The sequence below is a fragment of the Ceratotherium simum genome, chromosome 10 (genome assembly GCF_057802395.1).
Source record: "Ceratotherium simum simum isolate JZ-2026a chromosome 10, ASM5780239v1, whole genome shotgun sequence".
NCBI classification, from domain to species: domain Eukaryota; kingdom Metazoa; phylum Chordata; class Mammalia; order Perissodactyla; family Rhinocerotidae; genus Ceratotherium; species Ceratotherium simum.
Genome location: NC_141909.1, coordinates 7,360,110 through 7,504,288, shown reverse-complemented (window position 1 = coordinate 7,504,288; position 144,179 = coordinate 7,360,110). Strand labels below are relative to the sequence as shown.

Sequence of the window (144,179 nt, the reverse complement as noted above, 5' to 3'; positions counted from 1 at the left end):
GTGAAAACAACTACCCTACCTATTTTTCTATGATGAAATACAGAATTGAATCATGCCTGGCTGGCCCCATTTATGGGACTCTATTAGAATCAAAAGGGATGTTATTGTATGAGAATGTGTTTCGTAAAATCTGAAACACTGGAAAAATATAAGTAATTGAAAGATGAAGATGTAATAGATTTATATCACTCCTTTCAAAGTTAAAGTAGAGGCAGTATTTTCTAGGAATAGAGAATTGGAAAAGAGACCTATCTTAAACACATTTTTTTCCCTTTATGTAGGGAGGTTCTAAAACCTCTTGCATATTATTTCTTAAATGTTCACTATTGTGTATTGTAGGTTCTTAGTTAACAGCTTTTTTATTTTAATGTAAACCAAGCAGAGCATTATATTTATTCAACACAGATCCCAACAAACTCTTTGCAAATTACTTCTTTCCAACCTATTCAGGCACTCCACAAAGAAGAAGATTTGCATTTTGGAAACCTTAAAATCGTGTTTTTTGTCTTTGCCACAAGATAAAAATATCCAACAATTTCCTGGGGTCAGTCCTGATCAATAGACATCTGACCTCTGAGAGCACCATAAATGGTGGAAGTTATTTTTAAGTCATCTTCCACATTTTCACTAAAAGTATCTCTGCTTGAGGCTCTAGCCAGTAGAGAGAGAACAATGCTAATTCTTTGAAAGAAATATCTGATCAAATGTGGAGGAAGTGTCTCAACTTTCTCATCTAAAGCATAATGCCTTTTTCTTGTCTTTTCTAGATCTATAATTCTTAATTAGCCAATAATATAGAATTTGGATATTAAGGAATTTGAAACACTCCTATGCAGCCAGAAAAAAAAACACTATAACCTGTACATTCAATTTTTAATTTTAAAGTTGTTTTAAGATCAATTACACAATTTTTTGCACAGGCTTATTTTTGGACTACAGTTTCAGCTAGGTATTATCAGATGATATAGACCATGTCTCATGTGTACTACATGATCCACACCATCATTTCAAACTTGAATATACACCCAAATAACTGGGCATCTTGTTAAACTGTTGCTATGGATCCATAGGTCTGGAGTAGCACCCAAGTGTTGGCAATTCCAGCAAGCCCCCAGATGCTGCTGATGCTGTTGATGTACAGACCACACTTTTAGAATCAAAGACCCACATCAAATCTCAATTCATTTCCAACTCTTAGATCTGAACTTACTTCTCCTTGGGAGCTCTGGTTTGGCCCCTTCTCATCTCTGAGTTTCTCTCCAATTGCCACGTTACACCAATAAGTTCAATGATAATGCTGTTGTCTAAATCTGTCTAGAGTTATAGAACACTTGGAGGGTTTTATTTTTACTATTTTTCTATATTTTCATTATGCTCCACTTTACTAATTTGTATCAGAAATAATACTTTTAAAATGCAATCATAAACAACTAGCTGATAGAAAGAAATTTTGTTAAAATTGCCTAGTTTCCTATTATATTCTTACAAAAGTACATCAATTGTGGAGTTGTCACTTTTGACATAATAAAAAACAAAAACTGAATCTAGCTTCCTTAACTAAATGAATCCATTTATTGGAAAGATGTTGGGGAATCAAATAATTGGTGTGATTTGGGGCCAGATAGCAGGAAGCCCAGGTGAGATCTCAGGCTGCCCCAGAGGTGGCAGCTTTTATCCCTGCAGTGTCTGTGAGCTCAATAGACTCGCTCAATCTTGGTTGCACTAACTCAAGGCTCAGAGTCCTAGTACTAAGTCTCTGGTTGCTAGGGTTTGGGTCAAGTGCCCATCCTCCTCTTCCCAACTAAGATCAGCTGAAGCATGGCCCTATCCTGGAATGCCAGAGTGGACAGCAGACTCAGGAAGCTCATTTCCTGCTGAGACAACACAAAACAGGGGACCCACCCCAACAAGGGAGCAGAGTTGCCAGATGAAGGAGGTGAACTTGGATACTCAGCACCAGCAGAAGTAACAAAAGTTGCTATACACAGGTAATCAAATGTTCTATTAAAGTGTGTAATGTCATCATATAATTGTCATTAAACAAATACCTCAGAAAACATACAATGTTAAAAAAAAAAGTCAGTTTTAGCCACCTCCTTAAATGCTGCAGGAGGCAGCTTTTCATAGTTAAAAAAAAAACTATCTCACGTTAAACTTTTAATTAGTTGTTTTTATTTTGTAACAATTACAGAATACACAAATGCTACATTTTCTTCTGACACTTTTTCTCCTTTTCAAACAATTATCCTTCCGTGTGACGTATGGACGCTGAGATGTGGTGTGATCTGACTCCTTTTATAGCACTTTCTACATACTTCAGATCTGTTACATGAACACTGTGTTTTCTCTTTTTAGTGACTATCAAAAAAAAGAAGAAAGGTGGTTAACTCAGAAAATCCTATAATCTCCATGATATGGAGACACCATTTGTCCATGAAGAGCAAACAGTAGCATCATTTTGCTCTGAAGAAATAAAAATTGAATATACATATTTGTATTGTCGGTAGTTTCCTCCTTAAACAGAAACACTTCGGTTGTCTTTACCACATCTAGCTATTTAAATTATTTTTTAATGTGGCAAAGGCCTTGGAATTAATCAGCCCCATCTGCATACACAAAAGACATGACATAGGGAACAAAAAAACGTCTGAGGACAAAACTAGGCTTCTTTTCACAGGCAATAGGGGAAATTAGTGTCATCACTAGGTTGAAGACATAAAGAGATTCAAAATTAAAAATCCTTTGAACGCTTCCAACAAGATTCCTATAATCAGCTGAAAGATAAGTAATGATCAAAGCCCTTTAAAACGGTATTGTTCACTCCATTAGAACTGTTTAAATGTACCCTACTATTCACCAGAAATTATACAAGATTACTGCAGAAGCTATGCTATTGTTTCAGCAAGGCATCCAGATGTTTTAAGGATGGCTTCCCCCACCGACGTAAGGTCAAAAGCCAAGATACAAAAACAGCTGCAGTTATAAACCTTAATTACGAGGAACATCCCACCACATAGGTGCTCAATTGCCCTGACAAATTGATTTATCCTGAAGAGACTGGGCTGGCGCGGGTGTTGGGGGACGGAGAAGGCAGATGGGTAGAATGGTAAGTTCATTCCTACACAGAACGAAGTTTTGGCTAATTCTTCAAACAAACCCTTTCAAAGTCCTCACTAACTTTGTATCTGGGATATGTTAACCTCCTAAAGGTTTCTTTTTTATTTAGTCCATGTTATCCCAGCTCCAGTAGATGGGTGAAAACAGATAAGCACGTTTCTACACACCTCATTACCACTGTTATTTTATGCAATCACCCAGGGCTATTACACACAGCGGTGCCACGTTGGGATCTGAGAACATTCCTAAGCAGGAGTCCAGAATAAGGAATGTTTGACAGATTTACTAACTCTCTTATTCTTACTCCCTGATGCTCTGTGAGGTTTTAATAACAATATTGTTATTGTTTTCATTGATAACAATTTGGAATGGACATCTTCTGTCTCTGTCTTGAAACATTTTGAAGGTTTCACACGACATTGTTTATTATCACTACATGAAGACAGTAAAAGAATTAGCAGGATTTTAGAAACTGATTTCTACCAGCCATTTTGAAAAAATATAGCAATTTCATGTTCTAGGCAATATTGGTTTAAATGTCACAGACAACACTGAGCCCAACAAGGCACAGAGAGAGGGAGATGTTATAAGCTAAGTATAATCTCCGACGGGTGTGAACCAAATCAAAATCAAGAAATCTTGTGTTACAATACAGTGCTTATAATAAGTGTCAAATCTTAAACACGACATTGTTTATTATCACTACATGAAGACAGTAAAAGAATTAGCAGGATTTTAGAAACTGATTTCTACCAGCCATTTTGAAAAAATATAGCAATTTCATGTTCTAGGCAATATTGGTTTAAATGTCACAGACAACACTGAGCCCAACAAGGCACAGAGAGAGGGAGATGTTATAAGCTAAGTATAATCTCCGACGGGTGTGAACCAAATCAAAATCAAGAAATCTTGTGTTACAATACAGTGCTTATAATAAGTGTCAAATCTTAAACATCTAGCCCAGTTCTGAATATGTTTAGCTCTAGATTTTCTCACCCTTCCACCCTATTTTCAGTCGCCAGATTGCATATCACTGGGGAAGCAAGGATAAATGAAGATAACTGCTATCTTTAGAGAATGCTGAAATTCAAAAACACGAGTCATGCTACAGAAAATGGAGAAGTGCAACGCTACCGAGTGTGCCTGGGAATTGTGGAAATGGCTAATGTACATATATTTAACAACCAAACAACAACGAAACACAGCCTCCAGCCATGACTTCTGGTGGTCATCACCTGCATCCCCACGAACGACTCCAGGGGAAATGCAGATGAGCATGCTGATTTTCTGTGTTCTGAGACAGTGATTCTTGAAAATGAGTTGCATCAAAATCACCATCAAGCGTCGTTAACCCTAATAACCACAATAAATTTAATAATCATAATTTACATTTACTGAGCACCCACTAAGGACTTTGCTAACCACTTCTCAAGCATCACCTCTTTCAAGGACACAAATACTTTAGGAATTCAGAATCTATAAAGGTGAGGTCCTGGCACCGCTCAGATAATTTCAATTCATACTGTGATTTGAAAACAACTGTGAAAAAAGGACATTACTCTCCAACTAAGTTCCCAAACTCTGGTGATGAGTACTCACTGGTGAACAGAGGGTTTAAGATGTGTCAGGGGAAACCTGGCCCATCCTCTCCCAAACCCACAGGAGCATTTAAGTAAATCACAGAAGAGACTCCAAGGATTTCTTTGGAAGGATTTAACTTTTTTTCTGCTATGAACCTGGACTCTCACACTTCTTTGCTATTAGTCTGTATTTCCAAGTTCCTTGGAAACTTTTGCGATACATTGGCCCAAGTTTACATCTCGTGCCATGATGATCCAAAATAGGTCTTGAGATTAGCATCCTGGTTATGTGAAAAGAAGATTCCAGGGTGTTTATCTTTGATTTGTGGAGGTCTTTGCAGTAAGTAAGGAGTGAGCTTTGGATGAAGATCTGTAGACTCTAAGTTCCTGGCAAAGTACTTTTTAAAATTATTTTAAGAAACCATGATCTTTCAGGCCTTCACTTATGCTAGTCCTTCTATTTGGAACTGCTCTCCATCAGTCTAACCCCTTGAGTTGGTGAAATCCGAATCATTTTTCCCAGGTCGCAAATCCTCTCATTATATTTTATAAATGCAATGTAAAAGATTCAGAAAAGTCAGAGTAGACTATGACTTCCCCAAAGGAAAGCAATGATTTTATTTATTTTTGGAACACCTATGTCTAGCAAGCTTTTTTTGTAAAACTCATGGTAGAATTTCAAAATATGCTCATTGAATGAATGAACAGAGCTTTCAAGAGTAACATAACATTTTTAGACTACAGAAAAGTGCAAAAGTTCCTTTCGTGGATAAATTTCATTGAGAAATTTGGATTCTTTAAAACCAATTTTTTGTAGCTATCAAAATCTAGTTTTTAAATATAGCATATGGAACTTTGTTATATCTGAATGATCTAATATCTATTTTAAAGAGATGGTTAATGAGTGAACTCTGGAGGTGGTTTCAGCCTTCACTTAGACCATGAGAGGATAATATGTGGTGCAAAATGTGTGGTCTCCATGAATGCCTTTCTTAACTAGACTTGAAAAGAATGCACACAACGAGCAGATTTCTTCTGTTGCATTGCTCTTTCCTGAGAATCACAGGTCATTTCTAGTCTTTTATTTCACTGAAATATATCAACAACTTTGAACAACAGTTAAATGATTGACTTTGGTGCTTACCTTAAGCAATATGAAGACAGCTAATCAAAGACCTTTCATATAACATACTAAATAATCTGGCAAAAACACTATAGTGGAAGCTGAAATTCTTTGAAGTAGAAGGTGCCTACATGAAATTGACATGAAATGTAAAGGGTTAACCAAGACTGACGTTTTAAAATCACTTTTCCATGAGTAATATTACCAAAACCTAAAGGAACTGCTATTTTGCATGAAGTAAGTAGTACGATTCATTGAAAGTGAGTTAAAGTGTTTTTCGGTATTTACTCTATATGACAAGCCATAGACAACGTGCAGTGAGCTGGATTTTATTATATGCTCTTCATATTAGGCCCTAACATTTTGATTTTGAGTCTTTAAATATACACTGAAGATATCTTCCTGATAGAAGAACAAGGCATGTTAAAATCTGTTTATAGTATGCCCTATCAAAATGATTGCTACTGGCTGGGCATTTTCCCCTAATTCCATTTTAGCTTATCCATGTCAAACTCCTACCTCCTAGCCATATTGGCAGGAGTAGCTTAATGAGATAAGAAGAAAAAAGAAAGAAAGAAACAAGGAAGAGGGGAAAGAGCTAATGTGCTAAATTGCTTTGGTAGCCCTGAACTGAAAATGCTTTTCTCAATATGTACGTGTTTTATTGAACACCGTGTCAACCTGCCCTTATTCACTTTTATGTAAATCTTGTATTTGAATATATCAAATATCAGCATTGGCAGCACAATTTGCATGCCCAATTTTGAAAGCTAAAGTCTTCTGTTCAAGACAACATTCAAATTTCCACACAAACATTGTGTTCATAGTTACAGATAATTTGAATGTTTTCCTCCATAATACATTTTGAGGAAAAAAATAAGGAAAAGGATAATGAGAGTTTTATCCCAGAATGAGGTCACCATTTGATTACTTGGGTCAAATTCCAACCACACCTAGGTATAGCAAACTTTATTCCATACCTCATGTCTGCATGCAATTTTTTTACTCAATTTTCTAAGGAACAAGAAACATCTGTCTTTTTCAGTCTCTTCACAGCATCCAACCCTATGGACAGATGTTTTCAAAACCACACTGTCTGTGAACATTTAAAGGAATACTGTATTTGCATAAACTCTGGGAATTCCAAGTTTTGTGCATTCCATACTGTTTTAGTTTTTTAAATCAATATTTTTTGTTCTGTACCCATCATTTTGTTTTACTCCTCATAAAGCAGACATTGTGTGCACACATCTGTTAAATCTGGGCTGCATTTATTACAGTTCTGTTCTTCCAGAAACAGGAAGGATTAATTACCACAGACTGGCTCTAGAAGCACCCCCGTGTTTCTTAACACACAAAATTAATTCAGAGTTGACAAAACTCTTTCAGACACAGCCTGCTTCCTGCTGATGACGCTTTATTAGCATATTCTTCCCAGAAAAAAAAATGTCTCCTAGACCCTTTTTACCTCTCCTCTGAGTTCAATTTGTACAGCCCTGAGTGACAGGCAGCAAAATGGCTTGAATATATCTAAGGCAAGTTGCCAAAACCCTCCCGATAGAAGCACTTTGGAGCCTTTGTTCTGAGCACATTAAAGTCACAGAAGGTCCATGTACTGTAGACAGTGCGGGCCAGGCAGGATGTTCTCAGTAAGACAAAACAGCAGGTGATAAATGACATTAAATAACAGCGAGAATTTACCACAGACTAAATTAACTACTGGAGTGAAATGTTCTCAGCTCTAAGGCTATATTAACAGTGAATTTATAATTAGGTGATTATCATTCTTTTTAGTGTTTGAGGAAGTCTATATGTAAAAATGATGAAGACAGCTCTATTTGACTCTGGAGACACACTGCTGGAGGTGGTTCTCAAAATGCTGAAGAATAATTCTTCCTTCAGGCCGTATAAAGTCATCTGTAAAAATAAGTGCTTGGAAGTGAATTAGATTGCTGGATATCTTACACACATATACACACACACACACACTTAAAAAATTGCAGCCTCAGAGAACAGACTGCCAGGAAATCAAACTCTCCAAAATATAGCCTTGCAGGTATTCTAGAAATTAATCAGAAGTTGATGACTAGCATGAGAGTTTTTTAAGGTGCACATTAATTTGTGTTTTTCTTTTTCCATTAGACACAGTATCCTTACACTATGCCATTTCTTGTCTAAATCTTAAGGAATTCCTTTATGACCCTTGTCGTGTTTGTGACCTTATGAGACCATTTTACTTTGGATTTTACCCTAAAACCTCTGAGAATCGAAAGAATTGCAATAGAATCTTTCAAAAAATTGTGTCAGAAAAGAGAATGAACTGCTAAATTCATCATTGACTAGGTTCTCCCAAAATCATCACACTCAATAGTTTGTCAAGTACCCCTAAACAAAATACTAATAAAAATAGAAATCTATAACAATCCTTAAACTTCTAAAAACTGTTTTTCTTTACACACTATTTTTCTCTCTTACTTGTGCTTATGTCCAACGAATAGTGTTTCACAGTTTCCTGCCTATGCATTAGAGTCCTTCCTAGAGGGGGAACAGGTTCCAAATGGTGCTGGAAGCGCATATGGGTCTTTGGTAGAATTCTCACCAAGTAACATCTTGTGCGCTTTCCAGGAGGATTTCTTTTAAAGCTAGAACACTTCATTTTTGGCAACCAAGCACTGTATGTCTAGACACATTATAGTGCTTGGTTACAATTGTATTTCCATAATAAACTAGTATCCATTCATTCATAACTTTCTCAGAAACTTCTCCTTTTGGGCTTTAAACTCTCCAAGTTTAGCCTTAGCCAAAAGGTGAATATTTGGAAAGTTTCTGTTAAATCCATTTTATCAGATATTGACTTATATGACTCAAAAAATCATTTTCCATATGTCCTCAAGAATTATTACCCAAAAAAGTAACCCATGAGGCGCTGACTTTTATAATTTAAAGTTTTGAATGTGACTAGTCCTTTGAGAAACAAGCTCAAACGCTGGAATGAAAGATCCAAATTTAAAAACCCAATTTTTCTATACATATGCATATTCTGCTAAAGCATAAACACATGCACACATGACTCCATTTTTTCAATTCTTTTGGACATATCCCTATATGTGCATCTCTTTCCACTTGCTAGTTTGTCTCGAAAAAATCATTAGTGAACTCTCAACTCAACTATTAGAAGTTCAAGGCTAGTTGTATAACCTCTATACATGGGGAAACTACATTTTCTAACATGGCTGTACTTCCTAATAGCATGTTAAGGGTCCAGACATCCTTGATTCTGTGCACTGCTTTGCATACAAGGACTCTGTGTTATCCAGAAGTGTGTGAGCTGTTTCTGCAGGTAACTGTTGTATGGATGATTTTTAAATCTGTACTAATTTTAGTTTTCCCTTTTTTTTGACATAATCTAGAAAGATTATAAATACACCACGTGTATGAAATAACTAAATACACCACTGAGGTCGATTTGCTCCTTCCAATCCATCTTCTTTCTTACAATCCTCTCTGCCTCTTCTGGGCACTCAGTGTTCTGAACTTCTTATGGGAATATCTTTTATAATCGATTAATTAATGAGCACTAAGTTAATGACTTCATGCATCAGCCTTCTAAAATTGTTCTTATTTAATAGAATGCTCATAAAAGCAGGAGTAGCTCAAGGTAAACAATAAAACCCATAGTGGAATTTAAGACACTTTGCAAGTTGACAGTGGTGATATTTTGTTCAAAGTGATTTCACAGCAAACCTTTTGTAAATTACTTATTTACCCTCTCTGTGCCTCAATTTTGTCATCCACTGAATAGGAAAAATAACAGCATCTACTTATTTGGCTAATTGTGAAGCTTAAACGAGATTGTGCATATATGTCACTTAGAAGAGTTCTGGTTAAAAATGGCCTCGGTGAATATTAGCTATCATTAATGTTATCATCATTATTACGACTATCAAAGATGACTAAAAAGAACTCTGAAAATGTCAATTCTAGGCCTAAATTCAGTACTAACAACCATAGAGGAATCTTTCCCCACTTTTAAATTAATGATATTTCTGATATTTAGATAAATATTAATTCCCATGATCTGGGTAAAATGTTTAGTACACACATATGCACACACATACAGTTCCTTTTCAAACTCAAACAGATATTAACCACCAATACATATAAATTACTACAAATGGCCATATATTGTATGTGAATAGCAAGTCTGAGGTCATTTTGCTGTGGTCGCCCATTATGATCCAAACCAACATGCCCTTGGACTGTCTGTGGAAGGACCAGGGTGACATCACTGACCCCACAGCTCACATTGTCCACTGCAGCAAATCATTGTCAATCTCTTCAGCGTTGTATGCTCTTAACTCAAGGACCAAAAAATATCCATTTAAAAATTAGTCAATGTTTGCTCTCAATATTTAAATTACCAGATAATAATTTCTATGTTGTTTTTATCTATAAAGAGAAGCCATAGACAACATGAACTCAGATGCCTTTTAGCAATTTTGCATCTGTTGCCAAATGGAAAATAGTCACAAAACTTAAGGAAAATATAATTTGATGATGTTGAGGATATCTGGTTAATTTTGATTATTTTCTATGCTTATCACAATATGACAAAGGCACTAGGTAGACTTGTGGGTTATCAAATAGAAATAGAAAAGAAACACCTTCTAAGACTATTTCATAATAAGCTCAAAAATGATGTCATTTTATAATGACTCAGAGGATCATAAACCAAGTTGGACAAGTATAACTTCACTGAAGTATAGTAATTTAAAAAATTACCCATATCATACCATGCAAGGCGGAAAAATATAAAAAACAAACAAATTGATATAGCAAACTTTTCTTCTAAAATCAAGAGGGCTTCTAACCTCTTGTCAGTATGTATGTTTTCTTTACTTTTATTATTAGTAGAAATTTCTACTCCTATGTCTAAAATTAAAACATAATTGAGTAAAAATTACACATAAAATGCATATATTTGTTCTCCCTTATAAGGCCAGTAATGATCCCATATTTTAATAACTAACATTTACATAACACCAACCAGTTTATGAAGCATTTCTCTACTTAAGTAATCACTTCACCCTTACAAGAACCCTGTGATGTATTCATTAATACCTTCATTTTATAACTGCGGTTAAGTGGTTTACCCAAACTCTCGCTTCTATAAATTACCAGAAATAAGAGTCAGGCCCAGATCACATCACAAAATCCTCTATATCACACTACCTCTATGTACTCTTATTTTAAGCTACAACTGATAATACATCTGAAATGATTCTTAAAAACTAACTGTGGAGATTTTACAACGTGCCAAGCCATGCTGTGCAGTTTATGGCCATTATTTTAATTAATATTCAAAACAACAATGTGAGATACCAGCTATATTTGTGGCATCTTACAGATAAGAAATTTCTCAAGATTACAAAGCTACTAAATACCAGAACTAGGAATAAAAACCCAATTTCTCTGACCCCAGATTCTGTACACTTAGTCATGATCTTTGGAAATTACTTAAAATTGTTTTAAACCATCTTCTTCATGGGCCTTCATGGACAATGCTTTACTAAATTCTTGAAGCGAAGGTGTTATGAGTAAACTGTTCTTTGTTGACTGCTGAGCACATGGTGTTGGTAGGCGCCATGAGGTTTATCTTCTAGGTGCATATCATCAAGGATCCTAGGGAAGTGAGAAGTTAGATATGGGGTTAAGGAAGCCAAAGAGGGAATAGAATGATTTCACAAAACACATAAATGCAGCTCCCTAGGAAGTGTGGAGCTCCACAGATAGAATCTACCAGAAGAGGCCAGAGTAGCAAATTGGTTGGGAATGACGCCACATTAACTCATTCAAGTCCCTTCAATGAGGAAATCATTCTGTACGTATCTGTTTGGGGGTGAGTGTTATGGCGTGGGTGGACACACAATATAGGGCAAGCTATGGAGAATAATTCTATGTGTGGGGATCATAGCAAATGGGATTGCGAAGAAAGAATGAGGAATGAATGAATGAAAGTTTTAAAAATGGGATATTTTGACCAGAAATAAGGCAAAGGCATGGATATACTTGGAGTTAAGTAATGTTAAGTTGTAAGGAATAAAACAGTCTTTTGTGATCACTTATCCTTTCTGGATTGGATCATGCATAAGAGCAGGATTAGCTGAAAGTCAGAAAGGCTCGAAGCCAGAAAGTCAGAGCTCTATGAGAAAGATATTTCATTATTCTAAATATATTAGTTAGCCAGGGTCTAGACGAGGACTTTATGGATAAGAAAGTAAAGAGAGGGGTAATTTAACAAAACAGAACTCAGAATGGCCATAAGAGATTTAAGATAAGAAGCATCAAATTTAAATTCCATTTGCGTTTGGGAAAAAATGTAGTAAATTTTAATAATAAATAAAAACCATAGCAGCTCATTCAAATTATTTGCCAGCCTGCCTCCCTTGTGAAGATTACACAAAAAGTAAGATGAATAAAATTTGTTATTATTTCTATTCCCGTGGCATAAAGCTACTCTATTTGCTGCGGCAATGATCAACTTAATTTCTAATAAGAGTAAGGAGATTAAAAGGAAAAAGATTTTATCAAATCTGTTCACAAGCTGATGGATAAAGATATTGATTTTTAATTTGAACATTAACTGTATATCCTACAAGCTCTATCCACAGCATATTGCCTGCCTAGGTAAATAGGACTTAGTATGCAAGTCATTTCCAAAAGCTGGTTTTAGTGTTTTAGGCTAATAATTCTAAGGCATTCCAAAATTGCATTAAAGTCATGAATTTTGTAGCCCCCTGTTTGTTTTTTCACCATTCAGATTAGCATTTTCAGGTTTTAGGGGCTTTTAAGGCCTGTATCTCAGACCCCAGACAGACCCTAGGCCCCAGCACTGCTCACGAGGTTGGCTTACAGCGCGCACAGTCTTCCGTCAGCCGTGTTGTGTACCTAACGCCCCATCCCTTTTCTCCTCCTGACCTTGGTCCTCTGAACTTAAATCTTTCAACTTAATATATGACTGCACGACAGCACGTTAAATACTCGTATGTCGGGGTCTCCTGCTGAACACAGCTCCGCTCTTCACGGTCTTCAGGTCTTCAGTGAGGTTGAGCCAGCACTTCTGCCCAAGCGTCTCGGGCGCCTCTGTGAACACGCGGGCGACAGCCAAGCCTCCGGCCATGCGTGCTCTCTCGGGGCCTGAAAGACACTGTGGAATTCCTCCGAACTTGCTGCTTATATTTTCCTCTAAGAAATTCCACAAAATTGCGGAGGAAATAATTCAGTCAATGTCATCAAATTAAAGATAGTGAAACCAAGTATCAAAACAAATGGGTGATAATGAGTTTTATATAATTTTGACAAGAGTATGAAGGCCTTTGCATTGATCAGGGAACACCACACATACACACACACCCATACACACACACTCATGACATAGAATGGCATTAATATGTATCTATTTTCTATCTGTGAAAAGAGAGCATGAGATGTTTATGACATTGTCAATGTTAAACAAAAATAGGAGAAATGTCAAAATTAAATATTTTTCATGAAAACTAACAAATAAAAATGTTTTCCTAAAAAAGTATGTTTACTGAAATACACATTGAGAAATTTGTTAAACTGTAAAAATTCCAAATACTAAGTTTGTCAAATGATTTATCTATGTATCAAATTTTATCATCTTAAAATTGCGATCAATACTCTACAAATAATAATACTTATTTTTCATTGTATATACAGGAAAAATACCCACATGCTGTTTGTGTTGATGTTGGTTTCTTAATCCTTAATTCTGTATTAAACATTAAAAAAAAAAGAAAGAAAGAAAGAAAGAATTGGTGTGTTGGATCAAACCTATAGTTCAGAAAACCCAGAAATGGGTTTTAGGATCCATTCTGCATATTGCGTAGTCAATCCTTAGAAATATACTGTGTGGTAAATAGTATTATTTTCAGTTTAACCTGAGAAAACAAAATCTAAAGGAAGTTGAAAGGCTTGGCTAAGGTCACACAGCAGGATCTTTGTAGATGTTAGGGAGAACCCTGGTTTCCTGGGCTCCTGTATCCATTTTCACTAGATAAAGGCCGGCCTCCCTCCCAGCCCTCACTGGAAAGTTTGGGAGATGGGACCAGGCACAAGATGCAACCTCTACTGGGCTCTCCAGCATGTCTCTGTAAAGGTATAGTCAAGTTCGTTTTTTACAATGTGATAAATTCAGTGGGTCGGCTGTTGTCCAGAACCATCGGGAACAAAGTGGGATAGTCTGAGTAGTTGGAGGCACATGTATTAGGGGGCTGATATGGCCACAGAGCCAAAGCCTCATTCTCCAACATAACTTTTATTGGAAATAGCTCAGTTATCTTAATCCCAGATTTCTGATCTCCTACGTCAATCTTTCAATTGCCTACAATCTTGAGAAGAAAGAAGAACATGACTTATTGGGTGATTTCCCAAACCTTCCCCAAACCTCAGTAATAAGGCTAAGACTAAACCTAAGTTTTGTGATTCAAATAAAGGGACCTTTGAGCTCTAAAATATGCTTTTAAGAATTAAGTGTGCTCTCAGGGCTTTAAGAAGACATATATGATCTCAAATTACATTTCCTATCTACTCACAGTTATTTAGGGAACATGTACTGCCATTTTATAATTAGGGATGAAATTCAAGTGCAAATATGAAAGGGATTTCTGGGGAAAATAGTGATTTGAGCACAGGAGTCCGTTTCATCACTGTCTTTGCCAGTCCTTCCCAGAAATAAAAACCACATTGGGGTGGGGGGATGGGGAGATGAACTGCATTGCAAGAATGTTTTGAAAATCTAGGCAGAGAGATTTTGGGGTCTTGGAAAGTAATCTATGAAGATGGAAAGAAGTGGGTGGATTTGAGAAATGAGTAGAAAGTAGAAATAATAGGTAAAGAACATAAAGAAGTTATTTTCAAGAATTACATCTCAGTTACCTCACATAGACAAAAATTACAACCCCTTCCTCTATAGAAATAAATTACAATTAAGATAATATTAAGATATCATTTCCTCTGCTTATTGAATAGCAATGATTTTGAAGAGTTGAAAAGAGACTGGAGAAATAGCATAAACTGGTGCAAACTTTTGTGCTGTTATTTTAATTACATATTAAAAGCTTTAGGGCCGGCCCTGTGGCTTGGTGGTTAAGTGCGCGCGCTGCGATGCTAGTGGCCCGGGTTCGGATCCCGGGTGCGCGTCGAGGCACCACTTCTCCGTTCATCCTGAGGCCGAGTCCCACATACAGCAACTAGAAGGATGTGCAGCTATGACACACAACTATCCACTGGGGCTTTGGGGGGAAAAAATAAAATAAACAAAATCTTTAAAAAAAAAAAAAAAAAAAAGCTTTAAAATGTGCACATTATCTGATTTTCCTCTTTCAAAATGCATTCTACAGAAATAATCTGAGATAAGTGTGAAGTATATATATTTAAGGGATTTAAAAATTATCAGTACGAAAAATGGAAACAATTTATTATGCTATTACTTAGGCATATAGAAGCATATGCAAGAAGGTGGTAGCTTTTAAAGACTTGTGAAATAGTAGCTATTAAAAAATAAAATATAATAAAATAGTAGCTATTACTATTGAAAAATATTTATAATAAATAGTTATGTTAAAAAATCAAACTGTGATTGGACACACCTTTTAATGTTATTTTTTTATTTTTTATGTCTTTATTATTATTATTATTATTTTTTTTTTTGGTGAGGAAGATTTGCCCTGAGCTAACATCTGTTGCCAATCTTCCTCTTTTTGCTGAGGAAGGTTGACCCTAAGGTAACATCTGTGCCCATCTTCCTCTATTTTGTATGTGGGATGCTGCCACAGCATGGCTTGATGAGTGGAGTGCACAAACTTAACTACTACGCCATTGGGCAGGCCCCTAATGTTATTTTTACAAAAGCAAAACAAAGCAAAACCTATACAGAGAATAAGAGAACAAGTATAAGAGAGATAAAGAGAAGGAAAAGGTATTTAATTAAGTCTTTCTTTCAGGGAGTAGAGTTTCAGTGAACTTTTTAAAATTATTTGCTGTTTTTCTTTTACTTTCCTGGGTTTTCTAAATACTGTGTATTGACTATTTATTATTTGTATAATTAGGAATATATTTTCTCCTTTAAAGTTTAATAACTTTGTGGAAGGCATTTCCAGTTGCCCAGTATCTATCCATTCACATATTATTCCTTCCTAACAGAGCTTTATTTTTTGTATGAAGACGCAGTGTGCCCAATTTAAAATATCTATCTGCCCAGAAGCCCTTGCAGAAGGGTTTGCCACAATGCATAGATGGTAATATGTTAATATAAGTCACCCTGGTTGCATATGCCTTTCGGGCTTTTGCATTTCACCTTTTGCTCTTTTAATCTTCTGGATTCCTGCCTGGAACACAAACATGATGTCCAGAGATGAAGCAGCCACGTTGCTAATGTGAGAATGCAAAGCCCCAAGCTAAGCAAGAAATTAGAAGAAACTTGGGTCCTTGGTGACTTCGTAAAGCTGTTGCACGAGCTCTGCACTACCTACATCTACGTTTCTTTTTACATGAGAAAAAATAGCTCTCTACATATGCAGATCACTCTGAACTGATTTGCTGTACGTGCAACCAAAAGTAATCTTAACTGACACAAGGCAAGAGAGGACAAACATTGATTTACATTCTTCTCTGAGTTGTAAATGATGATGGTAGAATATCCCTAAATCCAGTAGACATTTGAATTCAAGGGATTAAAAAAGCTGAAAGGATCCTGGAAGATTTCCGGACTGGGGCATTTTCCTTAGCATCTTCACCATATTTCAACATTTTGGGTACCAAGAAATACTTGATGGGCATGCATTACTGTTGTTTTCAATCTCAACTTCAGACCCTTGGGGGATAAATACTACCCTAGTTTCCCTTGATAGCTGACTTTCAAATATTATGCAATTGGTTATATTTATCTTTCAGTCCAAAAGACTGAAAACAGGAATTTTTATGTAGTAGGACATTTTATGTCAAGCGACTTTAAAAGCAGCATTATATATTATCCAATAGAATTTTCAGATTTAAAAGTAGAGTGATGAATAAAATACTGTCAAGAGGAAAGAGAATTTTAACCACTGAACGTGACTCATCCTTGAAATAACTGAGAGACTCAGGCAAATAGGATTTATGCTTTTAATCTTTCTCAAGACTTAATCTGCCTCTCTATGTGATTCTTACACTAGGTCATTTCAAATGTAACCCCTGATCCAAAAATCTCCATTTCTTTTTTCTTACCTTACTAGAGTATTAAGACTAGCTCTCAGCATTGTGTGTATTTAGTAGCCCCGTCTATACATAACTAGAAACACCCAGCACTAGAAGCTATTCCATTAAATTGCATGCATTTTTCTAAATGAAGGCCAAGGAACCATAGCAAAATAGAACCTCCCCTCTCTGGAAGTGATCAGACAGGTTCAAAAAGAACATTTGATGATATGCCAAGCCAGCACATTCATGCGATTATAAACTCAATGCCCACACCCAAAACAGCCAGACTTTTCTTCCCTATTATAGAGCAGCTGCCTCCCACAGTGAACCTGATTTAGCACAAGATCAAAAATCTCCACTTCCTCTACATCGGTTCTATGACATTTCACAGTGGCACAGGACCCAGGTAAAACCATTAAAAAAGTGGTTTGGGACCATGTCAAGAAGAAATTGAGACCTAGGGCCATGTTTTCCAATATCATTAGACCTTTTCGTATGCTACACTGAGCTGTCCATTTAGGACTCTCACTGAAGTGTTGAAAACAAGCCTCCTGCTTCATAATTCATTCATCCATTCATCTATTGGGCAAATACCTACAGAGAAGATATTATAATTAAAACATTAGGATTAAGATATTATCCTCAGCTTCTTATCCTGCTTCTGATACTAACATTATGTTTTGTTGTTTTTATTGTTCATTCAAACAGCTTTTGTTCTTCTAAACACCTTCGTATATATACCTGTTTTGTGAAACAATATGACTAAGGTGAAGCAAGCTATGTTTTCACTCTATTCAATTCCACGTTTCACAATATCAGTACTTTAAACACCTAGACTGTATTTTCTGCTATTTTATATATTTTAGAACAACAAAGCCTTAATTTCTGATGTATGTGCTAATTGATCTGTAGCACCATATCTATTTTATTGTGAAGGGATATAATATACAATTAATTATATATAATATTAATTAATATGTAATAATTAATCAGTTGGAATGGAATTTCACGGTAATCCAGAAGAAAGCACTATTTTGTAACCTATCAAAAAGCAGTGCTTTCCACTGCTGGATGGATAGCATAATTCTTAGAACAGTAGTCATTGTACCGCATTGACATTTACACCTGGTGGTTCTTGTCCTGCCTTCAACAGCCACAGGTAATGTAAATGTTCTTTCATATAACAGCCCTACAGGTTTTGAAAATAGCTTCTTCCACACCTGCCAATCCATCCCCAACCCAGTCTCAACCAGCTTGCATCCTTTTCAAGATAAACTTCAGTTCTCCCAAATGATCCTCATAGGCCGTGCTCTCCCAACCCACATTTCTCCTTTTCTCTGGATAGGTTTTAGCTTGTCAGTGTCCCTCTTAAAAAGTGAACAGGAGTGTGGGTGTGACGTGGTATGCTGACTTCCTAATCCTCACAAGGTTGGCTTCACTCGTATTTGCATTTTTGGCCTCCACCACTCTGGTGTCTCATATTGAGCTTTTAGTCAATTAATACTATAGATCCTTCTTACAAAGGCTGCTATTAATTCATATCTAACCCATCTGTAATTTGGACTTAGTGTGGGGTTTTATAATTCTATCTATTGTACTTCATATTCTCAGGCTGATTCTTTTCTCTACCTTTTCAAGGTCATGTTAGTTTCTGAAATATTTTAATGTGAATCTGATAATTCCATAACTCTGTTCCAAAAACTTTGAAAATACCTAAGAATCCAGCTAATTAAGGTGACATATTCCTAGCCTAGGATTTAATTCCCTCACCTCATTTTTCCAGTTTCAACTCCAGATCAGAATTTGCAGTTGTGAGTTGCACCTCTGTGGCCTGGGATACCCACCTCAATCCCCCACAAAAAAAGGAAACAATCTAAGTCACACGTTTTTCACAGTGAACCAGGGACTACATTATCTGCTAGGATAGCTTCGGAATTGGTGTGAGACTCAGAGGAGGTAGTATTTGTGGAAACTCATTGAAAATACTTAAGTTTTAAGGAATTATAAGTCTTTCCAGCAAAGTGATCTGCTTCCTGTAAAATGTTTCTCAGCCTTTATCCTTTGGGACATGTGCTATTATTATCACTGTGTTTAAAGTCTTTATCACTCTTCAAGTTTTTGAAATACCATTGATCTTAAAGATCCACCTCTATGAAATTCCTCCAGATACATCCATGCTAGTGTGTTTTCCTTCGTTGAAATCCCATCACATTTCACTTCCTTTATGGCAAAAGTTTTCTCTAACTTCTTGTATAGTTGGGTTTTATACTTTGTTTTCTACCTTCATCTTATATCTCAACCCCTAAACTATAAGATTCTTGAAAATTATGTTTCATACTCATTTTGAACATCAATATCAACTAACACAAAGTAGGTGTGCTCCAAGGCTATCATTTATATTGAGTTAAATATGTGCTTCCTTCATCTTATGGTCTTTCATACATCAAATCCATCAGAAATCAATGTTTATGAAAAAGTCAAAGCAGTGCTATTCTATTTTTTAAATCATTTTAGAAATGATTGAGTTCTCATTTAAAATGAAAAAAAAAAATTCTCCTTTGAAATTTGAAATGGGAAAAGCAAAAGAGAAAAAGTCATGCTGTAGAATGAGAGTGCCACAGGCAAAATAGTGACCAGGAAAGTAAATGAAGAAGTTCATGGAATCTCAAAAGGATGGCAATGCTAGGTATTTTCTGGGTTTTAATAAGTAGAAGCAAATCAACCTGTACCTTGGATATCTGATTCACTCTTTGAACTTAATTTGAGTCACGGCATTGAGTGACGCATAACGGCCGTCTTTTCACTAGTACTATGCCAGATCAACCAATGCATCCCTGTTGGAATCACTTCCATTATCCAGGAAGATGGGAAGCAGCAGTGACGACCATTAAGTTCCACTTGACTATTTCAATGTTATATGAAAATGTAGGTAAAGTCTATATCCAGCTTTACCTAAAGTAAAATATGATGTCTTCTCTTTGTCTACTGGCATTGTCTGTCAGTGTAATCAATTTCTTATATTGTTTATATAGAAATGTGCATAAGTTATAACTGCATGAACTTCAATGTTTGTGTTTCCCTATGTAATCCACTTGTATCAAATTAGTAATGTGGGAAAAATCCTAAGAAAGACTTCACCTCTATGCTCCCTTGAGAATTTCAGGAAATCAGAACAAGGCATCAAGTCATCTAATTACATAAAAGACCTGGGGTAACATGAATTAAATAATAAAAAATAGAAAAGAGATGTTAGAAGTTTTGTGACAAATGAAGAATCAACATGAAATGAATAAGAAAAAGGGAAAGTAGTGAGATTGTATACGATCTGAAATTCTTCCTGTGTATTTACCTCATCTGAAATACCACAGTAACACAGACATGACTACCACTGACATTCTTTGCAGCAGCGTGAATAAGATGCATAAATAATAGATGAGAACAGATCAACAAGAGCAATATTCTGGTAAATTAGTAAGGCTGAGACAACAGCATGACCTTAATGGTCTAATGTACCTATCATTTCTGTCTCTTCAGTGACAAGTTCTGTTTTTTTATTTTTCTCTTTTCCTGAAATATGTTTTGCATTATTAGTAAGAGCAGTATCCCTTACGTATTATTTTCCTACAAAATGATCTTTAGGTTCAATTCAAAAGAATTATGAATGAGACATGCATTGATTACATCACTATGTAGTAGATATGTATCGATACATCAGATATGTTTTAGATACATGTTGATTATATTACGATGCAGCTTACGAAAATGCATTGACAAAATGAAAGAGTTAATGTTACTGAAGCTTGACTGAACTAAGCAGGATTTTCATATTTTATTAAAGTGAATACATGGAAATAAAGCAACAAGTACATAATGTAAAGTTACCCCATAATTCAATATCTATTTTAAATCTGGCAATGTTTAATCAAAAGCGATTAAAATATAAGATGAGATATTATCTGAAGACATTGCTAAAAATCAAAAGGTATTTTTTGCTTTAAGTTAACTTTGACAATTTTTTAAATAATTGTCCTTCATATTACATTTCTTTAATTTAGTTAGAAATACTTTACACATAGCTATATGAAAAATCATCATCATAAATTATTTTCCCAAATGAACACAGTTCATTTCTAAAGAGACTGTTAAAGATTAAATATTGAAGACTATATCTAAACTAAGAAAGAGAAGGAAAGTGACATTAGGAAATTGACAAAAAATAGTTAGTTTACAGTATGGTTAAAAGAGTTGAAATTTCTTTGAGCAAACATACAGTTGATTTATATTCTAAGAATATTCATTTAGCTATTTTTATGTTAAAATAGCCATTCTATAATTTTTCAAGTCTGACAAATCAGTGCACCAATTTCAAGGTATTTGATTGAAATAAAATATGAGACCTACTACTTTAAACACTGGTTTGAGAAAATAAACATGAAAATGTCTATTTTCAAAACAAATTTTATCCTGACGCGGTATTGCAAAATTTTACATTAACTCAGCAAACTTCTCCTAGTGTAAAGAGAAACTCTTGTGTATTTTAGGACTAAGACCATATCTATAAAACTATAACTAAAAAGGATCAGAAGAAAAAAAATCACTCTATCCAATATTATTAAATGTGTACATACAGTTAGTCTATCATATATAAATCCGGAAATATTTAATAAAACAAAATAAATATTCTAATTCAGGATCAATTATATCCATATGCATATAAATACATGAATTATTTTTAAGGTCAGCCAAAAGTGTCATAAAAGTGAATAAATCTTACATAAGTGTACTTTAATATCTCTAGGGCATTGTTTATGGCATCAGAAAACTGGTGAATACAATAAAAAAATTTAAATAAATATGATATAATTTAGACATGAATATTTTGTTTTGTCACAGAATATCTTATGAATGCAAGCAGAAAGTTATGAATCTTATAATTATTCTAGCAAGTACCTCATAACAAAGATGGATTTTAATTTTGTAAAACATTCCTCCAAAGTATTTGGTCCATCTAAGCTAAAAGTAGAATGGTACAAAATATACTATTGACCTTACAATTATTCAGGGATTTAAATTAATAGAAATGTACATGGATAATTATTAAATGAAGTTAATCTTAAAAGCAAGTCATAGGATATACTTGGTACATGCTATTCTTAAAATAGTTAATATTTGCATGTCATGTCTTCTGCTCTGCTATATATAATTTCCAGCACAAATAGATGACATATAAAAATTACTAGACTTATGAAAATATAGTAAAAAAAATTACCTTAAAGAATCAGAGGAAATAGCTCTTGCCAATATATATCTGCCACAAAAAACAGGAATAAATTTGAAAATTTCTTTTAAAATCTTTCTCAACAAGCTTCTAGAATCTATAGTGTCTATTAAACAACAGATCACCCTTCAAATAGGTAGAGTAAAGAAAGCTATCAAATTACATCAAGATAACAGTTTGGTATAATTCTTACTGTTGTTTTCAAAACTTCAACAATAAGGCATGCATTATGTTTAGATTCATAATGAGTAACGTGTTTAATACAAAGGAATATTTTCATTTACATATTAAGGAAAACGTTATGAATACAGAAATATTTCAAAAACTTAAAATAATGGAAAAGGTGAAGGCGCAAGAGGCAAATGATTCTATACTAAATATTTAAACCTCAAATAATATTTATTTTTTTTCCTAAGAGAAGTAATTTTACAGTACAGTTAGCATTGTTCAAATTGCCTTGGAGATTGGGGATGGAGAAAAAGATATATAGTATTGACTTAGAATACAATTCTAGGGCTGTATCTGAAGGTGGCCACTCTTCTTTTTTTCATCTTCCAATCCTCACACGCTGCTTCCTACTTTTGCACAGGACTTTGTGCTACAGGCGTCCTATCTCTCTCTACGAAAACCAGAGTGTGCAGTCTCTTCCTTCCTAAGCCCCTTGGCTGTCAAAATTAAATCATATGTCCCAAAGTCAGTCGAATGTATTACCACCAAGGATTTTGAAACTTGAGTGGATGGTGTAAATATGAAAGTTTAAGATTTGCATCCAAGGTTTTAGTAATCCAGCAAGTGATGTACTAGGAAAGCTAAGTCCAGTGGTTGCATTCTCTGAATTCTCTGAATACATATCCTCATTTCATTGACCAGCTTTCATTTTTTTTCCTATTCAATGCCTTAACCTTTAAATAATTTTTCTTTTTCAGTCTTCTTGAATGGAAGCATAATTAATAAATTTTTACTAATATAAGCAGAAAAAGAAGTTTGTTAAGATAACAAGAAGAAACTTACAAATGTGTCCATTTCCAGACCTGTTTTAGCAGCCGTTGCGTATGAGGGATTTACCTCAGACTGAGAAGACAATTCTCATCTCACTCCCTACTTACCCAATCTTCATTATCTCTAGACCTAGAACCTGAGCCAGAGCTAAGCCCCATATCGGAGCCAATACTCAGAAAATATAATATACCAACAGAATTGCTAGACATTTATATGAGAAATATTTGTGAGAATTTTCCTAGGACGGATTCTGAGGGTGCTCAAACAACAAGGTAAAATTAATTAAAGGTGAATATTTCAAAGTGGACCCTTACCCAAAGACTCTGCATAAGGTAGTTTATCTTGAGCAATTGGACATGTTTCTAGTTGTTCAATAGTGTGTTGGCTAAAAATTAGGCTCTATGGAAACCCTTGAGAGATACAATGCCAGAAATCCATTGACTTTAAAGTAGGAAGGATGCAAATTTTTGAAATATGGAAATGCTAGAATGTCTGTCAAGATTGTGACCTGCTTATACATACACTAACTATGAGTCTCCCATTTTATTCCTTTTATCAAGAGATTATATAACCTTTTACAGAAAGAGATGAGTGATACCAAAGGAAGATAAGTCTCCCTAAAAATATTGAGATCAGGAATATTTGTATCGTAAGAAATGAAAGACACAGGACTTACCAACAAGAAGGAAAGGGTTGTTGTGACTCTAATGAACCTCAGGGCCATTGCAGTCATCAGAATTACATGACCCATGGATTACTGTAGCTATAAATTGACCGTGGATTCCCAAGGATTGTAATTATTGTCAGTTCACTAAGGTATTATTATATTTCTATTTTTTAAAAATATTCTAGTTCTAGCGCATAGAGGCCTGATTGAAACTGCCAAAATAGAGTTTCGATCCCAACTCAATTCCCAAATTTGAAACAAATCACAGATCCAAATTTCTTTAAAGAGAAGGCAGATACTTTTGAATAAAGATATTGTGAAAACATCAGAAGTCAGCTCCATAAATTTGTTCTAGTCTTCTGCAAAGGTGTCTGCATCATATACAAGAATAACTGTGCACTAGTGAAATGGAAATACATTAGATACAACTTTTCTTTTGATTTCAGGAAACCTAGAGTCTTTTGTCAGTCTACAAAGAGGAATTGTATTGAGTTCAAAGGAGAATGAAGTTGTCCCAGTTCTGCTTCACAGTATGCCATGGATATTTCTCCAGTTCTTTATTAAAAAGTCCTCCTCCCCAAGATATTTTATTGGTCTAATTTCTAAAAAATTATAGTGTTTCTCTTGAATTTAATAATATTTGTTTAAACATCAAATTAGCATACTTTTATAACCTGTGATTTAATAAATATGTATTTTACATGGATATTCAGTTAAACAACTTCCAGTTTTACAAGTGACCCTGAAAAACACTGACTCAGCCTTGTCATTTATTTTAAGAAAAAGTTCATAGAGGTTTGGGATCATTTAGAATTGCTTCCAGCACAGTCCCTATCTCCAAATCTCATGATACTATATATTTCTGTGTTTTAACAGTTGATTTAAAACAAACAGTTACAACACGATGATTTTAAAGATGAAGAAACAGAAATTGAGTAACATTAATTCAGTCATTCTATGTGGTCATTTTAAATTTTTATTTCTGTTTAAATTTTTTTTAACTGCAGAGAGATTTGAACGTCAGTAGAATCAACCTCAAAGAAACAAAAATATTGACAGTATGTAGTTTCTGGAATTTATTGTGCAATGTTATTTTTATGACTCTCTGCCAAACAACCATCTGTTAAAGATTTTTCTTTAATAATTCATATATAATCTTTCATAAGGAATACATTTTTGAAACTAAAATTAATAAAAAGAGTTTGGTGTTTAATTCTAAGTGAGAATAAATTGACAAATTTACCTATTTTATGTTGAAAATACATATGTGAAGAAGATTAATTCTGACGAAATTATTTGCACCATATATTGGATGCTGATTCAGAGCATATATAGCCTTCTGGAGAACCTTACTCCAGCCCTGCAAGATATAACTGTATATCTGAGCTGGTGCTGTAACTGAGTCTTCAAAAGGTCATTCTACCATTCTACCAAGCCAGCTGCGTCAGCATGGTGGAGGCTATGGTAAGACCAGTGAATTCCATCAGCATGGGCCCATTGTCACCCTTCTTTTGCTGTGAAGTAAGTTCCTTGATCAGAAGCAATGATGTGTGGAATATCATGACAGTGCACAAGAAGTCCAACGTAATCAACCTGCCACCAGGTAGCTGGCTGATCACCCTGGGGAATGGTGCCATATTGTTGACTCAGTGTTGATCCCTGCTGCTGGAAGATTGGGCACTCAGCAGTAGCCATAGCCAAGTCAGCCTTGGTAAGTGGAAACCCATGCATAACCTCCATCCTTGCCACCATGGCCACTTTGTTCATGAGCACATTGGGCTATGACAGAGATGGCTGGAGAAAGAGGCTGACTGGTATCCAAGGAATGGGTCATCCTTTCCACTTGATTATTCAAATCATCCTCTGCTGAAGTCCTTTGGTGACCTCATTAATTTAGTCAGCATTATTCAATTTAAGAACTTGAAAAGTATTTCTATTAAATACAAAAATATAAACCATCAAGGTAACGTTTATTTTAATAAAATTAAATAGTAATACCTTCTATTTGTTCAAAGAACTTTCAACCTCATTCAGAGACAGCTTGAGTTAGGACAGAATTATCCTGCTACTCACGGTATTATTCTCTTTTGAAAATTTCTAGAAGCTAGATGAGGAGGTTTAAATTTCAACTTCAAGGTCAAGGAGTTGAAGCTGAAAAATCCATCTTGATACTTACCATTGACCTTTCCCACTGTGTCCAGTTATAATCTTTTCATCCAGTAAGTGGCTCTGGTCTGATTGTCTAAACTTAAATATCTTTTTCAAGAGGTCTGTAGGATAACAATGACCATTCACTGAGTACTTCCTGTGTATTCGTCATTGTGACAGGGCTTTCATATATTATCTCCTTTTTTCCACACAACACATCTATGATGTAGGTATAAACTCTACTATGAAGAAAAGGAGACTGAAAACGTTGAGTAACTTGCCCAAAATTATGCAGGAAAGAAGTAGAACCAGAAGCCCATCTCGTTTGTGCCTGTCCACAAAGTCTATGTTCTTAATTATTATGCTATATTTCTTCCCACTGTTATAATTTCATTTCATGAAATTCTAATTCCATTACCACTTTTTTACAAAGGTGTGTGGTGTGTATGGATATGTACTCCATAAATGGCACATATGTGTGTGTATTTGTGTTCATATTCACATTTGTAATGTGGTAACCCATAAAATGGCTGTTAAACTCCCTGGCACAAAGTACACGTGAAGGCAAATGGTATACCCCATTGTCAGGCACAAGCCCAGTGATTTTCACACATATTAGATACTTTACTGCTCATTACAACCATGAATGATAAGATTTATTGCCCCCTTTTTCCAGATCAATAAATTGAGTTTAAGGAATTACGGTAATTTGCCCTAGCAGACACACCCAATCATTGGAAGATGTGACATCTAAGCACTTTCCATGATAACACCCTGCCTGTCTGGGTATCCATTATCCTGCTATCTAAACACCAAAAGTTTCTTATAACTGAGGAAAAGTTACTCTTCTATGTCTTAAACTGCAGGATACAATGAGATTTTAAAGCCAAATTAAATAGAATGGTCTTGTACATTCTCCTGAGCTCCCTGCAACAAAGATTCAGTGAAATGTCAAGGTTGCAGCCAGGCAACCTCAACTAAAATGTTCTTGGACTTCTCTTCCTGGACACAGTTAGCAAAACCAAAAACACATAATGTAAAATCTGTAAGCCCATTCTTAAAGTTTTTACTTAATCTGTACATTACTATAAAGTAGTTTTCAAAAAAACTTTCTTTGTGCTTTACAGGGGAAAACGTTGTTATGCTAAGTTGGTAGCACTAACATTTTATAAGAAATTTCTGGATAATACCAGTAACTATAACCACTGCTTATTATTTATTTTAAATCCTGAGATTGATAAATATTTCTAAATAGAATGATTTTTTTAATAATTTTAGCAGACTAAGAGTTTTTTCAAAATCTGTATTTTCTTTCAATTAAGAAAATATATTAAAAACACATCTTTGTATCTGTTACATGTTTTCATCCTTAATTTTAAATATTCAGAGTATGATTCTTTTCTTTCTTGTTTTTTTAAAGCTTCAGTGCATGGTTGTATATCTTAGTTGTTAATTTTTAGTTCTCTATGTGAGCTGCAGCCTCAGTACGACAGCTGACAGATGGGTGGTGTGGTTCCACGACTGGGAAATGAACCTGGGCCGAGGTGATGAGAGCGCCGGGTCTTAACCACTAGACCACCAGGGCTGGATGCAGAGTAAGATTCTTACCAAATACACCTCGAACACGAAGAGAGTTGGCATATATTGCTATTATATATTATTATCAGATGCACTTCCGCTATAAAGATTTTGAAAAAGTATTTTATATACAAATGACTCAATAATAGAATTTCTAGAACCACTAGAGGAACTGAAACAAATTCAGTGAATTCTCAATGAATACAAACGTGATCAAGCTATTTTTCCTCTGAAAAAGAATTACTGATCTATTTTGATACCCTTATTATGTACCTCTCTCTCCTTGAGTCTTTCTCTGGACAATTTTATTTGGGGTCTGAAGGTACTTGGGGTGATGTGGTAGGAGGTGGTACAACAGTTAATTTAGTCAACAAATATTTATTTTCAGGCACTATGTTCAGTTCTGGGGTCACAATGGTGAGCAAAAAGCAGACATAGCCTCCATCCTAATGGAATGTACAATATATTGCCAGGAATTCCACATGAGTTGAGACATCCTCCTATAGCTTCATTGCTGAACTTTTTTTTTTTATTCTCAGATAGTACTGACACAAATGATTAGCTAGCCATACTTGGAGCACCATTTGTGTCAAGAATCATGCTAGACTGTGGTGTGAACTCTCCAGGGATAATATCATTAGAAATTCCACCTATAAGATATGGAGGACAGCGGGAATCAGTGAGGCTTCCACTATGAAAATCACAGTAGTGTGTGGGTTGGTTTGGAACATAAACTCCTTTTCATGTGGTCATGCTTCCTCAAGACACCACCCCTCAACAATGGTTTGGCAGGAATTGCTCTAAGGTTTGGAAGAGAATCAACAAAGCCTAGATTCTGGAAAGAGCTATCATTCCAGTGAGCGAATGGAATAACAGACAAAGAAATTGCTTCATTTACTCCTTGACAACTATGGAGGAACTCAGGGCTGGTTCCTCGATGCCTTCTGTATCTGGCAGCAAGATAAAGTTCAGTCTTCACAAACTGAGAATCTCAAGCTAATAAACACATCTTTCCTTAGGCGGTATTGGATAAGACACAGACATATGTATTTGGGAATTCTAACTGGGACACGCAGGAGAAGGTGAAACACTTACTCTCACATCAAAGGGCAAGACTCTAGCTTAATCATTTTAAGTACAGGTAGAATAGAAAGCTGACACTACTAGATGTAGCTCAGAATCCACCTTAAGGGTTCATTAAGTGTTACAATATGTCAATTGGTTGATACATGAAAATTAATTTCTTATACTGAGATGGTATGTGCACCTTAGTCACCACACTAATAAGTAAAGAGACTCTGCATCACATGGATCTTAAATTGGTTTCCTTGATAACAGCACACACATATTAATAATATGTGTTTTTTCTGTGTGAAAATATTCTCAATTGCTAGTTTGGGTAATGGAAATCAAGGAAAGGTAAAATGTTCTATGAAAGTATTGCTTCTGGGGCAGAAAATACACATTTAGATTAAATAAAGCAGCATCTCAGCTTATATTTATGGAATCATCAAGTGTATAAAGGGATTACTTTGAATCTTTAATTACATTTTATTGCATTTTATGAAGTAAATTAAATGCAGTAATGTTATTCACAAATTTGGTGATTTACAAAGTACATATACATTTCATAAATATCCAGGATCTTCTGTACAGATTCTTTATAAAACTGCAAGTGCATCACTTTATTTGTAATTATATTTCCTCTAAATTCTTATATTTTTTCTATTAACAAGAAGGAAAATTAATTGAGTAATGATATAAGCCATAATGTAACAGGAAAGAAATCAGCAGGATATTAAAAATTCTTAGGCCTCTCTATGACTTTAAATATTCATTTGATTTCCATAAAAAGTCTTTAAAATTTTGTAGACAGATGATGTGCAAAAAACAAAAGGTTGACATTATTTCGCTGTCTGGAAAGCTCCATATACAAAATGTGAAGTTCACATAAGACGATCCACAAACTACATTTTTGACTGTATATTATACTTCCATTTTCTTTTTTTGTTTACATTGCATGTGCTCCCTTATCTCACAATTGCTTTTTGGCACCCTATTCAGGCCAGACTTTTTCAGCACCCCACTCATTTAACACATTCTTGCCTGATCTCCAACCAAATGTGCGCCTTCCCACCACTTGGCTACTAAATTCCTTAAGGGAACTATTTGAGTAGTAAGAAGATGTAAAAAGTATTACTTTACTAGAAGTTTATCAGCTGACAGTTTCATAAACAAGAGAGAGAGCCAATATTCAAAGGAATGTTTACCGTCACTTCCTTGCCATTTCATTTGGCTTCAACGATTTGAAACCATATCTCACTGTGTGTAGGGAATGGACTCTATACAGCAAGTACTTTCAGCGACTGTGTTTGTAGATCTTAACATCATTGTAAGTGGATTCATCTTGTGAGAACCAACACAGTCCCCCTTAAAACAAATGAAGGGAATGACTGCTTCCACAGATTCTTTCTGTCTGGTCAGGAAAATGTCTGGAGATAAAACTACTGTGAGATAATTGTTTCTATGATAAGCATACGGATGACAGCTTAACAGTGCTTTGAGAAAGAACAGATACGTATCTCCGTTAAGCAGATATATGACATTGATATTTTTATCAGCCATTTCCTTTAGTATTTTACTCAAAATGCACTCAGCTGTTAACTTTCTAGCCAGAAAACATTCAAATGAATAGAGATAATCCTTAGGCACTTGAAGCCCACTTTAGCCACTGAACTACAAGCGGCTTACCACTGGCCCAAATTTCCAGGGTCTAGTCTGTGGGATTTTGTACACTATTAGTTCTTTTTTCTAGTGGGAAAAAATAATTAAAGTACAGCAACTTGGGCTATGATGAACAATTAATAAATTCTATTATTAAGTTAATAAACTTTACCATCCCTCACAGTTCAGTGATTAAAGTCGGCCGTCTCAGCTCATTGAATATACACCGAGAGGGAACACTTACTTAGACTTCATTTAAACCATAAAAAGCAGGTATAGGCAATGCAGAGTAACCTTCAATCCTGAAGGCTGTGGGAAGGGAAGCTGGAAAGATGGGGATAATATAATGTCCTGTTGAAGAAGGGAGAGAATTCAGATTAAATTGAAACCAATGGAGTTTTTGCTATGGATGAGTGGCATTTGTGATACTTTTTCGTACAGTATCCTATTTAATCAGTAATCTACTATCCACAGATTTTTAGGTGGAGACATTTTACACATTACAAATTTAAAATATATATAAAATAAAATATACATTAAAAAATATATATGTGTAAAAATGTTCTGTTGAGTATGGCAAGTAAATTTCAATCACATTTCAAGCCCCAAATGTTTGAGTAATTGTAATCACAACAGCAAATATTCTCTGTTCCCCTCCACAAGCTTCTCTCAGCCTTTGAGTGTGCATCTCCTACTGGAGAGCTAATAATCTGTGAAGCCACAGATGCGAGACTGCCATAAGGAGTTTGGAAGTCATGGTGATGCCATTCTTGTCACAATCCATGGACTCAGAAGAATAGCTGTCCCCAGTGGGTCCAATTCTCAAAGACATGAGAGCACATTACTCCCCCAATCATGATGACAGAGCAGAAATGTGTGTTAACCTTTGTGAATTGATAGCAGGTATACATAAATCAGCCATTTGTTACCACAAGTAGGTAGGACCAGCTTGTAGATCCAAGTATAGGTATATACACAGCTACGGATATGGTTATCTGTGTCGATATAGATATAGATACAGATGGATAAACACAAACATAGTTATAGAATATGGAAAGAGAATCTCCGAGACAATCATGTTTTCTTTCTTTGAGAGGTGTGCACTATGTTAATTTCTCATCACTGACCTCATTGTCTCCAGTTGTTTCAAAGTATCCCTCGTCAAATAATCTTCACTTGAATAACATAAACTCATTCCAAAAATCTGCCTACTGCTATCATCCTTCTTTACAAAATCCTTTCTCAAACTTCATTCCACATGAAATGTAAGGCTCCTGGCACTTAGATTCACATCATTTACATCTTCCTCTAGAAATAGGTTAACATATCCACATTTGGATTTCCTTCACTACTATGGAGAAAAAGGGATTGTGTAGAGAGCTTTGATCCTTCCCTAAAAATCAAGTGCCTCATAAACAAGCTCTTATAAGTTATCGCATAAATTTTAAATACATGCAAACATAGAAAAAGAGGAAATAATAAACTTCCCTATACACACTACCCAGATAAGTCAACTATCAGGATTTTGCATACCTGCTTCATTTATCTTTTGGTTTATTGCTGAAGTAAAAGGTAATTCTCATGTCATCTCAACTCTTATACTTCAGTACTAGTGACACATTTTACAGAAAATACAAATGAAATTAACTCATGTTTATTCCAGCATTTTGAGGAACAGCAAAATGTGAAAATTGTGATAGAAAAAAACTAAAAACTAATAGATAAGGGAAGAACAAGATAATTTAGGTCTATCCATACATCAGAATTCTATATAGCTATTAATAAAATGTAGTAGATCTCTGCATGCAGTTATATTATTAAGAGAAAGGTATATATTATATACTGTGAGTGTATTATACATGTGTAAGTACATATGTAATGGATATACAATATTCTATATATTTTTTTCTTTTAAAGAAAGCAAAAAACTGTAAATACTAGTTGTTTTGGGAGAAGGAACTGGAGGAGTAGGGAAGGGGGCTTCATATTCTGTAATTTTTATAATTCTATACTGTTTAAATTCTTGTCATGTACAAGTATTGTTCCTATTTAAAAAGTAAAATCCTTCTGAATTAAGACTGCCTGTGCTAAAATCCCCACTTCTCCACTTATTAGTTGTCTGACCTTGAAGAGTTACTTTCTCTCTCAAGGCATCACTTTCCTCCTATATGAATGGTTATTCATTAGGACCTACCTTACACAATTATATGATGACTTGCACAAGGTAAGATTCAATAAATGTTAGTTTTTATTAGTATTTTTAAAGTAATACTTTCATCATTAGTGCTTTGTGTAACCCCGTTCACCTATATAAATGTTTGTTCTAAATATTTAAATAGTATATATTATATTTAAAGAATGATGAATATATTTATTTTAGTGTTTCTAAAAGTAGTTATCTATGGACGTGATGAAAACATACTGACGTAGCCATCAGATAATGAAAGTTTAAAAAACAAATTTTCATATTTCATTCTAGAACCCTTTTACACAGAGTCATGTTTTGAGAATTTTAGAATGCTGAAGTGCTTTTTTTCATTAGGAGTATAATCACACCTGACGCCAGAACTGCCTAAGTATCATACATTATGTGTACATTCAACAAATTTTTTTTTCTTTTTGTGAGGCAGTTTGGCCCTGAGCTAACATCTGTTGCCAAACTTCCTCTTTTTGCTGAGGAAGATTGGCTTTGAACCAACATCCATGCCCATCTTGCTCTATTTTGTATATGGGACACCGCCACAGCATGGCTTGATGAGCGGTTCGTCAGTCTGTGCCTGGGATTCGAAACTGCAAACCCTGGGCTGCGGAAGCAGAGTGCGTGAACCTAACCACTGGGCAGGCCCCCTCAACAAATATTTTCTCATCAACTACTACAACATAGGAAGAAATATAAATTGGACCTGTGATACAGATACATTAGGAAAAAAAAAAAGAAAAACCCTAACCCCTGCCCTCAAGGGGTTTGAGATAGAAAAGTGGTAATCCAGCATACGCTTTTCTTGAACCAGTATAACCACTGAAATGCCATCTGACCAGTAAGAATGACATTGGCACTCAAATAGTCCCTCCATCTCACAGCAGGAGGGGTATTTCTAATTAAACATAGTATCTGTGGCTCATGATTGAAACATATTAAAATATTATTTGTGTAAGTACATTAATACAATCAAAAGATCTAAAATACTAGAATTCTGGTGAATTGTAAAACCATGAAACAGTTTAAACTGTATTGTTATTAAAAACACCGATGCACACCTTGGTCATGGGGAAAGAGCTGTATTTATAGTGTCAAGAGCAATAAAATGCCCTTAAGGTGAAGGGAACAGATATTAACTATGCCATCAAACTTTTCTTTAGCACAGTGATATTACAATGAATTGAAATCTTCATCTTACGCCTTGAGTGACAACAAAAGTCCAAAGTTGAGTAGGCAGCTGCCTCATCAATTGTCCTCGGAAGAGTTGTCCACATTCTTGACTATGACAAAGTCTAAGAATAATGTTTCCTCAGCAGTCAAAGTGACCTGTTGGCATGGGAGCCATCTGAAGGGTTTTATGGATGATGGCACTAATTTTAGATGATCTCCTTTATAACAAAGTGGCCAGAGAAAGATTACACCTGTTTGCACCACGTTTGAATGTTTTCCTGCAATCTGTACAAACACAATTCAGTAATTTGGGGCTAAAATGAAAAGGAGGCAGAGAGGGAGAAGTGGGATTAAGAAGGGAAAAGAGCAGCATTATGTAGGAAGGGAAATTGCCTCTAACATCTGGATGGGCCGTCTTTGCGCTCTTCAACTCTGACAATTCCCTCTCCCAAGTCACCACCACCTTAGTGCACGTCTTCTAGAAAGAGATGCTGCTACTAGTCAATATGTACGTTAGCTGGCCTCTCCTCCGAAAGCAACTGGGAATTTCACTTCGCGGAGGTTTTGGAACTCAAGATTTCTCTAGGTCTTGAACACAGCTAAATGCATTTTGCAGCACAGTTCTACAAAACTGTGGTATGTCTGGACTTGCTTATACAATTATTTATGAGAAAGTATTATGATACAGGTAAGAGATGAAGGGATTATTCCAGAAATCATTATGCTCTTGTTAATAGGTTTATTTTCATGACCTTCACTTTAATTGCTCACTCCTCTGCCCTTTCCCAGCAACATTTGCACAAACATTAAGAACAGTAATTACCATGTCTGTCATACAAAAAATATACAAGCTAAATGAGAGACATGGAGGCACACACCCATCAAATATGATCCAAAGGAACGGATTAAATTTTAACAAAGCACAGTGTACAGTCATATCCTCGTGTCACTAAAGTGGCTGTACATTAATACACATGTACTCACATGCACACACATACACACATTCCATAGTAAATTCTTAAGTCATTCGACAATCCTGTTGAACAGACTTAAAATTATGTTGCACAAAGGCATTCTGCTGCACTCATTTGCAAAAGGATATAATTAGTTGTTCTTTCAGTTTCCTGGATAAAGATGACACATATAAAAAATAATAGGCTGTCAATAGCCTAAAGGGTTAGCAGTATGAACTTAACAAAAGAATATATTTTAAGGCAACAACAGCTTATTTTTCCCCTTATATCTGTGGTATTTTGGGATCCCTTATGGTATGACAGCATATGTTTAAAATACAAAGTAAGTGTATTTATATTTTGTTTATTTTTATCTTTATGTCCTAAAATGCCTCTAGTCATAATTTTCAATATTTTTAAAAAAAGAATTACCAATAGTAAGTTTACAAAGTAGAATAATATAGAAGAATAGCTCTAAAAAATAATTCCCAGGGTTAATTTTGACCCACAAAACGTACATTGACCAATTAATTTCATTTTTGTGCTTCAAAACAACTCATTAATCAATAAGCATCTGTTGAGTAAATATTATGTTTCAGTCATAGTTTTCAAGCGATTTTGAAAGAAAAAAGAATAAGAGGAAAATGAATCATGGGATAGGTTAATCAGAAATTATACATTGTATGGAAGTTAATGTAGAATTTATTAAATTCTTATGATCCAATTAGTATTTATATGTTTGTCTGTCTATCTGTCTACCTACATATTATTTGGAGGTTTAGAATCAGTACTAAGTGATCCTTACCACCTTTGGATCACCATTGGCTTAAAGATGTTATGAAATCTTTCCCCAGAAAATCACAGATAATGGGAAAAAAGCCCTCACATCCACCGTCAGGGAGTTCCTTTACCTGTGAGGCCACCAGGAACAGCAGGCTAGAGACAATAACCGTAATTATGAAAGACACCATATGGTTAGAGTTCCATCCCAATGGTATAAATTTATGTAAAGATAAGATATATTTACTTCTCCATTTTTTATATTAACTGTCACCAAAGCAGAGCACATAGCTGACAATCACGATTGGCAGCAGTATTCTGGATTCTACAATGCAACTGCAGTCTTTTACTTTCAAGCATGATTTCTTTTAAAATTTCTGTTTCCCAGGACAGGTCCCTCCTGGGATTGGTCTCTCATGTCAGCAGGATGCACTACAGACTGTAAAGGTGAGAAACTGACAAGCATTACACACGGGGTGGAGGAGGTGAAGGACCCTTCTAATAGCACTTTGTCAAGAAGCCAACTCCTTTCTACTTTAAAGGTAGTGTGTTCTTATGAGCAATTAAATTATCCCTCCAACCATTCAGTTACTTAAGAAGACAACCTGAGAGGCCACCAAACCTCCTCAACAGAGCATGAAATAGCTTTTAGAGGAAATAACTGTGCAAGACTAAGCTATTTCATCAAGACAATGAACGCAGATGTGAGCTCGAACCTGGGTTGTTCAAGCAGCCCAGCCTGGACTCAGGCTCACAAGGTCTCCTGTACCTTGAGAAGAGAAGGAACTCCAGAATGAACACAGCAAGAGTCCAGAAGAACATGTGTGGAAAAGACTGCCATGATGTACATATGAGTACCAGGCATGATGGAGACGATTTGAGGGGGACAATAGATACAAGAATGTGCATATCTATTGAAGCCCTAAGAGAAACTATGATGTAGAAAATCCAAGAGACAATGAGAAAAACTCTACCATGTACAGGAAAATTAAAAATGAGAACTGATAAAGCAACTCAGATTAAGTACTAGAATCTAGAGCAGTAGTTGTCCAAGTACATTACAGGGATCCAGGGGTGTCCCCGAGACCCTTTTAGGGTGTCTGCAATATCAAGTCTATTTTCATCAGAATAGTATGAAGACATTTATTTGTCTTTTTCACTGTGTTGACATTTGCATGACTGGAGCAAAAGTAATAGTGGGTGAAACTGCATGAGAGCACAGATCAAGGTGCAAGGAGCTACTGTGCCCCTTGTTAGTGAAGTCTTCAACACCGAGCACCCACTGCAAACCAACACACACACACAACACAATACTTCCAAGAAGGTCCTAAATGAAACAGTGAAAAAAGTTAATTGTATTAGGTTTCAACCGTTGAGTGGCTGTCTTTTTCTTAGCCTGTGTGATGAAATCAAGTACTTCTGCTGCCTACAAAAGTGTAAGGGTGATTCCAGGAATAACACTCATGCAATTGTTTGAGTTGCAAAGTCAACTGGCTGCTCTTTTCATGGAATTTCATTTTCACTTGAAAGAACAAGTGGCAAACTATGGTTGTTTGGAAGAACATATTTGGTAGACATTTTCTCAAAAATGAACAAAGTTGAATCTTACTTTAAAGGAAACATCTGACAGTATTTGCTGCCCTCGATGAAATTTGAACCTTCAAGTGAAAAGTAGAATTTGGTAAAAGTGTATCTGCCACCACCAGCTGGACAGCTTCCCAATAATTAAGGACCTTTCGGTTGTGGTGATCTTAATGTAATTTGTATAATGAAATGTGTCAACAGTTGGAAAGTCTGTAAAATTCAGTGAACAAACATTTTCCAAATGACCAATGTGTGATGTTACAAAAGTGTTCATCCGTAGAGGATCTGTTCGAAGTACAAGAAAGACCAGTAAATTTTAATGTAACATTATAAAAAGTTACTGATATGGTTTTGGATTCCACATGGCAACTAACATTTACAAAATTACCACTTGTTGAGTTTTGATGTAGTATCAAAAAACAACATTCACAATTAGCAAAAAGGTGATTTAAATATTCCACATTTTACCATGTCTCTGGAAGGCAAGATTTTCTCCAAATGCTTCAACCAAAACAACAGATTACAATAGCATAAATGCAGAAGTAGATGTAAAATTCCAGCAGTCTTCTATTAAGGTAGATATTAAAATATTTTTTAAAAATATGAAATAATGCCATTCTTACACTAATTTGTTTATATTAAAATAATGGTTTTCTTATTGTTATGTTTAAATTAGTTAACAAATACTTTAAAAGTTTTCTCATTTGTAATTTCAAATATAGTAAATATTGATATATATGTCCAATATAGGCAAAAGCTCCTTAGGGTCCTTAATAATTTTCAAGAGTATAAAAGATCCCGAAATAAAAATGTTTGAGAACAACTGATATTTTCTAGAAGAATCTTATCTATTTGAATGCAGGTCAGTGTCCAGCAGATAGTAGACAATCAATAAATATTTAATAAATGAAGGATTAAACACACAGTCTTATTTTATTAGACAACTGTTAGTAATCTTTTAACAAAAACAGGTTGTTGATAATAACTAATTATACACTTGTATATACCTGTAAATATTTATAGTTGACTGTTCTGTAAATTCAATGAGTCTTTTTAACATGTTTTATTGAGACATATTTCACACATAAAATTCACCATTTTCAAATATCCTCTGGTGTAATTTTAGTATACTCATTATGTTGTGCAACCACCACAACTTTCTAAATATAGAACATTTTCATCACCCAAAAATAAATCCTGCACCTATTAGCTGTTAGGATCAGTTCCCCTTTTGTTCCAACCCCTTTCAACCACCAATCTGCTTTCTGCCTCTGTAGATTTGTCCATTACAGACATTTCATTAGTGGAATCATACACCATGTAGCCTTTGTGTTTGATTTCTTCACCTAGCATAATGTTTTCAAGGTCTATCCATGTTGTAACTTGTAACAGTACTCCACTCTTTTTTATTCCTGAATAATATTCCATTGTATGGCTATAACACATTTCATTTATGCATTCATCAATTGGTGGACATTTTTTTCTTCTTTTTGACTATTATGAATATGCTGCTATAAATATTCACATACACATTTTTGTTTGAACATACGTCTCCACTATTCTCAGGCATTTTTTGAAGGAGTGGAATTGCTGGGTCACATGGTAGTTCTAAGTTTAACTTTTTAAGGACTTAAACTGTTTTCCACAGTTGCTGCACTGTAGTGCATTCCCACTAGCAGTGTATGAGGGTTCCAATTTCTCCACATCCGCACCAATCCTCGTTAGTTTTTTATAACCACTCTAGTGGACGGGAAGCGGTTTCTCACTGTAATTTTAATTTGCATTCCCTAATAACTAATGATGTGGAGCATCTTTTCATGTGCTTGTGCCATTTGTATATCTTCTTTGGAGAATAGTCTACTCAAATACTTTGCCCAGTTTTTAATTGGGTTAATTGCATCTCTTTATTGTTCAGTTGTAAGAGTTGATCATATATTCTGGATATTAGATCCTTATGAAATATATGCTACAAATATTTTCTCCCATTCTGTTGGTTGTCTCTCACTTTTTTATAGCGTCCTTTGATGCACAAAGTTTTTAACTTTGAAGAAAACTCATTTACCTATTTTGTTGTTGTTGTTGCTTGTGCTTTTGGTGCCGTATCTAAGAAACCATTGTCTAATCCAAAATCACACAGATTTTCACCTATGTTTTCTTTTAAGAGTTTCATATTTTTAGCTCTCACATTTAGGTTTTTGATCCATTTTGAGTTAGTTTTTCTACATGGTATGAAGTGAGGTAGAGGGTCCAGATTCATACTTTTGTAAGTAGATTTCCCGTTTCCCCAGCAAGTGTTTTAATTTTAATGTTTAATCATTATTGTTTCCTTGTATGGCACGAATGATCCCAGAAAAGCCCTCTGTGCTATTTTCCTCTGCTCAGTATATTACCGCCTTTTCTTTTTCCATCTAATAGACTTTGTCCTTCTGACCCAGTCTGCTATCCAGGGAACTTTTCTGGGTTCCTATGCTTGGGGTTCTATTGGGATAGCCTATCCAAAAAAAGTGATGAGCTGCTAAAGTTTACATCCCTTGTCATTAAAAAATGAGGCATAGTATAGTTAAGACACTGGATTTTAGAGGAACAATCTAACATTATATAGTATCTGGCTGTGAACTATTTACAGGTTGACCTGAATGTCTTCCAGCTTTTAGGCAATTAGAAGAAGGATCTCCATCTGGCCTGGGCCTGAGCTACAGCAATTCTGCTTCTTAGCTCCTATAACAGACCAGACCATTAATGATGCCCAAAGAAACTGTAGGGTATTTGTGGAACTTATAAAAACTTGAAGAACCAAATCCTAAATTCAGACTCAGACCTCTTAAAAATTGTTCATATTATAAAATAATAGTTAAAAAAAGTAACAGTGTCATAGTAAAGCAACAGATGTGTCCTACTGAAGCATTGTCTTACATTTTACTTTATACTAGAGGTCCAGATATACAAAAATTCAACGTTGCATTAGGAACATTGTATAAAGAAAATGGATAAATATGGTTTATAAAAGACCTCTTCACCTTTTTTGTCTGGAGGTAAAAAAAACCCAACCTAGATTGATACCACATCTGCTTAAATTTTAATCTGGAAAAAGAAAGGCACATTCTAAGCTGATGAAGTAGTCTTTGAGCTCATCTGGCCCAGATGAAGAAAGTAAAACCCAGAGAAACTCTGTGACTTGTCCAAGGGCACATTGCTAGTGAGTTGCACTGAAGCATCCATAGTAAGTTAGTTAGACGGAGAGCTGGAATAAGATCCTGTTTTTTTTCTCACTTCCAGATAACATGCTTTCAACTGTAAGACCATTGTCTATATTTACAGACCCTATGGATTAGTCTCCTTTTTTTTCCCTCCTTATCACAAGTCTCTTGTCTAAAAAGAAAAGCAAGAAAAACTGCTGCTACAATTTCTTTGGAAATACACTGTCAAACTAAGTATCATTTTTGCAAGATTGCAGATTTCTTTTGAATCAAAAATTATAGTTTCTAAAAATGGCTATGAGTCTAAATTGTGCATATGATTTTTGTAACATGTAATATTTTGAAAAATTAAAGGAAATTGTATCAAATCTCTATACCTAAACTCCTTGACTTTTACAAAAGCTGTTTGGTCATATTTATTCATTCAACAAATATTTATGAGGTACTTAATATTTGAGCATGTTTATATTTTTATGATATTTTACAGAGAGTGAAACAGGCGTTCAGTTTGGTAAAGCCAAGCAAAAGTCAGTGAGGATATCGTAGTGTCATGGGTTTAAAATATATGACACACAAATAGAATAGATTTGTGCTCATTAGCTGACCTATTATTAATAAAAAAACTATTAAAAATAATATTTTAAAGATAGTGCATAATAAAACAGAAAGTTTTTACTCATGACATTATTTTCTATTGCTAATGATGTAAAACCAAGTCAATAGCCTTTTAAAAACAGTTGATGCAGTTTTGCTTCAAGAAGCAACAGAGTTCAGAACTTGAAAGTGATGTTAAATCCCATTTTCAAGGTTTGCAGACTATCTTTCTAAAATTAATACTAGGACGGTATATAAAATGTTCACATTTTGCATGAAATCTGCATTCCTCAAGACCTGGAATTGTTCTAAATTTATAAGTCAAGACTAATTCTGACATAGGATGGCCAATATAACCATTTATCTGCTAAAATGATGTCACATGGTATCAACAGAGTACGCACATTTTGTAGTTCACTTGGTCCATGAGCTATGAAATTATGCAAATCTCAACATATTTTTAATTTGAGACAATTGCATTATACTATATATCGTGAATAGACTGAAAATCTATTAATAATTTTTATCACACCATTTGAAATGTGTGTATTTAAATCCATATAAAGCATGAACTCACTCTAAATTGACACCGGAATTTTATGATCAATGGGAGAAACTATGCTCTCACTAAAATGAAGCAGCCAGAGTTGCTCTGCAGCTGCAAACCATCAGTGGGGATGGGCCTTCTGGGAAACATCCTGATGTGGTGGCTTTTTTCCAAGGTATGGCTTTTAGCTTTCCAGGTTGAAAACTCTACTTGTTGTGGACAACCCAAATATCAGTTTCTTGATGGACACACACCAACAAAGTTCACAGGAGTCGGATGTTTATACCATAATGCAAATATGTCTGGTTACAATGAGAAATCAGTCTTCCAAGAACACAAACTGCTGACCTAGGCTGGTCTGTTCAGCTGCTCTGCATTTAAATATCTATTTGGGCCACCTGGATCTATGGTCTAGTAAAACATCGTTTATTATTTGGCAGTCCACAATTAATTCATATGTTAAACAGATGTCAAAATATCTGCCCTGCCCAACTCACAATACTTCTGTAAGGGTAAAATAAGATTATATTAAAATATACACAATCTTCCAAAAAAAAAGATAATATATTAAACTAAGCAGGAAAAGTAAAGGTCTCTATATTGTAAATTAAAAATTAAAGAAATTTTATGACGATAAAGAGACGTATCTGTCCCTATGAGAAAAGACGTCCTTGTTCTTCGAGTATTTCTTTCTGTTCCATGATATTCAAATGTTTTTATTTTAAGTGTTTAAGTTCAAGATATTAAGGTAAAATGGTATCATTTTCATTATTATCATATATCATTACTGACACTAGATTAAAAAAATGTTTTAAGATTTATGAATACCTTTGGATTTCAGCAAATCCGTATGGATTATCTAGGGAATCCCTTAATGGATAGCTCAGAACAATACCTGACCAAACATATAGTATTAGTTAAGCAAGAATTGCATGTGAAAGTAAGTCAAGTTATTGGTCAGTAGAATAGGTAGGTGCCTTCAAGATAAGGCTGAAAGGAGCCAGAGAGAAGAGCTCGTTGTGACATGCAGTGGACAGCGGTGGGACGGGACTGCAGCTGCAAGCACAGTAGCATGGTGGTTCATAGCAAATGCATGGGAGTCAAGCAGACCTGGCTTTGAATCCTGCGTCTGACTTAGCACCCAAGTCACCTGGGAAAGTCACTTCACATTTTCTTCATCTTTATTTTATAGGCTCTATGTTCATTTCACTTAATTTTAACATTTTTTAGTTAAGTCATAACATACATATAGCAAAGCACATAAAATGCAGTAATGTATTCACCACATAGGCTGAGAAATAGGCAGTGTCCAGCACCCCAGGATTCCTTATGCTCCTTCCTGGTCAATATCCCATAACCACGGCTCTGACTCCTGTCACCATTACACAGTTTTGTCTGTGCTTAAACTTCTTTTGAATGTTCACCTCATGGTTCTAGCTCCACTCACTATAATTGATCTTCTCAGTAATATTAGATACCCTGATGTCAAACACCTCTCCCTCAAATTCCACCTTTGTTTTCCAAAATGCTCTACCTTCCTCTTTCTGACCATTTCTTCTCTCTTTTAATAGATTACTTTCTTTCCTTTCTTCTGTTGACACTTAAATTTTGGAAAACACACAGGTTCTCTTCTCCCCACTCTCGTTCCCTTTGCCCTCCTCCTGTCTTCAGCTGTAGCGCCCTAGTTTCTCCTTGCTTCTCTGCTTTTCTCCCTTCATAGTCCCTCAAAATTGCTTCTTTGCCCCCATCCTTAATCTTAGTGAAGGAGCCACTGTTCATTCCTTCTCTCTCCCATGAAACCTTGGATTCATCCTGGATGAGCCCGTCTCATACTCCCTCTTCTCACAGTTACCACAGAGTTAGACTGTTCAATAAAGATATTACCATCTTTTGTGCTTATTCACTTTTTAAAAACTCACTGCTGCTGCCAAAATTAGTTCAGGCTCTTTGCCTTACTACTTTCCACATTTGATCCGTTCCCCATAGGATGTCAGAATGAGCTTCCTAAAATGTATATCCAATCACATAATTCTTCATCTTAAAACCTTCCAATGGGTCTCCATTACCAAAAAGAAAAAAAAAAAGATTTTTAAATTCTCTCTGTATATATGATGATCTAGTCATTAAGATTCAATGCTCTCACTGCTGTATCCCAGGTTCATTTCCCGGTCAGGGAACCACACCACCCAACTGTCAGTTGTCTTATTGTGGTGGCTGCATGTTGCTGTGATGCTGAAAGATTTGCCACCAGGATTTCCAATACCAGCAGGGCTACCCATAGTGGACAGGTGTCAGTGGGGCTTCCAGACTCAGACAGACCAGGAAGAAGAACCTGGCCACCCACTTTTGAAAATGTTGGCCATGAAAACCCTATGAATAGCAGCAGGGCACTGAATACAGTGCTGGAAGGTGAGAGGATGAAACAAAAGACTGGGCAGGGTTCCGCTTTGCTGTACACAGGGGTGCTAGGAGTCCAAATCAACTCCATGCCACTAATAACAATAGATAGATAGATAGATAGATAGATAGATAGATAGATAGATAGATAGTCTTCCTTCAAGATCACCTCTCCAATACCTTACAATTTTGTTCCTTGAAATAAATATTCCACGTCCTTCATGCTTCATATATTTGTTCATTCTGCTATTCCTTCTTTGTCCTGGAAAACACTTTCCTTCTTGTCTGCAAGGATTATACCTCTGTTTATCATTTGAAATTCAATTCATCTAGTCTATGGAATCTTTTTTGTCCACCTAAGTAGAATTGACCATTCCCATCTTAGAGTCTCTATTGTACCTCTATGTTTCTGTCCTAACAGTTTACTTCAATTATTTTATGCTCTAATATCCTTCAAGGTAAGAAATGTACCTCTTATAACTCTTTCTACAGTGCTAGTATAGTGTTGGCATACAATACATACAAACCAAATGCACTTTAAAAAATGAACAAAAACATGTTTTCTTTTTTACTTTAGTTAACAATCATTGAATTCTTACTTTGTGCAGAGCATCCTGTTAGATGTTAAAGAGAGCGATAAGTGATAATTCCTCCTCCCCGGGAGCTCACAATGTAAGGGATCACAGAAACATACACGACTCCAATGTAAAGCACTGAGTTTGTTGGCAATAATAGAGGTTAAATAGTGACTAAATGTAAGGACACCAAAGTGGAAGATGAGTTTAAATCTGGCTAAAATGTGGGATTACAATGCAGACCATATAAATGGTATAATGAAAATAAAACTGGTGATAGCTTAAGGGAAAGTTATCATTTGAGATTCAATTTCAATGAAATTCAAAGAACCATTTTGAGAATTTATATTCGTCTGTACCTGTAGCAGAGCCACCGAAGACAGGATAAGCCGGAGACGCAGTCAGGAGATCATGCACTTCAGATCAATGTTGATGTGTTTATTAGCCTTATGTGCTAAATGTTATGGAAGATACAAGCAACTAATTTTTTAAAAAACCATCCCTCGAGAGCTTAAAACTCTCTTGATAGAGGAAGACATACTAAAATGGAAGGCTTCAGGGTCCCAAGAGAAGCACAAAAATGGCAGCTTAGAAATACTTTTTTCTGCTAGAATTTGTGCTCCCAGAGGGCCAGGGCTGGCATTTCTTGCCCTCCAGTACATCCATTTTCTTGAATACCCGGGAACGCTTGTCTAGTGAAAGTGGATTTACTGAGGAAGGTTTAAGGGAATCAGAAAATGGCTTCTTGGAGGAAGCGACATTTAAATTGAGCTTTGGCAAAATACAGAGTTTTGCTTTGTTGACCAGTCACCACTTTCTTTTCTGGCTAAAGCCCTAAATTTCCTTGAGGGGAAATTACTCTTCTTTCCTGGGCCGACTTGGGGATGCTGCCAAGCAGGGTACTCGCCCTGCCCTGGAAAAGCAGGGTCATTAGGTGTCTCTTTCCCAGTACCTGACTCTTAAATGGAAGGAAGTAAGGAGGGAAAACACCGTGCAGCTGATTCCTCCCTGGGGCGGGACCTCAACCAGACTGTAGACAGGATCCTGTACAAGGATGCTCAGGGCTACTCTTTCTCCTGACCTTTCTGAGTCAGGCTCTGCAGCTCTCTTTGATTCTCTGAGCTACCCCTCATCCTTAACACTCTAACTTTTTTTGCTTAAATCAGGCAGGTACAGTTGGGTTTTGTTATTACCTAAAGAACACAAACTGGTGCAATAATTATTGTTCCAAGAGCTTTGTTTTGCTTTGTCATAATTACATAATTAAATAATGTATTTCATGGAATATGTCACAGTTGGTTGAGCATCAGGGCATCACAGGGAGAACATACTCATACACAGGTCCCCGTTAAGCAACTTGTGGAGAACGGAGTTCCAGGTAGTTTTTACACAGTTTTGTTGTGGAATGCTAGACAATTTACTGAGCCTTTCCAAAACTTAGTTTCATAAAAGTTACAGTCTTCGCTTGCCTGACATCATGTGACTTGTTATCTGATCGAGGCATGAGTCTAGTTATGTTCTTTATTTTGTGAAACTACATTGAGTGGGGGAAGTGTTGTAGTGGCATGAGATCGCTCTTGGGATGTGCTGATGTGGAATACACTCCCTTTAAGTCATGCTTCACATGTGCCAATTTAGGTTGGGTAGAGAAAGTGGGAGGACTTATGAGAAATTCCTTTACTGACCAAGTGCCCTTCACTGAAGAATAGAGAAAGAAGTTATCTGTAAAAGAATGCTTTCCTTTTTTGTTTTTTTCTTTAATGCTTCTGTTTTTTCTGGTATGCTTTTGAATAAAATATTGAAAATCTTCAAAAGAATAAAAGCACGTAGATTAGGTGAACAAACAAAGAATGTGTTAGTCTGTAACAGTAGTGTATCTAAGATTTCAGAAGTGAAAAGACCACTGCATGGGATCAGGGCACCCAGTTTCCACATAAACATTCCTTTGGTCTTCATCTTTTCCATCTGGAAAATAAAAACTAACAACAGCATGATTTTAATCAAAAGACTATCTGAGTCAAGGTACGAAATTTCCAAGTGCCCCTTTAAGCCGATTCTTGTGAGTGGATAAAATGACTGGGATCCAAGGGCTGGTTTAGCAGGCAGCTTTCCATCTGCTTCTGCTTCTCATTCATTCCACATCAAATGGAAATGACGTTATTATAAATATACTTCTATATTCAAATTCTGAGACCATCAAAAATTATTCTTCATAATCAATCAAATTGTGTTTACACACTCATTTTTTAGTTCCTTAGAGAAGCGCATGGCCATAATATTGAAAATCATTTAGTTAATTTCCCATCATCAAGTATGGAACGTACATCTTCCATAATCCCTAGGCGTCAGTCTGTATTTAAAGACTCTAAAGGGGACATCATCCGGACCTAACATTCACCATGAGAATAAATTTTTACACGTTGTCCAAAGCCTCTCCACTCTAGTCAAAGTGCATATCTTCTTGTTATAATATCCTTAAATAATAGATTATATCATTTATGAAGTAACACGAGAAAAATACAATTATTTTTCTTCTTCTCTGGAATTAAATAATTCAGGTATTAATTAAATAATTCTGGAATTAAAATAAATAGCAAGAGATCAGGTTCCTTAAAGTCAGCCTCTTACGTATATCCCAGTCTATTCATAAAATCTGTTATTCATTTTGATTGGTATGAAATAGAAATGAAAATTATATTGGATTTTATACGCGGAATTTAATTGCTGTCTTGGTAGTTAAGAAATCTCAGATAAATGATTTAACCTCTCTGAATCTCACGTCTCTTATTCATAAACTAGGGATGGTATAATAACTACACCACAGGTTTGTGATATGGCTTAGATAAGATAATACACGTAATAATACCATGGATTGCTGTCTAAATGTCTATTGTTATTATGGACTCCAGAGTGTGGAAATTAATATTGAGAGTGAGAACATCTCTCAACAATTGACAAGAAAAATCAACGATGATTTGAGAATATCATTAATTGATATTAAAATTATGGTATTTTCATTAAGCAGTCACATAAACTATGAATGAATTCAAATGAAATCATTATGAATACACTCATATTATACTGTAAAATGCAATCCTATGGCAGGAATCTATGAATATAAGCACTCAAAAATAAAACCATCAGCATATGTAGGCTAGTTAAAACATGGTGAATAGCACAAATAAGTACTATTTCTCTAAGGAGAATTTGAGACTCACAAATTTGCAGGCATTGTTGAATCATTCACCTCTGATGAATAGTAATGCAACAGTTACTCATTTTATTTTCTTTAAAATAAACTTCTCAGTTATAAATTTATAAAAATCTTGATTCCAAATTACATCCTATCCTCAGGAGTTAAAAAATTAGAAAAAGAGAACAGCCATCAGCTCAGACAGTGAAGTCATATTTCTATTTCCAATGTTTTGAATTTTAATGAATATTTTTGTGAGTATGTCATCTTAGGAAGGGTGACTTGTTTTTATGCCAGTTTGACACACAGTGGAGACTAGCCCCAAATAGTGTATTATGCAGTTTAAGCACTATGGCAATGTAGGATAAAATTGGATAATAAGCAAACATAAATGTGTTATTAAAGTGATCATAAACATGTGATCATAAATATAGCAAATGATTCTTGAAAGACGTGGTCACATGGTAACGAGGTATGTATCTACATTCTATTTTGGGAGTGAAAGCGTTGTGTTTCCACAACTACCACACAAAAAAGCACCATATTAGACCACTTATTGGAAGAAACTTTGAAAATTATGAAAAATAAGTTTGCAGGCTCTTTTGAAATTTTCAAGGGTAATTTTAAAGAAATGCAGGAAGAATTACAATCAAGCATAAAACAATCCAGGGTACCAGTCAACAATTTCTCATTTTCTTCGGCTATTTTTTTTCCAGAAATGTTTCTGCTACTTGGAAAATTTTGACTTTAATAATTAAAACAGGACAGAATTTTTCATCCTTAACAGTCAGCTCATATTGTAATTCCTCCTAAAAATGTTGATTATAGATTACTAAAAGTCTGTAGGTATGAGATTGTAACTTCATATTCATCAATTAATTTCAATAGTGTACTTAGTCAAAAATTAATGACAAAATTTATATGACATGGTGAATCTGAAACAAAATATTATGGAAAGTTTAAAAATAAGAAACAATTTTTAGCACCGACATATGACAAAATTATTTCAAAATGCTCTGATTTACTGTTGACATACAGTAACATATTTTTAAATGAGGTAATAGGTATTAGTCAAAAATAAATTTATCACTACATGTAGCTTACCGTGTAGTGCTATCCCAAACCTTTTGGTACTAAAAGGTATACAGAATGAAAATTTCCTTGCATGATGTGTTTTACATTAGAGACACTAAATAAATGTCAGGTTTTTTTTATCCTTCTTCCCTGAGAATTAGCAGAACTAAGCAACTTAGAACAAGTTAGGCAATTCATTTTTATAACCCTCAGTTTATCCATAAGTTTGATGTTCCTGGGGGAAAGATCTCAATGTCTCCCTCTCTGAGTGTCTGTGTGTTCTGTGTGTGATTCTAGTTATTTGGAAAATCCTGTAAAATTTATACTCCTATTGTTAATTGGAAAGACTTCCTTCTTCAGTTAGTTGAAACAAATATATATACATATATATTTTTTTTTGAGGAAGATTGGCCCTGAGCTAACATCTGTTGCTAAACTTCCTCTTTTTTTTTTTCTTTTTTCTCCCCAAAGCCCTAGTACATAGTTGTATATCCTAGTTGTAAGTCCTTCTACTTCCTCTATGTGGGACATCGCCTCAGCATGGCTTGACGAGCAATGAGTAGGTCCACACCCAGGATCCAAACCTTCGAATCCTGGGCTGCCGAAGCGGGACCTGCAAATCCAAATGCTAGGCCACTGGGCCAGCCCCATAACAAATATTTTTATATTTATTGAGCACTAATCATTTATCAGTACTTATGGTTTAAATGTATAGAGACATAAAATGGAATAAATCTCTATGAGAGCATAGCATCTAACGGTAAAAATCTCGAATAGAGATTATTTCAATATAATATGATAACTGCTAGGAGAAGGATTGTGTCAGGTATTAATCTTTTATTTCAGTATATTTATCTTTCTTTGCTAAACTAATTCAAACTCTTTTGTACCACATTGTATTTCACTTATCCCTTTATGGTGATATCAGAGCTAGCTTTCTCAGTAAGATACTTATCTTAGAGCCTTTGTAGAATAATAGAACACAAATGATGTACAATGTAATTAATAATACCTACAATGTAATCTACATGTATTTTTAATACATTTGTAACGTATTCTTACAGAGTTTTGGCACTTTACACAATGTATTGACTTTATGAGTAAGTTGCTTAGCAAAGCAAATTATATACTTTCATCACCTCATATATTGTGGGTGAGTGTACATATATATCTCTTTTGAAAGATATGCAATATGCTGAAAGAGTTGTAAATTAAGTATATTTATAATATTTTTCATGACTTTTTCGCTCTACTATTAAATCTATAATAACAAGTAGTATATGTACCTTGTATTTTAATGACATTGGCAAATGTAAGCATTTAGTAAATTGAACTTTTTAGAAAAATGATGAGATAAATACTACAATACAAATACTCATTCACTTCAATTATTTGTAGCCCAAAGGTTTAAAAATTTTGACAGAGAAAAATGGCCTTCCCCCTGAAGTATGGGAAAAGAGTGATACATTTGCTCAATGTTTCTAGATTCTGTGGTAACTAAAGATACTTTATAAGGTTTTCTAGGGTCAAGTGTTAAATAAAACAAATGTAAGGCAATAAACACAGTTGGAGTTTCGTCTAGTCAGTGGCAGATAGCTATAATTTCACAATTTAGTCCTAAAGAGAAAGTTGTAAAAACAAGAAGTATATCTCATTTTCATGTAAGACTTAACTGTTTTACCAAGAAAGGTCATACAAGTTTCACCAGAAAGAGTATCTGTTTAGTACAACACAGTTAAATACATAGTATGTGTCTATGTGGTTCATCGTTTCATGTGTCTTTATTCTCTTCACAAAATTAAGCCAAGTAGCTATGAATTTAGGTTTAAAATGTGTGTTATAGTTGGAGAAAAATGACTAATTAAAAACATAGTGGCTATATATTTTGCTCCTATGCTATCATTTGTGTTTTATACATGGATCCATTCAATTAAAATTTTGAAGGCAGAGCAAGGCATCAAGGAATTATAACACGGGGAGCACATGCACAATTACTTTTTGGTTATTGCTAAGACCTCCGAGTGACCTCCAAATACCCTGAGAGCACCAATGCTCCCCAACGTTAGTGTTGTATAGGTTTGCCTAGGTTATCTTCTCCTCCTGAAACATGAAAATTACCTGCTTTTTCCTTACACTTTAGATATAGAAGAATTATAAGTTTTTCAAGTTTAGATATAAGCATCTGGATTCTGCCACATTCACATGTGTGGCTAGAGATGTCACTACAATAGTCATAGTCCCCATTTCCTTCTCTGTGTAAGGCAAATCATATCTAACTATCTTGCTGTTGTGAGATTGCCTGAAATAATATGTATAAGACATTTTAGGCAGCATCTGGGAAATAATAGTGTGTATTATAATTATTACAAGAGTATTTGGTTAGAGTGTTCTCTCAACATTTTGTGGTTATTAGCGAACTTTTATGGTGCAGGAGACATTTAGATTTAAAAAGACTTATCTAGAATAGAGGCTGGCAAACTAAGGCCCGTATTGCCACTTGTTTTTATAAGTCCTGTGAGATAAGAATGGTTTTACATTTTTAAATAGTTGGAAAAAAATGAAAAAACAAAAGAATAGATTTTCATGACAGGCGAACGTTATATGAAATTCTAATATGTATCCATTAATAAATATATATAATATGTGAATAAATACAGTATCCACAAATAAAGTTTTATTGAAACACAGCCTCATCCATTGGTTTAGTTTTGTCTGTGTCTTCCTTCATGCTACAACAGCAGAGTTGAGTAGTAGACAAAAACCTTACAGCCCACAAAGCTGAAAATATATACATTGAGCCCTTTCAGAAAAATTTTGCCCCAGAAAGATTGTGAAGTGTGTGAATTACCTGAGGCAATCCTGAAAACTTTCTGTGAAAAGTGAAGTTTGAACTGAGTGATTCCTCGGAGACCTTCTGACCTGGTGCTAAACTAAAAAGTAGTTTTCAGAATCATAAACTCGACGATCCCTTCTCATTACTCACTGAGCTCTGTAATCTTGGAGAAAGCACTCATTTCTCTATCTACCTTAAATGAGTATTTCGAAAATTTAATGTCACTGTCAATGTGAAGAAATCTTAGCTCAGTAACTGGTATGCAGTTGGTACTTAATCAAAGTTGTTGGAATGTAGATGATAGAGTACAACAATACTATAGAAACATGCAAAATACAGCTGGAAGGAAGAGTACCTTCTTCTTTTCCACAGCAGGTATAAAAATATTCCAAAGAGCTAACAAGTCTTACTTAGAGGCAGAATTGGGAATTGAAAGTAAGGCTACTGGCTCTTAATACACTGATCGTTTTGAGTGATGTGTTCACTATCCTATTTCCATTCACTGGTATTGAACCCTAAAATGGGAATGAAAGGAAGAATTTTTGATATTTTTGAATGGACTATTTGCCATGTATTTTCAACTGGAAAAAGAGGAGTGTACTAGAACCAAAAATTTTAGAATTTTTGGAAATTTTAGCATTGGCATTCTGACTTTTCTGGGGAAAGTTCTGTGAAAGTTACTGGTAAAGTTTCAGAGTCAGCCCACCTTCAGCTCATCCTATCAGAAACTTTTATGGTTGGAGTTTTTCTCTTGATTTTTATATAAAAGAGGTAAATGCCAAAATAACATTGTAGTATTGTAATTTTTGTAAGTTCTTGTAATATTAATATAATTTTTTACAATGTGATGTTTTATAATTTTTACTCTGTGATCTAGAGGCCATCAGATTATTTCAAATATTTTGAAACTATAACAACAAAGACTACTCAGTTGTGCATAGTGGGCTAAGTTCAAAATCAAGAAATCAAAAATGTCAGTTATTCACAAAATATAGTTAGCCAGAGTAGTAGATTCATTCCATCCTCTGTGAAGTCATTATATCTCTATTTTTTCAATATAATCAATGAATTATCATTATATATCATTCACCACATTTCTGTGTAATAGACACACTAGGGTAAATAAATTATGAGATTAAATTTATTACTTTCATTTTTACAGCAAGGCTAAGATTATGGTTTTCACAACAGAATTTATTTAATCAACATATCTGTGGGAAACTCATTTTATTAAATAACGTTTGTTGCAAAATTTAATCATTCTTTTTGTTTCCAAAAGTGGTTTTTATGACTTGATCAAAACTTTGGTTTCTTTCCCATTCATGGGAAAAAATTCAGTTTTAAATCAATGTAATATACTAACTAGAAAATGCTGTATATTTTCTATGCTATGTTGTGTGTATTTTGACTGATTCTAAAGATAGCTATAAATAAGAGAAATCAAAAGAGCAATGTCAAAGTACAAATAACCAAATACAATAAACTATTCATTAACTGAGATTTATCAAAATGTTATAACAAGATTGTCCTTCTGATATACTACAGGACGAGAAACTATAAGAATTTTTCCTCAATTGTACACAACTTTTAATTTCTCTCTACTCCAATGCATATTGGCACTTTATTTCCTCATTTTTTTTTTTTTAAACCCTCCAAGGGCTCCACATCTCAATGTCTTTCTATGGCTTACAATGTTCTATATGATTGCCGTCCGCGTAATTTTTTTTTTTTTGAGGAAGATTGGCCCTGTGCTAACATCTGTTGCAAATCTTCCACTTTTTCCTTTTTTGTCTCCCAAAGCCCCCAGTACATAGGTGTATATACTAGTTATAGGTCTGTCTAGTTCTTCTATGTGGGACCCCGCCTCAGCATGGCTTGATGACTGGTGAGTAGGTCTGCACCCAGGATCCGAACCTGCAAACCCCAGGCTGCTAAAGCGGAACGTGCAAACTAAACTGCTGTGCCACCGAGCTGGCCCCTATGTCCTAATGCTTAACCAGTATATTTTAATTGAAAGCATTATTCTTGATTTTAGAGTTCAGTGATATATGTTTTATCTCTTAGCAAAGAGGCTTGGTTTGAATCGCATTTGGTTGGTAAAGTTATATCCTGGGATTTTCTAAGGAAAATGTCATCTTAGAAGTTTGTGAATTTAATTTGGAACCACCTGCTGAGTTCTCAGTGGAATATTTGATAATTCAGAAACCATTTCTCCTATTTTTTTTTGATTGTTATGTAAATTGTTCCTTTTATTTATTTATTTATTTATTTATTTATTTTTTTTTAATTTTTTGTTTATTGCAGTAACATTGGTTTATAACATTGTAAAAATTTCAGGTGTACATCATTGTACTTCTATTTCTGCATGGACTACATCATGTTCACCACCAAAATACTAATTACAACCCATCACCACACACATGTACCGAATTATCCCTTTCACCCTCCTCCCTCCCCCCTTCCCCTCTGGTAACCACCAATCCAATCTCTGTCCCTATGTGTTTGTTTATTGTTGTTATTATCTACTACTTAATGAAGGAAATCATACGGTATTTGACCTTCTCCCTCTGACTTATTTCACTTTGCATTATACCCTCAATGTCCATCCATGTTGTCACAAATGGCTGGATTTCGTCGTTTCTTATGGCTGAGTAGTATTCCATTGTGTATATATACCACAGCTTCTTTATCCATTCGTCCCTTGATGGGCACTTAGGTTGCTTCCAAGTCTTGGCTATCGTGAATAAGGCTGCAATGAACACAGGGGTGCATGTACCTTTGCAAATTGGTGTTTTCAAGTTCTTTGGATAAATACCCAACAGTGGAATAGCTGGATCATATGGTAGTTCTATCGTTGATTTTTTGAGGAATCTCCATACTGTTTTCCATAGTGGCTGCACCAGTTTGCACTCCCTCCAGCAGTGTATGAGAGTTCCCTTCTCTCCACAACCTCTCCAACACATGTTGTTTCCTGTCTTGTTAATTATAGCCATTCTGACAGGCGTGAGGTGATATCTCATTGTAGTTTTGATTTGCATTTCCCTGATAGTTAGTGATTTTGAACATCTTTTCATGTGTCTGTTGGCCATCTGTATATCTTCTTTGGAGAAATGTCTGTTCAGGTCTTTTGCCCATTTTTAATTGGGTTGGTAGTTTTTTTGTTGTTGAGATGCATGAGTTCTTTATATATTTTGGAGATTAAGCCCTTATCAGATGTATGGTTTGCAAATATCTTCTCCCAATTGTTAGGTTCTCTTTTCGTTTTGTTGATGGTTTCCTTTGCTGTGCAGAAGCTTTTTAGTTTGATGTAGTCCCATTTGTTTATTTTTTCTATTGTTTCTCTTGCCCGGTCAGATGTGGTGTTTGAAAAGATGTTGCTAAGACCGATGTCGAAGAGTGTACTGCCTATGTTTTCTTCTAGAACTTTCACAGTTTCAGGTCTTACATTCAAGTCTTTAATCCATTTGGAGTTAATTTTTGTGTATGGTGTAAGGTAAGGGTCTACTTTCATTTTTTTGCATGTGGCTATCCAGTTTTCCCAACACCATTTGTTGAAGAGACTTTCTTTTCCCCATTGTATGTTCTTGGCTCCTTTGTCGAAGATTAGCTGTCCATAGATGTGTGGGTTTATTTCTGGGCTTTCGATTCTATTCCATTGATCTGTGTGTCTGTTTTTGTGCCAGTACCATGCTGTTTTGGTTACTATAGCTTTGTAGTATATTTTGAAATCAGGGAGTGTGATACCTCCAGCTTTGTTCTTTTTTCTCAGGATTCCTTTAGCTATTCGGGGTCTTTTGTTGTTCCATATAAATTTTAGGATTCTTTGTTCTATTTCTGTGAAAAATGTTGTTGGAACTTTAATAGGGATTGCATTGAATCTATAGATGGCTTTAGGAAGTATGGACATCTTAACTATGTTAATTCTTCCAATCCAAGAGCACGGAATATCTTTCCATTTCTTTGTGTCCTCTTCAATTTCTTTCAGCAATGTTTTATAGTTTTCGGTGTACAGATCTTTCACCTCTTTCGTTAAGTTTATTCCTAGGTATTTTATTCTTTTTGTTGCAATTGTAAATGGGATGGTATTCTTAATTTCTCTTTCTGCTACTTCGTTGTTAGTGTACAGAAATGCAACTGATTTTTGTATGTTGATTTTGTATCCTGCAACTTTACCATAGTCGTTTATTACTTCTAAAAGTTTTCTGGTGGATTCTTTAGGGTTTTCTATATATAAAATCATGTCATCTGCAAATAGTGACAGTTTCACTTCTTCCTTTCCAATTTGGATCCCTTTTATTTCTTTCTCTTGCCTGATTGCTCTGGCTAGGACTTCCAATACTATGTTAAATAGGAGTGGTGACAGTGGGCATCCTTGTCTGGTTCCTGTTCTTAGAGGGATAGCTCTCAGTTTTTCACCATTGAGGATGATATTAGCTGTGGGTTTCTCATATATGGTCTTTATTATGTTGAGGTACTTTCCTTCTATACCCATTTTATTCAGAGTTTTTATCATAAATGGATGCTGTATCTTGTCAAATGCTTTCTCTGCATCTATTGAGATGATCATGTGATTTTTATTCTTCATTTTATTAATGTGGTGTATTACGTTGATTGATTTGCGAATGTTAAACCATCCCTGCATACCTGGAATAAATCCCACTTGATCATGGTGTATAATCTTTTAACGTATTGTTGTATGCGATTTGCTAGTATTTTGTTGAGGATTTTCGCATCGATGTTCATCAGTGATATTGGCCTGTAATTTTCTTTTTTGTGTTGTCCTTGTCTGGTTTTGGTATCAGGGTAATGTCAGCTTCGTAGAATGAGTTACGGAGCTTCCCCCCCTCCTCAATTGTTTGGAAGAGTTTGAGAAGGATAGGTATTAACTCTTCTTTGAATGTTTGGTAGAATTCACCAGGGAAGCCATCTGGTCCTGGACTTTTATTTTTGGGGAGGTTTTTGATTACTGTTTCGATCTCCTTACTGGTGATTGGTCTATTCAAATTCTCTACTTCTTCTTGATCCAGTTTTGGAAGGTTGTATGATTCTAAGAATTTATCCGTTTCTTCCAGATTGTCGAATTGGTTGGCATATAGTTTTTCATAGTATTCTCTTATAATCTTTTGTATTTCTGAGGTGTCTGTTGTAACCTCTCCTCTTTCATTTCTGATTTTACTTATTTGTGCCTTCTCTCTTTTTTTTCTTGGTGAGTCTAGCTAAAGGTTTGTCAATTTTGTTTATCTTTTCAAAGAACCAGCTCTTGGTTTTATTAATTTTTTCTATTGTTTTTGTTCTCTATTTCATTTATTTCTGCTCTGATTTTTATTATTTCCCTTCTTCTACTGATTTTGGGCTTTGTTTGTTCTTCTTTTTCCAATTCCTTTAGGTGCATTGTTAGATTGTTTATTTGAGATTTTTCTTGTTTGTTGAGATAGGCCTGTATTGCTATAAACTTCCCTCTTAGAACCGCTTTTGCTGTATCCCATAAATTCTGGCATGTCGTATTTTCATTTTCATTTGTCTCCAGGTATTTTTTGATTTCTTCTTTGATTTCTTCGTTAACCCAGTCGTTGTTCAGTAGCATTTTGTTTAATCTCCATGTATTTGTGGCTTTTCTGATTTTCTTCCTATAGTTGATTTCTAGTTTCATACCGTTGTGGTCAGAAAAAGATGGTTGGTATTATTTCAATCTTCTTAAATTTATGGAGACTTGTTTTGTGGCCTAATATGTGATCAATCCTGGAGAATGTTCCATGTGCATTTGAAAAGAACGTGTATTCTTCGGTTTTTGGATGGAATGCTCTGTATATATCTACTAGGTCCATCTGTTCTAGTGTGTCGTTTAAGGCCAATGTTTCCTTATTGATCTTCTGTTTGGATGATCTATCCGTTGGTGTAAGTGGAGTGTTAAAGTCCCCTACTATTATTGTGTTACTGTCTATTTCTGTTTTTATGTCTGTTAATAATTGCTTTATATATTTAGGTGCACCTACATTGGGTGCGTAGATATTTACAAGTGTTATATCCTCTTGTTGGATTGTTCCCTTGATCATTATGTAATGCCCTTCTTTGTCTCGTTTTACAGTTTTTGTTTTAAAGTCTATTTTGTCTGATATGAGTACTGCTACCCCTGCTTTCTTTTCATTGCCATTTGCGTGGAGTATCTTTTTCCATCCCTTCACTTTCAGTTTGTGAGTGTCTTTAGGTCTGAAGTGTGTCTCTTGTATGCAGCATATATATGGGTCCTGTTTTTTTATCCAGTCAGCCACCCTATGCCTTTTAATTGGAGCATTTAGTCCATTGACGTTTAAAGTAGCTATTGATAAGTATGTACTTACTGCCATTTTTTAACTTTTTTTTTTCCTCAGTGTTTTAGTAGTCCTTCTCTGTTCCTTACTTCTTCTATACAGAATTGATGGTCACTTTAGTTTGACCTCTGTCTGAAAGCTGTACTCTTTAACTACCCTCCTCCCTCCTTTTATGTTTTTGATATCATATCCAACCTCTTTTTGTGCATTTGTATCCATTACGTTCTAATCGTGGAAATAGATAATTTTTCCTATTTGTGGTCTTCTCTTTTCCCCTTAAATCAGTCCCTTTAACATTTCTTGTAACACTGGTTTCTTGGTGACAAACTCCTTTAATTTTTGCTTGTCTGGGAAATTTTTGATCTCTCCTTCCATTTTGAACGATAACCTTGCTAGGTAGAGTATTCTTGGCTGTAAGTTTTTCCTTTTAGCACTTTAAATATATCATGCCATTCTCTTCTAGCCTGTAAGGTTTCTGCTGAGAAGTCAGCTGATAGCCTTATGGGGTTTCCTTTGTATGTAACTTGACATTCTCTTGCGGCTTTTAGGATTCTCTCTTTATCTTTAATTCTGGACATTTTGATTATGATGTGTCTTGGTGTGGGCCTCTTTGGGTTTATCTTGTTTGGGGCTCTCTGTGCCTCCTGTACCTGGATGTCTGTTTCCTTCCTTAGGTTAGGGAAGTTTTCATCTATTATTTCTTGAAATAGATTCTCTGCCCCCTTGTCTCGCTCTTCTCCTTCCGGGACACCTATAACACGGATGTTAGTGCGCTTGATGTTGTCCCAGAGGTCCCTTAGACTGTCCTCACTCTTTTTAATTCTTTTCTCTTTTACCTGTTCACCTTGGGTAATTTCTTCTAGTCTTTCTTCCAGCTCACAGATCCGTTCTTCTGTATCCTCTACTCTGCTTTTGAGTCCCTCTAATGAATTTTTCATTTCCAGTATTGTATTCTTCATTTCTGATTGGTTCTTTTTATATCTTCCATTTCTTTGTTGACATTCTCACTGAGTTCATCTATTCTTCTCCCCAGATCAGTGAGCATCCTTAACACTCTTAGTTTGAACTCTCTGTCGGGTAGGTTGCTCATTTCTGTTTCACTTAGTTCCTTTTCTGGGGTTTTGTCCTGTTCCCTTACTTGGAATGTATTCTTTTGCCTCCTCATTTTGCCTCTTTCCCTGTGCTTGTGTCTATGTATTAGGTAGGTCAGCTACGCCTCCTGCTCTTGGATAGGTGACCTTATGTAAGTGATGGCTTAGGAGGCTTCCAGTGTGCTTCCCTCAGTTCTCAATGTTCCAGGGGTGGCCCCTATGTGGGCTACGTGTGTCCTTCTATTGTGGCCTGTTAGCTCTCCCTATAGGCGCCCAGGGAGGCTGAGTTAAGCTCCTGGCCAGCTGTTGTAATGCTCAGCTGCTTGTAGTTGTTGTGGGCCCTTCAGTCTCTTTATCAGGTGTGAGGAGCCCCAGCACAGTTGGCTGCAAGTTCTAATACCACATCTGTGTTGCAGTATTTCTTTTAAGTGAGTAGGCCCCCAGCGTGGCAGGTTGTTAGGCTCAGGGCCTTAGAATTGCTGTAAACCTCTTGCCTATTAGGTCTCTTGTCAGCTCTCTGAGGATTGCAGCTGGGTGGGGCTGGCCTCAGGCACAGGAGCACCCAATTGTTTCAGGCTTTGGAAGGTGGGGCAAACCTCCTATGTGGGTCTTTGAGAAGCACAAGTCTTCTGCAGCTGACAAGCCCTGCCGCCCACAGGTCCACACACACAGTCAACACAGTCCTGCCCCGTGTGAGCGCCCCGACCTCCCCAAGCGGACCCAGTCTCTCCAAGGCGGGAGCCCCACACACTGCGCCACCACCCCACACTCTCCACCCGCTCCTTGTGCACACCCTGCCCCGCTCAAGTCAGCTCAGTTGCCAGGCTGCAGAGAATCCAGTCACCAATCTATGCAGGCCCACACGTTGCCTGAGGGTTTGTTGTTAGGTGGGGCCAGTCTCTAGGGTGGGCTGCCTGCCCTGGCTGAGCTGGATTAAATCGGTGCTCTAGCGGGTGGAGCAGACCCTGGGCTAGCAGGTCTCAGGGAAAACTCCAATGGCGTCTGTGTCAGCACGCTCACACCAGGCCACAAAAATGGCCGCCGCCAATGTCCCAGTCCCTGGAGAGGTCTCACCCCTCACCGAGATGCACTCAGGGCCTATTAGGTGAGTCTCTTGTCACCAAAGCAGTGTGCACCTTTCTTTCTGGTGATTTTAGGATGCTTTCTGGAACGGGTGAGTTTGTGCACGGGCCCTTTAAGAGCCAGTTTTAGTTTCTTTGTGAGCCGGGTTTTCTGGGGGTACTCCCCAATGCTTTAGTAGCAAGCAAAGTCAGATATTATGCCGCTGGTCCCGATTGTGCTGGGTCCACACAATGCCCACAGCGGGGGCGCCCCCCGGCTCAGGACCCCGCGCCTCCAGGGAGGCTGCGGACCTGTGAGCTGCTCCCGGCGGCCGTGACGCTGGCGGCTTGTGAAGGCGGCGTTTTTCCTCTCCGGAAGGGAGTCTCTGCCTCTTCCACCCCTGTTAGGACTGTCCGTTGTTGCAGGAGTTCCTCTTATCCAGTTTTCAGCTCTGTCTCAGGGGTAATTTTTCCACAAGTAGTTGTAAATTGGCTGTGTCCACGGGAGGAGGTGAGTTCAGAGTCTGCCTACGCCGCCATCTTGACTCCCTCCCATTTCTCCTATTTTTAAGATCAGAAAAAGGAGAGGAAACTTCATTATACGGTCTCTTTCTGACTCTTCTCCCATAACAAAGAGATCTAAAATGAGTGTCTTGAGGGTAAATATCTGAAAGAAAGGCCAGAATTTAAGGCAGTATATTAAAAGCATAAGTCTAGCAGAATTTCTTTTCCAAGTTTATCCTAAAGGTTCTGAAGTCAAGAAAAAATATCAAATAAATAAAGGTATGCATCACATTTTGGTAAGGAAAATGATGGAAAATGATATCCTCAGTGGATACATTTTCACAAATTTGTTAAACCAAGTGTATTTATCCAAGATCCAGGGAGTCTTGCTTTCGCCTCACCTAAGCTGATTACACTAATTTCAGTTGTATTTTATTCTCGTAGGAATTCTCAAGATGTGTAGAATGGAGCTACTACAAAAGATCAGGATACGATGAAAATCAGTGTTTTTATAAGGCAGAAGGATGGCTCAATCATTGGCAAGGATTTAACATGTGCTTTTTATATTATGATTGCCTTCATTCCTCGTGTGTCACTCCAAAAATTTTATGAGAATATTACTTATGCTATCAAAACATATCTTCAGTCAAGATATAAATTTTCACAGAATGGCCATATTTTTTAGAAGTTCTCCTTATTGATCCATAAGCATGCCTCCATATGCTTAGCAGATCTACTCCTTTACCAGGGAGAATAATGTATCAACTGCTGGAAACTCCTTGTTCCCTATTCAATGTGTGTTTGGTCTGCCTCTCTCTCCCACTGTGCATACAGATTATTCTGCTGCTAATGCCTGACATGCTGTCAGAAGAGTTGAAATAAGACATGATTCATGAGACAGAAGAGAAGACATACCCAGAAAGAGAGCATCCAAGAGGACCCAGAAAACAAACTCCAACCGATCCTGCTATGGTCTTGAAATCACATGCTGTGAATGTCTGGTGAAACTATTGTGTGCTTGTTTTGTCTACATAAATTTACCGCAAATACAAAATTTACTGGAAACTAAGAAGCAATGTGATTTCGAACCCTACCGTACTTATTTCACTTTTCTTGTTTTATTCTACTTCAGTACTTTCAATAGCCAATTGGAGCAAAATTGTTCAGTTTTGTAAATCTATTCTGGTTTCCCAAGCTATCTTTAGACTTTGAGATTTCGATTAAAAACTCAATAGGAAAAAATGCAAAAATATTTTAAAAAGCAACTGCCAATCCTGTATTAATTGGATTGATTTCAAAATGTACTCACCAGGGAGTCAGTTTTGGACTAAGTATGGTGGTACAAACAAAAATTAATAAACAATGTTCTGATTTCAAGGACCTCAGAATTCACTTGAGTCAAAATGAACATAAAATTTAACTACAGTAGATAGCATATGAGTCATCTTTCAGCTAAGTATCCTCTCCCTCTCCTTAGCAAATATCTGGGTCATATACTACACACATAAATCAGTACAGAGTTGGATCATCGGTATATCATTGTTTTCCGAGCCTGAGTTTAGTTACATTTAGCAGCACTTCATGTTCAAATATGATATTCCTGATCCATCTTTGGTACCTGGACTTAAGACATATTATTTATAAAATCTCACTCAGACTCTCTTCCTGCCAGGCATATTTATTTTCAATTTGGCAAAGCTGGCGTGAGAATTGCAACCTACTTATGAAAAAGAGAACACTTGACCAGCCCACGTGGAATAGATTATAATAACTCACTTGTCTTTACCATCAAGATGTTCAATATAGGTTATTAAGAACATGCATATTTTAAAAACTCCTTGCAGTGTGCTAGACAAGAAATCTGTGTACTCAAAAGTAATTCAAGCATGAAGAGGACAATACCCTTTGCTTTAGCATACGTACCTATTCTGGTCAATCAAGTATGTGAAAATTTTGAGGAAGCTGCAAACAAGCACTTGAATAAATATAATATTTTCAACTTGCCACAGTATAATTCCAAAATTATTTGATTAAGTGTCCGTTACCTGAGGACTTTCAAAAGTATTATCGATTATTAATACATACACTAAATATTTTTAAGCTTCATTGTGTGAGCTAGTCCTCCCATTTACCTCCTATATTAATTTACTCAATCACAATTATATTGATTGTGTTTTCAAAACCAAACTCATATATAACCTTCTCTTTCATGTCCGTTATAAATGAAGGCCTTCTCCACTGAGGACGAGACCTCTGCGGTAGTTTTCTAAAGCATCTTTCCATCTAGATCCCTACACCAATCGTCTCAGATTCAAACACCTCCTGCTCCAAGGAGACAATGATAAGCGGGCTCAGCCTTGGTTATAACAAGCTGGAGGTTGCAGGCCCTATTGAAGGCAGTGGAAGATACCCAGCTCCTGCTAATTGTTACCAGGTGGAATTATAGAGTCTGCACTTGCAATTTCAAGAGATTGCAAATTGTTTGTTTGTTTGTTGTGAATCTCCAGGTTTTAAGTCTTGCATTTGATTACTTTTTTATTTTGTCCATCATCTTATGGGCCAGGTCATATCTGGAAATGATGGCTACCAGTTTAATCTTGCTCAAACTGCTCCAAATGATCATTCCCCTTTTCTCTGCGTCTGAGAGGAAAGGATTCCTAACTGATGCTTTCAAACACTTCTCATTATCTTTGAGATCAAACCCAGCCTTGTTAGCCTGGTATCCATGGCTTTCTGTAGTCTCCTCTGCTATCTCTTATGCAAAACCACTTTCCATTTCCAGCAGGTAAGCCAACCTTCTCAATACCAGATGACTGCCTCATGCTTTTTTCACTTCTGTTCGTTTCGTTTTTTCCATTTTTTCATTAGTCATAACCCTCCTCCCTCTGACTGTTTCTTCCTCCCTCCCTCCTTGGAATCCCTTTGACTCTTATTTTCTGTACCATATTCACTTGACATTTAATAGAATGATAGGATTAGTCAATTCAGTTGGAACTTGGACACAGTGTGGTCTAAATCATTCATTTCACAGTGGTCCAGACACAAGAATTGGCTTATCTAATACAGCAGGCTAATGATAGAGAAAGGACTCAAATCCTGCTTATAATTACTTCCTTTACTTATCTTCCCTTATCTGCAATATTTAAAACTCCTCAAAGACAGAAACCATGCTTTATAGTGCTTTTATATCCATTTTATGACAATACCAAATGTGAGTAGCTATAAAATTTAAAAAAAAAAAAACTTTGAAAATCTCAAGAATTCTTATGATTTTGCACAAAATTGAAGGAGTGACATTCAGAGGCAAAGAATGAAGCTGTATTTTTTGAAAGGGTCAAATATTGATGATCTGTGAGACTCTTGACTTTGCTGCTGTTTTCCCATCTCGACTTGGTTCAGCACACCTTTGTGTTGCCCTCCCACCTAGTGCACAGATGAACCCAGGTGCCATCTCTCCCTTGACCAAGCCCATAAATATTGTGAGAATAACTGATGCTGATGTCAGTGTCGCCCTAGGCATCCCTGATGACGTCACTAGAGCGGCTAAGATTGGATTGTGATATTTCCTATCACTTTTCATAGCTATAACAGATATTTCACCTGGAAAACTACCTTTTCATGGTTAAATGTGGATTTGGGTTATATGCACTATGATTTTTTTCTTCATGCTTTTTGGAAAACGATATAATGTAGAAAAAAATGAACATGGACTTTAGAACTAGTCAGACCTGAGTTTGAATCCCAAATCCAGGATTTACCTGTCCTCACAAATTACAATTTACCAACTATGTTACAACAGACTTCTTCCTCAGCATATGTGCACACACATGCACATGCATACACTGTGTATAATACTAATACATAAATGGTGATTCAAAATATGTTAGTCTGCCACCCTCCTTGTTTGCTTTCAGTGTTTTTCAAAACATACTACAACTCCACTACCGCTGCCTATAATGTGGAAATAGGCTCATTTTCTCTATCAAAAACAAAACACGGGGAATTATAGCTAGAGTGACTTAGATTAGATAACAAAAAGGACTTCCTGGATGCTTATCCTAATCATCTGCAAGGTCACTTAAGTAGTGGCTTTCATGCCCTTGGTGGGAATTAGTGAGAAAGACACAATTAATTTAAGAGGTCCCATTCCCTGGGATTATTGTCACAAAATGTGTGCCTTAGTGTTTCTACTTCTGCAAAAGGACCCAGCTACATTGTAAAGGAGCCCTCTTATTAAAGGATGGCACAATCTATAATTTTTTTAAAAAAAAACACAAGATAAAACAGAAAACAAAACAAAATATGGAAGCAAAGTCTTGTGATCTTGAAGTGAGCCCTAGAGCGCCTTTATCCCATCCATAAATAAAAAGGAGTTAGATTCCGTTTCTATGGCTCACATACCTTCAACTCCTCCTCTCATTTTCACGTCAAGATTTAAAGGATGCACATTATACTCTGCTCAGGGAAAATAGAGGCTAGAATGAAGCCTCCTGATCCTTTTATCAATCTGACAAGTGCCACATGTTGGGACTAATGTGCTATTCTGTTCTTATCTTCCAAAACTCACATATCTCAGAAAACCAGCACACGGCACAAAAACAACCTGCATTCTGGCCACATCTCAAGAGCTAAGCCAGGCTTTGGTTGTAGAATTTCCTGACCTGGGAGTAGAAATTCCACACTTAAGCCATGCTGTCATTTAGATGAGTTCCATTGTAATGGCATATCTACAAACCAACATTTTCTGAATAGGTCCTTGTTCCACTGGTGCTTTCCTGAGGAAGTGTTATCAGTGCTCTGCTGTACAGTAACCTGATAAGCCTTTATTTAGCATCCATGTATCACTCCTTGTCCTTTCAGGAGGGCTGCAGGCAGCCAGGCCTTTACCAATGAGTAATATTTGAGTAATGATAAAGTTCACCACTAGTGGAGGCAGAGTAACCAGGTACCTTTTTGGCAGAAACTTAGGTTTCATGCTTTAGTAAGGCCCCTCTAACAGTAATGTCAGGCTCTGAAGAACTACCTAATATTTGTGAGAAAGTCTGAAATCTTCTAAACCTAGCATACACATCAGTTTATATCTCACACACACAAAATCAGCATCTGATATAATTATGTTAGTTTAAATTAATACGTCTTAATAAGAAAGTCTTATACCAGAACATATGAGAAGTAAAATCTCGAAGAAAAGTCAAACTTTAAAACAAAACAAAAAAAGCAAACCTTTATGACTTTTCCTCATACCTAAGCTATTCACATTTTAAGCTTATATCAATGAATGATTTCAGAGGTGCCACGGTCAACACTTTTTTGTGGTTTGGCACATTATTGAGATCTATGTCAAAAATTCTTAGAGACAACTATTTTATTACTTGAAGATCATAGTATAAAATAAAAAGGTATTAGGTGAACCATGAAAACACAGTTTTCTGATCCAAAATTCAAACTAGTCTTGCACCACCTGAAGGAGCCTGTTGAAGCACATGGTGGCATTATCAGGATGTTCTTAGATCACGTTACGGAACAACTCAGTGTAACCAAATGTTGACAGGTCCTCACTTTCATTATTTAAATTTGGCAATAAGCAACATTCTTCTTAGAGGAGATTTCATTCAAACTTGGCCTTGAAGGGTAAGTGGTCATTTTCCAGGCTCTGAAAGTGGAAGGACACCCTGGAGAGAAGGTGTAGCAAGATCAAATCCGAAAGTCTCAGAGAGACCAGTGCATTCAGAGAGTGGTGACTACTGTACTGCAGACCAGCTGGTCCCCTTTGAACAGAGTCGTGATAGGACCTGACAGGGAGATAAGAGGTTGGCCCAGATTTTTACGCTCCTGTTGTGTCCTGCAATGGTGCTTTTGGCTTCACTTTGTTAATAACAGAACGCTCATTTTTCATCAGAAGATCTACCTGAGAATGAAGCCAGTATCACCCGAGAAGCCATTAGAAACACAAATCCGAGCCCACCCTAGACTTACTGAGTCAGCAACTCTGAGCTGGAGACCCAGGAACACTTTTTAATAAGACATCCAGGTGATTCTTAGGCTCACTGTGCTAGGAGTTGTTTAGCCAGAAAGCTAAAAACAAAACAAAACAATTAAAAATCTTACTGCACGCTCAAATGTAGACTTACTGCTCTTTCTTTTGACTAAGTACAAAGGCATTTGCTTGTGTGAATCATCCAGGCTTGCATCATGGAATGTGTGTACTAAATTAAAACTACTTTATCCTTGTATCCAAATGCTTGTAGCCTTCCTAGGAATTAATAATAATGACACAGCATAAGGTATGCTAAGTTTGTCAGAAAAAACTGTGAATATATGTCTGTGTCTGTATCTATAGAGAGTTAAATTATAAATGTGCTGGATCTATGCATCAGAAATGAGAATGATCCCTGCAGTCTCTTGGAAAAGGAGCACCCACATTCATTCCTAGGTAATGTGTCAGCAAAGAGTAGGGAAGTGTTTTGTTTTTTTAAATGAACTTAGGATGGATCTGGAAACAGTGTTTCTCAACAGAGGAACTATTGGCATTTTGTGCAGGTGGAGGCCTTATTTTCAGTTTGCAGAACTGACTTGTGCAGTGAAAGGGGTTTGGTACACCTGGTCCTACCCTCTAAATTCCAACAGCACCTCAGAGCTTGTTGCATCAACACAGGACTCCATACATCCAAATGCCGGCAGGAGAGGGGTGTGGGAGGGGACAGCAAACGGCAACTGCGCTGCCCTGACCAGACACTGCGAGCACCGGGAGCACGGTGGAGGGGAGGGCCCACTAGGCTGGTCACAGGAAAATTAGGGTATAGTTTTCTGGCGTAAACCCTCTGTGCCTTGTTGCTTAACTTCTAAATGTGAAGTCCGGTTCAGACGATCACTGCAGCAAAGGACACCATACTTTTCTTGGTGCCCGGCAGTAATAGGACCTCAGCAAACCTTGACTGAAAAGAATGAAGCTCGTGAGCCCTCCCCATCTTGACTCAAAACTGCAGAGGCTGTTCTGTTAAAAAGAGACTCCAGACACCAATGTGTCAAAGAGCTAACTACTGTTGTTACTTTTAATTGAATGAGTCCTTTCCTCATAGTTCAAAACCAAACAAATTAATAAAAAATAAAAGATGAAATAATCAAAATATAGAAGGTAGGAAACAATAACATTTAAAAAAATCATAAAAGACGAGATTTAAGCGATTTTGTTTTCACTTTTCTGGAAACATAAAATATTAAATGGAGACAAATAGAAAACTTGAAAAGAGAAATATACATTAAAAACATAAAAATGCTAATCAGTCTCAGACTCAGATTGTTGTATGGTTCCCAAATATTTGAGTAACACTCAATTTACATCATGTATGAGGTGTTCCTTAAAACAGGAAAAGAGCAAAAACTCCTAGCCCACTTTTCTTGGGATGATGTCATCTCACTTCCAAAATCACATGAGGAATGTGCAAGAAAGAAAAGCATAGGCCCAATGCATATAAGAATCTTTATCTAAAAATAATTCTACATAAAACACTAGATAACTTAATAATATATGGTATATTTTTAAAAAGTCTATTCAGACACATTACAAAACCATAATACCAACACTAATAATAAACAGAGTGCTACTACAGCAAGAACAGATAAATTGACCAATGGAGCAAAATGAAACACTCAGATCTATGTATATATGGAAACTAAATGTATGATGACGTAAGGCCAGGTTGCTTAGTAGAGGGGGCAGAGAAACATAACTCACCATATGTGGAGAAAAATAATAACACCATATACAAATTTGGAATTGAGGGGACTAAAGATCCAAATGTAAATGGAAAAATTATACATTAAAATCCTGCTATCATTAATAATGAAAACAGTAATGATGATGGTTATAATATTATTAATATAGGTTTGAAATTCCTAATTCTTTAAGAACACAAAGCATAACGTAAAAAATTAATTTTGCCAAAATTAAGGGTTTCTGTTCAACAAAAGTCAAAATCAGATCTTTTAAAATAGATCTTTGCAATATCAAAAACTAACATAGGATAGGTGGAGAAAGTACAGAAAAACGAATTCAGAAACAAATGAAACCCAAAAAGCCTCTAAGGGCATATGGAGATTCTCAAACTCATTAGTAATGAGAAAACATGAAATATGCAGCAATGAACTTTGACTTCAAACACGTCCGTTTGGATTATGTGGGAAATTTAGAAGCTCCATGCCCTGATTGTACCAATGGAACCTCGAGATCAAGCTGGCAGCAAAACAAAGTGTGTGCAGCATTCTACTCCGCATGATAGAGAAAAGCTCACCCAGTCTATGAAGATGGCCATCCTAGCCTGGACCGTGGCCACGGGGAACTGAAGGTATTCTAGGCATCTGTCACAGTGGAAATGGAAAGGTATTATTGGAGGTGTGCTCAAGGACTATGATAGAGCAGTTAGACACGCACATATTTAATGTTTGGATTAAAATGCACTAAATTCTATCAAAAGTTTGGATGGACTGACAGTTCAACAGGCCTCCCACTTGTCATTTCTTTGCAACATCTCACAATCTGTCTGGCTGTCTCCCTGATTACATTTGGTTTACTGGAAGCATATGCGCTATCCAGATTTTAGGAGTGATTCCACAGGGCTGTGAAACTGGATTTCCTCCACCTGCTAACATCCAGGCTTGTCCACTCCCAGTGACCACAGCAAAACATCATGTTTCATTGTGACATTTTCACATTGTCAATCACCTTGACCCACTGGGTATAGGGACTTCATCTTTCCTCTGCCCACTGCTGAGGAATCCTTTTACTTCTCAGCTCATCTGCGTATCAGAGGTGATGGGCAGACTCCGCCACAACTCACTGGCCCAGGCGACAGTGCTGCCTACTTCTCTAATGTGTTCTAGCAACTATAAGTGCTTCCAAGGATAAAGGAACTAAAACTTTTTCCAAATACTATGTAATTCTATTCTTTATTTAAATGTTTAGTACATATTAACACTGTACATAACGTATTATAATATAAATTCTTAGCCAAACAGAAATGTTGCACAAACTTCGATTTTTCTCAGTGGATTGGTAGCTTAGCTGTTATTAATTATGAGGAAGTTCCTCTTAGTTCTCAAAGTGTGGTCTGTGAAACAATACCAGAACACAAACCGTTACAGAACAGTGATGATATGCATTTAGAAATTGAAATTAAGATTCTGGAAAGTTTTATAAAAATTTGATATCATCGTGACACCCATCCTTTAGTGGACTCATCTCCTGGAGCTGGGGAGAGACTGGTCAGGGTTCGGTTGAACCTGGCAAATTACATGTATTGCAAGCTGCAAACGTGCCATGTGCACTAGACCAGACATTATGTTGGGCCACAACAGAGTGGAAAGGGACCCAAATAAAAACCCTGCTTCTCCACCACAGATGACCTGGGAAGCCCTAATCACTCTGCATACGTGGTCAGGTGAAGTGTTCATCGTGATAGCAGCAAAATCCACTTTCCTATGGAAAAAGTGGGAAAAAGCGACCTCTGCCATTGGATGGTAGCTGCTCCTTAAGCTGCAATTGGAAAGTAGATGGGTTATGGATAAGCACGGAGGTTAAAGGCTTACAAAAGTTAAAACCCACCTGAAAGTGAACTGTTGGTTGTACTGATTTTTATAGATTTTTCAGAGAGAACGGAACTCAAAAATAGAAGGATATAGCTCAGCAGACAATTACTAAAATATCATGAGAAGGTCCATTCTAGCACTAAGCTTTTGTGATTATTTTGTGTCAAGCACAAATCCGTATACAATATGTATAAGGTTAGATGGGTAGAGCAGAAGGAGTTAGCATGTGAAAGAGTGGGGACAGTGCTCCTTTTACTGAAGAGGTTTTGGCTTTGGAACAAAAGTGATTGAGAACTGAGCCCTCCTCTCCCATTTGCTATCTGTGCAATCTGTAGCAGTTCCTTTTCTCTACATAATGGCTTCATCATCTACGATATGTGTGTGGATCATTCTTTCTATCATGCATGGACCCTGTAAATAACCTGCTCCCACTATGTATTCAATGAGAAGTAGTTACGAAAGTTACAAATATTCCTATTTTTATGTAGTTAATGGTTTCTTTGTATTTCAACATGAAACATTTTAAGTACAAGACTTCAAAACCTCAAATCTTTTGAGAAGCTTCTTATTTTAGTAATACCATAATATTCTGGCTATTTAGCTCAACTCAATTTTGTGAAAAAAATTAAATCAACCCTGGCAAGTTATAGACCTTGACTGTAAGCATAACAGGAAAGAGATTTGGGAGTGAATTGTATTATAAGAAATCTTCACATATATGTTTACGTATTTGTGCATTTATATTTGAAAGCATGTGTACACGTGTGTATGTGTGGTGGTCTGAGTATATTAAAATCACAAGCAGCCTCTATGTATGGAGGCGTTGTGGAGCTGGGAATGACAATGAAAAGAAAAACACATCTTTTGGGAAGTACATTTGTTCATAATTCACAACCACAGCAACAATTAGGCTCCGGTTTTGACATGTCAGAGGGTAAACAATGTCATTTTTTGATTTAGAGCTTTAGAATCAAGACTGCACACACTGTAGACTGAGCAATAAGCATCCACAGAGGAGAAGTTTCTGATTTTGGTTTTTGTATTATTATCCAAGGCCTCATAAGGCTGTGGAAAAGAAACATAATAACAATAATGTGGAATGTTTAAGATTATATATTTCCCAGTTCTTACATACTTATATCTTCCTAATTTTCCAGCAACACTCTCAGTCATATTTTTATTATAGAAATTCTGGCATAAGTGAAACTTACAGATTCATTTAAGGAATACGGCATCTTTAGCCCATGGCACCTTAGCATGAAATTAAGGTAGGACAAATACTTGGATTGGGATCTACTAGGTAATGACTCCAATTATCATAATTAATAAGAGAAGGGATTTAACAATCACAGGAAGTGGAACTTGTCTGACTTGTTCTTGAAGAGAAAGCTTCAGGTCATTTTGACTAGAACTAGACAAAAAAAGATTATCAAATTACACAAAAGTATCCTGCATGTACAAACTTGGCTCTCACCTGGCTGTGGGTACAAATTATACCCATTCACAGAGTTTCTTTTCAAGTCCTACATTGCCTTCTATAACCATTGTCTCTAATTTATTTAAAGGTGAAAAGTACTATTTTACTTGTTTCATTCAATTCGACACTTAACTATTTGTTCTCATTTCTCTAGAAATCTTTTACACGTGTTTGGCTTATCCTCTCACCACTGATCTAACTAACTTCATTGTGGAAGGCTTTTGAATTCACCACGGAAACTATAGAGTATCTGACACATGGTAGATACATGGAAAACGAATGCTGTGAAGAAAAAAATCTGTCACACCAGAACACCCTCTATCATAGTCACTCCAGAAAGTGTGTGTCAATTATCACTTTTCCTATAATATTTTAATGTATATATAATTGTTGGGTAGAAACAAAAATCACAAGTCTTACTGATATAAAATTTGGTTGCACAGGTTTAAGAAAGGAACATTGAGTCATATTGAATATCTTGAACTCCTACCAAGAGCTGATCACCAACAATTTTTAGTTATTACCAACAATACATAGAATATATTAGTTATCTCTAACTATAGACCCTCTAAGAATGAGGGTCATGTGGTAGGCTTTACCAAGGCCTACTGAAGCCCACGCTGAGACCCAAGCTAGTTTTAAGTAGTGACAGAACAAGACCATATTTTTCATTTATCTTTGAAATGCCAATTCTTACTAGGAGAAAGAATAGGGCAGAGTCCACTAAGGTCCCCTAAAGAATAGGGGAGAAAGGCTAGGAGATAAAGAATGGGGCAGAGTCTGCTGAAACTATGGAATATTAGTAAGAATTAAGTACTATGTTTAATTTCCAGTTTGTTTAATCTCTAATCCACCCTTACCTTCAGCTCACACTCTCTAGCTTTATGTTTCCACTCATTGCAAAGGATGTTTAGATCTAGAAGAGATGGCTATGGAGTTCCTGTCCAAGTCCATTTTTTTTTTTTAAGAACAAAAGCAAGATACAATAGACACAAAACAATTGCTTTTATAATCTGCAACTCTCATGAAAAAAATGGTATCTAACTATGGTGCTAAAAGAACATATAGACTATTCATAATGTATTAAGAAGGCATTCATTTATTCACTCATTCATTCAATATTAATTTACACGTTAGTCACTATTCTAGGTAATGAAGAATGAGGGCGTTTGCTGCTTCCATAACTTGCAGTTCAGTGATAAGCGGAGCACCAACCTGCAGCGTCGCGAGTTTCGGACACAATCCGGACTGCATGCGCATCTGCAGAAAACAGGAGAGGCTTGCATCACCACCTCAGCTGTTTAATATGAAGGGAAATAAAACAAACCATCTTTTATCCTGTAATGTTTTAAGTCTTCCATAGAAAATATAAGTTCTCAAACACCACCTAGAGTACAATGAGCGCCGTTATCTATACACAGACACCGGCTCAAACATTCCTTAGTGACATTTTTACAGCCTGCTTGAATAGGAGCATGGGATTTTATAGAGGGTGCACCTGATCTATGTCGCCACGTGATTGAGAAAAAAACAAGCTAAGATACATTGAAGACTCAAACTGAGTAGAAAACTATGATTTAATAAGATTCATCTTAGATAAAAATAAAAAAACAAAAAAATAAAGAATAACTGTTGTGGGCCAGCTACCGGTAAAATCCAAAGTGGTTAAATTGTGCTCAAGCTGCCCCTCCTCCATTGCTGCCTTCTTCTCCTAGCTTTTGCGGTCCTCTTTCCTCTGCTCACCTAACATTCTTCTCTTTGCCTACTCACAGCTGTCTGCTCTGGTATTCCACCCAGAAACACTTTTCCTTTTATGTCAAAATAATTTCTCTCCGCCAACTGCTATCAAAATTTCTATTTCCTTCATGGAAATTATATGAGGTATTTGGAGAAAGGTAATCTGATTTTTGAGCCATTTCATGATAAAATGAAGGTGACTTTTCTGTGAGGCTTAAAATATAGCAAGGCATTGGTTATGTTTTATAAAGGACGCTTGTAGACCCAATGTATTTCTACCTAGAAGAATTTCTTTTAGGAAGGCAAAACTGTTCGGCTCCAGTGGAGACTGGATTTCTTTACCCTGCTCCGGGCAAGGCAACACCTGGGCAGGTGTGAATCTGGCCTTGCAGCTGTGCCCTGATCCGTTTAGCACACAGTGAAATAAGTATAAATGTCCACTCTAAACTTGTTATATTTGTTCAAACTAGGCTTCATTCTTAGAAATGAAATATGAATATAAAGCTTTTAGAACCATTTTTAAGGATGTCTGTATTTCTGTACATACCAATTCTGACCACTTGAATACCTACTTTAGCTGTTCAGATCAAGACTATTTTTAATATGTTGTTCAAATACTAGCTTCTCTCACAAAGGCCCCATAGATGGACTGATGCAATGACTTTTTTGATATAAAACCTAAAGCACAAGCAACAAAATAAAAAATAAGCAAGTGGGACTACATCAAAATTCAGCTTCTGCAGAGCAAAAGAAACAATCAACATGAAAAGACAACCTACACAGTGGGAAAAAATATTTGCAAAACATCTATCTGATAATGGATTCATATCCAAAATATATAAAGAATTCATGCAACTCAATAGCAAAAAAAACAAATAATTCAATTAAAAAATGGGTAACATACCTGAATAGACATTTTTTCAAAGTTATATGAATGGCCAACAGGTACATGAAAAGGTGATCAACATCACTAAGCTTAATGGAAGTGCAAATCAAAACCACAATGAGATATCACCTCACACCTGTTAGAATGGCTGTAATCAAAAACAAGAGATAATAAATGCTAGTGACAATGTGGAGAAAAGGGAAACCCTTGTGTGTTGTTGGTGTGATTGTGAATTAGTACAATCACTATGGAAAACAGTATGGAAATTCCTCAAAAATTTGAAATTACAACTACCATTTGATCCAGTAATTCTACTTCTGGGAATATACCCAAAGGAAATGAAAACACTATCTTGAAGAGATATCTGCACCCCCCTGTTCACAGCAGCATTATTTATATTAGCCAAGACATGGACACAACCTAAAGTGTCCATCGATGGAAGAATGGATAAACAAGTTGTGGTATATACACACAAGGGAATATTATTCATCTCTAAAAAAAGGAAATCCTTCCATTTGTGACAACATGGATGGACCTTGAAGACATTATGCTAAGTGAAATAAGTCAGATAGAGAAAGACAAATATTATATGATCTCACTTATATGTGGAATCAAAAAGAAAAAACTGAACTCATAGAAAAAGAGGTCAGAATTTTTTTTACCAGATGTGGGGATTAGAAGGAGGGGGAATTAGATGAAAATGGTCAAAACGTGCAAACTTCCAGGTATAAGATAAATAAGTACTAGGAATGTAATGTGCAACATGATGACTATAGCTAATACTGCAGTATGGAATATAGGAAAGTTGTTAAGAGAGTAAATCCTAAGTGTTCTCATCACAAGAAAAAAAATTGTTTTTTGTATTTATATGAGATAATAGATGTTAATTAAACTTATTGCAGTAATTTTTTCACAATATATATGTCAAATAATTATTCTGTACACCTTAAATTTATACACTACTGTATGTTAACTATACCTCAAACTGGAAAAAATAAATTTAAACAACTTTTGACATATGGATATTTTAGAGTTTTGTTTGTGACACTCAATATTTTAAAAGTCTTGAATTAATAACCACGATATTAATTTCTGATAGTGAGTCGTCTACTCATCTATGTGATTTCTCTACTGTGATAGTATATGAATTATGGAATAAATGACTTTTGTGTGTGATGCAATGTCTGCAACTATATCCTAGAATTTTTGTTTAAATTATGAATATTAAAATTAACAGTAGCTTACCTGTACATAGTGATTACACAGTTTTAGACAGATATCTATGTACTTTTCATATATTGACTAATGCCCTCACGAGTTCTCTCTGAGGTCAGTTCTTTTTTTTGGTGAGGAAGATTGGCCCTGAGCTAACATGTGTTGCCAATCTTCCTCCATTTTGTATGTGGGACGCTGCCACAGCATGGCTTGGTGAGCAGTGTGTAGGTACGTGCCCAGGATCTGAACTTGCGAACTGTGGGCTGCCAAGGTGGAGTGCATGAATTTAACCATTATACCATCAGGCCAGCCCCTGAGGTCAGTTCTATCGTTATTCCCATTTTAGAGTTGGAAACTCTGAGTTTGAACTCAAAGATTGGTCCTTTGGTCTTGCTAGCACCATGGCATCCACTGCCGCATGAATTCCTGTTGATGCAGTGGCTTCTTCAGGAACCACATGTGTACTTTCCTCTCCTCCCCAACACAAAGCATTATGTTATTAAGGAAGTCATTTATGATTAAAAATACTTTCTCTAGTATATATTTCCCTTAATGGTCAACAAAATAAGGGAGCTCTATTTATTATTAAAGTCATATCTAGCAAAACGTCTAAGATAACATATTCATTGAATTCATTCAACAAAAATCGAGTGAATCCCTTCTCTGTGGAAGACACTGTGCTAGATGCTAGAGATACAACTGAAAATAAGAGGCACACCCACCTCCGTCCTCAAGAAAGTTACATTCTACTAGACTTTTTTAAAAAATCCACATGTATAACAAACGTCTCACACACTGTAATTTGTTTTAATAATTTTTCATGTAAGTCTTCAGCAAGGTCTAAGATGTACCTCCTAACATATTTGCTTGGCAACTATGCATTTTAGTTTAAGGTCATATGCTTATTATGTACTCATTTAGCCATATTTGTAGTCGCAGAGAAAAGACAGTGTTTCCCCAAAACCCATGGCTTTTGAACTTTCTTCGTTAAGCAGGACACTTGTATCCATTATCAATTTTAGCACAATTTTGTAAAGTTCTCTATTGAATATAAAAAAATTCTAAACATAGCTGAAAAATTTGGTTTGTCAAGGTTTGCTTTTCTAATCATGGATGCTTCATCTTCATTGTTGCCATTTAACTTTTTCCCCTTTCCATACTGTTCTCTTTGGAAGGAAATCACTCTGCGCGGCGCACAGCTGAGGTCTGGGGAGTTATGCTCCATCTCCTTGAAGGTGAAGCATCTACATAAATTATTAGGAACTCTCTCCATTTATTTATATATTCTATCATTTATTTATATCATTATGGACTCAAGGATATTTATTTTTTACTTTGCATTATAAGCCAATGCTACCTTATTTATTTTATCCTCAAATGACTCCAGCTTTGGCCCTTAGAAGCTCTTTCACTCAGTGCCTGTGCCCTTTGAAATACTCCATCAAAAAAATGGCAAAAATATAATATGTTGTTTTACTTGGTTAATCTGACAATGCAAATATAGTAAATACATTTTTGTACCACTAATATTTACGAAACTTCTGTTGTGTGTAATCTCACCACCAATCACAGAGATAAGAGCAACTCACCCATTTGGCGTATAGAGGAATAAACTGCAGTTAAGAAGGTTCAATGACTCCTCTCTAAGCATCTAGTTTTGCCTGACGGTAAAACTATCTAAGACCTTAGGCAGCTTTTCTGTCAGATATGCTTCCCTAATATTTTATTTGAAGGAATCCTATAAACAAAAGGAAATAAAGCCTGTGTTTTCTTTGATTGTTGTTAGATAACTAGTTTCTGAATGTTTTCAAGAGTAATTATTTTCAATATTAAATGTGTATAAAATATATTTCCAGCTCACAGAAAACTATCGAAGAAAATGTGGAACATAATGTTCTATGGCAGTTATAGGACTGGACAAAAACTCAAAGTTTCCGTAGTATTTTTGTTTTATTAAAATTTCAAATCACAAATAGAATATTATATGCCCTATACTGTATTAAAAACAAAAAGCAGAGATCACTGAAAGTTTTGATTCAGCCGTTATGGAACACATTCCGTCTACTAAAATGTCTTCTGCATCCAAAATGAGGCCATTTTACCCATTAGTGGGAAAAAATCCATTTTGCCATTTTTTTGGTTCATTTTCATCTCAGTGAAATAATACAAATCTTGGCCCACAGCATTTCCTGCGGCTTATTAACCAGCTGGACCTCAAGCCATCACGTCCTCTCGGGCAACCATTAGTTCCCAGGAAACGCCCTTTCGCTTGATCATTATTGCATAATTAAGACCATTTTGTATTTCTTTAATGTAACATATCAATTATTGAGGAGAAATAAATACTGGAAAAAAGTGATGACCTTGCTTTATATGAAAAAGAAAATTGAGCAGTCCTAGTAGTTTATTTCAATAACTGTCCTTCAAAAGAAATCTGACATCCAAAGTAAGTTGCTAAAGATCTTCTTATTTCAAAACTTCTACTTACAGATAATTCAGCAAAATGGATAAATAATAAAGAATACAACAAAAGACACGCTTGCCCTCAAATAAATTGTACAGAACGGGCCCAGTCCTTCAGACTGTGAGCTGCAGTGTTTGAACATCACCCCCACAGTAAGCAGGCAAACTGAGCGGCCACGAATACGGAGCGATTTTGATTAGGGGGGAGAAAAGAAAAAGACTCTCTTTTCCTCTTATTCCTCCTCTATTATAATCAACGGACTCATTTTGCATTAGAAAGGAGAGGAGAGAAAAAAGAGACCCTATTGACTCACACACATCTTGTGCAACAACCTCTGCCGATTCAGCCCTCTTTAAATCAGAGTAAGTCAGAGAGTAAGAAGCTGAAATATAGGCGATTTAATCAATTTCAATAACATTCTTAAGGAAGTAAGGGACAGAATTTTTGATACAGGAAATGGTTCTGATAGTTCTTTTATTGTAGCAGGCTCTGCTTACTGGCCATCTCCTCTCACCTCCCAGTACAGTAGAAGCATCCCCACCCGATTATCTGTCCTCCTTCACTCCAGCTCCACAGGGAAACACGCTGGAAACACGCAGGCCTCACGTGGGCCAGAAGTGGAGTTTGCCGGGAAGTAAGAAGAAAAAAAAGAAAGGGAAAGAAAGCAGCTAAAATGATTCTTATAAAGGGAAGCATCAACTTCAAATGAACAATCTTATCAAGTTGTCATTTGACAAGGAAATTTCATCAGTATACACAGTATATGCTGTATGTGTTTAAAATTCACACTATAAAAATCAAAATTCTGAGATTTTTGCTTTGGGTTCTTCTGTAAAAAGAGATTCTGGAACAGTCCTCTAATGAGTTTCTCCCCAATATATAGAACTATGGAAATTGACACAGACTTTCTGCACTGGAGTCATTTTCTCCAGACTGGAACAGGCAAGGTCACATCCTGGGGCCCCTGGCCATTTCCAGTTGTACACTATTTTGTCTGGAAGTGTAGTGTTATACAAATATCGGAATCAGTTGCTGATTTTACAAGGTTGGATATTTTATCTAGGAAATTTTAAAAATCTCTAAATAGGAATTGCATTCCTACTTGGCATCAGTCAAAAGAAGCTGAGTCACAGCAACCATTTGTACAGGGCAAAGACTCTTCAGTTCACTGTAGTCTGTTGTCTGTCTATGGTCTTCCAGAAGGTCAAATTTCATTCCTCTATATTAGAGATTGGCCACTGTGCATTCGTATTTAAAACTGTTGATTAGCATTTAAATTTTGTTAAAAATCAGTGCAGTAAAACCTATTAAACTACAGATTCTTGGATGGATATATAGCTTGTATTATTGTAGCACAACATTACCTTGTGCACTGTAACCAAGGTATGTTAAGTAAATAGACTGCAATTTATTTTAAAGTATTTTTGTTGCTAGCCCATCTAATACTGTTTTGGTGTTAATAAATATGCTAAGTATCAGATAGTTATAAATATTTATATGACCTTACATATTCATCTACTTTCCAGATTTACAACGTGCGTCCCTCAAATCTTGTATGCCCAAGGAGTCAGCAAAACCTAGATCCCGGTGTGGTAGTCACACCCCATCCTCTTGTGGTTCCATTGGATTCCATCAAGTCAGCTGTAGATGATAATGCCTTTTTACGTTTGCCTGTTAGTCTCTTTCAGATATGACTGTGAATTCACCAGACAATTTGCTTTGCCCTCTTAAACTCTAAAATCACAACCTAAATATCCACAGCCTCTCTTAAGATAGCGGAATAATCTGCCGCAATCACATGCCCCTCATAATATCTGATTGGATATATCATCTCGACAGTACTCACTACTTGATTGAATCATAAATGCTTATAATCACAATATCTTTATATTTTCAAATTTTAACCAGAATAGGCAATGTGAGATGTAGCCTACCAATTGTTACCTCTATATATTTTAAGCAAATAATGTAGGTAGATCAATAAATAGATATAAACAGATATAGGTATATGGATATATGTACATAGATATTAATATAAACTATAGACACCCACATACATTGCCTAGTGCTTATACCTATTTTTTTGTCTTTTTACCCATTATCAGAAGCTTACTATGGCCACTATCAAGGTCACAAGTTATATCACCTTGTGCACCCAGGTTTCTCTGAAACTTCCTTGGTGCACTGTGTTGTCTACTACAGGTGACTCCATCACTCCTCCACCTCAAGTCTCAACCTATTCTAATACCTTCCCTAGCTCAGACACAAACCTCGTGACAATTTATATAGTCAGTTATGTTCAAGAAATAGGAAGATAGAAATAGGAGGGATCACTGTCCTCCTCCATAAGGGGGCAACTTGCACATATCGTGACAGCTTCAAATAGTTTAGTCATTACAACAGGTGAGTCAGTCAAGATGTAGAAAGTTTTAAGAATCAGTGACCCTTAAAAAAATGAATTGACAACATTGATGTTCTAAAAGTCCTGTGATCTCAGTTTCTTCATTTGAAATGTTGCATTAAAATATTTGCATATGTAAAGCTACTTTTATGTAGAGGTTGAAGAGGCATCCCTTACCACTCACCTCCTAAATTTTGAGACTTCAGCTAAGCTCTCCAACTGTATTCTCACAAAGGCCTTCTTGTTTGAAGGCTTTTGAACGGAATAGTAGAGAGAGCTTAAAACAAACTCACACCGGTAAATGATTTTTAATGAAATTAAACGGCATTGCATTTCCTATCTAAAACATGCACAAAGAGAGAGAGTACACCATTATGCATATTGATAGGTATCACAGACATTTTATTAAAATTGTAGTTTATTTAAAAATATATATGAAATATCAGGAGTTGAATTGTATTTGTCAAGCGTACTTCCCTTAAGACAAAAATGGCTGTTTCTTGCACCCCAAACACCATTTATTTTTGTTTTAATGGTTATTGATTTCATCGTCCGTGCTGGTCAGTTACATTACAGCTATAGCTGAGTTATGGTAACTCACAGAAGAGCTAGAATGGGAAGACAATAAGGTTTCCAGATATTCAGTGAGATGATTTTTGCTTAGCAAAACACACAGTATTTTCTGGCTCTGGTTGCAATATTCTCTTTGATATAAGTATTGACTCTGATAATCCTAACCCAGTCTTGCTTATTAACAAGGACAAGTATCATTTGTCATTTATGTGGGGGGGGGGGGAAAAGAAAAAAAGCTGTAATTAAAAGCAGATCTCATCAAACTGCAGGGTAATGTAGGCTACTAAAAGTCTAACCCTCTAAACACCAACAGCATAAAATGATTTTAACATTTTTATTTTGTTTATATGGATTTGAGAGCGTGTTTTAAAATCACATTACCATGCAGAGCTGATGTTCAGCCTGTATGTACTGGAGTGTGTTCTGATTGGGCAGTATCCCATGCTGCTTGGCTGGCGCTCATCCCTCTACCAGATAATTTCATCCTTTGAAATACGTGTCCACTTGTAAAAACACAACAATAAGGGGCCACCCGGTGGCATAGTAATTAAGTTCATGCACTCCACTTCGGCGATCTGGGGTTAGCAGGTTTGGATCCCGGGCACAGACCTATGCACCGCTCATCAGCCATGCTGTGACAGCGTCACATATACAAAATAGAGGAAGATGGGCATAGACGTTAGCTCAGGGACAATATTCCTCACCAGAAAAACCCCCAAAAAACCCAACAATAAAGAGGTTCCTATCACCTCCCGCCGCTGTCCTCTCTCTCCTGGACTCCGAACTTGCCTCCTCTCATCCATTCTGAACCCATCCCACCACTCCTCTGCACTGCATCCTGAGAGAGAGCTTCAAAATGCAAATCTGTTCTCATCACCTCCACTCCTTGCCAAATCCCTCCAAAGGCTTCCCAGCTCTTTTTGGATAAATTCTAGACTTCTTGCCTGATCAAGCCCCTGGCTTCTTTAGCATCACCTCACACTACTGCCCTTCACACTCTGCTTTCTACTCACTCGTGAACCTCTTTCCACTCCTCGAGTAGCTCACGCTCCCTCCTGCTCCAGGCCTCCTCCACTGCCTGCCGCCTCCCCTGGAATACTCCCCACACCATGCTCCTGTGGCCACCTCATCCTACAGATCTCTCTCAGCTCAATGTATAATTCTTCAGGAAGGCTTCCCTGATGCCCCACTTTAAGCCAGTTTCATTGACTTAGTCTCTTTCCTCGAGAATCTTCATCTAACTTTGAATCAAGGTAATTGATTACTTGATTACCTCTATTATGTGAGCATTTCATTTATATTGTTTTCCCAAATGAGACTGTAAACTCTATGTGAACAGGGAGCTCGAAACCTATGAATAGTCATGATCATCAACATAAACTCAGAGCCTGGGAAAGTAATTGTGTGGAATGGATATTCAATAAATATGTGTTGTATCAATGTCGAAATACTTGCTCTTATGAGGAAGCAGAGTTTTGTGGCATCTTTATTAATTATATTTTTCCATATAGGAACTGACTATCTTGGCAAACAAATTTTAAGTTGTGACCTCATTGGTTTATCGGTTCAGTTAAGTAAATTGACTTTGAAATTTATTTAAAATCAGAAATATAGTGATTGGATTGATAAATAACCAGTGAGTCATAAAGATTAACAGAGTATACCAAAGGAATATCCCTCCCCACCAAAAAAATGACATATCAGGTTTTCTAGAAGGAGTTTTTTTCCAAATCTAATTTTAAATTATGATAATGATCACTCTAAAGTGCTAAACAGAAATCCAAATATATGCAATATTTTCAAAGCTCCCATAATACCAGTCTAATTTTGGAGAATGTTAACCATCTATTAAATGTTATTGGAATAGCATAGTGTAATAACACCATGAAATAGGATTTTTCTCCCTCTGAATCTTAATGGAATCCAGAACAATTCATTTAAACAAAAATACAAAAAATAACTTATTTAGTAATATTGTTATAAATGTTAAATAAGATATTGATTATATATGAAAGTGAAAGTCCACAGAGAAAATGTAATATATTAAAGAAACATTGGTTTTTATTATTCAAATACTCTCAATAAAATTTAAAAATTATTACATTAGATTTTAGAACAATTAACTAAAAGAGATCAGTCAGGAGTCTTTTGGCCTCGTATAGGGTAAATTTAACCTGTTGTTTTAATGTCAAAAATACAATTTTGAAAGAGTCCACAGATTTGAAGACACAGCATTAAATGGACAAGATCTTGTCATTCATTTAATACTTGGTAAAGTTTCAAAGTATTGCTCTTCTGAATTACTTTTAAGTATGAAGGATTCAATCCAAACCTTGAAATGTCTTTTGACTTTATGTTTGAAAATGTGCATGTATGTGCATTCACGAAGGGCAGAGAAATGATAAATGTTCTCATTTGATTTAGAACCAAACACAGTGTAGGCAGCTGCTGTGAGCTTTGTTATTACAATTCTGCCCTGACATATGAGTTGGAAAACGTTGAGAGCATTTAAAGTCTGCACCATCTAGTCCCTATCACATTCGGCTGCGACTTTTCCCCCCACGAAAGACATGGGATCCCACGTGACTTGATTCAGGCTTATGCATCCTCAGCCATTGTTTGATTACTTTCTACAACTTCCATAGATTTTCCAGAGCCTGATAAATTTTGAGACACTCTTTGACAGTCTCAAGTAGTCAGAAACTCTGTGACCACCACCCTTTGCTATTCAGTTACTCTTCCTGTACTCAGATAATTTTTCAAAAAAATTAGCAATCATGAAGAGTCATATTTTATGAGTTACTTTTGCAAGTGGAAAGAAATTTTCTGTCTCAAAGTGCTCTACTTAAATTATCAATATAAAAATCTAAAGAGATACAATTCTTTAGACAGACATTAGATGCATCCTGTTTAGATAACTATATCATAGAAGTATTATCTCACCAAGCGTTCAAATCGTTTCTTCACGAAGTTGCACCTCCCCATCAAAAATCAATGCTCACCTCTCAAAGGTAATAGTAGATTTTAGTGTAAGCAGAACAGTGCTTTTTGTCCCTACAGGTTCTTCTTCAAAGAGAAAAAAAAAAAGATAACTTTTAATCAATACAGAATCTAGCGCCAGTGGAAATACGTGCTTGCTTAAAGCAGTGTTTTCAGAATCCACGTTTACTCTTCAGCATGGAAAGAAAACAACCTTCTCCCTAGAGGATCTTTGAGACGCTTCACATTTCTAGAAGCTTATGGAGCTATAATCCCTTTTCCACAAATCCCAATTCCAGACTGGAATTATATTACAGTCTCTTTAAAACCAGCTTTGGAGAAAGCATATACAAAAAATTTTCAATGAATCCTTAGCTAGCTTTAAATTTTATATGCATAATTTTTCATATCTTAGTTACTTAATACACAAATGGAATTTATTTCCACACATTTGGCGATCTTATTTCTGTGCAGAATTATTACGTGTGTAAGCTTAAGAGAACTATTGCATTAAAAAAGCTATTTATAAAATTTTCCTATAGACGCTCATGAAGGGAATTGTACTAACCAGGCATATTGATTTGTGACTCCAGACACCGTTCCACTGTTAACCTAGCGGTTCACACACAGATAACTAAAAAGAAATTTTAAGTTTATTTTAAATTAAAGGATATTTGAAATTTTAAGATTAAATCAAATGATCAAATACTAATGATAGATATATAAATTAGCATAGGGGAAATAACCAATGATAATTAGAGAGCCTTCATTATTAAAGAATAAAAGATTGGCAGTAAACAGGGCAAATTTAGTGAACTGCTGGTTGATGTAATCTTAAACCACGTATTAGTTTAACATGTGATACTTTTTCTGTTTATTTTTGTGAGGAAGATTAGCCCTGAGCTAACATCCAATGCCAATCCTCCTCTTTTTCCTGAGCAAGACTGGCCCTGGCTAATATCTGTGCCCATCTTCCTCTACTTTATATGGGACGCCACCACAGCATGGCTTGATAAGCCGTGCGTAGGTCTGAGCCCGGGATCCAAACCTGCAAACCCTGGGCTGCCGAAGCAGAGCATGCGCACTTAACCCCTATGCCACCGGGTCGACCCCGTGATACATTTTGTATATTAATGTGGCAATTACTATCTAATCTCTTTAGAATTTTCTGTAGTTCAGTCTAAATCAATTCATAATAAACATCTATTATTATACGGATAAAAATTTGAACAGTACGATTGAGAGGAATCAATTTTTCCATTTCAATACGGTGCTTTCAAATAATGATTATTAAAAAAAAGGAAGAGAAAAAATAATGATTATTAAAATACAAAAAAATTCATAAATACCTATTAAGAAAAATCTCCATTAAAGTATGTCTCTTCATACAGCATGAAATGTTCAAATGTTTACTTTACCAATGTGTTCTTTTCTTGTGAAAAAAAGAGTAGCCAATGTTTATTTTTTTCATTCAACAAATATTTAAGTACTAACTATATATCACAAAACACACTGGGGATGCCAAAATTTTTTAAAAAATGCTATTTTTGACAATAAATTTGGTTAAAAAGTAAAAGAATTATAACATCCAATGCTATTGAGTTTGTGTGACAATAGTTGTAGTAAAAAAGTAATGAGAATATTAAATTGAGACAATCTTTTGCATAATAATTTGGCAATGCTATCCTGTTTTTTAGATGTGGTGCATAACTCAGCAGTCTAACTTTAAACACTCTAATCTTCAGTAGTGTGCAGTGCATCTGTGAGTAAAAAATGCAATAGATAGATACATGGGCCAAAAAATAGGGAGAAAAATGGCTAGATGCTCACAAAGACACTGCTCATCTTGGGGGAAAGTACACAAGTTAAATAACCACTGAGAGTGATTAATTTATACATGGAAATACTATAAAGCCAGTAAAAGGAATGAGTACATCTATGTATATTGATATGAAATACACACACACAAGCACAGACAGCAACATACCCATGAGAATGGACAAGTGTTTAACGCAATATATATCACTAATTACTTTCGGACAGTAAGATAATATCTGAATTAGTAATATTTGAATTTATTTCTGAAATATTTCTCAACCATTAGGAAATGAACAGCTTCTGAGCAGAGGCCAGGATGACAGGGCCTCTAGGAAATCAGAGCGGCAGGGGGTAATAAAGATTGCTGGGAATAACACAGGGAGATTTTCCCAATGAAGCTTGGTTTGACCTGGTCTGGAAGCATTTACAGTGTTCAATTAGACAATTTAGTTAAAACCTACCCCTTAAATGAGAAAATACAATCTTTCTTATATAATAAATAAAAAAGATAGTCTACTAGCAGGTATTAATTGATTGGCAAGTAACAGGGACAAAATTAAGAATAAAAATAATGAATACTAACAAAAATTATTATTATTATAATAATAGTTTTCTTTTCCCTCAAACTAACTTCCAGCCATATTGAGAAGAGTTTTATCTTTGCCTTTGGAGTCAGTAACACAACACTAATATTTTATTAATGTTTGTTTTTTAAGTATTTCTTTTGCTTTTCTTTAACATTTTAATGTTTCTTACTCTTTTCTCAAGGGAATACGTCTGTGGACTTTAAAAGTCAAGAATTACAGACAAATATTAAAAAATAGCAGTTTTAATCATATCTTTTCACAGGTTTTTTGACTGCTGGCATTTATATTTGCTTTCTGCCTGGGATAATTGCTTCTTATTTAAAACCCTCTCAATTTCTAAATTGAAATATTGGATTACTGTTCACAATGACAGTTTGGAAATCTCTCCAAGAGATGCACATTTTTCTATTTTTTTAACCTTTAAAGAAAATGAGTCGAAGCATGCCGTGGTATGTATTTCTGCAAGAACCAAGTCGTCTCCGCAATTGCATGCTCTTAACTCTGTCCTTCAAAAATAAATGTCATTTGAGAAAAAGTGGTCAAGCCCTTCTCTCCCAACCACAAACTATTTCTTCCCCAGGGCACTATTTCCCACTTATCCTTTGCTGTCATCATTACCTTCTTCTTGTCTGGGCTCATCAACATTTCAGCCAAGTTACCGTGCTGCAGAGTCACCAGGAAAATCAGGACCCCACACCAAGACGATCATCTCGCAAATGCACAAAACCCTACAATGGGGTGCGAGAGATCAAATATTTCAGATAGAAAAGTGGGATGTTTGTCTCGATAGGTGGCCTAAATGTCTAGTCTTATTAGGAAACTCTTTTAAGCACAAAGTGTAACTTGCCTTAATATTGAATCCAAACAAAATATGAAAGTATCTGCCCTTGAACCAAATGGAATGTAGCAAACGAAACACTACTTAAAACAGGGTCCATCATGAATACAAAATATGGACTTTCTGCACAGATGGAATTTTTTCTTTAAATATATAAAAGATGTTTGTATTTCAAAAGAGAACAAGGTACTTTTTACACTACATTTATTTTTGCAAACACCTAAGTTTCATTATCTGCCATTCATCAAGAAATGGAGCAGTGGAAAGAACTTTAAATGCAAAATGTTCTATTTCAATTTTGTTTTAGGCAACTATGGAAGTGCCTTTTTTGTATATTTGTATAACACAATAACTGGGTACCCTACAGCCAAGGAGATTGTATAAATATTCCCCTGGCATAGCTACCATTTCCAACACTACTCAAGAGGATATCTTATCTTCACTGTGTGTATATATACACATCTTCAACATTCATTAACATTAACATTTATTTTGGTTCCTGTTATGCATGTGCATATGTGCTTTTATTTAATAACATTAGTTAACATTTCCCTTTTTTTGTAAATAATGATAGTATAATTCGAAAAATTTGGTCCAGTCCCAAGACTTAGGTCGAGCTAATGTATGAATACATTTAGTCCAGTTTGCTTTTTTATTAGTTAAATGACCTTTTTTTGGAAATATATTTTCCATATTGCAATTTCTAAAAATGATTCTGAAGATGACAAAGTCTTGTTTTCTTTTCATCTTTAACTGTAATAAGAAGGTGGATCTAATTTGGAAATTCTAATTCATGACATAAATATTTTGAATAATGTGGGCAGCTTAAAATTATGTTGGGCATGAGGAATTTCTGCTAGCTTAGTCTCTGGCATGAAATCATGTTTTTCTTTATTATTTTTGCTTGGCTCAGAACTTTGGGAGAAGGAAAAGTATTCATCCACAACTAAAGAACAAGTAATTACATATTTACAATGTCTAAAACTGAACCCAACCTACTTCTCCTCATATTTTTGGGTCGTTTTCTCTCACAATAATGTCACCTTTGTCTCCGACAAGACACTGGAAGCCTAGGGTTGCAGTTGACGCTGCTTATACCTGGCTCTTCAACTCTTTCTTTCTTTTTATTCTCCTTACAAGGAACGTAAGCTGCATGAGAGCAGAGCTTGTTTTGTTCACCACAGAATCTTGGTGCCTCCAATAGCACCTGGTAAAGAGTAGGGTCCCAGGAAATATTTGCTGAAAGGATAAATGAGTCCTAGGATAAGTTTGAATAAAGTGGATGAATGAGGGATTATCACAAGAATGCTTTCAACTTTTCTGCTATCCACTCTCAAGGCCCAAGGACATCTCTAGGAACCAGCTGCTTTTAAAATTCTTCAGATCTGCTCTACAGATGGACCAGCCTTTTAACTAAAAGCATTAAGCAGAATGTCACATTGAGATTTAGCATTTTGGTCCTCTAGGTCCCAAAAGGGCCTGGCTTGGTTCTGGAGAAGTACTATGAAGCAGAACTTTCTGCAGTGATGGAAATGGGCTATATCTGTGCTGTCCAATATGGTAACTAGGCACATGTGACTACTGAGCACTTGAAATGTGGCTAGTACCACTCAGGAACTGAATTTTTAATTTTAATTAATTCAAATAGCCATAGATTCCTAGAGACTACCGTACTGGACAGTGTAACTCTAGAGTTATCTTTCTCCTTATACTAATATCTTATGATGCTGTCAAAACCAAGAGATTGGCCATGGCTCCTATTATGGGTATGAGAGTTATATACTATACAAAATATTCCATTAACCAGTTCCACATTCTGTGATACTTAGAGCAAAATCTTAGTTTCACTGGATAAGGCCCCAGTCCATGTGGATACCTGGGCTTTTCCCAGGCCTACCTCCTTTAGTTTAGAGTCTGTCTGGCCACAGTTCTTTCCCCAGTCCTCTATTGATGGCCCGGTGCTGTGCCATTTACACAGAGCCTTGTGAAAGAGGTCAACTGTGGAAAGTCTCTAGGGGTGAAATGAGCTTCCCACCATGCCAACTAAGGAAGTGTATCCCAAGTCCTAGGAGTCCCAAATCATCCTAACCCCTTGTGAGTGTCTGGTCAGTGGGCCTGCTGAGATAACACATTGGTGCTCTTATTTCTGGCATGGAGCCTGCTGCTAACTGATGCTGCCCACAGCTGTCCTACCGAGTCTAGCAAGACACTAAGTGAGAGGTTTTCATCAGACCGTACTGAAAATGGAACCCCACATAGATATCCCCCAGCTATGTCTGCAGTTGCTCAATTTGAGGCCTTAAGCTCTAAGTTGTATATATATAAACACTTCCACTATGCAAATCATCTTTCCTGCCAAAAATCTGTAAGCTTAATCATTCCTGATTTTTCCTTATTTCTCACAGATTTATATCCTAAATATTGGCATTAGGTATAGCAAGATATCATTTTAAAAATATAGAAACCTGGATAAGGTAGATCACTATAATCTTAAATGTTTACATGCAGTGCCTCAATAAAATAACCAAACTGCTTTAAACAAGAATAATTCACACTCATTTAATATTTTACCATTTATAAAGGGATTAACCACAACAATACTGACGTCGAGTCAGTTTCCCAATTTATGAAGGAATTTGGATATATCAAACACCACATCATTTCCACCAAAGTGACAGGTGGCATGCCTAAATTCATCATAAAATGTGTGTCTACAGACTACAAGTCATTGGGATGAAAATGAAAACAACAAGTTGCCCAGTGAGACCTAAATGACTAAGGTTTGGCTTCATAGAGTCCAAATTCAGACCGTTGGCATTGGAATGAATGTCAATTTGAATAAGAGTAGAAGATGTAGCCATGGACAACATTTATTTTTCTTAAAATTTACTGGAAAACCAGAAAGTAGAGTGAATTAAGTAATGTGTGTGTGAGTAATCTGTACATACAGACATAACAGAGCAAAATTATCAACTGTTACGTAGGTGGTGTTCTCATTATCTTTGGCTGCATAATAAAATATATCCTAATTTAGCAGCTTAAAGTCAAGGTTTATCGTTATCTTTTCTGATTCTGAGGGTCAGGAATTGGGGAAGGACATAGCAGGGAAGGCTCATCTCTGTTCACAATGTCTGTGACTCAGCTGGAGGACCTGAATGGCTAGGAGAGCTGCTGGCTGCTCCCTCGCCTCCCTTCTCTGCTCTCCTTGTTTCACATCTTCATGTAGTCAGCTTGGGATTCCTCACAGCACAGCAGCCTCAGTGTAATCAGACATCTCCCACAGTAGCTCAGGGCTCCCAGAGTGAATGCTCAGGAGACAAGGCCAAGACGCTGTTAGAGTGGGAAGCCTGGGCCTAGTGTCTGACGTAGCCTTGCCTCTGCCATATTCTGTCGCTCAAAAGAGAACCTGCCCAAGGATCACCCATGACCAAGGAGAGGAGGCAGAGCCCTTCACCTCTCCGTGGGAGGAGGATCAAAGAGTTTGTGACCCACTTCAATCCACGGCAGGCAGACAGAGCTCCGTTGTCATAAACTCCCACTCCACCTGCCTGTACTACCTGTTGGTTCAATGTGATTCTGTGATTCGGTTAGCATTGTGTAGACACGGAATCGTCTTTGTGCTATTTTGCAGTTAAAAAGGAGAGGCACTAAGTTGGAGATTTTAAAAAGCCAAAGTTTGGGAGTCAGTAAAACCTGCAGTGAATTCTCCCTTCTTCCATTTACCAACTCTATGATTATACCAGGTAAAACAAAATGTGAACCTCCATTTTCTCCTCTGTAAAAATAGGGACATTTAATACTTATCTGGCTGGATTGTTGAGAAGATTAGAAATATTACATGTGACATACCTGATACATATCATGCTCTCCATTAGTATTCGTTATTTTTATTTCCTTATGCGGGGCATCAAGTAATCTGAACATTAGCAGTATTTTAATTTTTAACTCAAATGTAAATTGGGTAAAATACTTCATAGGTTTCCAAAGCCACAGTCTTCTGAGAAATCTAAAAACTCTTTAAACTCCATTGCTATGTTACTTTTAATCTTTATATTAATTTATATTCTTTCAGAAGTTAGATTAAACTGTGGTAAAATGGTATAATACTTTTGACCTGTTTTCAAGAGTAGAGAGACTTTCAATTAATTTGCAAGATATAGGACTCCAATTTTTCCAATTAAAATATAACTTTTGGTTGCTGGAGTGTTAATAAACATTCACACTTATAGTTCAGAAAATGCAACCTTGTGAAACATACAAAAGATTTTTCAAATTTTATAGACGGAGATATCTCTCCATGAAAAGCCAAAAATTAAATCATTTTCCTCAATCTCATGCTCTATTTGTGTATTGTGATATATTACCTTAAATGGCAAAAGGGATTTTGCAGATGTGATTAATGTTAAGGACTTCAACGTGGGGAGAATATCCTGGATTATCCGAATGGGGGTCAATCTAATAATATGAGTCCTTAAAAGCAGAGAATTTAAGGAATTTAAGGTAACGGTTTTGCTTTCACAAGAAAATCTGAAAAAGAACACCTTGTAATATCTGCATGCACAAACCCAATCCTGGGTCTATAGCTCCTCTCTTAATTATCTGTCAATGTTTAATTTTGTTAAATCCCTAGAGAGTTATGATTTTTTTTAAAAAAGACGTAAGTTAATAACAGCTAATTTGTAGAGCTTTTCTAAACTCTCATAGCTAACTTAAAATATTACACACCAAGAGACGGTTTTGTGTTAATTTTCTATCACTGCTATAGCAAATTACCACAAATTTTGTGGGTAAAAAACATTATCTGACAATTCTGTATGTCAGAAGTTCGACATAGTTCTTGCCTAGTTAAAATGAAGGTGTCAGCAGGACTGCATCCTTTCTGGAAGCTCTAGGAAAGACACTATTCCCTTGCTTTTTCCAGCTTTTAGAGGCCACTTGCATTCCTTGGCTCATGAGCTCCTTCCTCTATCTTGAAAGCCAGCAATGTTGCATCTCTCTAACCCATCTTCCATCATCCTGCTTCTCTCTAACCATAGCTGGGCAAAATTCTCTGCTTTTAAGCACTCATGTGATTAGATTGACCCCACATGGATAAAACAGGCTACCCTCCCCAGCTCAAGGTCTTGAACATTAATCATACTGGAAGATCCCTTTTGCTGTGTAAGGTAATATATCTACAGGTTCCAGGGATTAAGACGTGGCCAATTTTGGGGGGTATTATTCTGCCTACCACAGCCCTTGATAGCATAATAAACACACAGATTTTCTTAAGAGTTTCTAAATTGAATTTTATTTTGCCTGAAAGGGGCAGACAATCAGTACTTGAATGCTAAGTTTTAGATGTTTAGGACTGGGCTCATCCTACTTTTAATTTCTGATCAAAATTAATGGTTACTTAAATGTTCTGGTTACCCAAGTAATTTTATTTACATTTATTTAGTAGAATAATCTAATTTCAATTAATAGATTCTCTTTAACAACAACAAAAAATTATAAATGTTAGCTGAGGGTAACCGGTATAAAACAGATTTAAAGTCCAATCAATGCCTCACGGAATAATTTGAGAAGCAAAATAATTAGAAACAATTTTCTTTGTAAGGCGTGCAGTGTGTTAATTTCTTCCAGTTAGCCTTTAACAAAGCTAAAGATGTTGGAATGAAAACATCTTATTGTCTTCTAATGATGGCCATGCCTTGGAACGCTATTGCCTCCAGAGGCTTGTCCCTAGTTTGTGGCATCACGATAAAATAATATGAAAATTATTGTGGCTAAACAGAGTGAAGCTAGACATCAAAGGAAGAGAGATCTTGGAATAAATATCTCTTTCATACGAATCTTGATAGCTATACAAATACATGAATGCTGAAATAGCAGAGCAATTTTTTTCAAATGTACATTTTCACAAGATCAAGACACTTTAAAACAAGTGTAAAATGAAGAAAGGCAACAAAAGTCAATATGCTTCAGCACAAAGAGAAGTAGGGAAGGCATCTCAGTCTTTCTACAGGTAGGAGAGATTTATCACCCTGTTCAGATATTTAAGGACTGTACCATGTGGTTCAATAATATTAGTACTAGGCAGAATACTAAAGTCAAAATAGCTGAAGGGTAGAATATTCTTTGAAATTCTCTTATCGTCATTCACCCAATCCTAATCTCCTAGCTGCATCATGTCATTCCCTGGCTGCATTGTCTCTGTCTCATCTTGCAAACTTTCCCTGCATTAAAACTAATTCCCCATGTCGTATTTTTATTAGGGCCTTATGTTCTAATGCTGACAATGAGTGGACAAGTAACCGATTTTACAAACTCAAGGTTATAAGTTACTTTCCAATTATGATTTCACTACTCAAAAATAATTAAAGTAGATACAAATTGACTTCTAGGTAGCATTCCCTCTTTCTTTGTCATAGCTCTTATAAAAGACAGCCCTAAATTTGTAAAAAAAAAAAAGAATATCAAACTAATTTTTGTGATATACAGGGGAACCAACTGAAGAAACTTTTCTGTAATTACCTAATTTATTTTCATCATATTTCTAAACATTCACAAGTAACATTTAATCTTCTGACAGTTGTGTTTTCTCAGTTTTTGTTGAATGCAAAGAGAATCACATCACGTCCTCTTTATTCCATATTGAGAACTATTTTTAGTTTTCTATTTCTTGGATGATCCCTTATTATTTGCTTCTATAATAAATTCCAACTGCTGGATTTTTACTTGGTTAATATGCCTAACCATAATTTGATCCATTTTCTTGTCTGCAGGCTTGACATCTTTCTTTACTGAATTAATCCTCTTGCTTATTTAGAATTTCGGGGAAAGGGAGAGAGGCTAGTGTTATATTCTTATTATGTCTATAATCAGAACAAACTATCAAGAGGGAAAATAATTTCTTAAAGATTACCAAAATGCTTTCTAATATATAGCAGGGATTTTTGTTACATATTAAGCAAACTATAATGCTCTCACTTTCCAGTGTTTAGGGATTTAAAATTTCTATGTGTAGCAATTCTGCTAATTTTTCTCAGTTTCCTTTCTTTTGTTTATCACCATGGCTAATAAATAAAGGATGCTTTTGATCCCATGCCTTTTTATTTTTCTAATTTTTAAATCAACCAGCAAAATGCCAAATGACACATTCACGAATATTGACTATCCATTATTTATTATATATTTATTGATTATAGAGAGTACACATGTTAAAGCAAAATTTATTAAGAAATCCTATTTATATGGATATAATATCCATATCCATATAAATGGATAAAGCAGCACATACATGTAAAGTCAACCAGAATCCCTTCTACATAAAAATACTATGTTTGGTAAGTGAATTAGAGTAATTATACCAAGAATACTATTGGTCATATGAAATGTGTGGTAAAGGCATTTCATATTTACCAAGATGAAGGATGTAGGACTGGAAGAAATGGTATAGAATTTTGAGCAGGTGTCAATTCTGAGGAAAAGAAAATATTAGCACAGATTTGATATGATAAAATTTACCTAAAAGATGTTGTTTTGAAGAGGACTTATAGAAAGTTTTCATGCCTTATGTGAAAAAGAAATCCATGGGCTCAGAATTGCAAATTTTTTGCTAAACTTAATAGAAGTAAAGAACGGAGTGCTTATTGGCTAGAAGTTAGGTTATGTTAAATGATAATGTATTAAAAGTATTTAATCAGGGGCCGGCCCCGTGGCTTAGGAGTTAAGTGGGTGAGCTCCGCTACTGGCGGCCCAGGTTCAGATCCCTGGCGCACACCGACACACCGCTTCTCCGGCCATGCTGAGGCTGAGTCCCACATACAGCAACTAGAAGGATGTTCAATTATGACATACAACTATCTACTGGGGCTTTGGGGGAAAAAAAAAAAAGGAGGAGGATTGGCAATAGATGTTAGCTCAGAGCCGGTCTTCCTCAGCAAAAAGAGGAGGATTAGCATGGATGTCAGCTCAGGGCTGATCTTCCTCACAAAAAAAAAAAAAAAATATTTGGTCAAAAGTTCATACAGATATAAAATAAACACATATAAAATATTTTACTTAATTTGTTAAATAATGGGAGAAACAGTAAGATGTTACAACCATTTCAAAGGGGAACATGAAGTCATGTATAGGTAAAACAAGGCTATTCACAGGGCAGTAATCAATTGCATTTCACTGGACACAACAAATTTGCATTTTTATAAAGAGACTCATTTGCATTAATATCATTATTTTACAATTAAAAATGTGAAGAATAGCTCAAAAACAGAGCCATCTTGGAAAATTGAGCTGGACAGGTCATCTATTAATCTTTTGATCCATTTCAATTCTGTTATATTTTTCCTTACATTCACCATCACACTCTGTTTCCTTTATACATCAAAATTAAAGGACTCGTTTATACCCAAATAGCCTAACTTCCCCTCCAAAAACGGCCTTCTTGTCAGCAAGATGGGAGAGTCCTCATCATACGGAAGAATAAACCTCCTGATACTCACACAAGGAAGGATGAGTAGAACTTTTAATCACAAGAAACTGAGCTTGAAAAAGGCTATGTATCTGTTATTCAAGTATAGTTTGGGCACTACATTTCATGGGAAATGAAGGAGTGAGTCACCAAAATTAATTTTTGTTTCTTGGCAACTTGATATTTTCATTTTATTGTAATTAAATGATTCAAAGTGTAGTCTTATCTAGACAAAGGAGTCACACTTAATTTTGGGTAGATCTCAAAGCACAGTATGTTTATTTCAAGCAGCACATTGCATTTATTAGAGTATTCATTTGTAGGAATTAGTCCCAATCAACAAGCTTTGAAAAATTATGTTTATTTCAAGCAACACATTGCATTTATTAGAGTATTCATTTGTAGGAATTAGTCCCAATCAACAAGCTTTGAAAAATTAAGTAAACTGGACAATTCCTATAATCTATGCACAATCATTAAAACAGCATACATGGAGAGATGTGATATAGTTAATATCCATATTTACCAATTTAAGTACTGCCGTACAAAAGGAGACAAGATGGGCCGGCCCCATGGCGTAGTGGTTAAGTGCGGGCTCTCAGCTGCTGGTGGCCTGGTTTTGGATCCTTGGTGCACACCGATGCACCACTTGTCAGGCCATGCTGTGGCGGTGTCCCATGTAAAGTAGAGGAAGCTGGGCACGGATGTTAGCTCAGGGCCAGTCTTCCTCAGCAAAAAAGAGGAGGATTGGCATGGATGTTAGCTCAGGGCTGGTCTTCCTCACAAAAAAAAAAAAAAAAAGGAAACAGAAAAGAACGAGGGAGGAAGAAGGAAGGAAGGAAGGATGCAAAGAAGGAAAGAAGGAAGGAAAGACATTCAGATGTTTATTTTCAAATGCCACAGAGACATTTACAAAGATGATTATGTATTTGAATTGCTTACTCTACCCTCTGCGGAGAATAAATCTAGTTTATTTTAAACTTTGAAGTATAAGAAAACTAAGTGCTAATCCCGGAGTTTATTAAAACAACCTCTCAGGACTATTTTCATATCAGGTTAAACTCTATTTTTAATTTCCTTCTAGATCAAAATTCTATATTTCTCTATAATACAGTATTTATTTTTAAAACTCTTTTAAAAATAAGTATTTACAAACCTGTGATGAATGAAATCAAAGATCTAAATCAATGGAGAGAAATTCCATATTCATGAATAGGAAGACTCAATATTGTCAAAACGTCAGTTCTTCCCAATCTGATCGATGGATTCAATGCAATACCAATCAAAGTCCCAACAGGTTATTTTGTGGACACTGAGAAACTGGTTGTAATGTTTACACAGAGAGGGAAAAGACTCAGAACAGCAAGCACAATATTGAAGAACAAACTTGGAGGACTGACGCTACTCGACTTCAACATATTATAAGGCTACAGTAATCAAGATAGTGTGGTACTGGTGAAAGAACAGACAAATAGACCAATGAAACAGAACAGAGAGCCCAGAAATAGACACACACATATAGTCAACTGATCTCTGACAAACGAGCAAAGAACAAATGGTGCTGGAACAACTGGACACCCACATGCAAAAAATTAAATCTAGACTCATGCCTTAAACCTGTCACAAATATTAACTCAAAATAGATCACACACCTACACATAAAACAAAAAACTATAAAACATCTAGAAGATAACAGAAGAAATCCCAGATGACCTTGAGTACAGTGATGGCTTTTTAGATACACACTAAATGCATGATCCATGAAAGCAATAATTGATAATCTGGACTTCATTAAAATTGAAATCTTCTGCTCTGTGAAAGATAATGTCAAGAGAATGAGAAGATAAGGCACAGACAGGGAGAGAATATTTGCAAAAGACATATCCGATAAAAGACTATTATCCAAAATATACAAAGAACTCTTAAAACCCAGCAACAAGAAAACAAACTACACAATTAAAAAATGGCCAAAGACCTGAACAAATACCTCACCAAAGAAGATATATGGATGGCAAATAAGCATATAAAAAGATGCACCACATTATATATCATCAGGAAAAGGAAAATTAAAACAATGAGATACCACTACACATCTATGAGAATGGCCAAAATCTGGAACACTAACAACAACAAGTGCTGGTGAGGATATGAAGCAACAGGAACTTGCAACCGTTGCTATAGCTTGATGGTTTCTTAAAAAATAAACATACTCTTACCATACAATCCAGTCATCAAGCTCCTTGGTATTTACTGGAAGGAGATGAATACCATGTCCACACAAAAACCGATATGGGGATGTTTATAGTAGTTTTATTCATAATTGCCAAAATTTGGAAGCAATCAAGATGTCTTTCAACAAGTGAAAGGAAAAATAAAGTGTGTTACATCCAGACAATGGAATATTATTCAGTGCTCAAAAGAAATGAGCTATCAAACCATGAAAAGACACGGAGAAACATTAATTCATTCTACTAAGAGAAAGAAGCCAATCTGAAAATGCTATGTACTGTATGATTCCAACTATATGTTATTCTGGAAAAGTCAAAACTACGGAGACATTAAAAAGAACAGTGGTTGTTAGGGGCTGGGAACAGGGAGGGATGAACAGGTGAAGCACACTGGACTTTTAGGGCAGTGAAAATACTCTGTATGGTATTATAATGGTCAATACCTGTCATTATACATTTGTCCAAACACATAGAATGTACCACACCAAGAGTGAACCCTACTGTAAATTATGGACATTGGGTGATTATGATGTGTCGATACAAATTCATCAATTTTAACAAATGTCCCATTCTGGTGGGGGATGTTCATAATGGGGGAAGCTAAGCATGTGTGGGGGCAGAGTTTATATGGAAAATCTCTGTACCTTCCTTTCAATTTTGTGTGAACCTAGAACTGCTCTAAAAATAGTCTTAATAAAAAAAAGGTATTTTCTCATCACACTCTTTCTAGTAGCTGTTCTTAAATTTTATTTCTTCCAAGAATTACTTGGAAAGTTTGTTAAATTTGCAGCTTTCCAGGCCCTATACCAGCAGTAAATCTGGATTGTCTATAAAATATCCATTTTTATTAAGCATTCTGGGTCATTTTGATGCTGGGTCACATTGTGAGGGCAACAAAGCTATAGAGAAAGAGGGAAATAAGTAGAAAATGAGCTTTTATATACACAATGATGATATGAAAAAGGAAAAGAATGAATTCCAAATTGCCTACTCTAGTCCTTTTTTGTTTGTTTTAACACAAAATTCTTAAAATAGTTTTCCAGATTCTTTTCAAGAGTTTGACCACCTAATCCTCAAACTCTGCTTGGCTGAAATATATTATTCTATCTTTCTCTTTCCCCTTCTGGGAGCCTTTTAATTATTTATTTAGTTAGTAATAGGGGTAGTTTTTTGCCCAAATAATGTGTTTTTTAAAAATTTCCTATAGGTTAGGAATAGTAGAACACGAGTGACTTTCAAATAAATTCATTTTACCTTTTTATACTTGCATAAAAAAGAGATTAAGCTAAAATCAATTGCAAAATATGATTTTTAAAAATACTTTGAAATTCAACAATTCATTTTTTTCTTTTTTTAACCACTGATAATTTAGTATTGATTTTTCACGTTTTATCTGAGGCTATTTTAATTTGTCATTTACAATATTCCTAAAGCCCTTTGGTTTGCCATGGAAAAGTGCAGCAGAGCAGCTAGAAAATGGTAACGTCACTCAGTGAAATTATATTTATAGGCACAGCAACAGAAATATTACAGAGTAATTCCACAGTGATTTTTTAGTCATACTGATGAACTATAATCTGTTTACACAGTAGTAGAGGCTGTAGTTTATTGTTTTTTTTCTGTTTCTTTTTTTTTTTTTTTTTTTTGTGAGGAAGATCAGCCTTGAGCTAACATCCATGCCAATCCTCCTCTTTTTGCTGAGGAAGACCGGCTCTGAGCCAACATCTATTGCCAATCCTCCTCCCTTTTATCCCCCTTTCTCCCCAAAGCCCCAGTAGATAGTAGTATGTCATAGTTGCACTTCCTTCTAGTTGCTGTATGTGGGACGCCGCCTCAGCATGGCCGGACAAGTGGTGCGTCAGTGCGTGCCTGGAATCCGAACCCGGGCCGCCAGTAGCCGGAGCGCCCACACTTAACAGCTAAGCCACGGGGCTGGCCCCAATAGTTTATTGGTTTGAAGTAAAGTTAAATTTAGACAAGTTCTGTAAGAGATTATTTCTACTCATTTTCAATCTAGAGTTCTAATCAGAGCTACTTAATCTTTGGACTACAGGAAAGCTACTTAAATGAATTCTCATATCTCCAAAATGAAGCTAAATTCTTCAATTTCCTTTCCAAAATTTCCATTGGAATGAGAAGTTAGGCAAGAACACATTGTAGGTACAATCTTGTGGAAATCATTCATATGCTAGAAATATATTTGGTGAGAGAGTTCAAGTTAGGATTCACAATTCTAAAACAGTCTAATTTTAAGATATTTATATAATTTACCTGTATTGAATATTTTCATAACTTTTTTTGTGTGTGTGTGAGGAAGACCAGCCCTGAGTTAACATCCATGCCAATCCTCCTCTTTTTGTTGAGGAAGACTGGCCCTGAGCTAACATCCATGCCGATCTTCCTCCACTTTATGTGGGACACCACCACAGCATGGCCAGACAAGTGGTGCATTGGTGTGCACCTGGGATCTGATCTGAACCTGGGCCGCCAGCAGCAGAGCGCGCACTAAACCAATACGCCATGGGACCGGCCCCTTGTAACTTATTTTATTAACTTTAAGTAATGAAAATTATTTATTGATACTGAATGAATTTGTTGTAGTCAAATACTTGATGTCTATATTTTTGATTTGTTGAGAAAAATGTCAAAGGGGTTATGATGTTTCATAATTGCCTTTCAAAAATTACCTAAGCCACACAATCACAGGTGTCCTATTAGAAGAACCTATTTTGGTTTGCTAGACATCTTTCAAAAAATTTATACTCCTAACACTGCTTATTACGAGAAAAACATATATATAGGTATGCATATTTTAAGAGTATGGTCATTTGTTACTACTAAATTAATTAAACAAGGATGCCATCTGACTGAGGCGGCTTTAATGCCTTAATAGCCTAAGAAAGCAAACCCAAACCTAAGCCTGAAATTCCTCAAGGTTAAGAAATCAAAACCTAAGGACAACCAATCACAACCCACTAGGCTTTCCCACATAAGGCAACCATTTAAGCTCTATCCAATCAAATAATTCCCCTGATTTGCTTCTGCCTCTTCTCTCTACAAGTCTTCCTCAGCTCTCTTTGGTGGAGAGCTCCTCACCACTTCCAGTTTGGTTCTGCCTGATTGGAATTGATTTTTGCTTAAATAAACACTTACAATTTTTAATATGCCTTAGTTTATCTTTTAACAGTTCATAGGTGTCATCTTTTTGCTGTCAAGATTGTCTCAAGACAATGGACAATAGATAAATCAATAAACGACAATGTTCTATCCACTCAAACTATAAAATTGGACACTTCTATAAATTCACAATCAATTATTTCATGGTGAAATGAGTCAATTTGAGGATTTGGGAATTGAATTTCTAAAGTCTGTTACCACATGTACATATATGATGTAATGAAATCTGATATGCATACATTTATAAAAATTATATGAAACAAATCAACTCCAAGAAAATATTCCAGAATTGGAAAAGTTCACATTGCAATTACTCTTTTCAACTTGGAATTGGGAAGGGGGAGGAGAGGAAGTTGGAGAAATGCCAGAGTTAAAATTTCGTGAGAAATAAAGAACAGTTGAAAGAGCATTCCTTTACAAGTGTCTTTAAGGCTTTGAAAATGTCATTTCCCTTCTAGAAATCTCATGACTTTTAAAAAGTAAAACTTAGGATAAATCTAAAATTAAGCAGAAGATAGTATTTCCCTCTGCTAACTCTCACCTCACTTTTTTCTGGACAATTCCAATGTGATTCTAAATGGCAATTTACACTGTCATTTTAAAAGCATTTCTCAGATATTTGCTAGGCATTTTATGGAAGGAGACACTGAGGCAAAGAAGTTAAGTTGCATACCCATAGTTAGATAAGAAAGCAGAAGTTAAGTCAATCTCAGAAACCAGATACCCAGACTCCTGGGCCTTAGTTCTTAAGCCACACTCCCATTTAATACATCCACTGTGGCTTTTACCATGACAAAAAAAAGTAATTGGATCCATGAATGCAGAGCTTCAGAGGGCGCTATCAGCATTACACGTTATCTTTCATCTTGAAATTGCACAAAGCTTTATTAGACTGTTCAAAAAGGAAGTGTTATTGTTCTCATGTACCTCTCTCTCCCCAAAAGATGGCTCAAGTGGATTTATCAGGTGGCTGAATGCGAGCACCAAAGAGGTTAAATTTAATTCAGGGGGAGATACTTTCCTCATGAACAGAAGAACTTTTGTAATGTTGGTGTTAAAATAGTCCCCTTGTCAAAGGACTTATGTCCTATGAGGTCCTCCAAATAAATTTAGAAAAGGAGAGGAAATTGACCACAGAAACTGTGTTTGGTACATTTGAGAACCAAAAAGTAAATTTTCATTCCATGGCACACTCTAATGTGGGAAGGTTAAAATGTCTTAGATTGGTCAACAACTAAGTTATATTAATCAAAAGCTGTGTTTATGTAAGCAAAGTAAAGGGAAGCATTGGTTTAGAAATTATTTGGGTAATTTAGGCTGAGAAATATTGCTTCATGAACCTTTAAGACATTTTGAAATCCAAACATTTTTCATTTGAAAAAAGTTAAATATTTAGATACTGTCTGTTTAAGGCAGAAGGTAAGATGTTTTGTTTTTATTCGAATATCTACTTACAGAATTTGGGTGGAAAAGAGTCTGTATAATGGCTTCAATTATTCACATTTATCTTATGTATTTGCCATAAAGAAAAACTAAGAAAGTGGCACTAATCTTTTAGAAATATGCACACATATATACGTACACAATTTTATTAAATCAACTCTAAATAATAATCATTGGAGGTTCTCATCCTTGTGTAAATTTACTAAAATCTTATCTCCATACTTCTCCACATTGGGACAATCTATTATTAATTTTTTAAGACCCTTTTAGGGACATTTTTACTCACCATTTAGAGAAACCAACAAGAAAAGAAGAAAACATTCTTATCTAAAACTTGAACTTATCAAAACTCACTTGTCTAGAAATTAACCTGGGAATAGCCAGGCACCGGAATTTCCCCCTTATTTTTCCCCTTCCAGCTCTAAATATTGAGGGGATAAGGACATTTCCAAATGTCTACCTTCTGGATTTTCAAATAGACCATATTTAGAACTATGTGAGAATACAGCAATTAGCCTGCTTAATGATTTCAACACTACCTAGCTATCTTTTCAATTTTCAGAATAATTTTCATCCCGTGATATTGTTACAGAAAGTAAAAATGAAGCTGTCCTCTTACATCAAAACATCCACTTGTCCCCAAAACACAGGTCTTCTTTTTTTTTTTTAGGTTACAAGTGAAGTACCAAACAAAAGGGAGGTCAACAGGACTAATTATTCCTTTAGGTGATTTATGATGTGGGTATAATAAACAAGGAAGCACGTGTAAAAAAGAAGGCCTCCTTCCCCCCATTCTAAATCTGGCAAATGGCTTTAGACAGAGCATGAACTCTTTGGCCAGCTACAGTCCAATTACTCTGAATTTCCCTCCTCTCAATTCATTTTATTCAGTTATGCTATCTGGTGGCCCAAAGACATTTGAGCCTTTGCACTATTTTAGTCATTATTGTATCCTCAGGGACCAGGTGACCTGTACTACAATGCCCTGGTCACCCTGCATGGCTCCCATATTCCAACTGCCAGGGGTTCATGTTAACACCTCTGAATGTCTGAAGATCCCTCTACTGCTTATGATTTTCTTTATAAATTCGTCTGAGAAGCCATCAGCAACATTCTGATGAACTTCGTTAGCACTCACAAGGTAGATGAAGAACTATACCACAGGTATAGTTCTGTTGTGTACCTCCCCCAATCCTCCTTTTAACCTCAGGCCTTCGCTCCCCCCAGTCCGGCCCATTTTGTGTAAAGCAGACATTTACATCAGGAGCTCAGACATCCAACTGATGGGACTTAAAACCACACTCCTCTCAGACCTGGGATCTGGAGGGTCAGTCTTGGTGCTTCTTATTCCTCCAGTCCTTGTGGCCCATCATAAGTAAGATGCCCCAGTTTTGGTGCAGGGCATCGGATATAATTTCTACTATTTTCCTAAATTACATTTCTTCCAGTCCAGATAGATTAGTGATATACTTCTGGGTTGCGTACTTAAAATATTTTGGTTATAAAAATAATTCTACTCAAATGAATATAAAAATAAAAGCTTTTAAAAGTTCACATAAAAAGGAACTAATTTAAATATAAAAATCATAAACTAAAAAATATTTTTAAAATTTACACAGGAAGCATTTTAAGAGAAAATAGGTTGTTCTAAAAAAGATTAATTAATAAATATTTTAATAAATTAAATATGACAGAAAAACCAAATTTTTGAGACAGATACCTGGCAATATCAGAACAATTTTAATTCCTAAAGTAGGGACTTGGATTTTAAAATAATAGAGGACTATGAGAATTGTTTCCAGAATTAACCATCCTGTGCCTTGGAGATTAATTCCTTTGCCTGTTAAATTTCATTAAAAATCTATTTAATTGCTTATATTTCAGCCTTTGCCCCAAACTGAAATAGAATTTACCATTCAAAATAATTTTCACAAGATCTCTATCATTCAGAATTATTTTATAGTTTGTAATGGTGGTTCATACCACGAAACATATCCAGTTTCCTGGTCACTTCTGACCAACTCGTTAGGCAATGATAAGAAGCCAAAAGCAGCCTATTAGAAACTCAGCTCTAAGTTGAACTATCTTAGGCAGAACAACATCTAACAACACAGCTGCGTTTCTATTTGAAAGGACTGTCATGTTTTACACAAATGTATCTTGTACAAATGCATTTTTCAGATAGATCTTTTCTTCAGATTCAGTAGGAGGTCACAGTGTGTTACTCCAGTTACAGAAGTTCCACAAGGTTTCACTGGTGGGTAGTTTCATCCCTGCATAGAGGCTCTGCCGTTGTACATGGTCAGTAATCTATCCGCATTGAGGAGTGCTCTATCCTGCATTACAATTCTGACTCAACGAATCAGATGTGTATTCATCCCAACTGTGCCTTTACAAACATGGACGAAAGCAGTCTTTCTCAGAGGCAGATATGAAACCCCAGAGAGAAAGGTCACTCTTTCCCTTTTTGCTCAGGAAGGAACTGATTACAGTTCAGTTTTGTGTGTGTGTGTGGGGGGGGTGGATAACAGGGGGGTGGGTATAAACGAAAAGGGACTCTAGTTGCTATACCCAGAGCCCAGCCCTTCTTTGCTCTTTCCCTGGAAGGGGGTGTGAAAGATACTTTGAACCAACTGATTTCCCTGCTTTGTTCCTGGGCCACTCCAACCCAACTGTATCCTTAGAAATAATGCATGGCACAAATTCTCATTTATCTCATGCTCCTCCCAAACCACGAGCATGTATGCTCCATGAGATCAGGATTTTGCTTTGCTGTTTCATTATCGCAAACACAAAGAGCCACGTCTGGCATGTAGTAGACTCCAGAGACACAACTAAATATTTGTTGACTGAAAGAAATGAGCAATCTCCAATTTTCAATCAAATTTTGTCCACCATTTTTTCCTCATTTATGTGTTGCTTGTTGTCCCATAGATTGACTATATCATCAATTCATTCACTTATTCATTCCTCTATTTGTTCAACAACCATTTGTTGAACGCTAACATATATTTAGGTTTTGTGCCATGTTCTCAGAATTCAGTGGGGAGCAGGTTGTTGGGGGCCTCTCTCTCTCTCTCACTGCTGCAAGCTTCTTTTTCCTTGTAGAACAGTCTCCCTACCTCTCCCTTCTATGCTGCCCCCCAAAACAAACACAGTTTTGCTTTTACACTTTTTGTGTGTGTGTGTTTTCAGCCAATCACAAGGGAGAAAGAGGAAAGACCAAAAGAGCAGTAAATATTACAGAAATGTAATGTGGTCTTGTCTGTGGTCTATAGTTCCTGACACATTTATTGAAACTCTTTTAGAACATTATATTAGTTTGCTACGGTTGCCCTAACATATTATCACAAACTGGGTGCCTTAAACAACAGCAATTTCTTGTCTCACAGTTTTGGGGGCTAGAAGTCCAAAATTAAGACATCAGCAGGTTGCTCCCCACTGGAGGCTCTGAGGGAGAATCTGTCCCATACTTCTCTCCTAGCTCCTGGTGGTGGATGGCAATCCTTGGCGTCCCTTGCCTCGGAGCTACATCACTCTAATCTCTGTCTCTGGCATCATATGGCTTTCTTTCCTCTGTGTCTCTCTGTCTCTTCTCCTCCTCCTATAAGGACACCAGTCATACTGGATTTAGTGCCCACCCTACTCCAGTATGACCTCATCTTAACAAATTACACCTGCGAGACCCTATATCCAAACAAGGTCATATTCTGAGCTTCTGGAAAGGATGGGAATTTTGAGGGAACACTATTCAACCCAGTACAGACTACTTTCCTGCACTTTGAATAATACATAGAAAGAGTTCACCTGATGTCTCTATTTGTCCAATGTGTTATTTAGCAGGAGTCTTTGTGAACTCATTCTTCTAGAAGTATTCCTAAAGATAAAGTAGGTCAGGATAACAGTCTTTCATTACAAAAAAAATTATTTCATAACACGTATTATTATTTATCATTGTAGTAAACAAGAATTCTCAGCAAACAACAGTTTAAAAATTAAAATAGTAAAATTAAAGTTGCCTTTCATTAAAATTTTATATCTTTTTCATCCAAATGAAAATTAATGATTTTAGCCTTTTGGGGCTTTGCATTTTTTAAATCAGTGTTCGAATAATGGCAGATTGTGGTAGAAAACTAGCAGATATAGTATTGCTTGTTATTTCTGGCTTGGGTATTACATGGAATTTTACACATGTTCTCTATTCCTAAGTGTCATTAGCAAAGAAGAGAGGTATGTCAATGGTAGGCATTTGCCATTTGGTTTACGTTTGTCAGCATCTAAACCAAATTCCTTTTTGAGGGGGATACCCACATGGTAACCTGATGAGGTGGGTCTCAGTTTCAAACAAGACTCTTGTCAAACAAGAAGGGAACTGCTCCGTCTTAGTATTGAACTCTTGTAGGACTTTTCTTCGAAGAGAGTAATGATGTGTATTGATACAACCACTGTCCTCCTCCAGTCTCCTTCAGAAATAGAAATGATCATGGGTACAATGTATTTAAGAGTCACTAAGTGCCAGCCTCTGTGAAAGTGGAAATAAATTTAAGTTCTTCATTTAATCCTCCTGATAAGCCTAGGAAGGGTGTGCCATCATCATCTTGATCTAGAAATGATGACAGGGAGGCTTAGCGCTGTTTTATTACCAGCTCACAGTGCCGCAGGTGAGTAATAGGGAGCTAAGATTTGACTCCTAATCCCTGTAACTCCAGATACCCAGGTCTAAACCAATATACACACTGCCTGTCCCACTCTCTGAAGGGACTATTTCAAATATTTCCTACTCACTATAACTCTGACTCCTCCACCAGCCCCTTAAATCTCAGCAGATGTCCATTCCTCCATGATCAAAGAGAGAATGGAAGCCAGGAAAAACAGACTACTTTCCTTTTTTATTTGATTATTTTTGTGAGAAAGATCAGCCCTGTGCTAACATCTGCCAATCCTCCTCTTTTTTTTTGCTGAGGAAGACTGGCCCTGGGCTAACATCCGTACCCATCTTCCTCCATTTTATATGGGAGGCTGCTACAGCATGGCTTGCCAAGTGGTGCGTAGGAGCGCACCAGGGATCTGAACTGGCGAACCCTGGGCCGCTGCAGCGGATCGCGTGAACTTAACCGCTTGAGCCACCGGGCAGGCCCCAGCAGACTACTTTAATATCTCATCATTAGGACCCAACATTCAGACCTATCTGCTTCTATCCCTCCCTTGGGGAACACTTACTGCTCTACCAAACCTCTGGACCCCATCCTTTTTTGTGGTGGTGGAAACGAACTATTGACTCCACTTTGCTCTCTCAGTTCGGTCATGTCATCAATATTTAATATGCTAGGGCTTTAACATATTAACAAGAATCCTTTGCCCTTCAGCTAACAATCTCTCTCTCTCTTTCTCTCCTTCTTTTAAAAGACAAATCTCTAAATTGTCTATACTTGCTATCTGTGTGTTATCGTTTCTCAATCCACTTATACTCATCTGTCTCATGCCTAATCATTGAACTAAATTATTTGCCTTAGTCCATAATGCAACCTCTGAATCCAATGGACAGTTTCAACTTCTAATTTTCCTTGACTTCCGAATAGCATTAGAAAGAGTTGCCTGGTCCCTCCTCTTGGCTTCCATTACAGCTCACACTCCTTGTGCTTTATCACCCTGCTTTTTTTCTTAATCTCTTATACCAGGACCTCCACTTCTACTTTGATGTAATTGTTTTTAAGTGTAATCCTGTGATAGACATATGCTTAGCTTTTAAAGAAACTATCTACTATTTTCTAAAGTGATTGAACCATTCTGCATTCTTACCAGCAGGATATGAGAGTTCCAGTTCCTCCATGTCCTCCTCCATATCATCACCAATATTTGGTATGGTCAGTATTTTTAATTTTAACCATTTTAATAGGTGTGTAGTGCTATCATTGTGCTTTGGTTTGCATTTTCCTAATAACTAATAACACTGAGTATTACTCAATGCATATTGGCCATCCTCATGTCTTTGGTGAAGTGTCTGTTAAATCTTTGACCATTTTTGTTGGGTTAGTTGTTTTCTTGTTATTGAGTTTTGAGATTTCTTTATACATTCTAGATACAAATCCTACATTCTGTATATCCTTTGCAAGTATTTTTTTGTAGGCTATGTCTTGTCTTAATTCTCTTAAAAATGGCTTTTGAAGAGTCAAAGCTTTGTTTTGTTTCTTTAAATTTTGGTAAAGTCCAATTTGTCAATCTATTCTTAAATGGATCATGCTTTTAGTGTTGCATTTGAGAAATCTTTACTGAACCCAAATTCATAAATATTAATCTCCTGTTACTTCTTTTAAAAGTTTTATAGTTTAAAGTTTTACAGTTAGGTCCATGATCCACCTTGAGTTAATTTTTATATATAGTGATAGATATGGATCAATGTTCAATTATTTTGCAATGAATACCCAATTGTTCCAGCACCATTTGTTGGAAAGGGGACACTTTCCTACCAAATTCCCTTTACCCTTTTGTCTAAAATCAACTGTCCACATATGCATGGGTCTATTTTTGGACTCTCTATTTTGTTCCGTTGATCTATTTGTCTATCTTAATACCAATACCTAACTGTCTTAAAAATTATCCTTAGTCCCAGCTTTGTTCTTCCTTTTAAAAAATTGTATGACTTGTATTTCCATCAAATTTTAAATTCAGCTTGTCAGTTTCCACACACAGCTTACTGGGATTACATAGAATCTACAGATCAATTTGGGAAAAATTGACATCTAAAAATATTGAGTCTTCTGACCCACGAAAAATGCATCTCTCTTCAATTTTTAGGTGATCTTTAATTTTTTTGGTACAGTATTTTATAATTTTAACTGTTTAGGCCTTTCACATACTTTATCATATTTATTCTGAAGTGTTTCATATTTTATGTTGTTATAAATAGCATTCTTTTTTCAAATGTCAGACTGTTTATTACTGTTGTTTAAAAATATAATTGATTTTTGTATATTGAGCTTGTAACCTGCAACCTTGCTAAAATCACATGTTAGTTTTAGTAGATTTTTATAGACTCCATTAAGTTGTTTATGTAGCTCACTATATTGTTTGCAATTGAAATCCATTTACTTCTTCCTCTCCAATCTCTATGGCTTCTCTTTCTTTTTCTTACCCTACTGCTCTAGATGGAATCTTCAGAACCACGTTAAATAGAAGTTGCAAGAGCAGTTGTCTTTGTCTTGTTCCTGATCTCAGGTAAGCAATTGTCGGGCTCAATTTGTCTGCTTTTTTCTTCTCTTTCAAAGATTACTGTCCTAGGTTGCCTGATGTCCCATGTCTTGCAAACCATTGTTTCAAATGTTCTGTTTTTTGTTTGTTTGTTTGTTATTTCATATGTCAGGGTAAATCTGGTCCCTATTTGTCTACCTTGGCCAGAAATGCTAGTCCATTTTGGCCTTTTAAATGTTTAATGTTGATATTAGGATTTTTTTCTCTTCTGACTAAATATTGTCTTGCTGGAGAATGTTATCTACTTTCAGAGCTCTGATTATCATTTGTATACAGATGACTCTCACATTTATATCTCCAGCCTAGATCTCTCATTTGAATTCCAAAGACATTTTTTGTCATCAATTCTACGTACAGTTCCACATGAAAATTTCACAAATGGGTCAAATGTGGCATGTCAAAAATGAACCCATGCTCACCCCACCACTTATTTAATCTATTGAATTTCCCATCTTAACAAATGGTATCATCATCTATTATTCATGTCAGAAACTTGGAAGTCACCCGTAACTCTACCCATCCCTCAAATCCCACTCAATCACCAAGTCCTGTTGATTCTACCACCATAAATATATTTAAAAATCTTTTCATGGTTCCTTTCAATTATCTGTCATCTCATTTCTTTTCAAAGTCCTCTGTTATGAGTTAAATTATGTCCCCCCAACAGAAATGTTAAATTCCTAACCCCTGGTATCTGTCAATGTGACCTTATTTGGAATAGGATCTTTGCAGATGTAACTAGTTAAGATGAGGTCTTTAGGGTGGGCCCTAATCTGATATAACTGGTATTCTTATAAGAAGAGGAGGAGAAACAGAGGCCGACAAACAAGAGGAAGATAATGTGAAAACACATAGGTAGAATACTATGTGATGACGGAGACAGAGACTGGAGTGATGTGTCTACAGGCCGTGGTATGCTAAGGATTGACAGCAACCCTAGAAGCTAAAAGAAAAGCATGGAACAGATTCTCTTCTAGAGCCTTCAAAGACAGCATGACCCTGCCAACACCTTGATTTCAGACTTCTATTCTTCCAAACAACATTATTTTTCTTAAGCCATCCAGTTTGTGGTATCTGGTTATGGCAGCCCTAGGAAATGAACACACACCCATCACCTCATTTTAACAAGGGCCACACAAACAAACCTCTTATGTTCCACCTGGCATCATTCTTAGCTTCTTTATCTGCTATTCTCCACACAGAAGTCAGAATGGGCTTTTAAAAAGGCAAACCAGAACATGTGGCTCTTCCTAAAACTTTTAGTGGTTCCTTATTATTTCAAGGATGTAGTTGGGGATTTTTAGTGTGGCCTAAATATACCTCACCGGTCAGCTCTCCAGCCTTATCTCTCAAATGCTCTCTTCTCTACTTTGAGTTTTTTTCTCTTCCTCAAACTAGTCATGCTCTTCTTGTTTCTGAGTTTTCACACATCACTCCCTCTGCTTGGAATACTCTTTTCTCCCAAATCTCACCTGCCTCATCTAGTCAACTTCTATGTATTCTTTAGGGATGTACTGAGATGCCACTTCCTCAGAGAAACCTCTCCAAGTAACTGATGACAAAATTGTGTATTTATTTTTCTTCCACTCTGTTCCTCCATTGACCAGTATAGGGACATATGTTCACAGTATAATGTGCTCATTTATTTAACTCATATAATGAATAAGATGTAGTGCAAAGTATATCCATGTATATGACTGTGCTCACAGCTTCATCAGCCTCAGTATCAACTATTTTCACACACCTCTCTTTCCTCCCTCTCCGCTCTCCACTACAGCTCAACATTTCCAGTATATTCCAGGAGGTGATATCATTAAAATTAATCATCCAAGCCCAAAGACTTGTAAGGCCTCAGAGTACTGGGTGAGGAGCACCAGGGAATTAGAGTGAGAGGAGAATGTAGGGAGGTAAGGGTGCAAGAGCAGGAAAACCGTGAAAGACAGTGGAGCATAGGGAATGACACATTTTTGCCAGCTGGCTTTGAAAATGCCCTTAGTCTTACGTTTATTCAATTATTCATTAGTCAGTTTCCACATTTCACAAATCAATACGTGGACGGGCTCCTTTTATGTATATTTACATATACATTCCTCATTGGGGGCCCCCTCTTTTCCCCCCGAGACTTTTGTTGCTGTTGTTCTTTATTAAGGCCATCATGTGTGTTTTTTTTTTTAACCTGATATAATTTACATAACAATATTCTGATGGAGCCAGGGGATAATGTGATTTGTTCTATATTTTTATAACAAGGGCTTCTGAGTTCTGTACTCTGTAAGACACTGGCAATCACTTTTAATATTCTGTGTTTTTGGAATTTACATTTTAGAAATCATTTACTTCCCTGAAACCTCTCCCCTTTGTTCATACAAAATATATCTAACTGTGAGAAGGCAGAAACTGTTAAACTATTAGAGGAGAATTTTTTTGAAAAGCTGGTTTGCAAGATAATAATCAAATACTAGAGGGAACGAAGTACATAATCATCAGTAAATTTGACGTGAAAACTAGAAAATGATTTAACTAATTTTGAAAATATAGCTATGTACTATTTTTAAGTAAAAGTCTTGTGTAAAAAGGAGTGAGTTTCAAATATCTGCTTGTGTTTGGTCTAAAAATGAAATATTTAGAGGAAATTGATCATCAAAGTCCTGTTAAATGCTGTTCCTATAATTGCCTGATATCTATTTCGGCATTTCCGATGGAGTAAATGGAATGACCAATGTCAACAGGCAACATTTAAAAAGCCATTTCTTGAGATTTAGAATACTTTTGCCACCCCTGGGGACACGCTTTGAATCTGGCAAGAACATTAGCTGATCGCGCTACTTCAATCTGACAGCTTCAGATTTTTAACAGGGGAAAAAGGCAGAACTAATGGATGTGAATAAGCTTAAAAGCCAGGGAACTTATCAATCACTGTAAACAGCTGTATTTTTGGAAGCTAATAGAGGTACTTCTAAAAACATAAAAAGTCAATAGATATTTTTCTGGCAACTAATAATTTCAATCAGGTCATCTTCGTTTGTCTCTTCCCCAACCCCCAACTTGCCTACCTTCTTTTTTTATTCATAATATTCTTGTCAACATTGATAAATATGAAAACATTCTCTTCCTCATTGCATTCTACCTTGCAGAAAGGAATAACATGGCATCTAATTGTATGAAAAGATAACTCAAAAGATGAATGAAGCAAATCAAATTATTAAAATGATTATAATCCTTTTTCTTCCCTTTCTGATTGTGTAATAGAGAACATGTACACACAATGCTATCTATAATTGGTACATTACCGGATAGTGACTATACCTATTTATCTTTTTATTCAACCTCAGGCACATAACATTTTACATATATATTTCAAAGAGATTGAAAACACAATTATCTGTTTTGCTTTACAATTATTTCAAAATATTCTACCATTATATTTCTTCACAGAGTCCTCTGACCCATTCTTTCCAGAACAAATTCATTTTAGAAGGGATGACTAGTGTGACAATGATTGAGGAAGCACAATAAAGCCCTGCTTACTCCACCAGAAAAGTGGAAAACATTTAATTTCATCCTTTAAAGGCTTAAGATCAGACCAAGTCATCAGGCCTTAGAATACTATGAAGAAAATGTACTCAATATGGAACCCCCAAGGCTACAAGCCTGTTTCAAATACCACAATGGTCCTCTCTCAAACTGAGAGGCCACTCTTCATTACCACAGCTTGACTGTTTTTGATAGAAGTTAAAAAGCATCAGGATTAATTTCCTCCCATGCCCGATGCACTACATCATTTGCGAGGAATAACACAACACTTAAGACACAGTCATGCTCCAGCAAATGAACTGCTCACCAGGAGAGACAAACTATATAAACACACACGTTGCATTAGAATGTGACAGAGCCCAGTTATAGTGGGCAGTGTCCATAGGACCGTGTGAGTAACTATCTATTTGATGTGTTCAGGACATTTTTGGTGGAAGGGAATATCTAAGCTGGCTTTTAAAAAATAGATTTTTTCCAAATAGAGAGAGTAAAATTTGTTTGTAAGTGGATAAAGCTTAATATCAAGCTTAATAGCATGAGCTCTGACATCAGGTGCCTGAATTTGAATCTCTGCTCCAACGTTTTCTGCTCTGTGACCCTGGGAAAGGTAATTAAACACAGTGCCTCAGTTTTTTCGTCTGAGAAATGAGGTTTAATAAGTCATTTTAATTCCTTCAAAGCACCTAATGTTCACATTAGGTTTGAATCAGGTCTGCTGGGCCTTTGCTATTAGGTAATATTTCAATAATTGTTTTGTAGAAAGAATCTTTAATATCTGTAATTTTTTTAAGAATGCTTTTTCCCCCAAAGAAGTCAGATGGGTTTTTCTACTGAGTAAAGTCGTATAAACAGATCAGAGTCTTCTTTTTTTTAACTTTCAAGTAGGCTAGACTTTTCTGATATAAGCTTTGCAGACACTGTAACTAAGTATCCACAGTTCTCAGGCAATCTTGATGGTTCTTATAAACCTTTGTCCCTATCTAGCAGATCTAGCTCAGATTTACCAAGAACAAGTCTCCTTGTCATGAGTGAGGCTTGGGAAACCAGAATTCCAGCTTATAAGTTTTTGGTGATTAGCATTTTGTCTGGCACATGTAAAATTTCATAAGTGTGAGTGGTTATTATCATCTGAAAGCAAATTCTATGAAAACAGAGGCCTTATCTACCTTTTCTTGAGTATGGAAGAGTTTTAATGTTATCAACTGATAGGGACATACCAGCAGATGTTCAAGTAGAATATTCCAGCCCAGGTTACATGTTAACCGATAACATCAATGTGTCATAGTGAGCCGCTAACTTACTATCTCTTAGAATGAGACTTTAGAATAGACTTATAGTATGTTTATTCAATTCCACAGTCTTTCTGAGAAGCTACATTCAAATGCAGAAGTGTGGCAGGCAGACCCTAAGGTGACCCCATAATGCCCACCTCTTGGTGTCCACATCTTTGTACAATTTCCACCTCCTGTTGTTCACACATTTCTATAATCTCCTCCCCTTGAATGTGGGCAGGAGCTGGGACGCTTCTAACCAATGGGTGATGGCAAAGGTGATGGGCTGTCACTCCAGAGATTAGGTTACATTACACAGGACTCCATCCTGGCTGACTGAGTCGAGACCTTCTTGCAGCTTGATGAAGTAAATGGTCATGTTAGGAAAGTCCTCATGGCAAAGAACTCTGGGTGGGCTTTAGGGACTGCAGGCAGCATCTGGACCTAATGGGGACCTCCAACCACAGGCAGCAAAAAGGCCAGTCATACAGCCACAAGGAAATGAATTCTGCCAAAGCCAAAAGAGTTTGGACACAGATTCTTTCCCAGTCAAACTTCCAGATGAGAGTGCAGTCCAGCCTGCATCTCCATTGCAGCCTGTGAGACTCTGAACACGGGATCTGGCCAAGCTGTGCCCAGACTCCTGACCTAAGGAGGTTGTGAGCTGATAAACACATGCTGCTTGAAGTCATTCAGTTTCACGGTAATTCATCACACAGCCGTAGAAATTAATACAATAGGCGATCAAAATGCTCCCTTTTGCTTGCTAACATTCCATCTCTAAATTATTATTGCAAGTTTTATGGTCACGTACATGCTACATTGTGAAATATTTTCATCAGTAAAACAAAAATCCCTGGAGATGCAAGAGTCCTGTGAAGTGTTTTGAATTGCAAGTGAATTTAGAGAAAAATTCAAAGATGTTAATTTATCTCAAATAGTAATGAACATCTCTCTTCACCATTTTGACAGACTATAATGCAGTACACTGAACATGGCATTTTTTTTTTTTTTTTTTTTTTTTGTGAGGAGATCAGCCCTGTGCTAACATCCGCCAATCCTCCTCTTTTTTTGCCGAGGAAGACGGCCCTGGGCTAACATCCGTGCCCATCTTCCTCCACTTTATATGGGTCGCCGCCACAGCATGGCTCACCAAAGCAGTGCGTTGGTGCGCGCCCGGGATCCGAACCAGCGAACCCCGGGCCGCCGCAGCGGAGCGCGCACACCCAACCGCTTGCGCCACCGGGCCAGCCCCTGAACACGGCATTTTTGATTGATACTACTGACTGACCCTTCCTTACTTTTATAAATTCAAGCTATTGTCTTAGGCAGAATTCTAATGATTAAATGATTACTTACTAATTTTTATAAATTACTCTGAAAATATGTTTCCTATATCCTAAAACCATTAATAAAAAGAGAATATTACTTCTGAATTATGATTCACTTTCCTCCAGATGAATAGTAACTCAGCATCTGGTGAAGTAAAACAAAATAAGTGGAAAGAATTCATTTGTAAATACCTGTTCAGATGCAAAGCTGACTTGCTAGTAAAAAAAAAAGAGGGCTTCTTTTTTAGGTGATAGGATTGTAGTTGCAACTGTCTGGTCAGTAAGTGATAAAACGCCATTTCTATGCACCTACTTAGCCTGAGGATTTTCATTTTTTTAATGTGTCTCAAGGTTAACAATTGACTTTTGTTATTGATATGATTAATCTGTCTGTCTGGGGCACATTTGCATATCTCACCTCCACAAAGCTCCTTCAGCTTGGGCTGATTTTTTTTTTTTTTGAGGAAGATTGGCCCTGAGCTAACATCTGTTGCCAATCTTCCTCTTTTTTCTTCCCAAAGCCCCGGTACATAGTTGTATATCCTAGTTGTATGTCCTTCTACTTATTCTATGTGGGACACCACCTCCACATGGCTTGATGAGAGGTCAGTAGATCCGAACTGGTGAACCCCAGGCCTCTGAAAGCAGAATGTGCAAACTTAACTGCTACTCCACTGGGCTGGCCCCTGGCTGAATTTTGGTAAATACTTCTCCTAAAAAAAAATAGAAAGAAAAGAATGACGTGTGTGGTAGATAGCTACAAAGGAAGTCTTCTGCCCTCATGGCATCAGGCCTTTGTAGATCGGGTACTTGGTCCTCAGATAAAATATATTAATTGTAGATTTCATTCCAAGGATGAGATGCCCTATTGTCTAATTTCTAACCATATACTAATTTTTATTGGAATTCATATACATATATAATTTTTACATATGTAATATAATCTTCAACATGTACTGTATAATATATATATAAAGGTTTTGCAAATACTGGGCTCCATCTTGTTTTAAGAGTGCACAATGTTTTAGAAGTCACAGATGTAAGCAGTAGGATAAAAAAGAATAGAAAAGGCATGTTATGCAAGAAATAAACTATATAGTCATTTTTGCTGCTGGATTTTAGTCTAGATGTTAAACTTTTCTAAGCCACAATTTACTCAGCTGTGAAATAGAGATAGTAAAATGATTTATCTCATAAAGTCTGTAAATTTTAAATTTTATTTAAACTTGCAAAATCTTTTTGCCCAGCCTGGTACATAGGGAGAGTTCAATAAATGCTGGCGGCTGTGGTGGGATTGCTATATGCTCTATATTATGAGTTAAGAGGCACTGTGCTTAATAGATTAGATATGCTACTTTGTATTGTGCTTAGAAGGTTGAATTGTCCTGTGCAAAGATTTATGTAAATGTAAACCAGGTGTCTCACACTTATTTAGCCTTCAGGGGTAGGTCATGCTTCCCTTTAATGCCTAAACAGCAATAGCCCATGTCACTTTGTGTATTATGGCAGAAAAATCTAGTCTTTTATGGGGTTTCTCTCCCCAAGGTTTTCTGAGAATCCCTAGAAAATGCTTACACATACCACAACTGTATGTTATAGTTGCTGCTTGCCCATCGGCAAGCCATCTGATCCAGAAGCCTGTAGCACTTTCCCACACTCATCCTTTGTTTTCTTTATTCTGGATTCCTTGTGGAGATGCTGCTCCCTCCCACCATGCAGCATCACTTTAACTTTGGACCCTGTCCCTTTGTCCCCAACCACACAGCTAAAATCAGCCTTTCACTGGACATGACTTTAATAGAAGCTTGCAGGACACAGAATAGACATCCATGTAGAAAGCATTGAATTATTCAAGTTTCTACTGCATAATGCTGCTTTATTAACAACCACAAAGCTCAGAGGCTTGCAACAACAAACTGGCAGTCCTTTCTCATGGCTCTGCTGGTCAGCTGTGGCTCAGCCAGAGGCTACTGGGATTGGCTGGATGTGACTCTAGGCTATGGGCTAGATTTAGCTCAGGGTCATTTATTTTCTCATTCTGGGACCCATGGTGACATGGAGTATGTTTTTCTTCTGACAAATGGCAGAAGCACAGAAGGCCAAGACATATTACAGAAGTTCACTTAAAACCTCTACTCACATCATGTCTGCTAAACTGCCAATGGCTGAAGCAAGACCAGGACACCAAGACCAAAGGCAATGCCAAGGGATATGCAATCAACATACACTCCTGGAGGCTCTGTGAGGTCAAGGTAAAGGGAGTGGAAGGTTGTCCTATTACTGAAGGGAGTGAAGAGTTGACAGCAGTAGACTGGACATCACACAGGCACAGGACTGCTCTAAGAGTTCATAGGCTCAGCGCCCTCCACAGGGGTTTCTGTAATGGTCATTTTCCCCCTTGCCCTCAGATTTTTGGCTATACTGTAAGGGCCAAATTACCAATGGAAGACTTTTGTCAGATTTATTATCAGAAAGCTATTTGTAGTGTCCAGAGAGGGGTAAATGGTTTTCCAAAATAAATAGTGGCCAAGATGGAATTGTACTAACAATAAAGAACACCTTTTACAATATTTAACAGATCGTGGTGTATGTTTCGTTTCCGATTTTTTCAAAATGACATGTTTCTGAGAAAAATGTTTGTTTTGTTTTGTACAACCAAATAACTCATTTTTTTCCTTTTCAAAACAAAGAAACAGTGAATTTGCAATGGCGAATTCAACCTATTTTTGTGGGAAAAGGAATCTTGTTGGCTGGCTATTTTGGTGGTCTTTCTTTACTTCCAGTCATCGATATGTCCAAGAAATATCGGGAGGTCTAGTCTCAGCCAGGATCTTCTGTTGCAAAATGTTTCAAGTCATAGAGCTGCAAAAGGGTCTGACTAATTTAAGAAACCTCAGAGGCAAATAGGCTGATGGAAGCCAACAAAGGTGGGTGAGTATCAAATGCTCTCTGGATGATAACTGCAAACACTCTCCTCCAGCAAAAGGGAGGATGTTTGTTTTTCTGTATTCCTTAGGAAATGAGCCCATCCACAGTAAAATTACTCTTATAGAAAGGTTGTCTGCACAAAACCATGTAAACAGAGCCACAGGTGAAATAGCAAAGAAGGATTGCATTAGAATGATCAATTCTGTCAAGATTAGAAGAGGCTGTTTAAAGATAAGATGGATAGGTACTTTAAATAAAACATAGAAAGCTGAAGATGAGTTTATTTCCTGGGAACAAGTTCAAAAGTACCAAGAAATGATTTTGGCATCTTATGAGTTCTTCCATTAGCCATTCCTGTGTTTGACCTTCCATATACTTTCAAAGGCACCAGAATACCTCGGGTAATCGTGGTAGCCTTTAGCAGTATCATGCTGAGTCAGAGTCAAATTTACAGTGAAAGATGGTGGTTTTTATCATATACAAGAAGGTATTCGAACCAGCCAAATTAAAAAAAATAGAAAAATATGAAATACCCAAAGGTTGGGATAAAATATAAGAATTGTATTTTTATTTTGCTAAATAGATAGGAGTGGAAAGATTTGTCTTTATGCACATATGCATCGGGGACAAAGTGAGGAGTGAATAATAGCAATATCTAAGATTTGAAAAAAAAAATCAGAGGACTAAAAATAAGAAACACGTAACATACAAGTTGAATATTTCACACAAATGAAATTATTAAAAATTACTTTCAGCAAAGCTTAATTTAAATTATTTTGAGAAAAATATTTACATTTCCTATGCAGTTATATTTATTTTTCCCACTCACAACAAAACAACCAAAACAGAAAAACAGTTAATCTTGAGATCATTCAGTGTTAGTAAACTGACAGGTGGATTCCCTAGAATGTGATATACTTCTGGGAAAATAAGTAAATAGCTTTTTGCTTCAAAATGCTGGAACTTTTGTAAAACTTGTTCTTAAAATCTCCTCCGGGTATAGTTCAGGTCTACCAGAAACTTTCCTCTGGAGGAACCAGGCTGAGTGTTGAGAGCAGAGAGAGGCTTGGAAGGAGGCAAGACTGGGCTCTGAAAGATCCTGCAGGTGGCACTGAGGGGGGAGACACCAAAAGGATTGAAGCAAAGAAACAACCTCAGATTTTATCTTTCAGAGGTAGCACAGATTGGAGTTAGAGAAAAATGCGGCTCAGGGAAAACAATGTCCTAAGTAGAAAAAATGAGAATGGAGATGCGGAAAAATGAAGAGTTATGAAGTAGGAAAAAAAAAATCATGTCTTGTTTTATTTTCTCCAAAAACATATCTTCTTCAAGACTAATATCCATTTATACAATAGACAGCTATTCTACTCTGGCTATACCAACAGAACACTCCTACGGCTCTAGAGAAATGGGTGTCCTACAGCCATGCCAATGACAAGAGACACATGATTTTCTAGAATGGGTGAATTTTGATTTTTCCTTTCCTGTTTGCTAGGGAAATCTTAATGGGCTGGCTGCTCTGAGGAGTTGGCCAGTGGATGATGGTGGTAATGCGGTGGAGATCAACAATTAGTTGTGCCTGGCCTAGTGAAAAAATAAAATTGCATAAAAAAATGAAAAGACATAAAGTATGAACTGCAAAACACAGAAGCAAAGAGGCTGTTTCCCATTAATTCACCAAGAGGATAAACGGCGCATTTCCATGCGCCAGAACCCTGAGCACCGCATGGAGTCTAGCAGGCTGACAAGTCTTTTCCAGTCACCTGCAGACAATGTTCCGCGTTCCTCTCCCCTCCAGAGGCAGCATCAGCTGTGTGATCTCACGTCTCTGCATAAATGCACATATAATTTACGTTGTTTGGGGTGCCTAGAGATTTTGCTTCATCTGCAAGAGCAGACTCCTTGAAATTGTGACATTATATTTTAAATTCCTATTCTTTCTTGCTTGTCAAAATGTCCTCCTTCGACAAATGTATCCTTCGATCATCTTCAAGTCTTCCCCCATACTCTTGTTTCTGTTTGCTCTCTCTTTCATTAAATTTCTTAAATAGAGCTTAATTTCTTTGGGAGGACTTGTCAAGACTTTTCCAAAATCATCTTTTTTTCCCCACTCTAACTAATTTCACATTAAAGTTGGTCTCTCAAATGATCCTCCTTTTTGTAACCATGTCTCTTCTCTCTCCTGCTGTAACTAGCATTCTCGATGGAGAACATCAGGTTTCATAGGCGATCGCCCATTGACTATGGACCGAAGGGTCCTTGCATCCATTGTAATATTCCCCGACATATTTGAAACTGGTAAGTTTTTCAAAGCCATGAGAATAATGTTTTATATATACAAAATGTAATCAATGTAAGTGATGTATTTCAGCAAGTCTTTCTTCGTGGTTCTTTCTATGCTTTTTCACAGTTGGGAAATGGTAATACATCTCTCTGCATAGCTATTCATTTTTTAGTTTTAAATTCCATATGACAGAAAATATTCTTTGTATAGATCACCTAGGTTCAAAGAAATTATCAAGTGTGACATCTACTACCCACAGTATGTGGGCACACTAACAGTTCTTCAAAATTTCAGACAATATCTTTATATCACCATATTAAAAATGTTTTCTCATATAAAGGTCTAAGTTAAAGTGTATTTATGAATAAGAGAATTAATATGTTGGGTCATTATTTAAAATTAGAACTTATGGTGGTTATTGATGTTTTAAATCACACATCTATGCCCTCTTCTTTTGGTCAAAAAATTGACAGTTTCTTCTAGAGGAAAAATATCACAAAGTCAAATATATAGGTTACACTAATTATCTATTCATATACACATGTATATATGTTATGCATATGTTTATGTGCACTTATTCAAACATATATTAAAAAATTAGTCTAGTCATTCAAAATAAGAAGTTATTAGCTCTAAAGACCATTGAAGATATAAAAAATTTCTTTCAGACTGTGAAAAGTGGTAATTCATACTTAAATGTCTTGAATATTTCAGGAAAAAATTGTCTCCTAAGGGTCCTGCCTGTGCTCTAAAAATGTCTATAATAGAGTTTAGTCCCTCTTGTGTAATACTGCATGCATTGCATTTTGTTACACTTATTATACAAATTGAAATGAATAATAATTTGCAGTTTTACATCCTATGAATATTTTTTAGTATTCTCCAGCAGTAGTTAATATGCTAACCAACTTTTCTGAAAGGCATACAGATGTGGAAGAAATCTATCTGGGGATTTTAATTATCACCTTGTCAAATTCAAATTATTATCTTGTGAGTTCATTTCCATAAAGTATCCCCTTTTGCTGTTCCATGATTTAACACGTGTCTACTTTTTCTTATCTTATTTGTATCTGTCTGGAGGCTCTAATCCTTTCAAGGGAGATACTTCTCTGTCAGACTGTGATCTTCACCATAAAGGATTTGGTCAAAAAACATTTTTGTAAACACTTCATTTTGGCAGAAGAAAGGTCTGTAGCATATATGTCTTAAATAACCTTACTAGCAATAATTGACCACAAATCAAACTAAAAACTATTTTTTTATAAACAATATCAACTTAATGGTGATATTAAAAGGAAGAGACTATGATTTACTAGTCATAATTTGAAAGACCATCAACGCTACATGGTAGGCTATTTCAGGAGTTAGAAGATTTGCAGTAGTTACAAGATAAAGAAACAAATAGGCTTGCTAATTTATGCTGAGACATGTCTTTTGGCAGGAAGTGGGAGGAGAGGCAAAAGAAATAATGAAATTTGTTTCTCTTCCCAGGTCAAAGTCAATGCTTTTCTAGACAGAGGATGAGGGTGGCAGGTGGAGATAAGGAAAGATAAAGGCTTATAGGACCAAAGAAACTTTAGTTCATTCCCTTAATCATTCATATGGGACAGAATTCAACATATGGATCCCTCCATTTATTAAGTCTTAAAATATTAATCTTGAATTAAAATCAAAAGTTAGTACTTGTTTGAAAACACTGGGAAGCTTTTATAATAAGATGGATGAAAAATAATACTTTGTTCTGACTTTCATATAATTTCAAAAGCTTTCATTGAAAAGATTTAGTGTTATTAAGGGGCACCCTCAATGATTATTAAAATGTGTTAAAGTATATCTTCAAATATTTCAATAAACATTGCAGCTAAGAACCTCTATTATCACCTGTCATGTACCACATCTCCAAAATTTACAAATGAAGGAATTAAAACATTGTACTTTTAACTAATGAAGTGTTGGCAAGAAATTAGTGGCTGAGTGAACGATCACACTCTCTTCAGGTCCAAACCCAGAAATACATCTCACTTCCAAGGGTTTATCACAAAGCCTGATTTCCTCAGTTAAGTACGTGTACCAGGACTGGGGTTGAATATTGCTTATTAGAGGAGAGTGAACGCCAGGCAAAGATTTGTATTGAGGAAAATAACATGTCCCTCTGAAGAGAGACCCTTAAAATGAATGGGAAAAAAGTCCAAAAAGGCTTGAGTTAGGAAAAAGCAAATTAGTCAACAGTAACCTTGACTGTAAGCCAGACAAAATCAATTCACTGATCTTCCTCGAAAAGGACTCAGCTGTTAGCAGTACCATTTGCCCTGAGTTCTTCAATAGTCATAATCAGACATCCAGTTCAGATATATATCTGGAGAGAGAGTATCAATGTCTAAAGTGATAAACCAAAGTAATAGAAAATATTTTTTAAATAAACAGGATAATCAATAAAAAAGAAATCTAGTATTATATAACTCTCTTTTGCTAAAACTAAGGTATTTCTCTTTCCATGGTCTTTATTAGGCAGAAACATGTAAATTTCCAACATTTATTACCTGCTTACCTAGTCAATATTTCTTCATTTTGTAAGTATGTTGACTATTTTCTCTCCTTCATTCTTGAGAAGTTGTGCAATTCTCGCAAATATTGTTGTAGTAGTTGCTATGCAATTTTTCTTTCCAGGCTGCCTTGTCATTAATGAACTTACTCAGACTTCAAGAGGAGGAGAAGTTAATGTTGTCACCATGGTTGCAAAGGCCATTATTCTGACTAATAAGCCAGCCAACTCCTCTACAAAGTTGCATATCTGGTCTTGTTTCAAATTAAAAAAAAAAAAAAAAAGGTAAAACACTGTCTTCCCATCTGAAAGCAAACCAACCTTGGGCCACCACTGCAAACAGATTTATTATTTTTTCCAAAAGAAACATTTATATGAATTGGGGAGACAAATAATATTGTATCTTCCTTACATTTTTATGTGCAATCTTCTAGGTATTTTGCAAATCATATTCCCTTTAAAAAATTCTGCTATTTCAGCTTCTCAGTCTGCCTCCTCATTTTATTACTTCCCTTTTCCCCTCTTCCAAATTTCCCAGACCTTCACTGATTTCCTCCATGTTGACTCTTACATTACCAATGGTGAAACCATTGATCCAACATGTTAAATACAGTGAATGAACCACAGGTGAAATATCAACAAACAAACAAAAAAACCAGAGTTCAACCCCCAACCCAGACTGCCATGAAGAAACCAGGAGAAGAGCTAAAATGGATCATGTCATTATTCTTTGGCACATAATAATTTCTCACATTCCAGGCAGTCAAAATTAATTTGAAACTATTTTATGTGCACGTAAGAAACTTTGAAAGAAATTATTTTTGCTGTGTTAAATGTAAAGGAAGAAATGCCAGTAGGGTATTGAGTTGGAATAGATCAGGAACCTAGGACTACTTTGGAAAGCATTTCTGATGAGAGGAGATGAAATGAGGCTCAGAATTTTAAGTTGTTGCTATTTCCCTCAGCACAGCAGGGCCAAAGGGGGTGAGGGTGAAAAGTGTGATTTCCTTAATTTAATTTAGCCTTGATAGGCATTTGAGATATTTATCTGTAACTACATCCAAGAATAATAATTACAACAAATACAGGCATATACAGCTGAGATAAATAAAAACAGCTGTGAGTGCATCAGAACATGCAAAAATAATAGAGCTGTCACCTGTGTCTATTTTAAATTAAAGCTTTGCTAAATGCAGTCCTTTGTAATTCTGAGCCAAGTGGTGCTTTCGGGGCACATGCTGGAGAAGCAGAAGTGAAATGTTTAATCCACATTCTCAGTACTGGTAAGTCTGCCTCCATTCCTCAACTCCTCTGTGGTGTAAAGAGAACCATTGATTTCTGCCAACTGACAAGCAATCAAGCATAAAAAACTAGTAGCAGATGCACCCATGGAGTAATTCTTTCCCCAGGGTTCTTTCTGTAAGGAAACCATTGGTTTTGACTTGTTTAGGTGAATTTTCCAAAGCGATCTCTTTAAAAGAATGCTTATATTCTAGACTATCTTGGATAAGGAACCCAAATTAAAGTGCATGAAACTGGTGGAACGAATCCAACTTCTCAAGTTTTCCAGGCAGAAATTTTGCCTGGGGTTTTGTTTCGTTTAAGGAAGTTTAAGGCAAATGGAGGACAGAAAAAGTACAAAAAAAGTTTTCTTATATCTAATTTATGAACTAAGAATGATTTTAAATTCAGTGTATGATGAAAATAAACCCAGGCAGTAAATATAACTCATTCTATTTGTACGTAAGAATGAGTTTAAATTAAGTTTATGATGAAAATAACTCTAAGTAGTAAATAGAACTAATAATATTTTTTACTTTACTTGCTTTAAAGAAAAAAAATCAATCCAAGAGCAAATATTTCTGAGCCCTTCAATATTTGTACAATTTTGGAGAAACACTCCAAGGGGTATTTGAAAGGAAAACAACAAGGCTACAGCAAGAAAGCAAAGATTAAAATAAATAACATTAACTGCGAAAAAACACTGCATTCATCCATATGTGCCTCTGGGATATAAATAAATGCTCCAATTAAAAAAATGTAAGGAGATTTGAGTTTTGTAGTTTTTCATAAATTCTTGATTTTTCCCCTTCACGTCTACATGAGAAGCACTGAAAGAGTGCCTTAGGCCCTGAGTGTGGTTGACTTAGCTCAGGACAGGGAGAGCACAGGATAAACTGATGTTAGATGGAAGCTGGCTACCAAGTAGAGAGCAAGTGCCATTAAAACGTAAGAGAATTTACAATATTTCTCTCACCTACAAAATCGTAGAGACGTTTGTGGGAACAATAGCTGTAGTTTATTGAGTGATTATACCATGTGACAGGCATTATGATGTGACTGCTTTGTTTATTATTATCACAATAATCTTATAATATAGCGTGCTGTTATTTACCCCATTATAGAGATGAAGACATTGAGCCATAGACAAGTCACATAACTTGGTCAATGTAAAAGAGCTATGAAGTGGTGGAACTTGGATTTTAAAGCTCCAAGTAATCTGGTTCGTGCGACCACATTTAAGCACTAGAATAGCAGTTCTCAAAGTGTGGCCCCTGGAGCAGCAGCATCAGCATCATCTGAGAACTTGTTAGAAATGGAAATTCTGGGACCTCACCCCAAATTGACTGATTAGGAACTCAAGGAGGGAAGCCCAGGAGACCATCCGAGTGATTCCAGTGCACCCTCTAACTTGAGAAGAACTGCCTAGATTTCACTTCCTCCAAGTACAGTGTAAGGAAACTGGTTACTTTGTAAGTGTTCACTCAACCAATTGAAATGGCTCTTCATTAAATGAAATACCAAGTAGATTGGGCCTGTTTGCCAGTTAGCAGAATTCTTATCCCACTGAATTAGTAATAATAACTTCTTTGTAGGGACATGGTATATTAGATAGAAAAGAAGGTGGCCCTCCAGAGAGCACAAATAACAAAATAAATAACAAACATCAGAAAAATATTTTTGAAAATGCAGTGTATTTTCTGAGCTCTTGTCATTCTAGATGAATCGCTTACACCATGATATTTGTCAACTGACAAAATTTTTTAAAAATATCCATTGAGTTAGCTTTCCTAACAAAATATTACAAAAAGTAAAGCAACTGGAAAATATGCCAAGTCTTTACCAGATGCTAGGTTGCCCAGCTGACTCTGAATGTTCTAGGAATTAAGAAGACAGATGACTATGAACTCAGAAGAAAAGAAAGACACATAGACCTTGATTTAAGCCTTTATCAAATAAAATTACATTACAACTTACATACCTTCCCCTCTGTAATGGTAAATTTTATGTCAACATAACGGGGCTATCAATTTTATGACAACATAAGTGTGCCCAGTTGTTTGGTCAAACACTAGTGTAGACGTTGCTGTGAAGGCACTTTGTAGAGGTGATGAATAATTACAGTAGGCTGACTTTACATAAAGGCGAATCCCCTCAATCACGTGGATGGGCCTCAGCCAATCAGTTGATGACCTTAAGAGCAAAAACCACAAAGACTGAGATTTCCTGGAAAAGAAGGAATTCTGCCTTAAGACAGTGCCCTGGAAATCCTGCCTGAGCTTCCAACTTGCTGGCCTGTCCTATGGAGTTTGGACCTGCTAGTCCCCACCCATCATGTGAGCCAATTCCATAAATAAATCTTTGCCTGCCTCCTCTCTCTCCCTCTCTCTTATTGATTCTGTTCCTCTGGAGAACCCTGACTGATACACTCTCCAAGCTAAAACTCCTTTTGAATGATAATCAGTCCTCATTTAGTCAATTTTGTGTCCTACTGCCCAGCACAGCTCCTAGAACCCGACCCATCAGTAAATGACTTTTCCTACGAGTTGCTGTAGCTCATACATGACTTGGCCTTGCAAGAAGCACTTGAGAAAAATTAGGAAATCCTGATGCTGGGAAAAGTCCTTATAAGCAGACAGACCTGAATTCAAATCCAGAACTCACCCCGGCCTCACAGAGCCTCAGTGAGTTGGGGTAAATGAACTCCAGGAAGAGTGTCTAGAGCACCAGAGCTGCTAAGCAAATCTTAATTCTTGACATCAAGTCTTCATATTGTCATATTAGCCCCAAGAACACTGAGGATCAGGAAAAATCTGCCAAAGCCTTTATACATAATGTTCCACATCCTGCTAACTATTCAGTACATATTGTTTTACTTAGTTATTAAATGGGGAGCAAATATTCAGAAAGATTAGACAATTTGTCCAAGGTTTCCCGCTGGGATGAGATTTAAATCTATATCTTTTTAATTCCAAATATTCTGTTTCTGTGCCTCAAAGAGATGAGTCTATCATTTTGCCTCTCCTTGGGTCCTTTCTGTCAGTATCCATTCACTGACTGACCTGCTGGCTAGTTTGAGCTGTGAAATTGGTTCAGCTGCGGAGATTAAAGAGAGTGACGCACTTGAAATAATATCCAAATTCTAATGATGAATATAACTGTAAGCTCAGAGTTCTTCTCCTAATTAACCTCTCTAATTTGGTTCACACGTGAAATTGGACTTTTAGAAATTAGTTTTTAAAAATGTGTTTGAAATATATAAATGGCCTTTGAAAGGCTGGGTTCAAATCTTTAGGATTGATTTTTACATAATTTATACAGATCATTTATGAGAAAGGAAAGAGATAATCTAACATTAAATGTATGTACATGGATGAATAGAACAAAATTTTTAATGTAGTCATATTAAACTAAAAATGATGAAGGAAAGAATAGAATTATTTTAATGTCTTTAGAACAACAACCACAAAAAGAATTGCTATATGAAATGTTTTTGCTTTTGTTTTCTTTTTACATTTTTCTTGATGGGCTGTGGCTCTATCATAGTAGCCAGCAATAGATTTTCTTTTTTTTTTCTCCATTGCGACATCTCTCAGAAAAAAATATTTTTAATTAATATTAATTTTATTGACGTGCTCAGGAAGCTGTGCAAGATAATAGCCCAGACCACTTTTTATACAGAATAAGTGAGTTTGGGGTTTAAATTTTAAGTCCGACTCTACCATCCACAAATTGAGTTTCCTTAGTCTTTTTTGTGTCTCTGCCTCTCAGTTGCCACATCTGTAAAAGAAGACTAACATCTAGCTCATAGCTTTGCTTAGAGCCTTTGTTCCAAAATATTGCCACTCATAAGACACCCCTGAGGCAATTTAAAAACACCCTGAATCACACAAAACAGAATCTCCGTGGGTGTGACCCAGGCATCAGTATTTTTAAAATCTCCTTACTGTTTCTCAGACTTGGGTGCATTTTGGAATCTTCTGATAATTTACTAGAGCCTGGGTCCTAGGAGCACAATTTGAAGACCGCTGACTAGAACAGTGTTTCTAAAACTTCAGTGTGCATAAGGATCATGCAGGTTTTTGTTAAAGTACAGATTTTGATTCATCAGGTCTGGGGTGGGCCTGCGATTGTGTCTTTCTGACAGTCTCCCACGTGCGGCTGCTGCGGGTTGGCAGATCACCCTTCTGAGCATCACGGCCGCAGACTTGAGGCGCAGCTCCCAGCTGGGAGCAGGTGCAGCTGCTGCAGAAATCCTGATCCTTCATTGTTGGCCGGCGCCCTCTATCCACAAACTCATCCACGTGTGCTGTGCCAACCTTATCACCTTCTATCTGTACCATGATACCAAGAAGTCTGGAAAGCTCAGGTTTAGATGTTTAAGCACACAAAATGTCTAAAATCATTACTGGTACACAGTGGCTGTTCAATAAATGATCATTGACATAAGTTGAAAACAGTTTGCCTTCTAAAATGGAACTGTAATAATCACCTAATTCTTTTTAACCCTGGACCTAATGCAACCCTAGCTTGCTTTCCCCACTCCAATGAGTCCACACTTAGTAAGTAATTAGGTTCCTTGAAGGAAAGGTGACCCAGAGCAGGAGGAGGGCAAGGACTCTCCTTTTGTTTAGTGTTCTCATCACATGTGTGACTCTGGGAACCCTGAGCAGGTAGGGACTGTCTGGAAATAGCCTAAAATTAAATTCTCTATTAAAACCTCTCTTAACAAGAAATCTGTATGATCAGGATAAACTCCCAAAGAAAGCCTGAGAGTTACATATGCAACAGTGGATCCCGGGGAGGGGCGTAAATCTCCAAACTTCCCAGGGCATCTCAGAATTGAAAAAGAATATCCCAAGTAATCTTGAGGTTTTGGTAATAGCTTTACCGCTAATCAGCCCTGTGTCCTGAGATAAATTACATAATTTGTTGAGTTCTCAATTATTCCATTTGTAAAGTGAAAGTAACACCTTTCCTGAATAATTCATAGGGATAGTATAGAGGAAAAAACAGATACACTAAGTCTAAAAATTAAAGAGTGCTGTGTAATAATACATTGCCATTGTTATTTCTATTATTTATACTCAAACAGAATGAAATCAGCATGCTATTGAAATTGGTTTCTTCTTGTTGCTAAATATATTCCTAGGATTACTTTGCTTCAAAACTACTGTTGCAAAATGAAGAAATGTTGCATTTTAGGTTATTTCTCATCCATAATTGTGAAGAAATATCATTAAATCTAAGTTTTTGTGATTAATTTTGTTCATCACAAATGATATTTGTTGAGAGATTAAACAGATTGCTAGTATTTTAGCATAAACTTTTACTTAATAATTCCACAGCGTTTGAATGCCTTACATTAAAAGTAAGTTACAGGCAATCATTCTGTTTAAAACAGAAATAAACTTATATTAAGTAATTAATTTAAAGGATACAAATGAGTTATATTTCCAGAAAATTCCTAAATTAATTTAAAATTTAGATGTACATGGTAAGAATTAATTTTTTTAAATTTTATTTATAGTTTTTTTGTGAGGAAGATCAGCCTTAACATCTGCCAATCCTTCTCTCTCTTTTTTTTTTTTTTTTTTTTGCTGAGGAAGACTGGCCCTGGGTTAACATCTGTGCCCATCTTCCTCTACTTTATATGGGACACTGCCACAGCATGGCTTGACAAGCGGTGCGTCGGTGGGCACCCGGGATCCGAACCGGCAAACCCCAGGCTGCCACATCGGAACGTGAGCACTTAACTGCTTGTGCCACCGGGCCGGCCCCAAGAATTAATTTTATAATAATTAACTAGTTATACTAAATTCTTATTCATTTAGGGAGTAGCACAGATGCAACAAATTTATTTTTCTTATATTAAAAATTTTTACATATTAATACACCTTTCAAAGTTGAAATAGGTTGGTCCAAGGATCTCAGTCAGGGTAAAGCATTTTTTTAAAAATGTTGCAGCAACTTCATTGTCACACTTTCTCTTTTTCATATAGCATCTTACTACTCATATTTCTGTAGCATCAATCCAATACTTATGCACACACCGTGACTTCAATGATATGCTATATTGGGGAGTTCTCAGTGGCTTATAATCATGATCAACTAAAGCAAATATCCCTCAAAAAGTTTTTTTAAATGGGAAGGAGATTCTTTACAAATATAAATCCCACTGTTTGCTTCTATGAGCTTGACTATTCTAGATGCCTCATATAAGGGAAATCATGCAGTGTTGTCCTTCTGTGACTGTGTTATTTCACTTAGCAAAATGTCCTCCAGGTTCTTCCATGTTGCCACAGGTGCTGGGAGGAGTAGAAATGGGGAGTTGCTTTTCAATCAGTATAAAGTTTTAGTTATGCAAGATGAAAATGTTCTAAAGATCTGCTGTAAAACATTGTCTCTATAGATAACAATACTGTATTGTGCACTTAAAAATTCATTAAGAGGTTAAATCTCATGTTAAATGTTCTTACTACAATTTAAAAAAAAATCCCTCTCTTGGAAATTTTTCATTTCAGTAATGCCTCTTTGAAATTCAACTTGGTTGGAGAATAAACTCAATTGACAAATCTCAGGAGACCTGCCTCTGGAGACTCAGTTAACACGGCTGAACAACGTTTGAATGATGCATCAGACATACATCATAAAATACAATGTGAGTAATGGCCTCTGAAACAAGGCATATAAGTAAGAACTCAGATTTCTAGGACTATGAAAAAGACGGGAGGATACATCTAATAGACCAAGCTCACTTCTTTCTTGAGAAATCATTTCCTTTGGCATGGGTGATCAAAGGATTTCTTCAGCTCTCAGCCGTGACACTTTTTCTTTCACTGGAGCCCATGTATATATTTGGCATATAAATTAAGAAACCCCACTTTTCATTGATGGAAAGAAAATATACATTGTACATCCCTGCATCTGAAAACCCCTTCCTCCTACCACAGATGCCCCAGTTAGGGCTGTGGTTTGCACCCTAGGCTCTGCCAATCAGCTGCCCCAGCAGCTAGCAGTGCAAAGAGGCAGGGCAACCAAGACCCCTTGGAGATGGCACTTTCCAGGCTGGAGCGCCAGCCGAGGCTCGTCAGTGGCTCAACCAGCGCCCTCACTGCCCTGAAGTTTCAATTTTGGCTGGTTCTTGCCCCTGGTCTTCTGGTCTCCCTGTCATGTGCAGAATCTGTTTCTCTGGCCTTCCTAGGCATTTGTGAAATCCAATATCCTTTCAATAAAATCCTTTTCCACTCAAATTGTCCAGAGATGGTTTTTAATGTTTGTGACTAAGAATTCACTTACATAGAACTAAAATTGCTGCCTAACAAACTGTACAGGGGAGGGAGAGGTGCTTTGCACTCGTATCTTGGTGACGTGGAGCATGTGTACAAGTCACTTTAAAGCACTACATTTCAATGAAGCAGAGGAAGGAAATTGCTGCATCTCAGCACGCTCCTGTATACACGGCCGCTCAGTCTCTACGGGTCCTCTTCGTGTGCTGGCTCAGACTCAAGCCCTGGCCCAGAGTAATAGGTTACTAAATGTGAGCTAGGATTCTTTGCAAATTGTGTCCAGTTTTGCAGAGTTATATCTGCAAGAGTAGCTGCCAGTGAGGCGTGTAAATTCTTAAGCTTTATTTATATACCTTTTTCTTGTTTCTCGTAGTAACCTCCCACAATTACGATTCCTGAGTATTGATAAAGGTTTGCATTTACAGCTCAAATATCAACTTACTTTTTTACTTGAAATTCAATGTGTTGACTAAAGAGCTAAAGTGGCTTGACCAGGCTCTATTTTGTATTGACAGTTGAACCTGGCAGACGCAGCAGAGCATAATCTTTCCATCCCTGTGGAAATAAATGTTTGTAATTACAACAGAGCAAGAATGCTGTTTATAAAGATAAATTATAACTAAAATAATAAAAATGTTTGCCTTCATATCTTTCAGGTAGTTTGGGAATGGATAACATAAGTTATTATAAAGCACTTTCCAAATATAAAGTGGAAGAAAATTCTTAAATTATAACAATAATTTCACTTGCCTTAGATTCCAGGGGGATCGTTTTATTTCTGCTTCAATAATTTCAGGAGTTTCCTGCAGTTGCCCTTCCGCAATTGACATTAACATGTACAGGAATCATATGATTAATTCCTAAAACCATAATGCCATTTTTTTTTCTGGAATTCCAGATTTCTATTTCCCATGAGGGAACAATTAGCAAGTGATCTTTCAGTGTGCAAGCTTTTCTTTATTTGCAGGTTCCTAATATCTTGGACTTAAAAGCTAACCTGGAAGGTGGCAACTTTCAAAGAGATTTGCGCAGAAAGTTCCAGTTCCTTTCAAGTTTCTCTCTTTTTAGTGGTTTCCCAGTGGTCAAAGACATAAGTACTCTACCAGAAGCAAAGTTGTGGGAGCGAAAAGCTGGGGCAAAGGCCACCCAGATATTTTATTCTGTGATCCCAGCACCGCTCGAGCTCACCAAGGAGAGGATGCTGACCAGCTAAGCGGGCGGTACTTGACTGCCCGAGTGACCTGCTTTCCTTGCTCCTACAGCCGTTAGAAAAGAAAGACATAGTGTAATTTGTTAATGCATCCTGGATTTATTCATTTATGTTACAGTGCAAAGTTTTTTTCCTCCTGCACTTCATGATTCATTTATTTAGCTTAATGTCCTTGTTTGCAGAAAAATGCGGAGATGTGTATTTAATCACTGAAAAGATTAAAGTCAAAACTTAAATTAAAAATGTAATTTTTTGATAATGCGTTTCATTGTTAAAAGTACCCTCAGTGTTCCTTTATGTGTACAGATAATTATGCATGGTACTATGCTGTGGGTAGACACCCTGTAGTCTCAATTAAATATTATAACTACTTAATGAAAGGCAACAGGGATTTTTGCAGTTAGTAATTACAACGATAACCTGGAATTGAAACTCTCACTTCACCCTCAGACTGCTTAATAAGTCAGAAAATGAAATGGTTGTGGCCGTTATGTCTCGGAGGGAACAATGCATGACAGAAGAATAATTGTAGCATGACGAAAATTCCCTACAAGCGTTTTAGTAAAGGGAAGTTTTTCTACCTTTATCCTTTTCCCTAGTATTGTAACAATATATTATTTGAGATTTTAGAATTGCCAAACTTATTATTTATTATTATTAAGTATAAAATTAAAAGTACTCATTTTCCAATAATCCACAAGTTTTTACGATAAAAAAGTAGACTATTGATAGATCAATTGGATTATTTTCTTCATAGGAAATAAAACAGTAAAGATAATATGTTAAGTTAGCATAAGCTTAAAGTCCAGATTCTTGGAAATTAAAAGGAAAGGAGTTAATGGTAATTTTTTATAATTTTTCTTTTCACAATAATGATATTACAAATTTTTAAGTATAGCACACCATTCTTTTACTTGAGAAAGCAAAAAACACGTATTTTAAAATAGAATTTCAAAAGCAGTTCTTTTTAAGATAAAAGTGCTCACAAAATGTGATAGAGCTTCGGGGCCAGCCCCACGGCGTAGTGGTTAAGTTCAGCATGCTCCGCAGGTCAAGTATATATTATCCAATCCCGTAACCCACACTTGAATTATTTCAGGCTAATGACAGATTAAAACAATGCTTCATAAAACTTCCATAAACACAAAAGGAACCCAAAATTAATAGAAATTTTGAAGAGAAGAGCAATTCTCGTAATATCCAATTAGTTGTTTAATTAATATAGCCTTTGACCTCTCCCTTGATCTACAATTGTCTGCCTTAGAGTTTTCCATTAGAAAGGCAGAGACTCTCTGATCTCACCCAGAGGGCGCTGCCGTTTTGACGACTGAAGGAGGCACAGATTTTGGCCAAACTTTTGTCTCACTAGATGCAGGTGAACCACAGAGAACAATCATGCTTGAAATGTTTTACACCAACACTTTACCTGTTGTCCATTGCCTGCTAAGTTTATAATTGAACTTTACATTTCTAACTTACAAGACAGTATTTTTACTTTTCTTTTTAATTCTTTCAAAGACAATAGCCTAAATGTCTTCTTATATTTCTGATCAACTAAAAATATATCCATATCTACTTGTTCTACTCCTTTTGAACTTCCAGCCATGTGACCTTTTGTTTTGTGTGCCCTGTTTTCTCAGTCATTAACCTTTTGGATTACGTTAGCAAGATTTTCCCACCAACCATGCCATTATTCACTTTCTGAGAGATTTTAAGGATACAACAGCAAAAATTCTAGTAGTTATATTGTGATCCGGGCAATTAAAAAACAAAACATAGCAAGGAAAAAAACAAAAATAGGAGACACTATGCCGTGTAGTAGGAAAAGCTCTGAACTAGATGTTGGATGATGGCGCTTCTTCGGGAGTCAGGCTCCTGGACCCAAAAGAAGAACAAAGGGACTCCTTAACCATTCGGTGGGGATGTGGTCGGGGAGTGTCCTGCATCCCTTGGGAGGATGGTCTAAATGACATCTCCTTGCACCAGGCCCATTTTTAATATTACTTAATTATATTTTAGAGCTGGTGTTGTCACAGACCAAGTGATTTGGCCCAAATCCTTTAACCAACGTGTATCTCTTTCCTACTCTGATGCTGGAATGCTAATATCTGTTGAGCCTACCTCCCCGGGTAGTTATGGTAAATCCATGAGATGACTTTTGTGACTTTCTCTTGTAAACTATAAGTGCACTGTCTGTGCAAAGTATTGCTAATTATAAGAGTTTAATAATTAAACCTGAAATCAAACCTCCAGTATTAGAATAGATATGTGTGATATTTAAACACAAGCCAAAGTTGACTTATTTCCTTCAAGTTTCAGCTGGATGTGTATGCATTCCAGATTAAATGGATTATTTCACAAGAAAATAAACCTCATGTCAAGCTTTGTAGGCAATCAAATTTCAAAGGAACACACTTCTCCACAACAGAGCAATACATTTTGGAAAGCTTAGTGAGATACTATCAACAATAGCTAGAACTATTAAGTGTAGAAATAGCTAAAACATGACTTGTAAGAATTTTAAATATTTACTATGAACATCATAGTAACTTTGTCACAGGACAAAAATGACCCAGCACAGCAAATGTGGAAACAGGAATAGAATTACTTGCAAATGAAACAGACATGGAGGATAAATAAAAGATTTCAGCCAAAGCAGACAAGACAATAGGAGCCCTGTCCCGTTTCCAGCCAAGGAAATTACCTGGACTAATAGGATTTGATATACCTCTGTGACAAGCCCTTGCCTTTAATTTCTCCATTTCCTACCCTCCTCCCCCTCAAGCTATAGAGTGTGTTTAGTTGGTTAAGTGGTTGGAACTGAATTGTTTTTATTCAGTTTTCATTATTTTCAAAGCATTCTTTTTATAGTAAAGCTAGAAGGCATTCAATATAATAAATGGATATTTAAAACTATATTTCCAAAACTACCATCTAATAAACTCCTTGAACATTGGTTTAACTACTCAATATTAAATTAACAGTTTTCTTAATATTTATTTAACCCTGAAAATGAGCAGAGATACAATCAGAAATCAACTTACTCACCTCCACGCACCGTCTCCCTACCCACCCACCCCACCTTTGAGGGACAAACCCCGGTTACTGAATGAAATACACCGTAGATCCCACAACTTGGCTGTTCATGCCCAATAATAAAAAGTCCTCTAGTTACTTTTATTACCAAGAATCATCTCATTTTGTTAATTACAATTCCTTGTACTCTGTAAGAATCAAAACATCAATATTAGGTTAAAATTCTCTTCCCACATTTGGCCAATCCAGTGACCCTTCCCCCTACACCCCAATGAGACTGTGCCTACCGCAGGACTGAAGTGGGAGGCTTTATGGGGCAGTGATGATCTTATTGACTTGCCTCCTTGTAAACTGTTGTTTGATTCCTCTGAAAGCAATGGGAAGTTTCATGCTGAATTCTCCAGGACCCACTTGGGGCTCCTTGAGACCTCTCGCCATGGCTGCTGATCCCTATGTGTAGTTCTCCTGGCCAGGATGAACTCATCAACTCCAGCTGCTCTCCTGAGATTCCTGCCTAAGACCTTGGACATCTGATGTTCTGGTCTTTTTCTGCGGAAGTCCCTTCATTGGCCAGACTTAAGACATTCCCAGGCTGAAGCTCTCCCAAAGCTCACATGTGGTTGATAAGAAAAGTGCAATTCTGCCTGCTGTCAATGAGAATGCAATGATTTCCAAGCTGCAGCCTTCTTGCCTTGCCCTGTGGGCCTCTCTACCGGTCTCTCATCCTTTAATGCTTTCTAGAATAAGTCCGACACTTCCATGTCCCCTCAGGTCCAGGGACACACATCGAGTTCTCTGACAGGGAGGGGAAGAGCGTAGGGACTCACAGCACTTCTACAATCTCTCCAAGGAGAGACTGCACCCTCTCTCTGTACCCTCCACACAGATATTGAGCTTAAGGTCAGGAAGCCTGTTCTGGACACCCCTTTGCAAGTCAACAGTCAGGATAATTGTCCCTCCCTTGACATCAATCTGTCTTTTCTCACTGATTATTTTTAAGATATTCTCTTTTTCCTTACTGTTCTGCAATTTTACTATAATGTGTCAAGATGTGAATTTTTTTTCTTTATCCTGCTTAAGATTCATAGGTTTTCTTGAATATATTGATTATTATCAATCATCAGGTCTCAGATATCATCTCAATAATATTTCTCTCTCTTCTGCTTTTGGAACTCCTGTGAGAGGCAGATTAATCCCTTACACTCTTTCTTCTACATATGTTAGATTCTCCTTCATATTTCTCATTTCAACGTTTGACTGCTACATTCTAGAAAATTCCTTCAGCTCTATCATTTCACTAAGTCTCTCAGCTGTGCCTTACCTGCTGTCACACCCAATTCCATCTATTCTCTTATAGCTAGAAGTTCCACTTGGTTCTTTTTAAAATAAGCTTGTTTATTCTTCATGTTTTCTTTTTCCATGACATATTTTCAAACGAGTCTTTTATTTTTTTAAACATATTAGATATATTTTTACTTATGTTTATATTCTGTGTGTGATTGCAGTAATTTCTGATTTTTTTTTAGTGGCTTTATTTTCAATGCCTCTTGTTTTTGCAAGTTCTCACTCAGTTCTTTCTTGTTTCTTTAGTGAAATTTTACCATGAGTGCTCATTTTGTTTGAAGGAATTCTTTGAGTTCAGGAATGAAGGTGAAATACTCTGAAGAGGATTTGTATTGCTTTTGTTGTACTAAATTAACTTTAAAATGAACTCTGGGTTTTTTTGTTATATTTTGTTTTTAAATATTCGCTGTGAGCTAACATCTGCTGCCAATCGTCCTCTCTCTCTTTTTTCCCCCTCCTCAAAGCCCCAGTACATAGTTGTATATCCTAGTTGTAAGTCCTTCTAGTTCTTCTATGTGAGCCTCTGCCACAGCATGGCTACTGACAAATGGTGGTGCGATTCCGTGCCCAGGAACCGAGCCCAGGCCACTGAAGCAGAGCACGCCGAACTTTAACCACTAGGCTATCAGGGCTGGCTCTTTGTGTTATATTTTTATTTTATTTTTTATCATGCAGAGAGTGTGAATGTGAGGTCCAGCTTTTTCTTCTCTGTCTTGATTCTCTAGGACTGCTGGGAGGTACGTGTGTGAGTGTGCGTGTGTACATCTGTGTGTGTTCATTTGTTTACCTTCCATGCAGCATCAAGTTTCAGGACAGGATGTGTTCTTTTTATCACCTGGATATATCAGTTGACTTTAGCTTCAATTCACAGTTACACTAAGGATTTAACCTTGTGATGGTTCCAGCTTATTGAATGTTCTCTCCTGAATAGACTCTCACCTTTTTTGGTCCCTGAATAATCTTTCTTATTTCTTGCACTCTGAGATGCTGTGCAAAGCAATTTTTAACAATATTTTCGGCAAATTTCCTCAAGGTCAAATCTGTTTTAGAATTTTACTTCCCTCTCTAGATTTCTTTCTCTTAGTTTTCAAATGAGAATTCATTCCTTCTTGTGCATTGATTCATTTATAAAACACATATTTTGCATGATTTTAGGCTCTTTTTTTTAGTGGAACAATCAGTTAGAGTACCTAGCTTCCCATATTGCCAGAAATGGTAAACCTTGATGAGAGAATTAAAATTCAGAGAAATGTAATGAAATCTTGCAAATGAACAAATCCTTTGCAAAGCTTAGCCTCTGTTTACCCAATTCCTCTCACCTGCTTTAAGTTTGTTCTTAAAATAAAAGGGTAGATTGTTTCTACTCCACAATCTACCAAACTAAATTGTGGACTTGCAGTTTAACACAGATTCAGAAATAATTTATGTATTTATGTTCCACATTAAAAATGTTCTGTAAGTATTCTGGGTAATTGGCATATGTAGGTTTTAACAGAAACATTACTATAACGAGATTAATCTGGTGTATGATAATGAAGCACACTGCATAATTTTTAACAAATAAATACTGGATTTCCATTTTATCAGTTTTACAGATTTTTTAACGGTGGAATGCTTGTTTTGTTTTTTTAATGAGTTTATGTGATTGATTGTAAATTAGAATATTCTAATTACTTTCAGTATGGGCATTTTGAACAAATTCTGTATGGATTCCACTATACAAAACCCATTGTTCACGGGTTTCAGTGTTTATGTCTTTAACAATGCTGCCTCTCCAAACTCAAAGAACAGAAGTATTCTGGTATTAAACTTGGAAATTTCCCTCAACATAGTCATCATATCATTGATGGTTGATAAACGTTTATAAACTGAGTAATCTGTAATTAATCCTACTTTTTGGTTGGTGAATGCAGTTGGAGACAGGAAAAGATCCTTATCTGGATCAGGCCCTTCATTATGAGCTCACGTGCATCTCACATGAGGTTGCCTTTGGAGATGACAACTGTCACTGTGACCTTATGGATGGACATACATATATCCATGGTAACTGCTAAGAAAGTGACTCAGGATAACCTTCCTTGGAGTAGAAATCCTTGGGATATCTTTGCACTAGAAAGAAGAACACAGGCTCCATAGCTGAAACTATTTGCTAATGCCTTAATCAAAAATCCTTAAGAAAATGTGTTTATTCTAGCTTCCCACACTCCTAGCATGCATTCTCCATACAAGCAAGATTGAGACATGAAGTCATTACAAATTTCTAGTGTCCAAATTTTCCTAAACACTCAGGATTGGCCTGGAAATTTGATCTCAGTGTGCAATCCTATCCCCAGTCTGCTTCTCTGCCAAGCCTCACAATTCCTGTTCTGCAGAAGCCCCTCTGAGTTCAGTGTACCCCACACTCCACCTCCAGACCTCCACCCCAGGGGGTCAGATGATACAATTCCCATCTACTTCTCTGAGAAACTTGAACCACCTTCCTGGTTCCCACTAACAAATTTACAAATATGTACAATTTCTCTCCTCCTTTCTCTAGACACACCTCCTTTCCATGCATGTAATGGTTATAGAAGCCTAGACTGCAAAAATAAACAGAATAAAATATGAATAAAGGCTGTAAAGCAATAGAATTGTGTTTCTGCTCAAATAGCATTCCAACCACGTGAAGAGAGAGACTTGGTTTCCTTCTATTGTATGGCTCACCTTCTCTTATGGCTATGGCTTCTGTATCCAGTGGGCAGAGGGGGAGAGTATGGGACACACCCACTTCATAAAAGCTTTTGCTCTAAAATGCTACACCATCTTCACGGCTGGAACTCGGTCACATGGCCACAGTTAACTGAACGGACTTCTGAGAAAGAAGTCTAGCTGGAGGAGAGAGAGTCCAAAGAGAAACAGAAATGGATTTATGGCCACTCTGCCACACCAAGCATCCCTGCCTATGTTCCCGAGCTAATCTCTCTCCCTACTCTCTCACCTCCATCTCAAAATTTTGCTCCTTTATTCTGCTTTGTATATAACCACTGTTCCTCACCTGGCTTCTCCTCAGCATATAAACAAAATCATATCTCATCCTTCTTAATAAATTATTTTCTTCCCTTTCTTTTAGTTCATCTCCTCTAAATAGTAGTAATAATAGTAATCACAGTTGATCATCACCTGCACAGACTCCTCCAGGTCATTCTTTTAAACATCATTGCAAATGTTTATCTTCTGTCTCTACTGACAGTACCTGAGAAATAATTATCAAAGATCCTGCTGTCAAATTCTATAAGTTCTTCTTATTTTACATTTTGCTTTACAACTCTCCAGAATCAAACATTGCTAAAATTCCTTTCTTTGTTTCCATGACACCACAATCCTTCATTTGCTTTTTTGCTTATTCTGGTCAGTTTTACATCCTCTCATCCTCCCTCTACCGCTTAACTGTTGATATTTCCCAAGGCGCTTCTTCTAACCCTCTTCTCTTTGCACTCGAATAGTTTTACATTATCCACTGCTTTATTATCACTTAATAACTTCAACAATCACTTTTCTCAGGATTTCAGCCAAATGTATATCTCTAGCCATTATCATTCCCCAAGTTCATACCCTACATATTGGACTGTCCGTCAAACACAACCAACCTATTGTCTCACAGACACTTCAAACTCAACATGACTACCCTGAGGTCATCACCTTTACTGACAAGCAGGTATCTACTCCTCTCTGAATGTCACCCATCCCCCTAGTTGCCCAGATAGGAGAACTTGACTCATCCTTCTTCCTTTCCACCCTTTGTTGTTAATCAGTGTGCAGTCAGGTTAGTGCTACCTCCTTGATATCTCTGGGACCATCACCTCTCACCTGCAGAGGTGTTCTGTCTCTAACATGACATCACCCCATTCACTCTCCATATTGACAATAAAGGCAACGTTTGAAAATGTAAAACTGGTAATACCATTTCCTTGTCTAGAATTTTCAATAACTCTCCATTTACACGAGGTGTATTAGTTTTCTATTGCTGTATAACAAATTAAATAACACGCTAAATGGCTTAAAATAACCCCCATTTATTCTCTCACAATTCTGTAGTTCAGAAGTCTGGACGGGCTTGATTGAGTCCTCTGCTCAGAGTCTCACAAGGCTGAAATCAAGGCATCAACATGCTGGGCTCTCATTGGGAAACTCTGGGAAAAATCTGCTTTCAAGATCATTCAGGTTGTTGGCAGAATGTATGACTGAAGTTCCTGTATCCTTGCTGGCTGTTGGCCGGGGGCCATGATCAGCTTTTAGAGGTCATCTACATTCCTTTACCTTTGCCTCCCTCCAATTTCCAAACCGTCAATGGCATGTGGAGTCCTCTCACACTTCAGATATCCCTGAGCTCCTCTTCTCCTTTGTTTCTCTGCGTTTCCCATCTGCTTTTAAAGGCTCATACAATAACATTGGGCCCACCTGGAGTATCCAGGATCATCTCTCTATTTTAAGATCATTTGATTAGTAACATTAGTTACATCTGCCAAGTCCCATCTGCCATGCACATACCATAACCATGAGTGTGACACCAGAAGGTGAAGCTCATAGGGAACAAAATTATGCCTATCACGCTGGGTAAGTTTCAAACCACTTCGCTTGGCATATAAGAGCAGCCATTTCGATCCATTTCCTACCTTATTAACCTTGCAATTTTACCACTCACCTCATGTCTAGTGTGCCTATACTTGGAGATAAGGCCTCTAAGGAAGTAATTAAGGTTAAATGAGGTCATAAGTGTGGGACCCTCATCCTATAGCATTAGCATCCTTCTAAGAAGAGACACCAGAGCTCTCTTTCTCTCTCTCTGTGAGCACACACATGGAGGAAAGGCCATGTGAAGACATAGAGAAAAGGTAGCCTTCTGCAAGCCAGGAAGAGAACCGTCACCAAAAATCGAATCCTGCTGGACCTTGATCTGGAAATTCCAGCCTCCAGAACTGTGAGAAAATGAATGTCTGTGTTAAGGCTACCCAGTCTATGTCCTTTTGTTACAGCAGCCTGAGCCGACTCACATCATCACTTACATACAGCCTAGGTCCTACCCCATTGTTTGCTATTTCCTAGTTTCCAGAAATCAACAGTGTATTCCATAATTCTTGCCTTTCTTAACAGTTTCTGTTCCTTCCACCTCCCAGAATGCCCTTCTCTGTGTTGTCTCTCAGAGCATTTTCTTATTTCTTGGGCTCAGGTGACCTCCTCTGAGAAACTGTCTTCACACCCACCCCGATAGTGTTTTGTTTTGTTTTGGTTTTTTTATTTTTAATTTTTTATTTATTGCAGTAACCTTGGTTTATAACATTGTATAAATTTCAGGTGTACATCATTATACTTCTATTTCTGCATAGATTACATCATGTTCACCACCCAAATACTAATTACAACCCATCACCACACATGTGCCGAATTATCCCTTTCGCCCTCCCCCCTCCCCCCTTCCCCTCTGGTACCCACCAATCCAATCTCTGTGTCTATGTGTTTGTTTATTGTTGTTGTTATCTACTACTTAATGAAGGAAATCATATGGTATTTGACATTCTCCCTCTGACTTACTTAACTTTGCATAATACCCGTAATGTCCATCCATGTCGTCACAAATGGCTGGATTTCATCGTTTCTTATGGCTGAGTAGTATTCCATTGTGTATATATACCACATCTTCTTTATCCATTTGTCCCTTGATGGGCACTTAGGTTGCTTCCAAGTCTTGGCTATTGTGAATAACGCTGTAATGAACACAAGGGTGCATGTATCTTTACGCAATGGTGTTTTCAAGTTCTTTGGATAAATACCCAACAGTGGAATAGCTGGATCATATGGTAGTTCTATCCTTGATTTTTTGAGGAATCTCCATACTGTTTTCCATAGTGGCTGCACCAGTTTGCACTCCCACCAGCAGTGTATGAGAGTTCCCTTCTCTCCACATCCTCTCCAACATATGTTGTTTCCTGTCTTGTTAATTATAGCCATTCTGATGGGCGTGAGGTGATACACGAAAAAATGTTCAAAATCATTAACTACCTGATAGTGTTTTAATCCTTCCTTTCCCCTGTCACTATATTTTACATATCACTCTCATAACAACTAAAACTGTTCTTTTTTCATTTTGTCTTCCCATCGAGGTTACAACTTCCTCAAGCCTATGAACTGTGTCTTATCTGTCTTGATATTGCCATGTTCTAAAAGAATCAGAGAGAGTCTGGTCCTTTCCGTGATTCCATCTGGAAATGAAATGTGTGAACAAGCAACAGGCTGAGGCTCCAACAAGAATATTTGGCAAGAAAACCCCACATGAAGACCTGCAGTCAGACAGTTGACTTGGATTTAAGTCTGGACCCCACCGGCTCTGTGTATCACTAACTAGGATGAAGACAGAGAACCCAGCACCTAGAAGATCCATTAACATGGGACATGAGATGTAGCTCTCCCACTCTAGGACAGCTTCAGAAGTAGAGAGATTACACCT

The 144,179-nt window shown here is 36.4% G+C and overlaps 1 long non-coding RNA gene across 1 annotated transcript; it reads left to right on the top strand.

The window, feature by feature from the left end:
- Window positions 1–59,962: 59,962 nt before the first annotated feature.
- Window positions 59,963–132,743, top strand: LOC147916051 (uncharacterized). The gene is made up of 3 exons (XR_015553373.1): window positions 59,963–60,077; window positions 120,908–121,010; window positions 131,344–132,743. It is a non-coding gene; the product is annotated as an uncharacterized LOC147916051 (long non-coding RNA).
- The last annotated feature ends 11,436 nt before the right edge of the window (window positions 132,744–144,179 follow it).